Genomic DNA, 144,179 nt, shown 5'->3' on the forward strand with positions numbered 1-144,179 from the left:
GGTTTTAAAAGATATTAATATCACCATGACAAAATTAAATAGATTAAGATCATGCAATTCAATTCATAAAAAATTCAATCAACCCTTTGGAAATCAAATGTCCTAAACATTTATAGTATATTGCCCAGTAATTGTACTCCCAAGAAGTTAGATGTATGGAATAATGCAGAAGGCAAAAACAGCTTTATGCACAAAAATGTTCATTGTTATTGTTATTTATTAAAGAAAAATGGAGATAAGCTAAGAGTCATACAAAATGAGATTCATTTAAAAAATAACATGGTATGGGCTTCCCTGGTGGCTCAGTGGTTGAGAGTCCGCCTGCCGATGCAGGGGACACGGGTTCGTGTCCCGGTCCGGGAAGATCCCACATGCCGCGGAGCGGCTGGGCCCGTGAGCCATGGCCGCTGAGTCTACGCGTCTGGAGCCTGTGCTCCGCAACGGGAGAGGCCACAACAGTGAGAGGCCCACATACCGCAAAAAAAATAAAGAAATAAAAAATAACATGGTAGATCAACTTGATGTAATATTTTACAGCCAAAAGATGATTATCAAAATAATATAATATTTCTTAAAATGGCAGACTAGGGTTTTTTTTTTAAATTAATCTTCCTGCTATAACTAAATAACAAAGCTCAGTTAATAGTTTTTCACCTTCTTTTAAATCACGGAAGAAACGTGACAAGCCAACAAGAAATTACTAGGCCAAAAGTGAAGGGAAAAGGTCATCCCAGAGAGGTAACTGGAAATGTGGTTTTTTCCCTGAAAGCATTTGTCAATTCTTAAAATTTCGTACTTTAAATTAAAAACTCTTTCGGGCAAGAAAGGCAGAAAGTATAGCCCAGGGTCTGCAAAAGATTGAGAGTCTCATAGAAGAAACTTCTCACAATATGTTGGAACTTTACACCCAGAGTGAGGATAAACTAGGAGAGAAATATCTTATACAGAATTACACTTTATGTAGGGTCATAAGAGCGCCAGAGAATTATAAGCCTTAAAGTAGCTGAACTCCAAGGAACTTAGCAGAAGCAAGTGCAAATCCTTTCTAGATAAAAGTACTTTCCTTGCAAGTCTAAATTTATTCTCACAAATAATTGATCAAATATAATGTCCAACACAAACACAAGGCTCACAAAGAAACTAGAGTCTATGAGCAAGAATTAGCAAAAACAATAGACAAGAGAAACAGATCCACAAAGATTTCAGATATTGAAAAACTATGCTGATTATAGATAAGGAAAAAACAAGTTTGAAGATCTCTATAGAGAATAGAAACCATAAAAAGTGCTATAATAAAGTTGCAAAAGAATCTAAAAGAATTCTAGAAATAAAAAATACAGTAACTGAAATTAAAACCCCGAAGGTGTTGGTGAACACATCCAGGTACTAGGATGGTGATGGTGGCACACCCTGGGAGGGAATGGAAGCTCCACACCACCCCCTCTCCCCATACTTTGGCCTATGTATCTCTTCCATTTGGCTGTTCTTGAGCTGGAGGAGGAGAAGGCCATGTGAAGACAGGTGCAGAGGTTGGAGTAATGCAGCCATAAGCTAAGGAACACTTAGCGCCACCAGAAGCTGAAAGTGGCAAGGAAGCATTCTCCCCTAGAGCCTTCAGAGACAGCATCGCCTTACTGACACTTCAGTTTGGACTTCTGGCTTTCAAACTCTAATAAATTTCTGTTGTTTCAAGTCACACACACACACACACACACACACACACACACACACACACACACACACACACACACACACACACACACACACACACACACACACACACACACACACACACACACACACACACACACACACCACCCCCCCCCCACCCCCCCCCCCCCCCCCCCCCCGCCAAAAAGGTCAAATCCCTGCTCTGAAAAGATCGCTCTTGGCCTTGGCTACACATTTGAAACACCTGGGAGAGCTTAAAACAAAAAACAAGCAAGCAAAAAACCACTAATTGGGCTTCCCTGCTGGCGCAGTGGTTGAGGGTCCGCCTGCCGATGCGGGGGGACGCGGGTTCGTGCCCCGGTCCGGGAGGATCCCGCATGCCGCGGAGCGGCTGGGCCTGTGAGCCGTGGCCGCTGGGCCTGCACGTCTGGAGCCTGTGCTCCGCAATGGGAGGGGCCGCAGTAGTGAGAGGCCCGCGTACCGAAAAAAAAAACAAAAACAAAACAAAACAAAAAACCCCCACTAATTACCATGCTCCAACCCAGATCAGTTGAATTAGAATCTTAGGGAGTAACACACAGGAGTCGGTTCCTTAAAATGCTATACATCCAGGGTTTGGATCCATTACTCTGGATCAGGAATGGACAAACGGTGGCTCAGAGGCCAAATCTGGTCTGCCACATGTTTTTGTAAATAAAGTTTTATTGGAATACATGCATATACACAAAACCCAAGGCCCATCCAGTTTAGAAGATTGCATTCTGATGAAAAGAAAATTAGGAAATTAGAAAAAGAAAAATAATAAAGATTAGAGTGGAAATTAATGAAATAATGAATAGAAGAGCAATAGAGAAAATCAACGAAACTAGAAGTTAGTTCTTTGAAAACAGCAACAAAATTGACAAACCTTTAGTTAGACGGACCGGGGCGGCGGAGGGGTGGGGGGGTTGTGGGGGGGTGGCGGGGAAACAGACTTTAAGTAGTAGAATCAGAAATAAAAGAAGGGACATTAGCACTGACTTTACAGAAAATAAATAAACAGGATTATAAAGGAGTACTATAAACAATTTTATGCCTACAAATTAGATAACCTTGGTAAAATGGACAAATTCCTACAATGACACAAACTACTGAAATAGACTCAAGAAGAAATAGATAAATGAATAGACCTATAACAAGTGGAGAGATTGAGTCAATAATTTAAGTACCCACAAACTCCAGACCCAGATGGCTTCACCACTGAATTCTACTAAAAGTTTAAAGAATTAATGCCAATTCTTCACAAACTCTTCCAAAAATTAGAAGAGGACAGAACACTTCTCATTTCATTTTACTACGCCAGTATTACTCTGATACCAAAACCAGAAAAACACATCACGAGAAAACTATAGACCAATATCTATTATGAATATGGTCAAATTAATCCTCAACAAATACTAGCAAACCAAATGCAGCAACATATAAAAACAATGATATACCGTGACTAAGCAAGATGCAAGTTTGGTCCAACTTCCCAAAATCAATTAATGTAATACTTCACATCAATATAATAAAAAACCAAAACTTACATGAACATCTCAATAGATACAGAAGAGTGACAAAATCCAACGCTCTTTCATGATAAAAACACTCAACAAACTAGAAACAGAAGGGAACTTCGCCAATATAATAAAGAATATCCACACAATAAAACTCCAGAGTTAACATTATACTTACTGATGAGAGGCTGAATGTTTTCCCCCTAAGGTCAGGAATGAGACAAGGATGTCTGCTCTTGCCACTTCTATTCAGCCTTGTACTGGAGGTTCTAGGCAGGGCAAATAGGCAAGAAAAAGAAATAAAAGTCATTCAGATTGGAAAGGAAGAAGTAAAATTATCTATTCACAGATGACATGCTAGTGTATATGGAAAATCCTAGGAAATTCACTAAAAAATGATTAGAACTAAAAAAAGTTCAGCAAGTTTTCAAGATACAATAAGTATACAAAAACCAATTGTATTTCTATACATTTGCATGAACTACTGAAAAATGAAATTAAGAAAACAATTCCATTTACAATTGCATCCAAAAGAATAAAGTATTTAGGAATAAATTTAATGAAAAAAGTGCAAAAATTATACTCTGAAAGCCACAAAACACTGTTGAAAGATATTAGAGAAGATCTATAATTGGAAAAATACCACATGTTCATGGATCAGAAGACTTAACCTTGTTAAGACAAGGATACTCCCCAGTCTGATCTACAGATTCAACGCAATCCCAATCCCAATTCCAGCTGGCTTCTTTGTAGAAATTGACAAAATTCTTGTAAAATTTATATAGAATTGTAAGGGACCTAGAATAGCCAAAATAGTCTTGAGAAAGAAGAACAAAGTGGGAGTCATACTTCCTGATTTCAAATCTTTTTTCTTTTTTAATATTGGAGCATAGTTGATTTACAATGTTGTGTTAGTTTCAATTGTACAGCAAATTGATTCAGCTATACATATACATGTATCTATTCTTTTTCAGATTCTTTTCCCATGTAAGTTATTACAGAATATTGACCAGAGTTCCCTGTGCTATACAGTAGGTCCTTGTTGATTATCTATTTTATATATAGTAGTGTCTATGTGTTAATCCCAACCTCCTGATTTATCCCTCCTGATTTCAAATCTTGATACAAAGTAACAGTAATCTAGGGACTTCCCTGGTGGTCCAGTGATTAAGACTCCGAGCTTCCAATGCAGGGGGTGCGGGTTCAATCCCTGGTCGGGGAACTAAGATCCCAGATGCCACATTGTGTGGCCAAAAAAAAAAAGTAATAGTAATCTAGACAATGTGGTACTAGCACAAGGATAGACATATAGATCAATGGACTAGAATTGAGAGTCCAGAAATAAACCCATATGTCTATAGCCAACTAATTTTCAACAAGAATGCCAAAACCATCCAATAAGGAAAGAATAGAACAAATGGTCCTGGGACAATTGAATAGCCATATGCAGAAGAATGAGGTTAGATCCCTTCCTAACACCATATATGAAAATTAACTCAAAAGGTATCAAGGACCTAAATGTAAGAGCTAGAACTATAAAAACTCTTAGAAGAAAATAAAGGGAAAATCTCTACAACCTAAGATTTGGCAGAGGATTCTTAGATATGACACCAAAATTATCAGCAACAACAACAAAAATAAACCAGACTTCCTCAAAACAAAAAACGTTTGTTCTTCAAAGGACACTGAAAAGAATATGGGGAATTCCCTGGCAGTTCAGTGGTTAGGACTCAGCACTCTCACTGCCGAAGGCCCAGGCTCAATCCCTGTCAGGGAACTAAGATCCCACAACCCACATGGCCAAAAAAAACCCCCAGAGAAATAGAGATACTTAAAAAAAAAGAATATGAAAAGACAACGCACAGAATGAAGGGGTATATTTGTAAATCATATATCTGAATTGTTTCAGGGCTTATGTCCAGGAATATAAAGAAATCTTACAACTCAATAACTTAAAAACATTTTTTTAAATGGGCAAAGGATCTGAATAGACATTTCTCCCAAGAAGATATACAAATGACCAATAAGTACATGAAAAGATTCTCAACATTATTAGTCTTTAGGGAAATGCAAATCAAAACCACAATGAGATACCACTTCACACTCACTAAAATGGCTAGAATCAAACAGTGAGATAATAACAAGTGTTGGAAAATCTGTGGAGAAATTGGAACCTGGATACACTGCTGGTGTGAATGTAAATGGTGCAGCTGCTGTGGAAAATAGTCTGGCTGTTTCTCAAATGATTAAACATAGAAGTTACCACATGATCCAGGAAATCCACTCTTAGGTATATATGTAAGGGAAACGAAAACATATTCTACACAAAACTGTACGTGAATGTTTATAGCAGCATTATTCATAATAGCCAAAGGCAGAAACAACCCAAATGTCCACCAATGGACAAACAGATCAACAAAATGTTGTAAACCTACATATTGGAATATTATTCAACTATAGAAAGGAATGAAAGACTGATACATCTACAACATGAATGAACTTTGAAAACACTATGATAAGTGAAAGAAGTTAGTCACAAAAGACCCCATATTATTTGATTCTATTTATATGAAATGTTCAGAACAGGGAAATCTATAGAGATAGAAGGTAGATTAGTGATTGCTTAGGCCTGGGAGTGGGAGATAGGGCGACAGGGGTCTGATAGCTAAAGGGCGTAAGATTTCTTTTTGAGGTGATGAAAATGTTCTAAAATTGACTGTGGTGATGTTTGTACATATCTGTGAACATAACAAAAAAACAATAAATTGTATACATTAAACGGATAAATTGTTTGGTATGTGAATTATATCTCAATAAAGCTGTTTTTACCTTGCTTCACCCTAATCCCAGGTGTGCTCTGCATCTTTTCCCTCTTACACAAAGAAAACCACTTTTTATTTGTTGCTGTTGTATCCCCTGTCTCAGCAGAGGGTTTTTGTTGTTGTTTTTTTCAAATTCATTAATTTACTTATTTGGCCATACCAGGTCTTAGTTGCTGCACACGGGATCTTTGTTGCCACGTGCAGGATCTTTAGTTGTGGCATGCAGGCTGTAGTTCCCTGACCAGGGAACGAACCCAGGCCCCCTGCACTGGGAACGTGGAGTCTCAACCACGGGACCACCAGGGAAGTCCCTCAGTGGATATTTTAAGTAAGGGAGCTAAAAGTAGAAAGTTGCTTGCAAGATACTCATTTCCTTTCCTGACCTTTTTTTTTTTTTAATACAGCATTCATTAGAGTTTATGACAAGCATCTTTGGGAACAACAAGAAGAGAAAATACGTCTCTTTTCAGAGTGATCATAAGCAAAATGATAGAATGACAGATTTCCTCAAATTTTAAAGTTTTAAAATAGGAAGGTGACGAGACCTGAGCTCTGCTTGGTGCAGCATTTCAAGGAACTGGCAGGATTTTAGAGGAGATGGCCATGTGCCTAGACAGAGGCTTTGGAGTTCATAGCCTCAGCCAACTTTCCTGGCCATACCTGAATGGTATGCAAGGAGAAAGCTGTCAGAGTTCCAGAGACCACTGTGACCCTGGACAATACAGATGTTAGCAGAAACCTTGATGAACTAGAGCTATCTGCTCTCTTTCCCCAGTATCGTTTAAAGCCTGGGCTGGAGATGAGAATCCCCGATATTGATGAAAATTTAATTTCTTGCTACCTTAACAGAATGAGAAGTTTGAGTATCTTAATTCAATTTTTTTTTTTTTTTTTTTGCGGTATGCGGGCCTCTCACTGTTGGCCTTTCCTGTTGCGGAGCACAGGCTCCGGATGTGCAGGCTCAGCGGCCACGGCTCACGGGCCCAGCCGCTCTGCGGCATGTGGGATCCTCCCGGACCAGGGCACAAACCCACGTCCCCTGCATCGGCAGGTGGACTCTCAACCACTGCACCACCAGGGAAGCCCCTTAATTCAATTTTTAAAGACAATAAATAAAAGGTATATATTAGGATCAAGAGAGCTATTCTCTATCATAACCGCAGTTAGGGTTGCCAGATTTAGCAAATAAAAATGCAGGACACCCTGGGCAAATTCCAACAGAAATGAAAGCTTCTGAGCTTCCCTGACTAGGAAAACTATTATACTCCCTCTTCTGGACATACTTAGATACCATTCTTGTATTTGATGAGTTCTGGGTCCTCTTGGTTACCCTTCAATTCCTAAGCAACAAGCTGGAGATGCTGGGCAGTTTCTGGTAACCAGTTTATGTCTGTCATGATCTTGCTGATAAAATTGAAGGCTGGTTGACTCTGGTATTGAATTAGAACTTGTATTTCTCCCATCTTTTATACTTGCCCTATATAGTTATATCTCTTGAAAGTTCTGTTGACTTAGTAGTGTTTCTCAGAATAGAAATAGAATTGTCTTATAAAAACCACTGCTTAATCAAATTTAATATGTATATAAATCATCACTGGATCTTGTTAAAATTCAGATTCTGATTCAGTAGATTGGGATGGGGCCTGAAATTTTATATTTCTAAATAAGCTCCCAGAGGATTAAAAGACTGGTCCTCCTATCACACTTCAAGTAGCCACCTATGTCACAATCAATAGATATCTGTTAAATATGTACGTACCTAGGCCCTATCCCCATCCCAATGCACTGATTCAGAATTTCTGGGGCAGTGTCCAGGAATATATATATATATATATATATATATATATATATATATATATTTTTTTTTTTTTTGGCGGTATGTGGGCCTCTCACTGTTGTGGCCTCTCCCGTTGCGGAGCACAGGCTCCGGACGCACAGGCTCAGCAGCCATGTCTCACGGGCCTAGCCACTCCGCGGCATGTGGGATCTTCCCAGACTGGGGCACGAACCCGTGTCCCCTGCATCGGCAGGCGGACTCTCAACCACTGCGCCACCAGGGAAGCCCCCAGGGATATATATTTTAAACATACTCCTAGGGAGACCAATGGTCTATGGGTTTAAAATGCCCTCTACCTTTTTCTCTAGTTATTAATTTTTTATCCTTCAAAGCTCATTGCTGGTCCCTTCTGTCACTTGTTGCTCTTATCGACTATCTCACACTCTAAATCCTTAACAGTTGTCTGCAACAAGCACTTACTGCTTATCATGGGCTATCTTTTCTTGCATACATCCTGTCTGCCCAGACAGATTTTATTTCTTGAAATGAACAATTGCATACTTTCTTGTAGCCTCAGCCCCTGGCATAACACTTAGCATAGAGTACATGTTTAATTAACGTTCATCGCAGACAATAATGCTGATGATAGTGAATGATGAATTTCTCTCCAGGACTCATGGCTATTTCCCAGGACTTGTGTGATTAAAACAACCCGCTGACTCCATAAAGGAAACACCCAACTGATTAGCAAAAACTGTAATTCCCAACCACAGCACGTTATTTTTCAGGGATTGGTGCTACAATCCCTTTGTACCCTGGTAACTGGGATTTTATTATGGTAAGTGGCATTTTTAAAGGAAAGAAAGTAATACTTTGAATTTATTATGTCTTTTATCTGTGAACCTCAAAGCATTTTAAAGCCATTCATTAAGTTACTGTAGCCAAGGTATAAATATTATTACACTCTCCTTGCAAAAATGCTGACCAGAGAAAGAGTTACAAGATACTCGATCAAAATCATGGAGCCATTGTAAGGCTACACCAAGAAACTCAGGAGCAGCTGTGTCTGACAGGTAAGCACTTCTCAGCATCTCCCACACCTAAAGTCGTGTGACTTGAAAGGTGAGCATTCTTGTCGAAGAGAGGAGGCCAAAATAAGGAGAAATTTAAGACTATTTCAATGATCTTTCTTCTTCCTCTGTATTCCTACTGCCATTGATTTTTGCACTCTTATTCATTCTTACTTATGTTATGGTTAAATGCTGACACATCTTCTCTCTTTCACAACTTGATTTTTGTTTTTCCCCACTCAGCTTGTTCTTCCTGCCTCCCAGTCCACTGTAGCAGCAGAGCAAAAAGAACTGCCATCTGAGATCTGAAATGAGGTTGGAACCCTTGTTCCATCACGAATTCCGCCTCTTTGAAAAAGTCGGTTCACTCAGAGGCAGTTTCCTCTTTGTGTGTAAAATGGGGATGGATCACGTCCATTTACTCTGTCACACGACGGTTGAAACGACAAAACGCGATTCGTAAACTGTAAAGCACTTAATGGGTATCAGCTGTCCCCTTACTGTACCAGTCCTTGTTTAATTTAATTGAAGCCCAGAGCCACAAACCACAGCGAACCTAACACGGACAGGGCGTGTCTGTAGGGAACAGCCTAGAGGTAGATCTTTTTTCCTTTGAGAAAACGCAGGGCGCGGAGCTGCCGGGAGTTGTAGTCTTTGCGGCGGCCTCCACATACCTCGAGGAAAGAAAAGAACTACAACTCCCGTGACGCCGTGCGGGGACAGCCCCGCGCACCCTCCCGCCGGCGGGCGCCCCAAGACCAAACGGGAGGGGGCCTACGCGCGCGACGGAGATTCACAAAGCGAGCCCTGAGGCGGAGCGCGTTGTGGTGGCCGTAGCGGCTAATCCAGAAAATGAGACGCGTGGGAGTGTGTGGGGGTTGTAACAAGGATAAAACACGTGGAAAAAGGCAAATTAAAAAATAAAAAGGGCTGTGCCCCGATTCCTCACCACCCCGCGGGTCCTAACTTGCGCATTCCCGGCTCGCGCCTCGGGTCTCGGAAGCTTAAGTCAGCGGGGTTGGGAAGGGGCGGGGCCAGCGGCGCGGGGGGCGGGGCCTAGAGTGGCGAGTGCGGCGGCCGCGGCGGGGCCACGACCCAGACATCTAGGACTGTTGTTGTTCTCTCGCGGTGGGACCGCCTCAGTCTGGTCGCCCAGAGAGACCAGGAGCTGGTCTAGTTGGGAGCGGGGCGGCCGCGTCCCCCCTCTCTCCTGCGTCCCCAAAGCTGCGGCAGGAGCTGGCACAAACATCCTGCGGTTGGTCTCCGATGCCCTTCAGTGAGGAGGGGGCGTCGGGATCCTGGTGAGCGCACGTCAAGCCCCTCCAGCTACGTGTCTTTGCCGGCACCCCAGGCCCGCACACCCAAGTCTGGCTGCCATGGCTGAAAACGCAGAGGGGGACCTGAACTCCAACCTACTCCACGCCCCCTATCACACCGGGGACCCTCAGCTAGACACGGCCATCGGGCAGTGGCTCCGTTGGGATAAGGTGGGTATCTGGTCAGCCCGGCATCCGCCCCCTATCACTCCGGGGACCCTCAGCTACACACGGCCATTGGGAGTGGCTCCCTTGGGATAAGGTTGGTACCTGGTCAGCCCGGCATCCGCCCCCTACCCAGTGTACGCCCTTTCCCGTCCCCACCCGGTGCTCGGCAGACTGTGGGGGAGATGGCTCAGGCCATGCGGCAGCGGCTAGCGGAGCCGGGCGTTGCCACCCACCTATGCCTGGGCTGCCTCCCTGGGACCGTCTGAGCTGGGAAAGAATGCCTGTAGTCCCTTCCTTTTGCAGTGCGCGAAAGTGCAACCTCCCTTCCTCCCATCTCCCCCCCTTCAAGTGTATGTCATCCCTCTTAATCCAAAAAATAATAATAAATAATAATTATCATCGTAAGCTATACCCTTAATACAAATGTTTCCTTTCCTCTTTCTTCTCTCTTGACTTCCTTCTCTGCAAATCTGAAAGTGGTTTTTTGCTCTGTTCTTCGACGCTATCTAACCGCTATCCTCTTTAGTTCTGGTCTGGTGTGTTTCCACCTTGCGTCGCTAGGTAGTCGCTGGTCTTTAATCGCTCCCTTGTATTCTCTAATATCACCTTTTGCTCTTGAGAAAGAGAAGCGTTCTCTTTCTTTTTCTGGCCTGGAGTTATTTTATGGAAGTATCCTATTCCAAAAATCATGTTTTCCAGATTTCATGTGATGCTCCTGATACAGAATTGTTTTTGCTTTACCCATTCCTCCTCTATTCCGCCCCCACCCCCTCCAAATTGTTGCGATGATTTCATCTTGTGCAGGCATATAGGATGGATATGTGAGAGCTAAAATTAAAATGCAGTTATTTCACTTGTAAGAGGCCCTTGGCTCCAACAGAGGAAGATAATCCAGGCTTTTTGCTTTGTCGAATGCATTAAATGAATTTGTTGAAATAGAGAAGTCAACATATTTTAAATGGAATTAATAATACTGAATTAAAGTATTAGTGTGGTAATATGTGAAATCATGTTATTCAATTTCCTAAAGGATTATTAGCTTTCTTAAAAAGTTTTATTTTCACTTTGTTCAGTCATTCATGCATTGAGCAAAAAATATCCATTGAGCACTGGGTAGTGCTTCAGGGCCTTTTAGGTCCAGCGTATACTGGTGGTGAGGAAGCTAGAAAGGGTTCCTGCCCTCGAAAAGCCTTCAGTCAGCAGATGAGGAAGACCAACAAATAAGCAATTATGAGTTATTTAGTATTACTTGATCATATGTATCTTGGACATTCTAATTCCTCCTCTGGAGTCTAGACAAGTGCGGCTCAAACTTTGCAGTGCTTACAGATCACCTGGAGATCTTAAAATGCAGGTTGTGATTTAGGACACCTGGGGTGGGGCCTGAGCTTCTGCCTCATAATGAGCTCCCAAGTGATACCAATGCTGCTGGGCTGTGGACCACACTTTGAGTAGCAAGGCTCTAGAGTGTTCTGACTGAGATACTAGAGAGCTAACACCCTTTTTGTAGGATTTGACCATATATATAAAAAATATGTATGTATATACATATATATTTTTTTCAATCAAGTGTGAAAAATCTGTGGTATCCCATTAATTATCATAAGGATGTGCAAAATGCAAATAACTTTAAATCCATTAGGTTACCTGGTGAGCTTATGCCACCCAACCCAAAAGCTATGTGACAGCAGGAGCTGAATAGCAAATTATTAGGTAGTGGAAAAACAATGATTAAAACCTAAAGCTGGCCTCCTTACATCCATAATTATTTTTATTCACATTTGGAAGTGAAACCACATTTTTCCCCTGCCTTTTTCATGCTCTCTCTCTTTTTCCTTTTGAGCTATTGATGTATTTTTGTATTTCATCTACTTATTAACAGTGTGGAAACTCAGTAAGAAAAGCTGAACTTTTTATTAATTGCCTGCTGTGAATATAGTTCCTTGTTGTGAAAGGATACAAAAGAAGTGAAGATTCAGAGATTGCTCTTCTACTTTTGGTTCATTAGGGAGGAGGAAGCCTAATAGAAATAAAAGAGCTAAGGCTTAGCATACTGTGAAATGATATATACTACAAACTGCCTGTATAAATATCTTCAGCAGGGATATCTAACTAAATTACAAGTGAAAGTTATCCTTATATGTTTAATATAGTTAATTGCTGTTGTTTAAAGCCATCTGCTGTCAGTAAATGGATGTGGTTGCACTTGTGTCTCCCTAAAGTGATTTATGAACTTCAAAGACACTTGTAGAATTCCAACAGAATTTAATTTACTAGTAACTATTATGTATGTCATAGCCTTTGGCCCTTCAACAATAGGAGTTTGTTTTTCATTGCCATGGGTGAAATCTTTTGTTCTCTTTAGGTGCCAGTTTTTTTGTTTTTTTGTTTTTTTTGCGGTACGTGGGCCTCTCACTGTTGTGGCCTCTCCCGTTACGGAGCACAGGCTGCGGACGCGCAGGCTCAGTGGCCATGGCTCACGGGCCCAGCCACTCCGTGGCATGTGGGATCTTCCCGGACCGGGGCACGAACCCGTGTCCCCTGCATCGGCAGGCAGACTCTCAACCACTGCGCCACCAGGGAAGCCCTAGGTGCTAGTTTTGACTACACTTTTCCTAATGGGTCTGTTGATTTGATTTTTTAAAAAATATTACCTGAATGAATTAATATTTGTTAATTGTCCATGCTATACCTAGATATTGTTGGGGTATACTAACATGTAAAAAGACTATGAAATACATATACATGTAAAAAGATAACGCAAGGGTGGTATTGGTGGCAATTAAATGGTGTATAGGCAGTCAGTTTTTATAGTAGTTTAAAAGTAAGTGACCTGTGGACTGGGTAGTCAAGGAAGACAATAAGAAGATGGGATGCATCTAAAAAGAATGAGCAGAGCCTTCACTGTAAGTGGAAGAGAAATTAATTTATATTTAAAGTGCCCTCTACATACAAGGCACTGGCTGAAAATCTGTGGGAGACACAAAGATGAACTAGATATGGATTGTATCTTCAAAGAAAATAGAAGGGAAAATAAAACAAAAGCTCACATATATAATACAGGGAGCAAGTAACAAGTGCCTTTAACAGATAAATAGATTTAAATAAGTTTAATAATTATTTAATAAAAATAATATTTACTTAATTGATCCCTCCCTTAATGAGAAAAATACTTTTAATTAGTAAGCAAAGGTGTGTCTACTGTAGATAGATAGTGTAGGTAAGTTAGGCTATGATGTCCCAGGGCACTGAAATGTTGAGTGCAGAAATGTAAAATAATAGATCAGACCAACAGCATTTATTGCATTACACGTGGATAGCATATGTGGTCTTCCAGCACAGAGAAACTGAGTTTAATACCTATTTTTTTTATAGTGAAAAAAAGAACCTACCAAATGCCCTGATTCTTGATGACTCTGGTGAGGCACATAGTACTAAGACATAAGTTGATCTAAAGGCAATTTGCTACTTGCCTAGGTCACCAGTATTGCTCGTTTTAGCCTTGGTGTGTGGTGTTCTTTGAAATCTCTTCATGAAAAAGGTGTTATCTGTGCTGAACCTTCAGGATTAATTAAAATTTAGACTTGTCAACATTGAGAGGAGGAATATTCCAAGTAGAGATGAAAACATTAATGTGTATACTTAGAATATTTGTTTCTGCTGTAGCTTAGGGTACATAGAGAGAAATTGTTGGAAAGGCATGTAGACCAGGTCATAGAAACGCATTAGTATGTCGTTAGTGGCCTTGAATAAATAAAGGTGTATGTAAGTGTTAAAAAGAAATTAGTGCAACAAGACAGGGTGTTTATTGGGGAGGTCCCATGTACCCCTTCCTGTTTCTATGGAGTGGCATTCTGTTGTGCCGTTTAGTATAGTCCAGGATCTGACCCTTTGTTCCTATACCTTCAGACTAATTTGTTAGTCTGTCTTGTCTCAGGATGGACTCACCCGGCTCAAGGTTACAGAAGCTGATGTCTGAATTCAGAATGCTGTTTTATTAATTTATGGTACAGTTGTAATATAAATAGATTTGTCTCAGTCAAGCCATTTTCTAGATGCACCATAAGGGAAGTCAAAGAATCAGAATATTTTTAGTGATTGTGAAATCAAATCACAGGGAGTCAGATATATGGCATAAATGTTTAACAGCATTAGCCTGTAATAAGTAAATGCATCAATCTCTGTGATGGGACTGTCCTACCACTGGAATCCAACAAGTCTGTGGATCAAGGTGTTCCTCCTCCAGGCAATGCGCAGATGACTCTTCTACAGTGCTCTCCCCTTCTATCTTTCAGAGCTGACTAAGGCCCCCAGTTCCTTCCTACTTCTTTCTTTCACAGCTTTCATGCATTCTATCAAATTACAGACAAGTCTTGCTGGCCTAGACGCCAGGTTCTCTTTAACATGACAACTCTCTCCTGTTTTTGATATGCTGTAAATTTTAACTTTTCGAAAACAGTCGTATCAAAGATATTAAGCACTGGCCAAATTTGGGTGTGTGAATGTATGGGTGGGGAGTGGGACGGGACCCAGGGCAGAGCTGCTCAGCCAGATGTAGCAGCAACAGCTACATACATATTGAAAACAATATGGAGGCAGGAATTGGCTTGGCGTTTTGAGAAATAATGAGTAGAGTACTATGGTCTCAGAATGTAGGTCTATGTTGAGAAAGAGTAGAAGGTAAAGGTAAAGATAAGTTAGTTAGGTTAGGGTTATGAAATGCCTGAAAATAGAAATAAAAGACTTCATTCTAAAGTCAGTGATTTTCAAACATCTAGCAGTGAAAGTTTTTCAAGCAAAATATAGCCCAAATTGTTTTAAAAGTGGTGAATGAATTTCCTTTTAAATCATCATCATGTGATGGAAAACACACCCATGAAGCACCTCTACAAAGGTTGTCTAGTCCAGTTTCATTGTGCAGAGACCCAAAGAAGTTGTGGAAATTATCAGTTGTGGTGGGTAGAGCCTGGACCAGAACTTGGATCTGCCACCTAGTTCAATCCAATTTTTACAATACTGGTCTATATTATATTTTTTGTTCACATTTTTCTAATACTTTACATAATTTGGCATTTAATCAATGAAGAACACTTATCACCTTATTAATTTTGGAAAATATTAGTGCTTATTACTGAATTTATTTGTGTAGTGTTTCAAACTTTGATGATCTGAATCATTTGATATTCACAGCAACCGTGTATGGTAGGCAGGCTAGGTAGTAGTTATCCCTATTTTTATAAGTAAAGAAATTTAGTTTCAGACAAGGAAAACGACTTGTTCAAGGACACATGGCTTTTAAGTGGTACACTTGGTACTAAACCTAGGATATCTGACCTTTACTCTAGTTTTCTTATCACTGTACTAGACTCTAACCTGAATATTTAGTAAATGTTAGTGACATAATAAACCAAGTTTCAAGGACCTCATTAAAACCATTTTACTGACTTTTGCAAAAGCTGTGGTAGGCTGTAATATTCTGCAGAATAAATTGCCATGAAATAGTTTTTAAAAGCTGAATTTGCTGCTCAACAGTTGCTTAGGTTTCCTTAGCAACAACATTCTCCCTCTGTCCAAGAGATTTAGTACATATAAATAAGGGTTTGGAGACATACACACACACACACACACACACATTTTTTTCTTTCCAAATTTCTTACATTTGCTCTTCAGTTTCTACCATTTTATTTTTTAATTTATTTTTATTTCAAAGAAATGCGTGTTTATGATTTTTAAAAATTAGTACAAAGGTATTATAATAGAAAGTGGCGTTCCTAATTGCCTCTTCTCATCCTCAGTTTCCTCCTTAAAAACCATTTTTAACTGTTTGTCTTTAGTTATTCTCATGACTACCATCAAAAGACTAAATTAATATGCTAGTACCACTATTCCTTGATTTGTTTTGGATATTATCTGTCAAATACATACTATGAAAAATGAGAGCTCACTCACACTGTTCTCCACCCTACCTAAACTTTTTTTTTTAAGATTTTTTTCTTTGATGTGGACCATTTTTAAAGTCTGTATTGAATTTGTTACAATATTGCTTCTGTTTTATGTTTTGGTTTTTTGGTCACAAGGCATGTGGGATCTTAGCTACCTGACCAGGGATCAAACCCGCACCCCCTGCACTAGAAGGCGAAGTCTTAACCACTGGACTGCCAGGGAAGTCCCCACCCTGCCTAAATTTCATTATGCCATTAGTTTTAGTTATTCTTTTGAAAGCTTAAATAATGTAATCAGTGCTAACAAAGTCTCCAGAACAGTAAGCTTAGCTCACAAATACAGAGCTCCCAATTGGCCATTTTATTTGAGAAGAGATTGGTAGAAAACATACCTATGTATACAAAACCAGAGAAAACCCATACCAGCTTCCCAGAAAAATCTGTGGATATCAATGACTAACCAAGGATCAAGTTATGTAAAGAAAACAAGCAGCATGAAAAATAAAAACAAAGCAATGGGACCCAGAAAGGAACTGAGGTAAATAAGGGAACATAAGAACTTAAAATCTTAAAATTAAGTTTAAAAGGATAATAATTCCATCAAACAAGGAAAAATGCTATGAAAAAGGAAGAGGAAAGAAGAATGAGCTCTTGGGAGTTAAGGAAAAAAAAAACTGTATCCCTCCACCCCCTGCCAAATGCAATAGAAAATATAAAAGCATAAGTTGAAGAAACCTATAGCAAAAGGAAATAGGAAATATGAGGGAAGCTGACATGAAGGAACTACCCCAGGAGTCCAGTGTAAAGAAATCCCAGGTGACAACTGTGTACTAGTTTGACATTGGGCTTCAAAGAAATGTGTCGTGAAAAAGAATGCAATGTCTATGCCATAAGCAATAAAAAGCTGGAAGATGTTAATGATAATGTTGAAGATGGCATGTTATTTCTGGCAACAGCAACATCAAAAAAAGAAAAGCAGTTATCCACGGATGGAAGAAAGGGAGGAAGGGGAGGAGGGAGGGAGGGGAGGAAGGAAGGAAAACAGACCTGGATAAGCAAGTTATGGTTCAAAACTGAAGAAAACTAAAACAGGGCATGATTTTGAACAATTAGTTGATGGAGCTTAAGGAAAAAAAAATCCATTTGATCTCAGTACCTTCAGAAGACACAAGGTGGGCCTGGTGAGAAGGAAATTGTATCCAAGCCCACTACTAGGGTCTGTAGTGAACAATATTTAGACAATCTTAACCTGGTACTTATTATTTTCAATGTTGAGGATCAATCTGAGACAAAACAGAAAATTTTAATTTTTTATTGAGGTAAAAAACATAAAATTTACCATCTTAACCCTTTTTTTTTTTTTTTTGCGGTATGTGGGCCTCTCACTGTTGTGGCCTCTCCTGTTGAGGAGCACAGGCTTCCGGACGCGCCGGCTCAGTGGCCATGGCTCACGGGCCCAGCTGCTCCACGGCATGTGGGATCTTCCCGGACTGGGGCACAAACCTGTGTCCCCTGCATTGGCAGGCGGACTCTCAACCACTGCGCCACCAGGGAAGCCCTCATATTCACATTTTTATGAAACAGATCTCCAGAACTTTTTTATCTTGCAAATCTGAAACTCTATACCCATTAAAGAAGTCCCCTTACCTCCCTTCTTTCCAGCCCCAGTACGAGATGTTAACAACAGGGGAAACAGGTTGGGTGGGAGGATTTATGGGAACTACCTGTATTATCTGTTCAATTTTCTGTAAACCTAAAACTGTTCTAAAAATTAAAGTCTGTGAATTTAAAAAGTACTTATACTTGAAAGGGAAAGGATTCTTATTTGAAAGCACTTTGTTTTTTCCCACCTGAAAATTTCAAAATAGGTAGACTGGCTACTTCTGCTTTTTATTTGGGGGTCTTCTTTGCCCTGTTTTTTCTTTCATAAAGGTTTTTTGTTTAGTTCCTTTAAGTTTTCTACAAGGCCATTAGAAGTCTATTTGGATATATCTTTAATCTGGAATTATTTTTTCCCCATCTCTTCCTTTCCTCCTCTTTGAAAAAGCTAATGAAAAGGAATTTATCTTTATTTGGTTCTTACGAATTGTACTTATAAGATACATTAAGTTAACCATAGAATGTAAATGTTATATTCCACTAGCTTGGATTTTCATGGTCCCTCCCCGGATAATCTAAATTTGATTTCTTTTATCTATCTTTGTGGAAAGACAGTATGTTTTGCTTATTTGGTTGTTTTTACCTATTTCATATGTTTAGAAACACTTTTCCCCCAAATAAAAGGTTGGTTAGTAATTTAGTGTAGATTTTACTAAAGGAGTATTTTTTTCATAAGTCACTTACTCTCTACATTATTGCTAATTAGTACTGAGGCTGCTGCCCTCTGGTGTTGGGAGTTAATGGAGAAAATGATTAATGCTGGTGGAAAGAATAAACAGACAGGTAGTGTATGCAATCCTGCATGGGATCTTTTACACCAAATAATTTAATGAGCGCTATACCTTACCAACAAAACTATGAAAATGGTCTTACTGAATGCCCAAAAGAATATGAAAATTATAATGTAAATGAAAAATACTATGCTTCTCAGATACAAAGTCATCTTAGCTTTCGGTTCACCAGACTTAACCTCGTTAGAAAATCTCTTCAGTGTAAGTGGTAGTTTTGTTTTGTGGTTTCTGCTTCAGAATTTTCTCATGTCATTTTCCCTCTGAAATATTTCATTATTCATGTAGGTAAAAACTATAAAAAAACCTAAATGCCCACCAATAGGGGAAAGGATAAATAAATAAACTAGAACACTGCGACATTTGAAAAGAATACACATATCTACATGTATTGAGAGGACCTCCAAGATTTATTGAATGAAATGAGCAAGTTCTAGAGCATCGTGTACAATTTGATACCATATATGTAAAATAAAAAGATAAAGCAAAACTACATTTCTGTAAGTATGTAGATGTAGGTAAAGGTCTGCAAAGATACATCACATACAGTATTGGCTCCCCTAAAAGAGGGGTCTGGGAATGATAATAGTCAAAGATCTCTGTAGCTTTATTTGTGTTATTAGTATTTTTTAAAACAGGAAAGTGTATTGATGTACTTATAATTAATAATTAAAAGTAAAAATTCAAACATGAACAAAGAACAATTAAGTGGTCAACTGTCTGGTACTGGTTTCTAAGAGCAATAGGAGTTCAAAGTCAGGAAGACTTTATGTAAGAAGTAGAATTTGAGCTGGGCCTTGAAGGTTAAGTAGGATAGGAATAGATGGTGGATACGGGGGCAGAAAATTTAGAGTGGGAGAAATAGAGTAATAAAATAGAATGAAACTGATCACGGAAATGAAACTGAACAGGGGACATGCAAGAACGATGAAGAGATTTTTTTTTAATTGAGGTATAGTTGATTTATAGTATTATATTAGTTTCAGGTGTGAAACAGTGATTCAAAATTTTTATAGATTATACTCCATTTAAAGTTATTATAAAACAGGGCTTCCCTGGTGGCGCAGTGGTTGAGAGTCCGCCTGCCAATGCAGGGGACACGGGTTTGTGCCCCGGTCCGGGAAGATCCCACATGCTGCGGAGTGGCTAGGCCCATGAGCCATGGCCGCTGAGCCTGTGCGTCCAGAGCCTGTGCTCCGCAACGGGAGAGGCCACAACAGTGAGAGGCCCGTGTACCGCAAAAAAAAAAAAAAAGTTATTATAAAACATTGGCTATATTCCATGTGCTGTACAATATATCCTTGAAGCTTATTTATTTTACACATAGTAGTTTGTACCTCTTAATCCCCTGCTTCTATTTTGTCTCTCCTCCCTTTCCTCTCCCCATAGTTTTTTCTCTATATCTGTGAGTCTGTTTCTGTTTTGTTATATTCATTAGTTTGTTTTATTTTTTTGTATTCCACATATAAGTGATTACATACAGTATTTGTCTTTCTCTGTCTGACTTACTTCACTAAGCACAATACCCTCCAGGTCCATCCATGTTGTTGCAAATGGCAAAATTTCATTATTTTGGGGACTTTCCTGGTGCAGGAAAGTTAAGAATCTGCCTGCCAATGCAGGGAACATGAGTTCGAGCCCTGGTCTGGGACGATCCCACATGCTGCGGAGCAGCTAAGCCCATGTACCACAACTACTGAGCCTGTACTCTAGAGCCCACGAGCCACAACTACTGAGCCCACCTGCCACAACTACTGAAGCCTGCGCACCTAGAGCCCGTGCTCTGCAACTAGAGAAAGCCTGCGCTCAGCAACAAAGACCTAACACAGCCATAAATAAATAAATAAATAAATTTATTTTAAAAATTTCATCATTGTGTGTGTGTATTGCATCTTCTTTATCCATCCGTTGATGGACACTTGGGTTGCTTCCATAGCTTGGCTATTGTAAATAATTCTGCTATGAACATTGGGATGCATGTATCTTTTCAAATTAGTGTTTTTGTTTTTTTCAGACATGTACCCAGGAGTGGAATTGCGGGATCATATAGTAGCTCTTTTTTTTTTTTTTTTTTTTTTTTTTTTTGAGTAACCTCCTTAATGTTTTCCCTAAGTGGCTGTACCAATTTACATTCCCACTAGCAGTGTAGGAAGGTTCCCTTTTCTCCATACCCTATCCAGCTTTTATTGTTTGTGGACTTTTAAATGATGGCCATTCTGACTGATGTGAGATGATACCTGATTGTAGTTTGGGTTTGCATTTCTCTAATAATTAGCAATGTTGAGTATCTCTTCATGTGCCTGTTGGTCATCTGTATGTTTTCTTTTTTTTTTTTAATTCATAATTTTTGTCTGCATTGGGTCTTCATTGCTGTGCGTGGGCTTTCTCTAGTTGGGGTGAGCAAGGGCTACTCTTCGTTGTGGTGCACGGGCTTCTCATTGCGGTGGCTTCTCTCATTGTGGAGCACGGGCTCTAGGTGTGCCGCCTTCAGTAGTTGTGGCACGCAGGCTCAGTAGTTGTGGCACGCAGGCTCAGTAGTTGTGGCTTGCGGCTGTAGAGCGCAGGTTCAGTAGTTGCGGCGCCCAGGCTTAGTGGCTCCACGGCATGTGGATCTTCCCTGAATAGGACTCGAACCCATGTTCCCTGCATTGGCAGGCAGATTCTTAACCACTGCACCACCAGGGAAGTCCCTCTATGTTTTCTTTGGAAAAATAACTATTCAGGTTTTCTGCCTATTTTTTTAATGGGTTTTGTTTTTTTTCTATTGAGTTGTATGAGCTGATTATATATTTGGGATATTAACCCCTTAATGGTCATATCATTTGCAAATATTTTCTCTCATTCAGTAGGTTGTTTTTTCATTTTGTTGATGGCTTCCTTTGCTGTGCAAAAGCTTTTAAGTTTAATTAGGTCCCATTTGTTTATTTTTGCTTTTGTTTCCTTTGCCATAAGAGACAGATCCAAAAAAATATTGCTACGATTATGTCAAAGAGTGTTTTGTGTTTTCTTCTAGGAGTTTTATGGTTTCCAGTCTTACATTTAGGTCTGTAGTCCATTTTAGCTTATTTTTGTATATGGTGTAAGAAAATGTTCTAATTTCATTCTTTTACATGTAGCTTTCCAGTTTTCTCAGCACACTGATTGAATAGACTGTCCTTTCCCCATTGTATATTCTTGCCTTCTTTTTCATAGATTAACTGACCATATATGAAGAGATTTTTTAAAAACTCAGGTAGAGCACATGTGTTAGACTCTTGTGGCGATTAAGAATAGGTGAAGGAAAACTAGTATTTATTGAATGCCAATATGCCAAACATGGTACTAGATGCTTTCATATAAAAAGTCTTTTTAAATCTTTCCAAAGATTGTATGAGGTAGTAATTACCTTTTTTTTTAACCTACACACAAACTCAGAGAAATGGAGAGAGTATTTGAATCTAAAAAGGTTTTAAACTCCTCTGCCCTTTGAGATCTGATCCCACCCTTCTTAACCTTTACATTTGATATAATCAGAATTGGACTTTATTGTTGGTTCTTGGTTGATTAATCTGGCTGCAGTATGTAATCAGGATGAGATAGTTTAGAGTAACAGAGGGTAGCTTGGAGACTCTTCTAGAAATATAGATATAAAGTTTTATATTAGGATGCTCATAGAATCTTATAAGAAACTTAAGGAAGAAATAATGAGACTTATTAATAAATTGATTTCTGTCTTTTTTAAAAACACAGAAATGGTAAACAGTTCCCATTTTGTTAAATCACAGCATTTTGCTAACTTTGAATCAGCTCTCCTTTTTAAAGAAATAAATTATAAAATCAGTTAAAATTTCTGTGTCTACTTCCCTGATCCCATTCTCCTCTCTTCCTCCTTTCCCCAAAGTAACTAAGGCATATTTAGGACTACTAGGGTTTTGTCTAAATTTCCTGTTTCTTTAAAAAATAGTTTTGTTTTTCTTTTCTCTTTTTAAAAATTATTTATTTGCTTACTTATTTATTTATTTTGGCTGTGCAGGGTCTTAGTTGCAGCATGCAGGCTCTTAGTTTGCAGCATGCAGACTTCTTAGTTGCAGCATGTGGACTCTTAATTGAGGCATGCAGACTCTTAGTTGCGGCATGCAGACTCTTATTTGCAGCATGCATGCGGGATCTAGTTCCCCAACAAGGGATCAAACCCGGGCCCCCTGCACTGGGAGCTCGAAGTCTTACCCACTGGACCACCAGGGAAGTCCCTGTTTTTCAATTAAATAAAGATAACCCTGGAGGTTAAACAGCTTTAAAAAAAAAAAAATCCTTAGTCAAAACTATTTCAATGCCTGAAAACACTCAAATCAAAATTGAAGTATTACATTTCTTATAATATATGCTTAGTATATAACTTTTGAAAATATGGATACTATTAACTTATCCCTAAATAGTACACTGTAAGATTTTGAGAAGCTATAGTTCTTTAAAAAGAAAAGTCAGCAATAACATATGTCAAGTACAGCCTAAGATGGTCTCTAAATAGAAATGTCACATTTTACAAAGATAGTAATCAATTGTATTTGTGGTTTCTGTAAAATTAGATTCATACTTACATAAAATAAATGACTTAAACGTCCTCTCCTCCAAATATCAAGGAACTTGTACATAATTATGAAGGAAAACTTAACAGTAAAAGAGTTGACATTATATCACAACTCACACTGACATGAATTTATTTTTTGTAATTTGCATATCCTTTTTTAAAACTCTGTTTTATAAAGCCACTGAGAATTCAAGCATTTTTCAAGTATTGTATTCTTTTTCTTTTTTGGGGGGGGTGGGGGGGCATGCTGCGTGGCATGTGGGATCCTAGTTCCACCACCAGGGATCAAACCTGTGCCCCCTGCAGTGGAAGCGCAGAGTCCTAACCACTGGACCACCAGGGAAGTCCCCCAAGTATTGTATTTTTAACATTAAATTACATTTTCCATATGTTTCATAAAGGGAAAGGAAAAAACCATCCAATATTGTTTGTCATTAATTCATGCTTTATAAGGTAAAACACTATGCATCTGTACTTATCCATTTTCCTCTGCTCCAACATCAGTTTTAGAGCTTTTCTATATACTTTTTAAAAAATCAGGCTTATTGAAGTATAATTTACATTTACGTAATTGACAGTAAATTTCATCCATTTAAGTGTTCAATTTAAAGAGTTTTGACAAGTGTAAATAGTTGCATAACCAACACCACAATCAAGATATAGAGCATTTCTATCCTGCAGAAAGTTGCCTCATGTCCTTTTATAGTGAATCCCATCACTCCAGCCCCTGGCAACCACTGATCTAATTTAAGTCCAGTAGTTGTTTTTAATTGGAATGTAATTCACATAACATAAAATTATAAAATTCACCACTTTAAAAGTATCTAATTCAAGGGGTTCTAGTATATTCAAAAAGTTATGCAATCATGGGCTTCCCTGGTGGCGCAGTGGTTGAGAGTCCGCCTGCCGATGCAGGGGACACGGGTTCATGCCCCGGGCCAGGAGGATCCCACATGCCGCGGAGCGGCTGGGCCCGTGAGCCATGGCTGCTGAGCCTGCGTGTCCGGAGCCTGTGCTCCGCAACAGGAGAGGCCACAACAGTGAGAGGCCCACATACCGCAAAAAAAAAAAAAAAAAAAAAAAAAAAATAGTTATGCAATCACCACTAATTTCAGAACATTTTAATCACCTTAAAAAGAAACTCTATACCCATAATTAATAGTCACTCCTTTCTCCTCCTAACTCCTGACAACCACTAATCTGCTTTCTGTCTCCATGGATTTGCCTGTTCTGCACCTATTATATAAATGGAACCACACAATATATGGCCTTTTATGTCCCTGTTCTTTCAACTTGGCATGTTTTCAGTTTTCATCTGTGTTGTAGCATAAATCAGTAATTATAGCTCATTAGCCATTTGTGCATCTTCTTTAGCAAAATGTCTGCTTAAATCCTTTGTCCAATTTTTTTGGGGGTGGTCTTTTTATCGTTGAGTCATCATATTTCTCCACTGTTCCAATAGTTTGCCTTACAGAAATCATACAGTATATAGACTTTTTGGGTTTAGCTTCCTTCACTTAACAATGCTTGTGAGATTTATTTATTTTGTTGTCCATATTGGTAGTTTATTCTTTTTATTGCTGAGTAGGATTCCATTGTATGGATGTACAACAATTTGTTTATTCATTCACCAATTGAGAAACATCAGGTTTCAACTATTCTGAATAAATCTGCCATTAAAATTCATGTACAGGTCATAGTGTGAACATGTTTCATTTCTCTTGGGTAGATACCTAGGAATGGAATTACTCTTCAGAATTTACTGAGAAATTTTAAAATAATTATTGGGTATTGAATTTGCATCAAATGCTTTTTCTGCATCTACTGAGAAGATCATGTTTTGTTTTTTTTTAATTAAAACTTTATTTTTTAAGCAGTTTTAGGTTCACAGCACAATTGAAGTGAAAGTACAGAGGTTTCTCATACTCCCCCTGCCCTTACTCATGCACAGCCTCCCTCATTATCAGCATCCACCACCAGTGTGGTACACTTGTTAGAACTGATAAATCTACATTGACACATATTAATCACCCAAAGTCCATCATTTATATTATGTTGTTGGGCTGCACCCCGCAGACCTGCAAGCCTTATACTTGCCCAGCCTCAAGACCGAAGAAAGAGCCCAGAGTCAGCAACAGAGACATCAGTGATTTAATGGACATGGGGATCTTACATGGCTGAAGCAAGGTCCTGGAGCAACACCTCGCCATGTGTGGGAGATGGCAGGCAGGATATGGCAGTCTTTGCTATTGTGGAAGGGAGGGGGCAATTTACCAGTTATAGAGGGAATTGATGTCAGGTTGGCTCATCAGTTACCAGGGAAACCAGCAGAGTAGCATGCCCCTCACTGCCCCTTTGTTAAGCTATCATAGCCGAGATGTTCTAATCTGAAGATTAGAACAATCACTAGCTGGGGCTGGGGGCAAGTATGTCTCTATGATTAGGAGGGAAGGTTAGTCATGTGAGTACGGTGTAGGTGAAGCAGGCACTGGTCGAATAGGGGATGTTCAGAGAGCAAGAGAACAGCCATCTTGGGTGGCCCAGTCATACATATGTTTTAATCTTGGTGGGGTACATTCTGTGGGTTTGGACAAATGTGTAATGACATGTATCTACCATTATATTGTCATACAGAATAATTTCACTGCCTTAAAATTCCTCTATGTTCCACCTATTCATCCCTTCCCCAACCCTCAACCCCTGGAAACCACTGATCTTTTTACTATCTCTGTACTTTTGCCTTTTACAGAATGTCATATAGCTGGGCTCATACAGTACGTAGCCTTTTCATTTTGGCTTCTTTCACTTAGTAATATGCATTTAAGTTTCCTCCATGTCTTTTCATGGCTTGAGATCTCATTTCTTTTTATCACTAAATAATAGTCCATTGTCTGGGTGTACCATAGCATTAAACAATTTTTTTACTTTGAGGTATAATGAATTACATTGATTTTTAGATGTTGATTCAACTGACATTCCTCAGAAAAATACCACTTGTTATTCTTTTTATATATTTTGGTAAGAATCGTTTTATATATCTGTTAGATTTTTATATTAGGATTATGCTGGCCTTGTAAAATTAGTTGAAGTGTTCCCTGCTCTATTTTCTGAAAGTGTTTTTGTATGATGGTATTTATTTCTTTAAATGTTTGATAGAATTTGCCACCCAAACCATCTGGGCCTGAAGTTTTCTTCATGGAAAGCTTTTTGAGAACAAGTACAATCTCTGTAACAGATAAAGAGTTTTGGGGATTTTGTTTCATTAGTTTCAATTTTGGAAAATTAACTTTTCTTAGTGTATTGAGAGTTAATATTATACCACTCCTTGTAAATTCTTGCGACAATGTTGGCCCATGTTTTATCATCAATACCACCTCCATCCTTTATCATTTGTATCACTTTTTATAAAAGTGTTTTAATTTTTGCTTTAATCAGTCCTATGCATTTTAAACATAAAGAAGGAAAAATAGTCTTTTTATATTTATCCAGCTGTCTACCATATCCAGTGCTCTTCTTTCTTTCCTAAAAATTCAAGTTTCCAAGTGGTATCACTTCCCTTCAACTTGAAGAATTTCCTTTAGCATTTACTGTAATACAGATTCACTGGCAATGAATTCTCTTAGTTTTCTTTATACATATGTTAGATTTCTTGGTATTGTCTTTTAGATCTCAGAGGCTCTGTTAAATTTATTTTTAACCTTTTTCTCTCTGTATTTCAGAATAGATCATGTCTATTGATCTGTCTTCTAGTTCATGGACCCTTTTCTCTTTCATCTCCATTCTGCTATTAAGACCATTTAGTGAATTTCTAATCTCAGATATTGTATTTTTCAGTTCAAAAATTTCCATCTGGTTCTTTTGTATAGTTTCTGTTTCTTTTCTGAGATGTCTCATCTTTTCCTCCATTGCAAGAACACTTTTCTTTAAGTCACTGATAATAGCTGTGTTAAAATCCTTGTCTGCTAATTCTAACCTCTGGGTATCTTAGAGTTGATCACCACTAATTATCTTTGCTCTTGAGAATGGGTCACATTTCTCTAGTTCTTCATTTGTCTAGTAATTATGGATTGCATCATGGACATTATGAGTGTTATATTATGGAGAGCCTGGAATCCATTATTCCTCAAGAGAGTGTTTATTTTGTTTATTTTAGCATGTAATTAACTTGGTTCAACTCAAACTGCAAACTGTTTCCTGGAAGGCTGCTCAAATCTCAGTTTCTTCTTTTATCCTTAGCTGATGTCTGTCCCACACATGTAGTACAGGAGTCAGCCAGAGTTTTGGACAGAGTTTATGCACAGAATGTGGGGTTCTTCCTCTCTAACTGTCTCCTTTCTGGACATATACTCCAGTGGCTGTGGTTACCCTGAATTTTGTGCTCTGGTTCTTCAGGCCACAAGGACCGTGGGATTTCCGTTGGTGTTTCAGCCACTGTTCAGGGCTCTGACTACTGTCTGCTCTCAAAAGCCATAAAAACAGGAAACATCCCATGCTGGTTCCTTCTCCCAAGTGTTAACTCCCTTTTAGAATCAAATCTGCATTTGTTCACTCTCCAGGACCTTAAGGTCTTTGTGGATTTTGGTTTTCTTTCTTTTTTTTTCAAATTTGGTCTACAAGTTATAGTTATTACCTGTGGGAAGGTCAGATATGGTTGGAGTTTACTTGGCTATAAAGGGAACAGGTGGTACATGATATTTTTTGCACCATTTAAAATTATTTCTTTTTCTGTTTGCTGGTACAGAGAAATGCAATTGACTTTTGTATATTGACCTCGTATCCAAAACCTCTACTATATTCTAACATTAATTCTAAAAATTATTTACTCTTTTAGATTTTTTTAATGTGTTCAGTCATTTCATCTGCAAATTATGTGAGTTTTGTTTCTGTTTTTTCAATTCTTGTACTTTTTGTCTCTTTTTCTTTTGGCTAGGACTGTAGGATTTTCTCCCACCCCCCACCCCCCCGCCTTCCTCCTCCTCATAGCTAGCCATTATCAGATTCAGGAAGTTCCTTTCTATTCCTCATGTGCTAAAAGTTGAAAGTTTAAACACTTTTACTTATATGTATTTTAGGTTGAGTTCCCTAGAAGCAAAGATAGGAATTTCTGTGCAAATGATTTATAAAAGGAATGCTCTCAGGAGAAACCTGTAAAGGAGTGAGGGAATCAAGTTAGGGAAAGGAAAGAACTAAGCAATGATATAGTTTCAGGTGAAGTTTAATCTCAGCTCGATTCTATGCTCTCTGGAGTATTAATTGCATAACAGAGTTATACTCCTGCAGCAGACCGTCATTGGCTATTGGCTGTAGGGGAAAGGTGTGTATAACCCTCAGGTCCTCTGCATAAGATACCTTTGATCATCCCAAGGCAGTTCTCCAGAGAAGGTTGCATGTGTGAACTCATAGCAATAGTACCTATAACAGCTAGAGAGGGACACAACCATCCAGTTAAAACGATCTCTGGAGGATCTTAACAGGATCATAGCACATGCATCCTGAGTTTGTATATATTCCTTGTTTGCTGAGGTTTTATCATATGTAATAAATGTTTAACTTTATCAGTTACTTTATCTGTTCAGATTGTCATTTGATTTTTTTTTTAAACCTGTCAATGTTGTGGATAACCTTGACTGATTTTCAAATATTACACCAACGTTATATTCTGGTGTAAATTCACCTTTGTCATGATTTATTATCCTTTTTATATATTGCTGGATTTGATTTGATAAATTTTATTTAGGATTTTTGCACCTGTGTTCATTAGTGAGGTCGGACTATGATTTTTCTTTCTTATGATATCTTTGGTTGTTATATCAAGGTTAAGCTAAACAGAGGAAAAGAGTTGATGGGTGTCCCCTCTTTTTATCTTCCCTGGAAGAGTTCTTTTAAGATTTGAATGATTTATTTCTTAAATATACTTTTCAACTTGCCATTAAAGTCAGCTGGGGCTGGAACTGTCTTTGCAGGAACATTTTATTATTTAATCTCTTTCACGTTTATAATTCTAATCAGGTTTTTTTTTCCTTTAGTAAAATTGTCCATTTTGTCTAAATTTTCAAATTTATTGGTACAAAATTGTTCTTAATATCCTTTTATCATTTTAATATCTGTGGTATCTCTAGCACTGACCTGTTTTTCTTTCATGATGTTATTTATTTGTGCCTTCTCTTTTTTCTTTCAGAACAAATTTTTTGCTTTGTATATACTCTTTTCTTTATTTATTTAAAATTATTTTTTTAATTTTTAAATATTTTCTTGGCTGCGCTGCACGGCATGTGGGATCTTAGTTCCCTGACCAGTGATCAAACCCGCACCCCTTGCATTGGAAGTGCAGAGTCTTAACCACTGGACTGCCAGGGAAGTCCCTGTATATACTCTCTTTCGATGCTTATTTTCCTTTTTTTTTTTTTTTTTTTTTTTTTTTTTGCGGTACGCGGGCCTCTCACTGTTGTGGCCTCTCCCATTGCGGAGCACAGGCTCTGGACCCACAGGCTCAGTGGCCATGGCTCACGGGCCCAGCCGCTCCGCGGCATGTGGGATCCTCCCGGACTGGGGCACGAACCCGTGTCCCCTGCATCGGCAGGCGGACTTTCTACCACTGCGCCACCAGGGAAGCCCCTGATGTTTATTTTCTAGTTCATTAATTTATGCTCTTCTAGTTTAGGGGGTTTTGTTCATTGTCAATTTTATTATTCATTTCATTCTTTTTTCTTTTATTAGTGGTAAGAACAGTTAATATGAGATCTACCCTCTTTACATATTTTTAAGTACACAATACAGTATTGTTAACTATAGACACAGTGTTGTACAGCGGATCTCTAGAATTTATTCATTTTGCATAACTGAAACTTTATACCCTTCGAACGGCAACAACCTATGTTCTCCTCCCCCCAGCCCCTGGCAACCATCATTCTACTCTGTTTCTATGAGTTTAACTAATTTAGATACCTCATATAAGTGGAACTATGCAGTATTTGTCCTTCTGTGACTGGCTTGTTTCACTTAGCATAATGTCCTCTTGGTCCTTCCATTGTTCATATCATTCTTTTTTTTTTTCTTTTTTAATTAATTTATTTTTTTGACTGCGTTGGGTCTTCATTACTGTGCGCAGGCTTTCTCTAGTTGTGGCCAGTGGGGGCTACTCTTCATTGCGGTGTATAAGCTTCTCATTGCGGTGGCTTCTGCGGAGCATGGGCTCTAGGTACATGGGCTTCAGTATTTGCAGCACATGGGCTCAGTAGTTGTGGCTCACGGGCTCTAGAGCGCAGGCTTAATAGTTGTGGTGCATGGGCTTAGTTGCTCCGTGGCATGTGGAATCTTCCTGGACCAGGGCTCGAACCACCCATGTCCCCTGCATTGGCAGGTGGATTCTTAACCACTGTGCCACCAGGGAAGTCCTCATTTCATTCTTAAAATGCATGTTTATATCATTAATGTTAAGCCTTTTCTGTTATGTACACTTTTCTCCCTCAAACTACTACTTAGTTGTACCCATACATTTTTCATATGTAGTATTTTCATTACCATTTGATTCAAAATATTCCTAATTGCTGTTTTCTTTTTTGACCATTGTGTTATTTAGATGTTAATCAATACCTTTATCTAACTCTCAGATAACACAAGGATTTTAGAACACTAGCTATATTTATTTTTATTAGTCTATATTTTAAAAGCCCTACCATATGTTCTTTTTATAGTCAATATTTATGTAAAGTAATCTATATATCCTTTTTTCTTCATTTCTCAACTCAAACCTTCCATTTGGGATCATTTTACGTCTGACATTGAGCTCTTAGTTTTTATCTGAAAATGTCTTTATTTTACAATGTTTCTTCCAAGATATTTTTGCTGGGTGAAATTAACATTGGCAGTTTTTTCTTTCAGTGCATTAAAGATATAATCCCATTGCCTACCAGTTTACATTGCTACTGTTGAAAAGTCAACCTAGAATGACTATCATTTCTTTGAAGGTAATTTTTTTCTACCTACTTTTATAATTTTCTTTTTGTCTTGATTTCAAAAGATTAGCTATGATGTTTCTAGGTGTTAATCTCTAGAAAACATAGACAAAGAGAAAATTGTGAAAGTAGGTAGAAGAGGAGAACGATTTTGCTGTGTTCTCTATCTTTCTCCTCCTTCAGGGAATCTTCTTAAATGTGTTAAACCTTCACCCTGTATCTTCTTTGTCTCTCAGACTCATCTTTCCATGCTTTACTCTTGGGTAAATACCTTGGGTTTTGGGTATGTATCTTGCCCTGTTCATTTCTTCCCTTTGGCTCTTCCTGAGTTGTGTCCTTTATAATGAACTGGGAAGTAAAGTGTTTTCCCGAGTTCTGCGAGCTATTGTAGCAAATTATTGAACCTGAGGAGGGGATCATGGGAACCCCTGATTTATAGCCAATCTGTAAGAAGTAAGGGTGGCCTGGGACTTGGGACTAATGTCTGAAGTGGGGGCAGTCTTGTGGAAAATCATATATCTAGGTCTTTTTCCTTCATCAGTATTTTATATATAAATAATTTTAATATATTAATATAAATTAAGCTATAATATGGCATCTTTTTTTTTACATTTTTCTCTTTCCCACTTAGTCTTTTTTTTTTAAATTAATTTATTTATTTTTGGCTGTGTTGGGTCTTCATTGCTGTACGCAGGCTTTCTCTAGTTGCGGAGAGCGGGGGCTACTCTTCGTTGCGGTGCACGGGCTTCTCATTGCAGTGGCTTCTCACTGTGGAGCACAGGCTCTAGGCCCACAGGCTTCAGTAGTTGTGGCATGCAGGCTCAGTAGTTGTGGCTCGCGGGCTCTAGAGTGCAGGCTCAGTAATTGTGGTGCGTGGGCTTAGTTGCTCCATGGCGTGTAGGATCTTCCTGGGCTCAAACCCGTGTCCCCTGCATTGGCAGGTGGGTTCTTAACCACTGAGCCACCAGGAATGTCCCTCCCACTTAGTCTTTGTCTGTAAGTGTATCTAGTTTTTCTTTGCCTGTTAGCACAGTGTGCTTAAATTTTTGTTTCTTTTTCTATTTACCACAACATTTCCATGCTCATAGCATGCAATTCTATCCTATGTAATTTTATATAGTTAAACAAATAGGCCATACATACACAAATTCAAAAGGTACTTGACTAAATACCCTCTCAATTGTTTTCCCATATCCATCTAAGTGTTCCTACCCAGAGACACTACTATTAGCTTTTTGTACATATTTTCACAGATATTTAACCTGTCCCTTAATATAAATACTAGTATAATATCCTCCCAGTGTCCTGCCCTTTGCTTTTTTCCCCCACTTTAAATATTTTTGTCTGTGTATATATAGAACTGCTCCATTCTTTATAAGAGCTAGATAGTATTTCATTAAATTGATATCCAAACTAATTAACCAGTGTCTTACTAATGGGCATTTATGGTTTGGTTTTGTTATTTGCTATTGCAGTCAGGGTAATGCTTGTAGCACACACATATTTAGACGTGTGTTTCTCAGTATCTCTGTGACATCAATTCCTAGAAACAGAATATTGAGTCAGGTTATGTGCCTTTAAATTTTGATAGATATTACCAAATTGCCCTCCAGAGAGGGTGTACCAATTTATTCTTCTACCAGAAATATATAAAAGTGCCTGCTTTCCCAAATTCTTGCACCACAGTGTAGTATCAGATATTTTTCTTTGCCAATGTAAAAAATGAAAGCTATATTTTTATTTTAATTTTTCTTAAAGATGAGGCTGAGTATATTTTCATATATTTAAAAGACATCTCTCTGTGTTTCCTTTTTTATGAACTGTCTTCATATCTTTTGTCTATTTTTCTATTGAGTCATTGATCTTTTCTCTTTTTTATTTATTTTAAAGAAATAAACCTTTGGTTAACTTACATATTACAGATGGTTTTGTCTTATTTTATTTTTTATTCTTATTGAAGTAGTGTTGATTTACAGTGTTGTGTTAACTTTCTGGTGTACAGCATGGTGATTCAGTTATACACATATATGTATTATTTCTTAGATTCTTTTCTATTATAGGTTATTATAAGATATTGAATATAGTTCCCTATGCTATACAGTTAGGACCTTGTTGTTTATCTATTTTATATATAATAGTGTGTATCTGTTAATCCCAAACCCCTAATTTATCCCTCCCCCCCTTCCCCTTTAGCAACCATAAGTTTGTTCTCTATGCCTGTGCATCAATTTCTGTCTTGTAAATAAGTTCATTCGTATCATTTGTTTTAGATTCCATATAAAAGTGACATCTATGACATTTGTCTTTGTCTGACTTCACTTAGTATGATAATCTCTAGGTCCATCCATGTTGCTGTAAATGGCATTATTTCATTCTATTTATGGTTCAGTAATATTCCATTGTGTGTATATATGTATACACCACATCTTTATCCATTCATCTGTTGATGGACATTGGTGGCTTCCATGTCTTGGCTACTGTAAATAGTGCTTCTGTGAACGTTGGAGTGTGTGTATATTTTCAACTTAGAGTTTTCGTCTTTTCCAGAAAAGTGGGATTTTATATGCCTGAGAGTGGGATTGCTGGATTGTATGGTAACTATTTCTAGTGTTTTAAGGAACCTCCATACTGTTCTCCATAGTGGCTGCACCAATTTACATTCCCACCAACAGTGTAGGAGGGTTCCTCTTTCTCCACACCCTCTCCAGCGTTTATTATTTGGGGGCTTTTGGATGATGGCCATTCTGACCAGTGTGAAGTGATACTTCATCGTGTCAGTAGTTTTGATTTGCATTTCTCTAATATTAGCGATGTTGAGCATCTTTTCATATGCCTGTTGGCCACCTGTAGGTCTTCTTTGGAGAAATGTCTGTTTAGGTTCTCTGTCCATTTTTTTAATTGCGTTGTTAGTTGTTTTGATTACAAATGTTTTTTTTTTTTCAGTTTGTCTTTTGGATTTATTTATGTAATTTTTATCATGCAGAACATAATTATAATTTTATTGACAGATAATACTTGGTAGATATGTCATACTTAACATTTTCTGTTTGCTGAACATCTTAAAGTGTTTCTGATTTTTTTCCAGTTTTATTGAGAAATAATTGACATACATCACTGTATAAGTTTAAGGTATACGGGACTTCCCTGGGGTCCAGTGGTTAAGACTCCATGCTTCCACTGCAGGGGGCACAGGTTTGATCCTTGGTTGGGGAACTAAGACCCCGTATGCTGCATGTTGCAGCCAGAAAAAAAAAAGTTTAAGGTATATGGCATGATGGTTTGATTTACATATATTGTGAAATGATTACCACAGTAGGTTTAGTAAACATCCATCATCTCATATAGATACAATAAGGTGTTTCTGATTTTTTAATAGCTATTTTCAAGAATGCTGAGAGCATTATTTTGCATACAGCTTTTTTTTTCTTTTGGATTATTTCTGTAGCATATGTAAAGATGACATATATATGAGATAGAGATATTTAATTTCTGAGAAATGCAGTCAGACCATAATTGTAGCATGAGTTTGGAAGCATATGAAAATTGGGCCTTATTAAAAAATAAATAAAACCCGTCTTATTGTTTCCTTCATTGATAGTTTTCATGCTGATGGGAAAGTTTCTCCTGATTGTTAGTATTTTCACCACTCCAAAATACGTATTAAACATCAGGCCATGAATCTTTTTCTGGTACAAATTAAATTAAGTATAGAATTACAGAATCTCAGTTGACAGGGACCTAGATGTCATCTTGTTTAAGCTCCTACTCAGAATTAAAATGTCTAAAGTATCCCTAATAGATAACTTCAGTGTCAGAATATCCCTGATATAGTAGACTCTTGTCTTGCTTGGGAGTTAGATTTTAAGGTCAATAAATAACAAAAATTTCATAAAGTAAAAAATTACACTTGGGAAGTCTTAAATTGCCTATGAACTACAGAATATGTGACTTCAAGTATCTATCTTGGTACAGTTACGTTACTGTATAATAATGTATATAGTAATTCACCATATATAATGGAGCACATGCACAAAATGTAATCTTTAGCAGTGCTTTGGGAGGTAGGGCTAAGTACATATAGTTGAATATGTGTAAGTTAAATGTATATAAAACTATACTATGTAAAACAGTATTGTATAGTAGAAGGACTTCTGGTTCTAGTAATGACAGATGAGGTAGTTTGGACAACTTTCTTCTAACAGCTAGAAAAGATAGACAAAGTATAAATTTATAGGTGTTAATGACTCAGCAGGTTAGTCAGGAATTTCCTGTTCAAGATCTGGAAGAAGACAGAAATTCGGAGAGGTTGAGTTTAGCATTTAGGGCCACCTTTGACCTGTACTCATTTTTTGATCCAGGATGGGCAGCCAAGAGGTTTAGCAGTCTTTTTGTTAGCCTTGCTAGGATAGAGGGACAAATATTGGAATTGAGGGCCTACCATAGGTGGGAACCCTGAAAATACTTCCACTTGAATACTGGTGAATACTGTAAATACTTCCCTGTGAATACTGGTGAACTTGAACTAAACATCCTGCACACAGACTGCATCCGGCCCTGAGTCATTTGGAGCCTGAAAAGTGAATTAAGGGAAACCCAGATTACTAGTGTCTTCAGGTGCTTGGAAGAAGCAAAAAAAAAAATCTTCCCTAGAGGAAAGTACCTTCATCCCAGGTTTCAAATTATTCCTACTAATAATGTTTCAAATATAATATTCAATACAGAGTTAAAGATAACCAGACATGCAAGGAAACAAGTCAACATGAACAAGAACCTGAAGAACCAACAGATAATAGAAACTCCTGAAGGGGCTCTTTATACTGCAGTTATCAAATGCAGGCTTTAGTATTATTTTTTTAAATATTTATTTATTTATTTGGCTGCGCCAGGTCTTAGTTGCAGCACACGGGATCTTCGTTGCCACATGTGAGACCTTTGTTGCAGCATGCAGGATCTTAAGTTGCAGCATGCAGGCTCTTAGTTGTGGCATGCAGGATCTAGTTCCCTGACCAGGACTCGAACCCGGGTTCCCTGCACTGGGAGAATGGAGTTTTAACCACTGGACCACCAGGGAAGTCCCAAATGCAGACTTTAAAATAACTATGCTTGTCAACTTCCCAATTAAAAATTGGGCAGAGAAATGAAAATGATACAAAAAAGACATAGTAGATTTTAATAGAAATTATGGATCTGAAAAAGTGCAATAACTAAAATCAAGAATTCAGTGAATGAATTTATAACATTTCAAACAGAGCTGAAGAGAGAATTAGTAAACTAGAAGATAGGTCATGGAAAATTGAAGGATGGAATGACAAAAGGATGAAGAGGAAAATAAAGAAGACGGCATAAGACATAAGATGATACAGTGAAAAAGTTCCAACATACATTTAATTGAAATCTCTTAAGGAGAGGAAAGAAAATGAACTAGAAACAACATTTGAAGAGACAACAGCTGTGAAATTTCCTAAACTGGTGAATGACATCAATCCACAGGTAAAAGAGTTTGGGGTTAATTTGTACTTTCTAAACTTTTCTCCCTGATTATATCATCCTTCCATATAAGGAAATAAAGGAATAAAAAGTTTAATGACCACTAATAAAGAACAGTGTGTTTCCTTTTAGTTTTATTTTTCTGTGCATTTGTATGTATCCATTTTATAAATTTGAAATCATATTGCACATATGGTGTATATACTTTCCCCCTTAATATATCAAGAATTTTTTCCCATATCATAGAATTCTAAAGTTATTTTTAATATACTATTCTAATGCACTATTACATCATACTTTTTATTTAACTGGTTTTCTATTGGATATGTAGTTTGCTTATATATATTTTTTACTATTACAGACATAATACAATAACAAATTTTATATACTTATGACTAAATTTTAACATGCATCTATGATTATTTCCTTGGGATAAGTTTCTAAAAATAGAATTGCTGGATCAAAGGCTATTAATATTTAAGTTATTTATAACATTGGCAAATTGTCATCTGAGATATTGTATCAGTTTATACTCCCTCTATGATAGATTGTATTTTTCAAAGATGGCTGCACCCATATATATTATATATATGCATATATATTATATCGTTATATATCATTTTTTGGTATCATATGCATTTATCTTTTTTGTATCATATATACATATCCCATCTCACATGCTATAACTTTGGCACACCTCAGCTGAAAGGTAGGATCTATATCTCCTCCCCTGACACCTGGGTAGATCTTTGTAACTGTCTCCAGAAATGCAGTATAGTGGAAGTGAAGCTTCCTGACTTCCAAGGCTAGGTCATAAAAGGTAATGTGGCTTCCACCTGGCTTGCTTGCTCTTGAGATACTTGCCCTTGGAACCATGTCACAGGTAGTGTCCACTGTAAGTATTCCTGTTGAAAGCCCCAGCTAGCCCCATCCTGGCTGTGCCCTTTCTGAATTCATGACCCACAGAAACTGTGAGAGATAAATGATTATTGATTTAAGCCACTAAGTTTGGAGTGGTTTGTTGCCCCTGCCATGGTAATTTATATACCCTCCATTTCCAGCATTGGGCTTATAATTTTGAAAACTCTTAATAAAGTTTCTAAGTGAAAATGGTAATTTTTATTTCCTTGGTTACAAGGAAGAGGCTATTGGGTAGGGAAGTTAATAGTTGGCATGCTGACTGTAGATATCATTTCAAATTTAATAAATAAGTCTAATGCTGAACTCACTATCACTCTACCCTCAACTTGTTCCTCACCCTCTACCCTCCAATTTCTACTCATTTTTCACTTCAGATATTACTTCCTCCAGTTAGGTTTCCCTGACTGTGCTCTCTATCTTTCAATCCATCATGGGTTAGAGACTTATCTTGTGTGCTCCTATAGAACCCTATTACTTACTCCTCTTTTAATATTTTTTATATTCAAAGTGGTAATTACCCTTTTACTTATCTTTATGCCTCAGTAGATCTTGAGCTTTGTGAGAGCAAAGACAGTGTCTTCTTCTTCCCTATAGTGTTTCCTGTACCTAGCACATAGTGTGTGCTTAATAAGTAGGTATTTTTGATTAATTCAACAAATATTTGTTGAGTGCCTACTGGGTACCAGGTTCTGTTCTCGGTACTGAAAATATGGTAATAATTAAAACAAAGTAATATTTTTGAGTGATCACGTGAAGTATATATTTGTGATTTAATTTAGCCTCAAAGAAAAACATGAAATTATTTTTCCAAAGGCCTTTATCTTAAAAAATATATCCACTTAATTAGAAAATTCATTTCAATTGGGGGTTCTTATGTTTGATTGCATGATAACTTAAACCTGTTCTGATATTTTCTTTCCCTAATATTTATGTTTCCTGAAAGAACATGGCTATTTTGTCACCATTAATGACTCATAGTCAACACATCTTCTGTGTACAAAGTACAGGTTATGTACTGTGGGGAATACAAAGTTGTTTAAAGTATGGTCACTACTATCAACTGAAGGTACCCCCACCCCCATTATGTAATTGATTACTCTTTTTAAGGAAATGCCCACTATCATCTGTTAACTTTTTTCCTAATACTTATTTTTGAGTGACATTTCACTTAGAGTTATAGGAAAAATACAGAATAGCAAAAATGTATAGTTATTTCCCTCAAAATATTTGCCAACTAAGGACTTTGATGAATGCTGCTCTAATGTATGAATGGCAAGAAGAATGCTTGGATAGGTAGGAGAAGGAGGAATGATAGGGGATGGAATTCAGTGTTTTGAAGAAGTATTATATTGGGCATCAAGAAGGCTCAACCTTATTTCCCATTGGGACACAAACATCACTTACTGTATTAGGGTACAGTCTAAGCTGTTATACCAAGGGCTATAAAATGTAATGGCTTAAAGCAGAGAGAAGATAATTTCTCTTATAACACTCAGAGGTCAGTGGCAGTCCAGGGTTGGTATGGGGTACCTGTGCCATCCTCAAAATGTGACTTCCACTATTGATCCAAGATGTCTTCAGCCCATGGGAAGAGGAATAAGACTCAGGAGAGTGTACACTTAATCCTTTTCAGGGAAAGACCTGAAAGTGGAACATGTCATTCCCATTTTCATTCCATTGGCCAGAACTTAGTCACATGGTCACATCTAACTATAAGGTAGACTGAAGTATAGCCCTTAGCTGGGCTGCCAAGTATGTACCCAACTGTATGATTAAAGGAGAGAGAAATATTGGGAGACATCTAGCAATTGGGTGCTATTACCAATCTGGGGTCCTCAGATTCCTGACTTACTGTCAAACTTTTAAAACACCTTAGGAAACTTATATATGTGTCTGTTTATAATCCAATTAAAATTCTAAGTTTTTTGCTTTTGATTGGAATTAGGAGTGTGTATGGTAGTACTCAAGATGTACTCAGTTCTTAGCAATTGGCATTTGTCCTTGATTGAAAAAAATTTAATCAATTGATGTATTTTATTGGACAAAAAAAGTTCCAAGTATGAACTTTATTGGAGAAAAAGTTAAATAGAGAGAGACAAGGAGTTTGAACTGTTGACTAGATTGCAAAGTGAGTCTAACAATCAAAATGTTAGGGTTTGAAGAGATCTTTTCTTTCTTCTTCTTTTTTAAAAAAAATGCACAGAGAAAAGCTATATACTAGAATGAGATCTTTTCAGATTAAATTCCAACCCCTAAATTGTACTGATGAGCCTCAGAGAGAAGTGACCTGTCCAAGGGCTCATAGTTTACTTGATAGAATAGACTGGGTAAAGAACTCAAGTCTTCTACGTCTTAGTCTATTAAAGAAACTAACAACATTATGGAAAGAGTAAGCCCAACCAGGATACTGCATAAGCCCTGAAGATACAAACATAGAAAGTGAAGTGATTTCTTTCAATCTACCATTAAAAAAAAAAGTTTTGAGGAGTCTGCGAGTATTCCTCTCTGAATACTAATTTTATTAAACAGGTCAGGTTAACTGTGGTAACAAATCCTCCAAAATTTGTTGGAGTATTTGTGAGGTAGGAAGTAGAGGGGAATTTTGCTCTGTGAATCATTTGTTCCATCTTGATGCTACATACTCCTGGAAGTCCTTGGAGCCCTCTCTCTTTCATGGGTAGATGGGGAAAGAGAGGATTGCGGGGGTAAGGGAGTGTTTAATGGGCTAGGCCTGGAATGCCACACATCTCTTCTACTCAGATCCATTGACCAGAACTCTGGCGCATGATCTCATCTAGCTCTAAGGGAGGCTGGAAAAAATATTCTAGCTGTGTGCCCAAGAAGAAGAGTTGAACATAGTAGACTCAGTAGACTGTGCTTTGTTAGAAAAAAATCTGTAAGTTAAAAAAAAGGCTTTATGTAATCTTAAGTTTTAAAATAAAATGATTAATCTTTTTATGTTTCACACTAATATTGGCATAATCAATATTATACTTAAATGATAACAGTGTATTTTATTTTTTTCAATTTTTGAATTTTATTTTATTTATTTTTTATACAGCAGGTTCTTATTAGTTATCCATTTTATACACATCAGTGTATACATGTCAATCCAAATCTCCCAATTCACCACCCCACCCCACCCCCTACCCCACCGCTTTCCCCCTTTGGTGTCCATATGTTTGTTCTCTACATCTGTGTCTCAATTTCTGCCCTACAAATTGGTTCATCTGTACCATTTTTCTAGGTTCCACATATATGTGTTAATATACGATATTTGTTTTTCTCTTTCTGACTTACTTCACTCTGTATGACAGTCTCTAGATTCATCGACGTCTCTACAAATGACCCGACTTCGTTGCTTTTTATGGCTGAGTAATATTCCATTGTATATATGTACCACATCTTCTTTATCCATTCGTCTGTCGATGGGCATTTAGGTTGATTCCATGACCTGGCTATTGTAAATAGTGCTGCAATGAACACTGGGGTGCATGTGTATTTTTGAATTATGGTTTTCTCTGGGTATATGCCGAGCAGTGGGATTGCTGGGTCATATGGTAATTCTGTTTTTAGTTTTCTAAGGAACCGCCATACTGTTCTCCATAGTGGCTGTATCAATTTACATTCCTACCAACAGTGCAAGAGGGTTCCCTTTTCTCCACACCCTCTCCAGCATTTGTTGTTTGTAGATTTTCTGATGATGCCCATTCTAACTGGTGTGAGATGATACCTCATTGTAGTTTTGATTTGCATTTCTCTAATAATTAGTGATGTTGAGCAGCTTTTCATATGCTTCCTGGCCACCTGTATGTCTTCTTTGGAGAAATGTCTATTTGGGTCTTCTTCCCATTTTTGGATTGGGTTGTTTGTTTTTTTAATATTGAGCTGCATGAGCTGTTAATATATTTTGGACATTAATTCTTTGTCCGCTGATTCATTTGCAAATATTTTCTCCCACTCTGAGGGTTGTCTTTTCATCTTGTTTGTAGTTTGCTTTGCAAAAGCTTTGAAGTTTCATTAGGTCCCATTTGTTTATTTTTGTTTTTATTTCCATTACTCTAGGCGGTGGATCAAAAAAGATCTTGCTGTGATTTATGTCAAAGAGTGTTCTTCCTATGTTTTCCTATAACAGTTTTATAGTGTCCGGTGTTACATTAATCCTTTTTTTTTTTTTTTTTTTTTTTGCGGTATGCGGGCCTCTCACTGTTGTGGCCTCTCCCGCTGCGGAGCACAGGCCTCCGGACTTGCAGGCTCAGCGGCCATGGCTCATGGGCCCAGCCGCTCTGCGGCATGTGGGATCTTCCCGGACCGGGGCACGAACCTGCGTCCTCTGCATCGGCAGGCAGACTCTCAACCACTGTGCCACCAGGGAAGGCCTCTAATCCATTTTGAGTTTATTTTTGTTTATGGTGTTAGGGAGTGTTGTAATTTCATTCTTTTACATGTAGCTGTCCAGTTTTCCCAGCACCACTTATTGAAGAGACTGTCTTTTCTCCATTGTATATCCTTGCCTCCTTTGTCATAGATTAATTGACTATAGCTGTGTGGGTTTATCTCTGGGCTTTCTATCTTGTTCCATTGATCTGTATTTCTGTTTTTGTTCCAGTACCATACTGTCTTGATGACTGTAGCTTTGTAGTATAGGTTAAAGTAAGGGAGTCTGATTCCTCCAGCTCTGCTTTTTTCCCTCAAGACTGCTTTGGCTATTTGGGGTCTTTTTTGTCGCCATACAAATTTTAAGATTTTTTGTTCTAGTTCTGTAAAAAATGCTTTTGGTAATTTGATAGGGATTGCACTGAATCTGTAGATTACTTTGGGTAGTATAGTTATTTTCACAGTATTGATTCTTCCAATCCAAGAACATGGTATATCTCTCCATCTGTTTGTATCATCTTTAATTTCTTTCATCAGTGTCTTAGAGTTTTCTGCATACAGGTCTTATACAGGTCTTTTTCTCCCTAGGTAGGTTTATTCCTAAGTATTTTATTCTTTTTTTTTTTTTTTTTTTTTTTGTGGTATGTGGGCCTCTCACTGCTGTGGCCTCTCCTGTTGTGGAGCACAGGCTCCGGACGCACAGGCTCAGTGGCCGTGGCTCACGGGCCCAGCTGCTCCGCAGCATGTGGGATCTTCCCGGACCGGGGCACGAACCCGCGTCCCCTGCATCGGCAGGCGGACTCTCAACCACTGCGCCACCAGGGAAGCCCAGTATTTTATTCTTTTTGTTGCAATGGTAAATGGGATTGTTTCCTTAATTTCTCTTTCGATTTTTCATCACTAGTGTATAGGAATGCAAGAGATTTCTGTGCATTCATTTTGTATCCTGCAACTGTACCAAATTCATTGATTAGCTCTAGTAGTTTTCTGCTGGCATCTTTAGGGTTCTCTGTGTATAGTATCATGTCATCTGCAAACAGTGACAGTTTTACTTCTTCTTTTCCAATTTGTATTCCTTTTATTTCTTTTTCTTCTCTGATTGCCATGGCTAGGACTTCCAAAACTATGTTGAATAATAGTGGTGAGAGTGGACATCCTTGTCTTGTTCCTGATCTTAGAGGAAATGCTTTCAGTTTTTGACCATTGAGAATGATGTTTGCTGTGGGTTTGTCGTATATGGCCTTTATTATGTTGAGGTAGGTTCCCTCTATGCCCACTTTCTGGAGAGTTTTTATCCTAAATGGGTGTTGAATTTTGTCAAAAGCTTTTTCTGCATCTATTGAGATGATCATATGGTTTTTATTCTTCAACTTGGTAATATGGTGTATCACATTGATTGATTTGCTTATATTGAAGAATCCTTGCATCCCTGGGATAAATCCCACTTGATCATGGTGTATGATCCTTTTAATGTGTTGCTGGATTCTGTTTGCTAGTATTTTGTTGAGGATTTTTGTATCTCTATTCATCACAGATATTGGTCTGTAATTTTCTATTTTTGTAGTCTTTTTGTCTGGTTTTGGTATCAGGGTGATCGTGGCCTCATAGAATGAGTTTGGGAGTGTTCCTTCCTCTGCAATTTTTTGGAAGAGTTTGAGAAGGATGGGTGTTAGCTCTTCTCTAAATGTTTGATAGAATTCACCTGTGAAACCATCTTGTCCTGGACTTTTGCTTGTTGGAATATTTTAAATCACAGTTTCAATTTCATTATTTGTGAATGGCCTGTTCATATTTTCTATTTCTTCCTGGTTCAGTCTTGGAAGATTATACCTTTCTAAGAATTTGCCATTTCTTCCAGGTTGTCCATTTTGTTGGCATAGGGTTGCTTGTAGTAGTCTCTTAGGATGCTTTGTATTTCTGCGGTGTCTGTGGTAACTTCTCCTTTTTCATTTCTAATTTTATTGATTTGAGTCTTCTCCCTCTTTTTCTTGATGAGTCTGGCTAATGGTTTATCAATTTTGTTTATCTTCCCAAAGAACCAGCTTTTAGTTTTATTGATCTTTGCTATTGTTTTCTTTGTTTCTATTTCATTAATTCTGCTCTGCTCTTTACGATTTCTTTCCTTCTGCTAACTTTGGGTTTTGTTTGTTCTTCTTTCTCTAGTTCGTTTAGGTGTAAGCTTAGATTGTTTAGTTGAGATTTTTCTTGTTTCTTGAGGTAGGCTTGTATTGCTGTAAACTTCCCTCTTAGAACTGCTTTTGCTGCATCCCATAGGTTTTGGATCGTCGTGTTTTCATTGTCATTTGTCTCTAGGTATTTTTTGATTTCCTCTTTGACTTCTTCAGTGATCTCTTGGTTATTTAGTAACATATTGTTTGGCCTCCATGTGTTTGTGTTTTTTACGTTTTGTTCCCTGTAATTGATTTCTAATCTCATAGCGTTGTGGTCAGAAAAGATACTTGATATGATTTCAGTTTTCTTAAGTTTACTGAGGCTTGATTTGGGACCCAAGATGTGATCTATCCTGGAGAATGTTCCGTGCGCCCTTGAGAAGAAAGTGTAATCTGCTGTTGTTGGATGGAATGTCCTATAAATATCAATTAAATCTATCTGGCCTATTGTGTCATTTAAAGTTTGTGTTTCCTTATTAATTTTCTGTTTGGATGATCTGTAAGTGAGGTGTAAGTGTAAGTGGTGTAAGTGAGGTGTTAAAGTCCCCCACTATTATTGTATTACTGTCGATTTCCTCTTTTATAGCTGTTAGCAGTTGCCTTATGTATTGAGGTGCTCCTATGTTGGGTGCATATGTAATTATAATTGTTATATCTTCTTGGATTGATCCCTTGATCATTATGTAGTGTCCTCCCGTGTCTCTTGTAACATTCTTTATTTTAAAGTCTATTTTATCTGATATGAGTATTGCTACTCCAACTTTCCTTTGATTTCCATTTGCATGGAATATCTTTTTCCATCCCCTCACTTTCAGTCTGTATGTGTCCCTAGGTCTGAAGTGGGTCTCTTGTAGACAGCATATAGATGGGTCTTGTTTTTGTACCCATTCAGTGAGCCTGTGTCTTTTGGTTGGAGCATTTAATCCATTCACATTTAAGGTAATTATCAATACGTATGTTCCTATGACCATTTTCTTAGTTGTTTTGGGTTTGTTTTTGTAGGTCCTTTTCTTCTCTTGTGTTTCCCACTTAGAGAAGTTCCTTTAGCATTTGTTGTAAAGCTCGTTTGGTGGTGCTGAATTCTCTTAGCTTTTGCTTGTCTGTAAAGCTTTTGATTTCTCCATCGAATCTGAATGAGATCCTTGCCCAGTAGAGTAATCTTGGTTGTAGGTTCTTCCCTTTCATCACTTTATGTCATGCCAGTCCCTTCTGGCTTGTAGAGTTTCTGCTGAGAAATCAGCTGTTAACCTTATGGGAGTTCCCTTGTATGTTATTTGTCGTTTTTCCCTTGCTGCTTTCAATAATTTTTCTTTGTCTTTAATTTTTTCCAATTTGATTACTTTGTGTCTCAGCGTGTTTCTCCTTGGGTTTATCCTGTATGGGACTCTCTGTGCTTCCTGGACTTGGGTGGCTATTTCCTTTCCCATGTTAGGGAAGTTTTCGACTATAATCTCTTCAAATATTTTCTCGGGTCCTTTCTCTCTCTCTTCTCTTTCTGGGACCCCTATAATGCGAATGTTGTTGTGTTTAATGTTGTCCCAGAGGTCTCTTAGGCTGTCTTCATTTCTTTTCATTCTTTTTCTTTATTCTGTTCCGCAGCAGTGAATTCCACCATTCTGTCTTCCAGATCACTTATCCATTCTTCTGCCTCAGTTATTCTGCTATTGATTCCTTCTAGTATAGTTTTCATTTCAGTTATTGTATTGTTCATCTCTGTTTGTTTGTTCTTTAATTCTTCTAGGTCTTTGTTAAACATTTCTTTCATCTTCTTGATCTTTGCCTCCCTTGTTTTTCCGAGGTCCTGGATTATCTTCACTATCATTATTCTGAATTCTTCTTCTGGAAGGTTGCCTATCTCCACTTCATTTAGTTGTTTTTCTGGGGTTTTATCTTGTTCCTTCATCTGGTACATAGCCCTCTGCCTTTTTATCTTGTCTGTCTTTCTGTGAATGTGGTTTTTGTTCCACAGGCTGCAGGATTGTAGTTCTTCTTGCTTCTGCTCTCTGCCCTCAATGTATTTTATTTTAAAGCTTATTTTCTACTTTTGGAGTAGTTAGCATCTTTATTTCCTGGATATGATTTTTATATTCACTCAGTGATTATTATTCAACTTTTATTAAACCAATTATTATTAAGTAAATCTCACTTTATATGACAAGTATAGTCATTCAAGTGTTTTATCTAAGCCAATTTAGCTTATGCTAATTTCTACAATTTTTTTAAAGATGGAAAAGTTAAATTTAGAATTACACCAAAATCCTTTTAAAGGGAAAAAAATTATTGGTTTTAAGAGAGTGTATTTTGGACTCAGGAAGCATCTGGTTTGGAAAACATGTTCTGCTTCAGGACTCTAGACTTGGATCTCCAAGCTGGCTGACCCTCAGAAGTAAATGTCAGTTGCATTCACCCTTCAGATTTTCAGATTGCAGTTTCCTATTTTAACTTCTGTCTAGAAATAAACTTAAATTTTTTTCTCTGTAGTTAATATAAAACTGATATTTATTGTTTAGATACCCATCTCTGTCAGAAGCATTTAAAAGTGTTACAGATTTATAATTTTAGATATATTTGAGTTACTAAAAAATCAATTTTATATGTTGTCTCCTCTTTAGATGTTTAACAATATTAAGATTTGGAATTGTTAATATATGTTATGTTCTTTTAGATCTCTTCTAAACTTCTAAACAATGAGATTCATATTTTAGATTGCTTTTAAGCTGTTAGGTTTAGTAGTAGAATATTAATAGAGATTCAACTGTATAAGAATTATAAAAATACTAGGTTTATAAAAGTAGTAGGAAAGAAGATTTACAGGTGAATTCCTCATTGGCAAACTTGATTTGTTTTACTTAATGACGATTACGTACTTTTTTATATACTTTTATACACATTTATATTTGTTATGCATAAATAATACAGAAGCCCCCTAATTATTAACAGAATAGGTTCAGAGAAGCTTGGGTGTGTCCAAAATGAGCCTTCATAAGTAAACGCTAATAGTTTCATTTCATGGCAGGCAGAGTTGGCATGATTTGAGGCTGATGTGAGCTTTCTTCACAGTTATGAAAGTCTTTAAGAAGTTAAGTTTGTTAGAAGAGGCACTTCTATATATTTAAAGTGTTGCCTTTTTTGTAAATCAGTTCTTTCATGTTTTCTTTGAATTTGGGCCTTATGGACCTACAATATGGAAAAAAAAAAAAAAAACCTCCACACAGTATTATGTAAGAAGACACTTTCTTGTCTTCAGTTCAGCCGTATAAAGTTGCAGCAATCCATATGATTAGAACCAAAGGAAAATTTTTGGTATACAGGTAAAATTTGAAAATAATGCATGGCTTTAATTCTGTATTCTTTAGCTTACTGATTCATACTAAACAACCAGCTTCATTTCCAATGAAGTATAGAACATGCTAGTAGTCACTAAAATCTCTTTGGATTTTCTTCAGGGTTACTTTTTTAGGGTACTAAAATTATTAGGATTCTAAAATATGCTAGTTAAGAGCAAATTTAGTTCAGATTGGATACATTTACTTTCTAAATAATTAATTTTCATTTTATATAGTAGGTCAATAAGTACATTTCTAAGAAGTATGTAAATCACCTTTCCTACTGACTTACATTTTAATTTTAGAGGTGCTTTTTTTTTTTTAACAGTTGAACAATTTTCTTTTTTTGCTGATAGGGCTTCTCCTATTCTCAAGTAATGAGTGAATTGTAAATAAGAGCGCACACTTAGAAAGAAAACAATAATTTGTATTTGAGAAAGCGCCAATATATGTTTTATAGATTCAGATCTTCTTAATAGCTTTCTGTGCGTAGGAAAAAGAGAGTAGTTTGTGAGGTAAAAAGTATTCATGTAGATACACAAGTAGTAGTTTTTCTCAGTCCCCACGGATATCTATATAATTTTTACCATAAAATAAGTAATACGTACATAAAATAGCCCATCAGAACCAAGACTGTACAATAAAAATACTCCTTTCTACCTCAGCATTTTCCCCTGATTTTCCCATCATAGATAATCACTATTTGTAGTGTCTTATATTTGCATGGAGTATTTCTAGAATTATACATAAGTATACATATACATCTTTTTATACAAATTTAAACACCTTATATACTCTTCTGCTTTTCCTTCCTTTTCATTTAATATATCTTAGTTCCTTGTGGAAATAGTATTTTTTTAAATAAATTTATTTAGTTAGTTAGTTTTGGCTGTGTTGGGTCTTTGTTGCTGCGTGCAGGCTTTTTCTAGTTGCGGCGAGCAAGGGCTGCTCTTCATTGCAGTGCACGGGCTTCTCATTGTGGTAGCTTCTCTTATTGCAGAGCACGGGCTCTAGGTGCACATACTTCAGTAGTTGTGGCACGTGGGCTCCGTAGTTATGGCTTGTGGGCTCTAGAGCTCAGGCTCAGTAGCTGTGGCGCATGGGTTTAGTTGCTCTGCGGCATGTGGGATCTTCCCAGACCAGGGCTTGAACCTGTGTCCCCTGCATTGGCAGGCAGATTCTTAACCACTGCACCACCGGGGAAGCCCGGAAATAGTATTTTTAAAATAATTTTGTAATTCTTGAGAATCTTCATATATTATAGTTTATAAAAATCATGGTTATTTGAAGATTTTAACAGCAAAATACAAATGTAATTTCATCATTCAAATGGAAAATATATGATAATCATGGCTACATAGATAGACTTTTAATTACATTTTTAAATGTTTGGAACATCAACATCTAATTTAATGTCTAGCTATGAAATAGTAGAGAAATCTGACTTTAAAGTAGATTTCAAATGACTGTCACCTAGTCACTTAGCTCTTTTTACCATAAAGATTTGCTTATTTCTAACGCATCATGATTCTTTACCCATTTTTATTTTTCTCCAATTTACAGGCTTTTTCAGAACCAGGAATTAGGTTAGAACTGGTTGTGATGTATAACAGAAAATAGAATTTTTAGGCCCTACTCTAATAGCTGTGTAATAAATATTAGGACGTATACTCAGTAACCTAATAGCGTTTATGTCTGGTGGATCATTTTTATATTTATATAGCTGTAATAAAAAGGAATCTTTTTTACTTTGTAGCTGGAGTTAAATTATTATTAGAAGCATTATTAACCTGCCCTACATAATTATTTTGTTTATAGTGAGATGGTATAGGCTTTAGAGCCAGACCAACCTGGATTCAAATCCTGTCTAGACCTCCAATATTAGCTCAGTGTTATAAGACTCCTTCTCTAAATCTTAATCTCTTATCTCTTAATCTCAATATGATGGTAATAATACTACTACCAGTAAGATACTGCAGTGAATATTCTTGTATGAATGAATCTTGTTCATGTGAAGGTATTACTGTGGACAGAGAAATCTATGGGCCAAAAGGCATATGCAGTTTAAATATTCATAATTGCTGAAAAATCACTCTGAAAAGACTCCCAATTTCATTGTAACTAACTGTATGACACTGCCTTGTACCCTCTATAGTACTGAAGTTTTTCAGTCTTTTCAATTTTTGTCTTTCTTATAACCTATTTTTAAATGTTAACTCTCTTCAAGTCTTTGACCTCTGTATCAAATCTGGCGATATCTTAGACATTGGAATAATATATAGTAGCCCAGATAATCTTATTGTTTAGATTTTTCTCTTAATAGCTATTCATATTTTAATGTAGGCTCTATATTTGTTAGTTTGTGCCATTTATGAAATAGACTCCTTGAGTCAAGGTGCTTGCTCTCTCTCTCTCTCTCTCTCTCTCTCTCTATGTGTGTGTGTGTGTGTGTGTGTGTGTGTGTGTGTGTATACACATTTCTTTTAACATCCATCTAGTTTAAGCAGATTACAATTTCAGTTGATCAAAATTTCCATGGCTTCTCATTAGTTTGTGGCATGTCCTCTGGTTACTTTAGTTTCCACTATCCCCAGAATACCTTTTTGTTTAAATTATATATTAATATGATTTTATTTCTTTACAAGTACAAATATACTCTAATATTTAGCATCTTTCAAGTGCCTTGGTTTATCATTCTGAATATTCATTGTCATTATATGGACTGTAGATGTAGACAATCTATGCAGTTAGTATGGACTAAATCCATATTACATATGGTATGGAAGAGAGAAGTTATGCTTTACCTTATTTTCTTATTATTTGACTCTCCTAAAAAAGAAAATACTGGAAAATTCCATTTAAGTTTTATTCTCATTGTAATTGCATTTCTATTCAAAACTTGTTACTCATTTGTGAAGCACTGTTTTCAGTTATAGGCACCCTGAGCTTTATGAAAATAAGTTGAAGTATGTGCTAATGAAATACGAACCCTAAAATAAAGATGTTGGCATGTCTTGCTTCACAAGCCAAATTTGGACTGAATTTTCATTCTCACTCTTAACAAAGTCCACATTTAACACTTAAGACCTTTTCATGGTCAACTATTGCTGTAGATAAATTGAATGGTTTTCTGTGACTTTAAAGAGCAGTAAGGCTTATCTGGCCATTTTGAATTACAGATGTTTAGGAAGTATTTAGTAGGCATGTTTTGATGACATTTATCTAATAGCTTCCATATTTCTTTTAAAACTTAACATAGACTTTAATTGATATCATTTTTGACTAAGAGGTTTATTTTGGATCCATAGCTCTTGTCAATTTGTTAAAAAAATTCTTGAATATATTATTTTAAAAATATGACAATTAGAGATATGTAAATCACACTCAATAGGGTCTGGCCTCTTTGGGGACTCAATAAATGGCAGGTGTTTTTTAATTATACATACTAATATTAATAAGTAGCACTGTGGAATTTGTAGTCATCAACGTAGAACGTTGTTATGTGTGAATAATACTTATTGCTTCCTCAGAAGGGCTTCATATTAGGACTCCACTTGTGATCCTGATTAAGTTTTAATACATCTTTTTTATAGAATCCCAAGACAAAAGAGCAAATTGAAAATCTGTTAAGGAATGGGATGAACAAGGAGCTGCGAGATAGACTTTGTTGCCGAATGACTTTCGGGACTGCAGGACTTCGTTCTGCTATGGGGGCAGGATTTTGCTATATTAATGATCTTACAGTAATACAATCAACACAGGTAAGTATTATAAATTATAATATGTGTACTTTTATCACTCTTTTTTGCTTTATAAATTAGTTTCTTTTCTTAAAAAAAAAAAGAACAAAACCAAAAAAGCTTTATATCCAGCAAGATACTCTCTTGTAAATAAAAAATGTAGAATAAATTCTGACCTTTGGTCTTGCACAAGACTGATCTTAGAGGTCATTTATGTATCTTTAGAGTCACAGACTGACTTTCTTATTGAGTTATTTTGGTTGCCATTGTCAACTTCTTGACAATGTTACTTTGCATTTGAAACCAGGAAATGGATATTGACATTTCCATTTAATACAAAGAAACAAATTTAGATAGAAAGAAGGTGATTGCTCATTTTGGCATATGGCCATTGGTAAAGATTAACCAGAGTATTTGGAAAATTTAGTTGAAAATATTTCCTTTTAACATGGTTTTCCATATATTTTGAGAGTTAAGACAGTGTTGATATGATACAATTTGTTTTATTTCTCCCCATTTTTATGCAACTTATTCTAGAAACATTACTTTTCTTTCCAGTGAATCATCCTTAGTGTTTCAAGGAGCTCCACTTTTGAGGCCAAAATGCATTTAGCATATACTAAAAATAGTTCTGAACTAGAGAATTGCTCAGTAGATATAATTCTAATTGATACTGCCAAACAGTAAATCACCTTTACCCTTATTCTGAGGGAATTCTCTAAATCCAGGGGCTAATGCAGGGGATCAGGAACAAAGGATGACAAGATGACTGAATAGGGAGGATGCTTGCCTCCTCCTGCCCCCATCCCCTTATCTTTGTCCAGAAACGCTTCAGTTCGATCTTTTTTGTATGTTGGGTTTCCTTATAAGCTTTCATTTTAACTGAAGATTCCTTGACTTCAGAAAAACGAGTGGAGGAGGTGTTTGAAAATCAATTTCTACAGAAGTGCAAATTTTTACAAGAGTTGAGATTCCATTATTTGAAGTGGAAAAGCCAGATGGAATCTAATTCTTAAACCCTAGTTTTTTTCAGAACCTATGTATGGATACGAGAAGATGGATTTTTACACCAGAGAATGAGATTCTGTGAGGTTTTAGGATAGTATCATCATTAGAAATAAATAAGTTGGTGAAACTAGTCAATTTGGGCTATATTGCATTCATGCTTGGGCGCACACACACGCGTAGGGAGTAGGTTAGGAAGAATAATTATACTTGAAAGAACCATGAAAGAAGCGTCCGGAAGTCACTGGGGTCTCCTCTGGTGCTGCCACATAGTTACTTAGCAGTCCCTGCCACATAGTAGGTCTTCAATAAATCAGTATAACATAGTTTTGGTTGAATGAATGGCTTTGGGTAAGTCATTAAATGGAGCTTCAATCTTATTTTGTTTCCTCTTTTTTGGAAGAAATGTTGAAAGACAGAGACAAAAATAGAACTGGTATCTTCATTTCTTTCTTCTGGGGGTTGTTGTGAGGATTAAATGTGGCAACATCCGAGAAAGTAGTTTTAAAAGGACTGTAGCAATATGAAGTGTTATTTTTAAGGACGGAAGTGTTTATTAGAGTTAGCAAATCATTCATAAAATAGTTAAATGATGTTTTGGCTTATTATTGTGATATTTTCAATATTAAGTACTTCATTTCATTTTTTTTGTCACCCTTGACTGCAAATTTTCCTCGTTTATGAGATTTTCTTTCTGTGAGATTTTAAAACTAAAGAATGGGATCAGCCACCTTAAGAAATGTTCTAATGAAGGTTTATGTTGCTGCTTTTAAATATTTGTGTCATAAATTAGATCAAATCTTCTGGTTAGCTTCAATCTTATGATTTAGCAAGGCCTAACATGGTCAAAATTTTGTTCTCTAGAGCCTTAAGGCAAGAAACAATTTCTTTTGGCTCTTCTAACAAGTTTTTTTTTTTTCTTTTTTAGCATTCTGACTCTCATGTCCCATCTTTTTTTCCCCTAATGTTTTATGTATCGTATTGGATTTAAGTTACTTAATTGATATTTCTGTGGTATTAAACATGTCTGAAACTCCAGGAAGCAGGTGTTTATCATCTCACATTCGAGGACTGAACATTGTTCTTCTCACATTGGTAACCATGGGCAAAAGGAGGAAGCCAGTTCCCTGAGAGCCAATAAGCTGCACACCACATATAAAAAGAATAGCCCTTAAGTCGTAGAAAATGCAGGCATTAGTCAGGAACTAATTTTCTGTGTTTATCTGCTTCAGGGGATGTACAAATACCTTGAGAGATGTTTCTCAAACTTCAAGCAAAGAGGTTTTGTCGTGGGGTACGACACCCGGGGTCAAGTAACCAGCAGCTGCAGCAGCCAGAGGTACAGTGTTAATTGTTTCAGAGATTAAGCTGGATTGGAATAAAACCTTGAAAAAAATGTTATGCCCAGTTGTAGGATTTCTGAAACAGGAAGCTGTCCAAAAAAAATGTGATCACATGCTAATGTTTATTTTAGAGGTGAAATAGAAGCATTTCAAAGATAACCTTTGGTTTTTACAGAAAGGAGTAAATTTCTAAATGTTTAGAGTTAGTGTTTAGAATGACATAGACTATGTGATGATTTTAATATTTTGGCAGAGGCACTGGGTAGGAGGATTATGTAACTTGCATTCTCTCATTATAGTCCTATTTGATTAGTTTTAGGGTATTTTCACACATAGATAATCATGATATAGTGATACTTTTTCTTCACGGGGTAAATAGGCATATTGTGTTTATATAAACCAAAGTCTCTGGTTTCACTTTCTTCCATGTTTTTTGCCTTTTGCGTGTTTTATTTCTTATTAAAAGAGCCATCAGAAGATGAATGAGAAAAAAGGAAGAAATTTAAATGTCAATTCTGTTCCTTGTTACCCCTTTTCAAAAAAATCTCATTTAACATTTTAAAGTTGGAGCATGAATCTTAAATAACTAGTGATTATAAGAATCGGTTGTATTATGCTACTGTATATTCAGAATAATTATAATGCATTTATTTTATAGGAGGTTGGTTTTCAAAAAGTATGTAAAGCTAAGGACCAAGTGAAATCTCTTTTTTTTAGGCTTGCTAAACTCACTGCTGCAGTCTTGCTGGCCAAAGATGTTCCTGTGTACCTTTTTTCAAGATATGTTCCTACGCCTTTTGTAGTAAGTGTGTTGTATCACTGATTGTACAGAAAAGATTGCTCTTGAAAAGATTTCTTAAATCAAGCAGGATTTAAATCTTTGTCATGCATATAGCTCTGTATTAAGTGATACGAAGGACCTAAAGAAAACCAATTTTGTGCTGAATTTATTTTCATTCAACAAGCATGTGTCGAACCACCTAAGAATTTGATCTATAACAAGATGACAAATCCACAGTCATGGCGGGATATTTTAATACTCTTCTTTCAGAAACTGATTTATCAGGCCTGCAAAAATTATTACAGATAGATTTAAACACACAATTAGCGTGCTTAATCGTGTGTGTGTGTGTGTCTGTGTGTAAACCCTGTATTCAGTGATGGTAGGATACTCATTCTTACCAAATAGGGTCACAAAGGAAATCTCACAAATACAAGATAATTGCTTATTAAGCCATAGCCCTGGACCCCAATGCAATAAGATTTAAAATAAAGAAACCCACAAATCCCCATATGTTTGGAATTTTAAAAACACATTCGTAAGTAATTTATGGATTAAGGAAGATATAATGAAGATTAGAAACTATAGCCATCCTTGCTTTGCATGGTAGTGCAGGACTGTAAAGATAACTGTGTAAGCTAAAACCATGCAAAGCAATGTTAGTTATCAATGGGGGAAATTACGATTGTTCTGTGACCTTTAAAATTTTTTTGTCAAAACCTTAAATATACCTTTTGTCTTGATTAAAAATGTACAGAGAAAAGAAAAAAGTAATAAACTAATATTTATTTGCTACTCTGTAATTTAAAACATTAGAAGTGGTAAAACACTTTAGTGTTTTATTTCTTTGTAATACAATGTATCAGGACTGTGACCAGTGCTTGCTTCTTGTCATATGACTCAACAATATGAGTAAGCATCTTCTCTATGCCTTGCTGAATTATCACACTTCTTTCTAAGTCTGGATCAGCTTCCCACGTTTCTTTTGTACTTACTTTCTTTCTTTCTTTTTTTGGCTGTGCTGTGCGGCTTGTGGTATCTTAGCTCCCCAACCAGGGATTGAACCCAGGTCCTCGGTAGTGAAAGCGTGGAGTCCTAACCACTGGACCGTCAGGGAATTCCCTATCATTTGTACTTTCAGTATCATAAAATGTCTCTGAGAATTCCTTTTTTGACCAGTATCACTCCCTCTGGGACAGCTTCATCCCTTTCATCACAACCACATCCTTCATTTATATCCATACATTCACCTTCACTAAGCTCACCTGGTTGCACATCTAGAGTCTCTTGAATGACAGCAGTGTCAACGTTCCCGGTTATTTCTTCTATAACTCCATTTATGGTCGATTTAAATGTCACTTCCACTGTTATCACTTTTGTTTCTTTGCTGCACTTTCATCTTTGTTGGCCAGTTCCTTCTTTCAGTTGTCCATTTTTGCAAAATTGTCACATGGGTATATCACTGGGAGATGAGGCAACACAGCTACATGCTTTGCTGTCTGTGAGAGAGCTGACAGATGCACAGTGACCAATCACTGACAGACTTGATGACATGATTGGTTATTAATCATGATGGATCTCTTATATACATAGTTATTTCAGACTGAAGAGCTAGCAGCCAGGTTTGTACTTGATGCAGTTACTCACAGTATAGCATGGTAACTAAAATTTGAGCATGTTGTTGGGAGACTGGTATCATTTAACTAAAATATGGTATCAGAAATTCATGTATACTGGAACTTTGCAAAGCAAGGACTGTCTGTATTTAAAACTGAGCAACAATGAAAACAATAAATAGCAAAAACTATGGGATATAGCTAAAGCCCTACTTAAGGGGAAATTTATAGTCTTAATGAATATATTAGGAAAAAAATTTTTAGAATAACGAGCTAAGACTTTAACTTACTATGTTAGAACCAAAACAGAATAAATCCAAATAAAATAAAACTAATAAAGATATGAGGAAAAATCAATTAAATAGAAAATAAAGAAAAGATTGTATCAACAAAAGCAAGAGTTGGCTCTCTGAAGAGACAATTAATAAAATAGACAAAGCCTTTTGGCAAGGGTGCTGAAGAAAAAAAAGACAAAGAAAGTAAAAGAGTGAATAATAAATACATAGCTATTAAGAAAATCACAATATTCTGAATAACAGTGCAAATAAATGTGAAACTTAGGAGAATTGGCCAATTTTCTAGAATAACTAATACATCAAAACTGATAAGAAATAGAAAACCTGAATAGACCTATAACCACTAAAGAAATTGAACTGGTTTTTATTTATCTTCTCAAAATAAAAATGCCAGGTTCACATGATTTTGTGGACAAGTTTTACCAAATGTTTGACCATTAGATAATGTCTCTATAAACTGTTACTAGTGATTTATTGGAAATATACGGAGTGGCTCAAAGAATAGAAGGAATTTCTAAACAATTAGCTCTAACGAATGACAGAAACCAGGGAGGGCCCAGAAATGTAGAACATTTATGTAGGAGTCTGCCACTGGGTTACCATTTCCAGCTGTAACTATGTGTTGGCCTTCCTGTCTTATTGCAGGTAGATTTGCTCTAGCTGCTAGGGAAGTTATTTTATCACCATGTCTTTGAGTCAAAAGGCAATCTTCCTTGACTACCTATAGCAGAGACATCTTAGAGAAAGACTCTGACCAGGCTTGGGTTGTGAGCCAGTCTCTGAGTTAAATCATCAAGGGAATAGGTTACTCTAGTCAGATCAGGGTCACGTGTCCACCCGCCCATGGCCAGGAGGAGAGAAGTTAGATGTGATGGTAGAAGGAATATGGGGAACATCTTAGGCAAATAAATGATAACTGCAAAGAAAAAGGGAAATTCAACCTGGGAATTAACTTTGGGAGAGATGGTAAATTGACCTTTATATGCTATAGAGGCCACAGAGTATATGTAAAGATCTTCAAATTGGAAGGCAAGAGACCTAAGTTCTTCTCTTATATATTCTCCCTTATGATTATATAATGTTGGATAAACAGTATACAGTGTGTAAAATATGATACATTAGATGATTTCTTAAATTTACTTCCAGGTCTAATATTTTATGATTATATTCCCCTCTCATATCTCCAGAGTCTTGTGGAGTATCTGGCATATAATAGGTGTTTGTTAAATATTTGTTAAATGAACAAAATAATTATAGGACTAAGTTAAATGAGACTAGAGGGGGAACAAAACCATTCAGTCTAACAGTTAGGTGGTTATTGATGACCTAATATTTAGGTGGCTTTAGTTATATCCCACCCAAGGAACCTGGAGTTGATTATTGAGGTTTTAGGCTATTTATATCTTAATGTCTTTTCCAGTTATTTAATCAAAGTTATTCTTATGTCAGATGTATGAGTAGCTAAGAAACAAATATTTATTGCTATTGTTTTTTTAGCCATATGCAGTCCAGGAGCTCAAAGCAGTTGCAGGTGTGATGATTACTGCATCTCACAACCGCAAAGAAGACAATGGATACAAGGTAAACCTTGGACTCCTTATCTTTGGTCATTTCATAGTTCTTATTTTATTTAAATAATATGTGCTGAGTATATTTTCTACAGTGAGGAGCAGGGTTAGACATTGGGAACAGAAAGATAAAAACATTGAGGCTACCCCTCAGAGAAAGTGTATCCCTAATGGCCCTTATTACGTTTCAATATGTACTATTACAAAAGTCTCTTCAATGGTCTTTTTACTTCTGATATCTTACTGCCTTTGATTTCCCCAACCCATCCCAAATCCACCCTCTCTACCATTTCAGAAATAAAGGCATTTTGTACCAAGAACTTAAAGAATAAATGGGAGTTTGATGGAAGAGAGCCGGAGGAATAGTATCTTGACCTCATTCTCCTCTCCCTCCAACCTTCTGCTGGGACTCCCTATTGGCCACAGGATCTATTTGATGTGTCAGGCTTCATGGCAGAAAGCAGGGTGGGGAAGGGTGAAGAGTGGCTCTGGAGGGGCAAACAGAAGATATGGCACAGTATTGAACCAGTGTTTGGGGCTCCTAGCTGACGAGTCCATGATCTTATATTCTTTTTTCATCTTGTGTAGGGATACTCCAGGCACACTAAGCTCTGTTTTACTGGGGAAAAGAATATTTAATCCTAATCTAAGATTTTGGCCCTGGCCAGCTAAATGGGTAGTGTTACCATTTATAGAGGCAGGGAAGAATCATAATTAATTAGTTTTGGACATAATTAAGTCTGAGGGATTTGTGGGTCAAACAGGCAGCAATGACCTGTAGGCAGTTGAATAAGTAGATCTGTTGCTCAGGGGAGAAATCTGCGCTGAAGTTACAGATTTGGGGATCACCGTACATATTGTATTAGAGCATATAAGAATATTTGGAAATTCTTTATTTGGATGAGCAGCCCAGAGACAGTGTAGGTTAGAAAAAGAGGTCAAGAATGGAACCCTAGGGAATATCAACTTCAAGTGAAGGGAGAAAGAAGAGGAGCTGGAGATAGGACAAAGACCGGAAGAGGCTGGTATGATAAAAGCGAAAGAGGTAAGGGAGTTGCAAGGAGGGAGAGGTCAACTGTCAAAGAGAGCTAAGAACCCAGATCTCTCCTCTGAGCATAAGACTCCTGAATCCAGCTGCCAACTTAATATCTGTTGGGATGCCTAATGGACATCTCAAAATTAGTGTCTCTGAAACAGTGGTCTTGATTCCCCCCAGATCTGCCACATATACACCCAAATGTGTTCCTCCCCCAGTCTTACCCATCTCTATAAATTCACACTACCACCCACCTAAACAAAAACCAAAATTCATTCTTGATTACTCCTGACATTAATTTACTAACAGGTTCTACAAATTGTACATATACATCCAAATGTATATGTATGTATAATTTGAGATACATATGCATCCACATATATGTAGAATATGTTTACTTCTGCCAGTACCTTCTACCTTCACTGTTCTAAACCACTGTTGTCTTTGCCTGAACTACAGCATCTTAGCTGGTCTCTTCCCTGCTTCCATTTTTCTCCCCTGCAGTCCATTCTTCACCAAGCAGCCAGATGATCTTTTAAAATATAAACAGGCCATGTTAACTTTCCTGCTAAACCCAAACTGCTTACCCTGGGGCTTACAGGACTGTCTCCTGCCTGCCTCTTCCACCTTGTTTCATTCATTCTTCTCCTGTGCTCAGTACATCCCAGTCACACTGCAGCTCCTTTCCATTCCTCCAGCTCCTTCAGTATACCAAGCCCTTTTCCCACTATGAGCCTTTTGTTTGTTCCTCTGCTTGGATTTCTCTTCCCCAAATCTTGCAGATTTGCTTATTTTCATCCTTCAAGGCTCCTGCCCAGATGTTGTTTCCGTGAAAAGACCTTCCCTGGCCACCTTATCTGAAATGGCTTCCCTCAGTGACCTTCTCTTCATCTTATTTCCTTCACAAAACTTATCACTATCTGTAATTACCTGCTTTCTTTATGATGAATTATCTTGTTTGTTTATTGACTTGTTTGTTTGACTGTCCCCACCCCATTCCCCAATATAAGCTCATGGGTGGAGGGACTTTGTTTTGATATTTACTGCTATTGAACATACTTGTCACATAGTAGACCCTCAAAGATTTGTTTTCTTAAAGTATTCAATATAAGCACAAGGTAAAAAGTATGAAAGTTAAACCAGTGTAAAAAGTTAAACAATAAGGAGTATTTCTCCCACCCTCTTCCCCTAGTATCACTTTTCAGAAGCAAATACTGTTTCTGGTTTTGGTTTCCTTCCAGAGAGTCTATGCACGTGTAATCATGACCAATCACGTATTGGTCACTCCTCTTTTTTTTTTCCCCATAAATGGCAGGGCACTATATATAGTGTTCTGCACCTTGGTTTTTTCACACAACAGTGTGAAACAGCCTTAGAGATCATTTTCTACATCAGTCCATCTATAGATAGATAGGTTTGCCACATTCATCTTTAAAAACCTATATAGATGAGTCGTAATTTATTTAACCAGTCCTCTGTTGATGAATATTTCATTTGTTTCTGATCTGCTGCCTACAAGCAGTGCTACAGTGAATGTTATTCTACATACATCTTTGTTCATAGGTACAAGTAGACTTACAGAGTCAATATGGAATAGCAGTTAAGAGAATTATGGGGTGGGGCTTCCCTGGTGGCGCAGTGGTTGAGAGTCCGCCTGCCGATGCAGGGGACATGGGTTCATGCCCCGGTCTGGGAAGATCCCACATGCCGCCGAGCGGCTAGGCCCGTGAGCCATGGCCGCTGAGCCTGTGCGTCCGGAGCTCCACAACGGGAGAGGCCACAACAGTGAGAGGCCCGCGTAACAGCAAAAAAAAAAAAAAAAAAAAAAAGAATTATGGGGGTGGGTTTGAAACCTATCTCTGTCCTCTGCCACTCAGAAGCTTTGTAACCTAAGGCAAGTTACTTAATTTCTCTGTGCTTTAGTTTCTCCATCTACAAACTGAGAATAATAATAGAACCAGCATCATAGGGTGAGAGTAAGGATTAAGGGAGATAGTGCATGAAAAATGCTTAGTATTGTGTCTGGCTCCAGTAAATAATAAATGTTACCTATTGTTTTTATTCTTATCTATAGCTGCACTGTCCAAGCTGATAGCCACCAGCTACCTATGGCTATCGAACACTTAAAATATGACTAGTCTGAATTGAGATGTGCTGTAAGTGTAAAATACACACCAGATTTTGGACAGTTAATACAATAAAAGAATGTAATGTAAATATGACATGCGTTGTGGCTCACATTATATTTCTGTGGCCCTGCTGAGCTATAAAATAAATTTCTAGATGTGAAACTTCTGAGTCAAAGGGACTATGAAATAAAATTTGTCATTCTCTATTCAAGGTAGTGGTTCTAGTTGATACTCTCACCACCAATATGAAGGTCTTTATCCCCCACGGTACATTATTGTATTATCAAACTTTTTCATCTTTGCCAATCAGATATGTGGAAATGTTATGTTTAATCTGTACCTGTCTTATGAGTAAGGTTGAGCTTCTTTTCATGCATTTATATGATATTTGTGTTCCCTTTCCTGAAAAGCCTGTTTAAGGTTTTGCCCATTTTTTTCTTGGGTAGTTGCTCTTTTCCTTGTTGATTTGTAGGAACTCCAAAGTAGCTCTTGGTCATCTGTTTTTCAGATATTTTTCCCCCATATTATCATTTGCCTTTTGACTTTATTTATGATATTTTTCCATGCATGGTATTATGGTATTTTTTTTCCATCTGGAAAAATTATTTTGACATTTTTATTGGTATCATATTTCACTTGTACATTAATTTAGGGAGATTCAATATTTTTGTCATATTATTGAGTCTCTTTATTCAAGAACAGAATGTATCTTTCTATTCTTCCAAGACTTCTTTTAGACCCTTCAGTAACATTTTATTTATTTATTTATTTATTTATTTATTTATTTATTTATTTATTTATTTTTGGCTGTGTTGGGTCTTCGTTTCTGTGCGAGGGCTTCCTCTAGTTGTGGCAAGCGGGGGCCACTCTTCATCGCAGTGCGCTGGCCTCTCACTATCGCGGCCTCTCTTGTTGCGGAGCACAGGCTCCAGATGCGCAGGCTCAGTAGTTGTGGCTCATGGGCCTAGTCGCTCCGCGGCATGTGGGATCGTCCCAGACCAGGGCTCAAACCTGTGTCCCCTGCATTAGTAGGCAGATTCTCAACCACTGCGCCACCAGGGAAGCCCCTTCAGTAACATTTTAAAGATTTTTTTATCTTTTACATTTCTTTTTAAGTTTATTCCTGGGTATATTTTGTGGCATGGATTTTTCTGTTACTAAATCAGGTAGGGATACTTTCTGCTGCAGGTTCAGAAAACCCACAAAAGTGGGTTAAGCTGATAGGAATTTATTTTTCTCACATAACAAAAAATCTAGAAGTATGTGGCTGCTGGCATGGTTCTGTAGCTCAGCGTTGTCGGGTCTGGCACCTCTGCAGTTTTTTTGGCCTTTTCTTCAAGCATGGCCATTATATGTGTTGCTGTTCCTCTAGGCATCACATTCACATACAAGGCAGGGAGAAAGGCCAAGATGTTTTTTTCTCATGTTATATAAATTTTCATAAAGAGCTTTCAGGGCCTATGGACAGAATCTTGTTGGTTGTTTGGAATGTGGGAGCATCACTTAAGAGCAATTTTTGGTTTTGTTTTTTAAATTTCTGCAGGAAACACAGGAGTTTCACTGACTGGGAGCAATTTCTGTGTCAATTTAGATCTCAGATTTGAAATTTTTTCATCACCCAGAACTTAGGAAGAAACAGACATGCTTCCTCATCATCTTTCAATAATAGTGGGCAGAACTTTCTCTGTTCTACATTTCCACTAAGAGGGGCATCTCAGTTCCAATTCTCTACCTTCCACATGGGTATTAAAACTCAGGAGCCGATATAAAAAAAAAAAACAAAAAACTCAGGAGCCAGATAAACGAACAGTTCCCAAACCCCAGGTGGCCACAGCGTCAGCCCGCAACTTTATCACTCTGGTTTTCCATTCTTTCCTTTTTTCCCCACTGCCTGGAGTTTTCCCTTTCCTTCTTATGAACCAAGCTGTATATTTTAGATAATACTTTTTCTACTTTATCTAGCATTTTGAGGTGTTTACAGAGTGAGAATTTTTAGGTCATGCCGTCTACCATATTGCTTGGTACAGAGTTTTGTACATAGCCTATATTCAAAAGTATTCTTCTCTCCTTCATTCAGGATGCAGTAGAAGGGATTCATGTCAAATACATGGGAGAAGTTGGTATAGATATTCTCTAAGCAGAGTCCCTTCTAACCTTGAGAGCCTGTGAATTATAGAAATACATTTTCTTGCTTTTTTATTAACTGTTCCTACTGTCTTGTTGATCAGGCTACTTGACAAACTGACAATTTAATGAAATGTATTTTCATTAAATACTGAAAATACATATACTGAAATGTGTATGGAATAATTAGCATGTTAAGTGTCTTTCCTGGAATAGACTTTATTTAGTGTGACATAAATTCTACTTTAATTTATAGCTGAAAAATAATTTCTTCTTTATCATATAACAGGACCATTTTATAATGCTAAAATTTCATAGCATCAAGTTTCATGGATACTCCATGGTTTCTTAGATCTTCTTTAGTATATATTTAGCTATAGATCTAAGATTATGATTGTACATTATGGTATGTGCATATTTTAGCATTGTCATAATGATGCCGCGATTATATTTTACTTGTATTGTTATTATTAGTATACTTATAAATGAGAAAATAATACCGGATCATTTTATTGAAAAGTCCCTGTGGAATCATTACTATCAATATCCTTAGGTATTTATTAAGTTAATCCAGTGTTGACATTTTCTACTTGATTAATTTGGTATGCTTCTTTTTTTTTTTAATAAATTTATTTATTTTTGGCTGCATTGGGTCTTTGTTGCCGCGCGCGGGCTTCTCACTGCGGTGGCCTCACTTGTTGCGGAACATGGGCTCTAGGTGTGCAGGCTTCAGTGGTTGTGGCACGCGGGCTCAGTAGTTGTGGCTCGCGGGCTCTAGAGCACAGGCTCAGTAGTTGTTGTGCATGGGCTTAGTTGCTCCGCGGCACGTGGGATCTTCCCGGACCAGGGCTTGAACCCGTGTCCCCTGCATTGGCAGGTGGATTCTTAACCACTGCACCACCAGGGAAGTCCAGGTATGCTTCTTTTTAAAGTCAAATATCTCTACTGTAGCTAAGAAAACATATGGCCAACATTTCAAGTAATTATAGCTGTGTTTACCTATCATCTAGGTTTATTGGGAAAACGGTGCTCAGATCACATCTCCTCATGATAAAGAAATTCTGAAATGTATAGAAGAATGTGTGGAACCCTGGAATGGTTCCTGGAATGATAATTTAGTGGATACCAGCCCACTGAAGAGAGATCCTCTACAGGACATTTGTAGGAGATACATGGAAGATCTGAAAAAGATCTGTTTTTACAGGTATCCAAGTGGGAATATAGGATAATATTACCTTAGCATAAGATTAACAAATAAGAGAAAGCAATGGGGATAAAAATGTGTTGACTATTCCTTATATTAAAATTATCGCTAAATACTACTATTCATAATAGTTAAAAAGTAGAAACAACACAAACATTCAAATACTCATTAACTGATGAATGGATAAATAAAATGTAGTGTATGCATACTATGAAATATTATTCAGCAGTGAAAAGAAATGAAGTACCGTTGCATACTACAACATGGATAAACTTTAAAAACAGGCTAAGTGAAGTAAGCCAGTCACAAAGGACCACATGTTGTATGGTTACATTGGTATGAAATGTCCAGTGTAGGCAAATCTATAGAGATAGAAAGAGAAAGTGTATTTAGCGCTACCTATGGCTGGGAAAAATGGGAGGATTAGGGTGTGGTGGCTATGGGGTATGGAGTTTTTTGGTGGGTAATGAGAATGTTCTAAAATTGATTACGGTAATGGTTGAACAACTCTGTGAATATAGTGAAAGCCATTCAATTGTATACTATAGATGGATGAATTTATAGTATATTAATTACCTCTCAATAAAGCTGTTAAAAATTATAGCTGAATAGATGTATTCATTCTATATAAGGTAAGGAAATTTCCTCTAAAATTTGATTTTTCCTTACCTATTTCTATATTTCTGTAACTATTCCATAAATAGCTAACACTATTTTTAGAAAATATCATGGCTTGTTGAGTATATTTTCCTTATTCTAGCAAAATAAATTTTAGCTTTTTCTCTAGATTATTTTAATTATACCACAAGTAGTGAGTTTTATGATACGGACTGAATGATATTTTCCTTTACAGGGAATTAAACTCAAAAACCACCTTGAAATTTGTACATACATCTTTTCATGGAGTTGGACATGACTATGTGCAGTTGGCTTTTCAAGTATTTGGTTTTAAGCCTCCAATTCCAGTACCAGAACAAAAAGATCCTGATCCAGACTTTTCTACTGTTAAATGCCCAAATCCTGAAGAAGGGGAATCTGTGCTGGTATATTTTTTCTATATTTAAATTATTATTAGTGTATTAAACTTTATCATATAGCCAGAACTCTTTGACAATTCAAAGATTACTTACAAAAGCAAAAACCACTTTAGTTTACATCTTTTAAATTATATTAGAGCCATATATTCTGTTTTGTTTGAAATCTCTATGGTGGATATCCCTACTTCTAGGCTTATTTTAAATTTAGCCAAACTAGATTAGCAGATGCAGACTATTATATATAGAATGGATAAACAACAAGGTCCTATTGTATAGCACAGGGGACTATATTCAATATCCTGTGATAAACCATAATGGAAAAGAATATGAAAACAAATGTATATATATGTATAACTGAATCACTTTGCTGTACAGCAGAAATCAATGCAGCATTGTAAATCAACTATACTTCAGTAAAATAAAGTAAAAAAAACAAGTTAGCCAAACTATGTTCCTTCTAGAATTCATATCACTAACATAGTGCCCACATTTAGGAATATTACATTGAATTTAACATCTTCAATGCAATCCAGCTTTTTGGGTCACCATTTCAGGAACTTTCTTTGAGACTGGCAGAGAAAGAAAATGCCCGGATAGTGCTAGCCACAGATCCTGATGCAGACCGACTGGCAGTGGCAGAACTTCAGGAGAAGTAAGTAGAACCTCTTATTTGATTAAAAGCTTAAACTTTGAAAAATAGTTTTTGATTTTAAGTCTTATAGGCTCATTGGAAATAATAAAAAAAAAAAAATAAGAAAACAAATCTCCCGTAAGCCTACTATCCAGAGATAACCACCTAGGTTGATATTTTGACATTTCCTCCCTATGTTTTCTCTATTCAAATATTTAAGATATATTTGTTTTTTATAAAATTGTAATCATACTATATATAGTTTTGTATCTTGATTATTTCCACTTAATATTGTACTGTGAGCATTTTTCTCTGTCCTTAAATATTGTTTAAAATATTCATTTTTAAACTGGCATAGTATCCCAACAGATTGCTTTATTAGTGTAATCATTTCCTAATCATGGTGCTTTTGGTTGCTGTGTATTTTTGCCATTATAATGTGGTGACAAATGTCTTTCCATAAAGAGGACATCATATTATAACATATTTCTCATTAAGTAAGAAAATAAACGTAACAGCATAATAATTTTTCAAAGTACTTTGCTGCCATTCCTACCCTAAGCTCTCCCTGGTCAGTTAGAGACGTAGTAGTAAATGTTTTCTCAAAAATCCCATACAGTAGTTTTTGGGTTTTCCTGTGTGAATGATGGTAATTTGTAGGTCCTGGGGTCAAGGAGTTTTAATGAGAAGTTATAAAGGTCTTGACTTGAATTTTCATTCTCTCTACAGTGGTGATTGGAAAGTTTTCACAGGGAATGAGTTGGCAGCTTTGTTTGGGTGGTGGATGTTTGATTGCTGGAAGAAAAATAAATCAAGAAATACTGATGTGAAGAACATTTATATGTTAGCCACCACAGTCTCTTCCAAAATTTTGAAGGCAATTGCACTAAAAGAAGGATTTCACTTTGAAGTAAGAATAGATAATATCTCTGTGCTCCTTTTCTAAACCTATCTCTATAAATTAAAGCCATCTTCCCACCAAAACTGACTTTTATTGATTTCATTTCTAATCCCCGCTTTTTTTCTAATTCTGTTAACACTTTCTTAATCTTTTTGATTGTTTAGTAACCTTGAGCCAAATTCATCCTGTATGTGAGTTTCTGAAACTAAGATAGGACGTTCTTTAAAAATTGCTTTAATGTTTACTATTCCATACAACAGTATCTGGCTTTCATACTGAGAAAATCTGGCTCCGAGTGACCTCATCAATCACATAAACTCCACTCCAAAAAATTGTAGGTGTCATTGACTGCATGTTTAGGCTTTTCAAATTCAGTCTTAAGAAACTTTAAATAGTCTCCTAGATTGCAAATTAAGACCCAGTGATTCTACATCCAAAAAACAAATAATGACTCTCTCTCAGCACAGATCATTAACCTTTGTGAGCCTCGGGCAGTTAAACTGACCACTTTTATAGCTACTGGGACTGATGCCAATTAAGTTACTTTTCCTCTGCCAACTTTGCCAAATATCAGTGAAAAAGTCACCTCTGGGCACTTTTCTTGAGCCACAATCAAGCTACTGGTCTTAACACTAATTGGCTAACTAAAAGAAAATTGAACCTTCCTTAATGAAATAGAACTTCCAGTCTCTGGCTTTCTAAAGTACAAATAGCAAAACAGAAGAAATTGAAAATTTATTCAAACCTAAAATTCTGAATTACTCTAATGTTAACCTTTTCCTTGTAGGAAGAAAAATATATAATGAACACAAAAGAGAAAAAAGAACATGATTCTAAAGACCTATTTATAAATGTGCCTCCTTGTTTTTGTTGGGGATGGGGTGCTGCAGAGATTTTTGGCTTTTTTTTTTTTCCCAGTGAGGAGGTAGAGAGGTGAATGAGAAATCTTAAATTAGTAATGGAGAGCTCCAGAGTCACTGTGTATTACATGCTCTTTCTATTGACTCTAAAAGAGTTCATGTCTTTAAAATGAACAGTAGCTCATCAGATGAAAAGTCCTCAAATCTAATTTCCAAAGAAGGACTTAGTCACTTTTTGATGGTTTTATTTGGGCCATGCTGTTATGGTAAAAGTACACTTGGTTCAAGTATATGTTGTGATAATGTTAAAAGTGTATCATTAAAAAGCTTTAATGCCTTTGATTACTCAGATGGACTAAATTACAACCTTCATAGGCACTTTTATATTAGTGATTATAATACAGCTTAAAGGACAATATCTAAGAAGCCGTGTAATTGAATCCTGGCTCGATCTCTTATATGCAGTGTAATCTTGGGCAAATTTAGTGAACCTCTGAGCCTCTGTTTCAGCAACAGAGTTTTTGTGAGCATTAAAAAAGATAATAATGTAAAGCACCTGTTACAGTGCTTGATAAATAGCAGATGATCATAATATATGTGTGTATTTATGTTACTTTGTGACTATATCATCACCACTTATTGGATTATATTTGGTGGATTACATCACTTATTTCTGTGCTTGATAAAATGGTAGGTCATCAGTCACAACAGTGTGTGTATCCATGCCCTTTATGACTATATGTTTACCACTATATAAATCTTTGTGGTGAAGACCATAACAGAAGATCACTATGGCAGTGTTATGTGCATTTAGTGACAGGCTTTTCTCTAATATGTATTTTTATGAGAGAGTCACTTAACTAGAATAGCCTCCTCTGCATTTCAGGAAACGTTACCAGGTTTTAAATGGATTGGAAGTAGGATAAAAGACCTCCTGGAAAATGGGAAAGAAGTCCTTTTTGCGTTTGAAGAGTCTATTGGTATGTAGTAAATATTAAAATATTTGAAATTTGAATGAGAGCATTTTTTAAAATATAGTTAATTCTGTACAGAGGAGTTTTTGTCATCTGGTTTTGCATTGAGTTAAAAAGAAACCACCGTGAACTCCGAAATGTGTAGATACAGTTCTCATCGGAAAAAAAAAAAAAAAGACCTTAAAGGTCCCCTAAATACCTTCAGTATAGGTGGGTTTCATTTATTACTAGGCTTTTAAATTCATTCGTCCTTCTGAAGAAATGTAAAACTATTGAAATTATATATAGGCTTATGTTTTCCTTCTTTTTAAAGATGTTTTTAATTCTTAGGTTTTCTGTGTGGAACTTCAGTTTTGGATAAGGATGGGGTGAGTGCAGCCGTTGTTGTTGCTGAGATGGCATCTTACCTGGAAACCATGAATATAACATTGAAACAACAACTGATTAAGGTTTATGAAAAGTAAGTTCTACTATTAGGAATTTGGCATTCTAATTTTTTTATTTTTTTGGTGCTACTTTTAACCTTCTAAATTTATTTTTGAGGAATAGTCATTCCTTTTTAAAAAGTACTAAAATTGTCTGCATTAAGGACTGCCACTTTCTACATAACACTGTAATAGGCTTATCTTTAATACATACTTTTCGAAAGAGTGAGTTGAAATCTGATTTTAACACTTTAAATCTCTGTGCAGATATGGTTATCATATTTCAAAAACTTCGTATTTCTTGTGTTATGATCCAACTACCATCAAAAGTATATTTGAAAGGCTTCGCAATTTTGATTCTCCAAAAGAATACCCAAAGTTTTGTGGGACATTTGCTATATTGCATATACGAGATGTTACCACTGGATATGATAGCAGCCAGCCTAATAAGAAATCAGTAAGTACCTATTTTTTTTAAATTTTCAACAATTTGTAATAATTCATACTACAGTAAAATAGTTGAAGGTCAAGCCTGTGAGTTTCTTGAAACTAGGGTCCATTGTTTTTCTCCAGAGCAGTTGTAAGTTCACCAACTGGCTCTGACTCCCATCCTGTCCTCATCACTCCCCCAAGTGTATGCTACCCTTGTGGGTGGGGAGTGGGAAGGAGAATGAGAGAGACAGAAAGAGAAAGGGAGGGAGCGGAAAGGTGTGATGATGCTAAATAATGTTGAAAATAAAGTCTAAAAGCCCATAATTTTATCATATGATATCACTTACATGTGGAATCTAAAAAAATTATGCAAATGAGCATATTACAAAACAGAAGCAGACTCACAGACATAGAAAACAAACTTTTGGTTATGAAAGGGGAAGTGGGGGAGGGATTAATTAGGAGTTTGGAATTAAAATATATACACTACTATATATAAAATAGATCACCAAAAAGGACCTACTGTATAGCACAGGGAACTATACTCAATATCTTGTAATAACGTATAATGGAAAAGAATCTAATAAAAAAATTTTTAATTAAAATTTTAAAAAATTTTAATGTTTTACCTTATCATCTTAGCACCTAAAAATAAATAAATAAATAAATGCTTATAATTTCAAAGCTATTCATCTTTCTAGTTTTAACTTCCTTTTTCAACTTTATTCCCTATACCTCCAGCCAGATGGAATAACTTATAGTTTCTTACATATATACATTAAAATTTTTTTTTCTATTTTTGCTCAGGCTTTTTCCTCAGTCTACCTTTTCTTCCTACTGCTGCATATCCACACTTTAGCCATTTTAAGACTTCATGCAGATGTCACCTCCTCCACATACCCTCCAGGTCCCATAATCCGATATCGTCCTCCTGAGGTTTCATTATATATTGTGCCTTCCTCTTGTCATTTATCACTTTCTATCTTATGTTATCATTGTCTTGTTCATGGCAGATCCATTTCTAACATAGCTTTATGCCTGTCAAAGCTCCTGCCTACATAGTGGGTGCTCAACTAATATTTAAAAGCCCTATAGATTGCTGATTATATTTATTTTGTTATTGTTATGATTACAATTATTAGCCTAAATTTCTGTTTATAATTTCTGATGTTGTCTCAAGCTTCTAGGCGCATAATATATTTTGGGAAATCTGCAAGCCTTTTATGTAGAATACTACCCATATTCCCTTTGTGTATTTTCATCCAGTCAACAAAAATTGGTTCTCAGTTGTCATTCTGTGTGCACATATGTGTGTATCTATTTTTCTGTCTTCGTAAACTAATTGAAAAGAACCAAATTTTTTTCTTCTTTTTATTTCTCTAATGTTGCTGTGGTTAGAATAGTTCTTGGTGTGTTGCTTTTTTCCTCTTGAATCCCTTTAAAGTTTATATTTGTTATTCAAAGTGCTTTCCTATCTGTTCTCCACTGATGCTTACAACAGTTTTGTAAGACTCATAGTGTAGATATTTGTTAATCCCCTAAGGTCACACACAGTGACTGTCAAAGACTTCCTGAGTTCTTTCTTCTCCAACTTCAGATTGGCATTAACTGTGTGTTCAACAGGCATTTATTAAAACCCTTCTTTGCTACAGGCACAGGCACACTGGCAATACAGTAATGACAAAGACACTGTTTCTACACTCAGGAGTCTAGTGGGGAAATGGTCAAGTAAACAGTGGTTACTTTACAAAATGATAAGGGCTACTGGGGGTACATAAGGGTGCCATGGAAGAGCATAGGAAAGACCCTTACTCAGATTTGAGGGGCTTACAGAAGGCTTTGCAGAGGACTTCTGTGAGCTGAGTCCTAGAGTCTGGGTAGGAGTTATCCAGATGTGGGAGGAACAGAGGATGTTTCAGGCAAAGGGAGCAGCAAGTGCTATGTCTGGAGGTGAGAAGGCATGTTTTCTTTCAAAGAACCACAAGGAATTCTCTACAGCTGTAGTGTGGAGTGCAAAGAAGAATGGCCTGTGCAGTAAGTGGGTTAGAGAGGGGCAGACTTCCAGGCAGGGAGATCAGTTAGTACGCTGTTTCAGTAATCCAGATGAGAGATGATGGGAGCCTGAATGGTAGTAGTAGTGATGGAGACAGCCAGACAAAATTGAGTTAAATAAAGGATAGAATCGACAGGACTTGCTAGTTGATGGCCTGTGAGTGGAAAAGAGGGAAGGAAGGTCTCTGTCTTAAGCAACTAGTAGTACCACTGACTGAGAGAGGGATCTCACGGAGAGGACCAGGCTCGCTAGAGGGAAGGCACCACTGTCAACCCTTCTGCCCTAGTACAACTGCCATGGGTCCCTTGAGATACCTTCACAGACTGATTTGTGATCCAGGAAGAGTACCAGTGTTAATCCATATATTTAATGTCAGTAAAGCTTCACTTATTTATTTTTTTTTTTTTGCGGTACACGGGCCTCTCACTGTTGTGGCCTCTCCCGTTATGGAGCACAGGCTCCGGACGCACAGGCTCAGCGGCCATGGCTCGCTGGCCCAGCCGCTCCGCGGCATGTGGGATCTTCCCTGACCGGGGCACGAACCCGTGTCCCCTGCATCGGCAGGTGGACTCGCAACCACTGCGCCACCAGGGAAACCCCAATAAAGCTTCATTTCATGTATTAACTTTTAGGTAAAAAAAAATAGATATATATTTTGCACCCCAGTGGGTTGTTTTGCCTGTCCTCTAGGATATGTGCACTCTGCTTTGGAGACTACTGATAAACTATCTGTGAAAGTGCTTTGAAATTCTAAAGCACTTTGCAAACGTAGAGGCAGTTTGGACTTTCATACAAATAGACCTGGCTTAAACTTCTTGCTCTGCCACTTAGGTGATTACCTTGAACAGGTCGTTTATTCTCTTTGAGCCTTGTCTGTAAATTGGCAGTAATATTTACTTTGCAGGATTATTGTTGAGGCCTGGAGATCATGTGTGTAAGGTATATAATCCAGTGCCTGTACAATTATAAATGTTTAGTAAATGGTACAGCTGTGAATTATTATGCATGTAATCTTTTGTATTTTACAGTTCTTTTAAAAATATTTTTAAATTTTTAATTGCAGCTAAAAAAACACATAAAATTTACCATCTTAACCTTTTTTTAAATTTTTTAATTTTTGGCTGTGTTGGGTCTTCGTTTCTGTGCGTGGGCTTTCTCTAGTTGCGGCGAGCGGGGGCCGCTCTTCATCGCGGTGCACGGGCCTCTCACTGTCGCGGCCTCTCTTGTTGCGGAGCACAAGCTCCAGACGTGCAGGCTCAGTAGTTGTGGCTCACGGGCCTAGTTGCCCCGCGGCATGTGGGATCTTCCCAGACCAGGGCTCAAACCCGTGTCCCCTGCATTGGCAGGCAGATTCTAAACCACTGCGCCACCAGGGAAGCCCCATCTTAACCATTTTTAAGAGTACAGTTCAGTAGTGTTAACCATATTCACATTGTTGTGCAACCGATCTCCAGAACTTTTTCATCTTGCTAAACTGAAACTCTATACCCATTAAACAAGTCTCCATTTCCCCCTCCTGCTAGCCCTTGGCTCCTACTTTCTCTTTCTATGAATTTTGCTACTTTACACACCTCATATAAGTGGAATGTACTTTACAACTCTTGAAAACAAGAAAGGTACCAAGTGTAATTGAGCTGTTGTTGCATTTGTGCATAGGTGCTGCCTGTGAGTAAAAACAGCCAAATGATTACGTTTTCTTTTCAAAATGGCTGTGTTGCTACTCTTCGGACAAGTGGGACAGAACCAAAGATAAAGTATTATGCAGAGATGTGTGCGTCACCTGACCAGAGGTGAGAATTGACTTTTTAAATATTATATATATATAAAAGCTTTATTGAGGTATAATTTACATTCAGCCATTTAAAGTATACAACAATGTTTCTTAATATATTCAGAGTTGTGGAAACATCACTATAATCAAGTTTAGAACATTTTCATCACCTCAGAAAGAAACCCCATACCCGTTCACAGTCACTCTCCACTCCCCTCCTTCCCAGCCCTAGGCAACCACCGATCTACTATTTGTCATTACAGGTTTGCTTCTTCTGGACATTTCATATAAATGGAATCATGAAGTATGTGGTCCTTAGTGACTGGCATCTTTACTTAGCATAATGTTTTCAAGGTTCATCCATGTTAGCATGAATCAGTACTTTATTCCTTTTTTAAAAAATTTGTTATCATGGCTTAATGATATTCCACTGTATGGATATACCATATTTTTTTATCCGTTTATCAGAGGATGGACATTTGGGTTATTTCCACATTTTGGCTATTATGAATAATGGTGCTCTAAATGTTTGTGTTCAAGTTTTTATGTGGACGTATATTTTCATTTCACTTAGGTATATATCATATATATATATATAAGGAGTAGAATTGCTGGGTCATATGGTAGTTCTATGTTTAGCTTTTTGAGGAACTGCCAGACTGTTTTCCAAAGAGGCTGCATTATCTGGGAACTGAATTTTAATTTTTTAGTGAATTTATATTCTTGGGAAGGCTCTCTGAGCTTTAACTCTTTTTTTTTTTTTTTTTTTCCGCGGTATGCGGCCCTTTCACTGTTGTGGCCTCTCCCGTTGCGGAGCGCAGGCTCCGGACGCGCAGGCTCAGCAGCCATGGCTCACAGGCCCAGCTGCTTTGCGGCATGTGGGATCTTCCCAGACCGGGGCACGAACCCGTGTCCCCTGAATCGGCAGGCGGACTCTCAACCGCTGCACCACCAGGGAAGCCCTGAGCTTTAACTCTTGATGAACATAAAGAATTGATTAACAAGTAGTTTGTTTATTGCCAAATTCTTATTTTCTACATGTAACATGATTTGACTTAACCTGGCCAATTAATATCCTTTTAGGAGTATAAATTGTGACTAAATTAACTTGACTTTAATAATATATTCAGAGGGTATTTAAACTTTTTAAACTTTCGTAAGTAGTATCTCCTATAAGGTTGTCATTGATCAATATGTATTTGGGAAGGAGATTTTTTTTGGAATTGCCTTCAGAGCCCAAGTTACATTATTTACTGTTTCCCTAATCTTTGTGTTTAGGAGCAGATTTTATTTCCTTTGGGGGAAAAAAATGACCTCCTGAAGTCATTCAGAGCAGAGTGTGAAGTAAAACATATTGAATAATGCTATCTTTGGTTAAGAATGAGGGTTGATTATTAAAGTAAAAAATAATTGATTTGTTGTGTAGCTTGTAAAATGACTGTGAAGGCAGTTTTAAAGAGGCATTCCTAGAAATGTTCTGGGCAGTGGCACCTCTTCAGGTGATAATTTTGAAGGGAATACTTGCTATTTTATAAACATCTCATTTTTTTAGTCACATCTCAGGAAGCCATTTTATCTTTTTTTTTTTAATTTTTTTAACATCTTTATTGGGGCACAATTGCTTTACAATGGTGTGTTAGTTTCTGCTCTATAACAAAGTGAATCAGTCACACATAAACATATGTTCCCATATGTCTTCCCTCTTGCGTCTCCCTCCCTCCCACCCTCCCCCATTTTATCTTAATACCTGATATTGGTGTTCTAAGCCATTAAGTTATCTGATTCAGGAGAAATCTTTAGATATACTATAACTCATCCATGTTTCATGTACCAAGGAACTCCTTTTAATGCAGTTCAATTTCAGTTTGTGATAATGGTGTTTTCTGTGTGTGTGATTCCCCTCTTCCCACCTTTGGTCTCGATTTGTTTTGTTTTGTTTTAACTGAGGGAATTTCTCTTTCGTTTACCAGTTGTTTTAAGGCTATGAAAATAAAGAACTTCAAAACTCTTAACCTTTTTCCTCAGTGACACTGCCTTACTAGAAGAGGAATTGAAGAAACTCATTGAAGCTTTGATTGAGAATTTTCTTGAGCCCAGGAAAAATGGACTGACCTGGCGTTCTGTGTAGTGTTCACCAGTACGTCATTGCTTTGCACTGGCCCATGGAACAGAACAACCAAGAACTTCATGCATTGAACTCGAGTTAGCATTCTCTCTCTGTCTCATCTGGCCGAGTTATCTTTTTCCTTTTACTTTCTTTCTTTTTGGTTGGCTGACTAAACAAACTGTATACATTTGAAATGAAATGGTCTGGAGAGAAATGATTCAAATTTTTTCATAATCTTGAACAAAAGTCATTACATTAAAAGTATTATGGTAACACGTCGTTCTTCCTTCAACAGAAACAAAACAATACAAATGAGTTTTCTTAGTAAAGTGTGATTAAGCTTAGTTCCATATTCTTGTAATTGTGTATAGCACGTTTTTTTTTTAAGGCAGATAAATGCTATATAATTGTAGAATTAGTTAAGGAAATTAATCCATAGAATTGGCAAGAAAATGGCACTGTTCCCAGTATACTGTGGAAAAGTGTCATTGTTACATCACAGGTATTAACTTACAAATTAGAGTATTTGAAATGAGGTATTTAGCATTTCTAGCTTAGAACAGATGTTACAATATGTGGTTTCAGCACCTTTGTTTCAGGTGCTCTTGGTGCAGTGTAAATTTATTGTATGTATTTAAAATTCTGACATTTACCGAACATAAAACAGTAGTGGCAACATTCCTAGTGGCTTGGTTCTTGTCAAATTTCTCAGTGCCTTCTCAGGGCATGGTTTGAATTGAAATAGTGTTCTTGCATTGAATATAATTTAATCAGTTAATTTGCAGACAGTTAAAGAAAATCTTCCAAACTATATAGGTGCTTCCCCTCTATATCAAATAGGTTTGTTGATTTAAAAGTGTTATGAATGTAGGTAAAAATCTCAATAAAAGCAGGCTCAGTGTAACTGTAGTTAAGGATCTTCATGTTAGAATTGTGTCAGTTATCACAACCTCTAAGTAAAGAAAAATATCCAAACTAAGAAAGGAGCTGTGAATTTATTTAAAAGCCTAACCTTTAAATTACATTTTTACAAGTATATTTATTTCTTTATCACATGAAGTGATGCTCATTTTACTAAGAAATAAAACATCCAGATTTTAGATCTTATGAAACACTAAAACTACATGTTTTAAAACTAAAGTCCAGGACTTCCCTGGTGGCGCAGTGGCTAAGAATCCGCCTGCCAATGCAGGGGACACGGGTTTGAGCCCTGGTCCGGGAAGATCCCACATGCCGCAGAGCAACTAAGCCCGTGTGCCACAACTACTGAGCCTGTGCTCTAGAGCACACGAGGCACAACTAATGAAGCCCGTGTGCCTGGAGCCCGTGCTCCACAACAAGAGAAGCCACCGCAATGGGAAGCCCACGCACCACAACGACGAGTAGCCCCCGCTCACCACAACTACAGAAAGCTTGTGCGCAGCAACAAAGACCCAACACGGCCATAAATAAATAAATAAATAAATAAATAAAACTAAAGTCCAATTTATCCTAACATCTTGCTGACTTCTGTAGAATTTCTGATCGCAAGAATACTATTTATCTTTTTTAGTGTGGAAAAAAAAATGTTTTGGAAGGTCATTTTTAGTTGATTCTGCATCTTCTAAAAGAGTTAATAGAGAAGTGTTGTTTAATCTTCTTAAAGTGTATCCTGTCCTATATAGCTCACAGAGTACTTAGTACATGTGGTATAGTTAAGAGGTAACAATAATGAGGACTTGGATGTACGTAATTATACTAAACAAATTGCCTATGGGCGATAACTAGTATGAGAGAATTTATTTCCTAAATAATAATAATAATATAAAATTTGAACTGACTAGAATATTTATTAAATCATGGTTTGGTTTATTGCAGCTAACATTTGGTTGAATCCAGATAATCCAGATGTGAGTTTCAAATTATTGTATTGGCACTATTGTTAATTTGTTCCTTCCTTACTTTCTTGTAGCTGAGTCTTGTGTGACTGTAGATAATAGAGCTAAATGTAGAGCACTATTTCTGAATGAGTTTGTTTTCAAAGGCTTTGCACTAAAGACGAAATGTGTAGAATTTTTTGCTTTATTTGCTTTTGGGAATGTAGACTGTAATTTAGGAAATGGCCTATAATCTACAAAGTTGTATGAACAATGCTACATATATATATATATATATATATATATATATATATATATATATATATATGAAAAATATGTATATTGGGTTTTAGTATCTGTGTTTCAGTGACTGAAGAACAAAGTTGAGCTAAAATGATACAATAGCTCATTCATAATCACTAAAGTCGTGTCATACTGTCATTCTATTATAAATAGAACAGTTTTGAGTGCTTTAATATAATGCAACACTTGAGTCATCTTAATCAAGGTGAAAAGTCATTAAGGCTTGAATTCTTATCTCAAAAATTTAAAAATCCAAAGTTAAAATTTTACAAATGTTCCTGAAGTGTATAGATTGAGGGAATTATTTGATTCTAGCCAAGCTCTCGAGTCTGTCTCAGCATGATATTTAACAAGAACTTGACATAATGGGTGTACACTTGCCTAACAGAATAAATTCAGTAGCCCCAGCCAACCAAGGGAAACAGAAGTACTGGCCGGTAGGTCTCAGCCTTAGGATCTACATTGTTTATCTTTTTGTTTATGAATAATATCATGGAAATGAATGCATTCTCATTGAGTGTGTAAATCAAAACTGGTATTTTCTAGAGCTTTGGGGAAAAGGAAAGAATTAATGGGGCAAGATCAAAGTACTGGAAATAAACAGTAGAAATAACAATAGAAAGGTCAGTAAGGTGGCACAGGAAATGCTTCGTGTGAAGGGCAAACTTATCACCCGAAAAGTGGGGAGTGAACTGGCTGTGGGCAAGTTGTTTACTTGTGTTTACTTGTTATTATGATGAGCAGATAGTGATGCTTTTGTTTTCCTTTATTAGTGACCACTAAAAAGAGACCAGGGAGGCCTTTGAGGAGGTGAGAAAAAGTACCTCTCTTACTGATTCAGTTCCTGCTAGGATGTTGTATTTTAGGATCATATGGGAACTGGGGAGGGGAGGATATAGCAGAAATAAAAAGGAATGAAATATAGACTGGGAAATAAGATCCATGAGAAAAAGTTCAAAGGATTAAGATCATTTAACTATGGAGGGGAGAGAGCTGTTGAGATAGTTTAATAACTCTTGAGTTATTAATTGAATCGTTTATTGAAGAACTCAAAGTAGGAAGTTTGATAATATGACAAACTGTTCTCCATCTCCATCAAGGACAGAATAATAGGAAATAAGGATTTTTTTTTTAATAAAATTAAACATTTTAAAATTAAAGGGGTATACTAAATGGCTTTTTAAGGTTCCTTCCAATACTTTTTTTTTTAAAATCTCAGGTTGGAACAAAGATGATGTCATAAAGAGCACTGAAAATAACATTTCAGTTTCACTGCATACCTAGAAGAATTTAGCTCACAAGATAGTTTTTGTGTATGTTGAATAGTAGATGCATGAGTGCAGTCTTTATTCATTGTATAAAGACCTGCTTAATTTAACCTGCAAATTAAGTGAGACGTGAACACAATTTTGTTCATCTTGAAGAATGTATAGCATTATAGGATAGTTGAGAGGTTTGTTTTAAATATAAATTATTGTTATTTGGATGTTGTAACTTCAGCAGACAGAAGGTTCTAAGAGGTTGGATGCTTTGGAATATCTTTATATAGGGAATAGACCTCCAATTTCTTAAGCAAGTTGCTTCTGGAATTGATGCAACAAAGATACTAGCTGGAGTTTAATGGAGAAATGTTCTACAAACTGCTGCTATTGGTATTTCTCTTAGATGTTTTCCACTGATGTTTGTGATGCTTGAAAAATCCAAATTCTGCTTGGATAAATTTGTTTTATGCTTTTTTCTCTCTACCTCCCTCTTTCCCTAGGTGCCCTCCCACATTTTGTTACTGTGAAAAGCTGTTGTCCTATTACCTCACTGATAAGTGATCTTAACTGTATTCATTCAGAATGCTTTAAACTTATTCCTAAGCTGTTTTTGTTTATGGACTTTGGGTTATTTTGTTATTATTGTGAAAATATTTAAGACATTGTAAGAAGTAATTTTAAATCTATTGCATAACCTTTTTTGGTTTTCTGGATACTACTATATATTAATTTATTATGGCCTTTTACAATTCACTTGTTTTCTGAAATTGCTCTAGAAACTGAGGAAGAAAGAGTCATACTAACCTAAATGAATGGTCAACTGATCTAGCATTCTATTTCAGGTTTCCTTGTACTTTGGGCATCCAAAGCACAAGATCCGAGATAATCTTTTTTCACATTTGTCCCTCAAAGCATCTTACCCTAAGCCATAAGAAGACTAAGTGGCAAGAAGAGAGTCTCTCATTGTCTGACTCTTTACACAGCCTGATTTTACTCCCAGTTTGAAACAAAGTTAGTGTTTACCATTGGTTACTTTAAATATTCACCATACTGTTATATTCATTAAGACATCTGTTCGTTAATTCACGATTGTGTACTTAAAAAAGAGAATATAGAAGAATGAGTAAAGTGACCAAGATAAGGGCAAAGTGACATATCTAAAGTTTGCTTCTCAAATTTTTCCACCAGCATAATCCTCAAGCAGAGGAGCATGAATGTGTAGGGGAAGGGGCCTGAGAGCAAAATCAGAAGCAGCCTGCCACTCAGGAAATTTCGTGTTCTCTCTTAAAAATGTAAGTGAATTTTGCATTCTCTGTAATAAAACTGTTTTAGTATAAAAATGATTCCTTCAGTCTTCATGGAAACTGGTGCTGCCAGAAAGAGGCACCGTGTTTATCACATGGGCTCTCAGTTTTCTCCCCCCACCCCGCCCTCAGTTGCTGCATATCCCTGGGGGTACCGCACTGACTCTAGTGTGAGAAATATAAACATAACACATACCAAGGATATTCCCTTTAGAAGCTGACTTTTGAAAGTATTCATGCCAAATTGAAGTGACCTGAAACAGTTATGTTACCACTGAACCTTGTAATATAGTCAGAGGTGTTGGCGAGTTTGTTCTGTTTAATTCTTTGGCATTCCTGGACTAAGAAGGGGCACCTGACTATCAGCTCCCTGAGAGCAAGCATCATGGTTTATTATTTTTTCTTCTCCACACCACCTAGTATAGTACCTGTTGTAGAGTACTTAATGGGTGACAATAGGAATTATGGGATTTTATTTTAAAGAAACAAATAGTTTAGAAAACAATCGAAAACGTTCATTTTCTGATTCAGCTTTTAAAACAATTCTCAGTACTGAAGTTTGTTAAGCACGCACACCTTTAAATACCGTTTCTTCGGAGAGAGAAGAGCATATTCCTATTTCGAAATTGTATGTAAGGCCTAGTGTTTTACAGTCAAAGCAAGATGTTGGCCAAGAAGGCTAAGAAAGTGTCTGTGTAGACTTAATATCATTAATATTAGTGCCATTATGAGCCTGCTAGGGCTGCTTTCCAAGTGAGTCACAACTAATTTGATACTGTTTGGTATATTTTTGTTCAGTGTTATGATTCATCATATATCTTACAAGAACCACTCAAACAAGAGTTGCATCTGGATATGATGAGGCCTTGTGTTATAGGCTAAAACAAACTCTTTGTATACATCATTGAATATGCCAGATAAAATATATGCAGTTAAGAATTATTTTTTTTGTGTGTGTAGCAGTAGTTCAAAATTGTGCCCTTGTTTTAATAGTTTCTGTCAACATCTTCTCGTTTTTCCTTGCAAAAACACCAGGGTGTATCATAAGTACTGCCTATGAGAATTTGCATTTAAGTATTTGTGTGTGTGGTTTTCGTGTGGTTTTAGCCAAATGAAGTGTTATCAGTAATAAACAGGTCTCTTCATAGGCATGAGTTTCTGTGTAATTTTTATTATCTTAGATACTGTGTAGTTTATAAAGTTGGCTATCCAAACTGAACACATTCTTGATATATATACATGGCATACCCTAGAAGCAACTTTGACCCTAAATGAATATTACAGCTCATTACTCAGTAAATATTTCTTGATTGGTTCATCAGCAGTCCCAGAAGAAAGGACTAACATTAAAGTTCTTTCCACCTTATTTTTCTCCATCTCTCCTTCAGTTGACCTAATTTTTCTGCCGATGTTAGCATCAGCTAACATAATAAAAAGTTAAAGGTTTGGAAATCTCTCAAAGAAGTAACTATATAGCTGTGATAAAGTGGTGGTCATGGGATTAGTTTCCAGGGTTGTTAGGACCCTGTAGTCCTGGTCTCCACTGCCTGCCTTCCTCTGATCAGGCTTAAAGGTAAGATGAGTGAGAGTAACATTCTACAAGGTCATTTTATCACCTTCTGCATGGAATGTTCTGGGAACCATGCTAATCCCATCCCTCCCACTTCTTCCATTTTATTGTTGTTCATAGCACATAAACAGTATAACAAATAAATTTAAGTAGTAGTATTACCTGACTCCATAGTCTCCATGAGTGTAGCTTTTTCACTACTTTACCACTGCCTAGAACAGTGCATGGCACCATAGTAGGTTCTCAGTAAATGTTTATTGAATGCATGAACCCGTCTCATGTTTCTGCCTGCAGCAGAAAAGCACTAAATTCTGCACTGATTCTGCATACGCACAGAGTTGCACATGATGAGAAATATGCAGCAGTGATACCACCAGCTTTAGAGATGTATAAACCCATTAATCAACATCTCATTCAGGCAACACCTACTTCTTGCTGCCTCTGGGTCATCTCTACCCTTGTCCTCCTGAGATCTCGAGCTCAGCATTTTCTTCCTGCTTTCCTGGCCCCGTATCTTCCTGGTTTGAAATCTCCAAGTTATCTTTGATTTCTCCTGCCACTGGATATGTGCTATTTGACAAGTTCTTTAAATTTAACAGTCTCTGAAGGTAAGGGCAAGGCCATTGATCTGAGACCCACCTAAAACAGGGACCAAGAAGCTAATCCCACCTAAAATAATAATAGAAATGTTATCCCCAAGGGAGAAGAGTTCATGTGTATATAAATGGAGATGTCTTGGAGGAGGGATTATAATAAAAATGTTTATTCCCCATTCTACCTCCCTGTCTTCCCCAAACTAGCACTTCCTCATTCCTATAGTGATGTGACCATTCTCCTGTTTATTTCCCTCTCTTTACCTCTGGTTCTAATCATTAAATGGTCCAGTATTGCATGTAATTTGCTTAAATTAATTCTTTGACCTTTACCCCTCTGCTTCATTCATTCATTTTATAAATATTTATTGACCTGGAAATATGTAGGAACCAAGAGCACTGCAGAAGGCTAAGAAATAGGAAAAAGGACACAGTAACCAGGTTACTGCTGGAACAGCCTGTTCGGGACACTGTTCCCACCGCCCTCACACCACCAGATCACCTTTATCTTTTCCTGATGTCTTTGGATTCAAAGTACCTGGAGAGAAGGCCCAGCGGGCTGGACTTTTGTCACATGCCTGCCTCCTAGCTGAAACTAGAGCCTGATAAGGGAAAGATTTGACCCCCTCACCTTCCTTCTGAATGGTAGCAGGAGACAGGGCACTGCAGTTACCCTTCCATCAAGACAGTGAGAGGAAGTTAATTGACCAATTGGAAATTGTGGTGCAGACAAAAGGTGACAAACATCCGCTACAGTGCCAGAGGGAGTGCTGGAGAAGAAGCAAAAGCTCGGCAAAGGAAGAGGGGGGACATCTTAAGCGCAGAAGACAGCACGAGTGTGCAGAGAACCATGAGTAGTTCGGTCTGGCGACACTGGGAGTAGGGATGAGAGTGGAGAGGTGGGAGAGGGCCCTGTGTGCTGCGCTGCTGCGGAGCTTGGACTTCAATCAGCAGGTAATGAGTCACAGGAAGGTTTAAGCAGAAAGTCTCCAAGAGAGGATGGTGGGGATGGGGGAGGTATGAGAGAATCCACCACTGGAAAGAATCTTAAAGGTCATCTTATCCAATCTCATCATTTTCTGCAATATGGCTACCAAATGAGGATATATATTTGAACCTCTCCAGTGACAACTTGGCAAGACAAGTTGTTCCCTTTGAAAGAAAGGCCAGTAGAGAGTTCTTTATTGTGTTCAGCTGAAATCTGCCTCCTGAAGCTTCTACTCTTTGGCTGCACTTGGAAACTCAATGTTATACAAAAATCCATTTCCTTGTCACTCAAAGACTTTTCCCCTCAGTCTAAATATGCATAATTCAGCAACCGTTCCTTGTGTTACCTGTTTTTTTTTTTAACATCTTTATTGGAGTATAATTGCTTTACACTGGTGTGTTAGTTTCTGCTTTATAACAAAGTGAATCATTTATACATATACATACATCCCCATATCTCTTCCCTCTTGCGTCTCCCTCCCTCCCACCCTCCCTATCCCACCCCTCTAGGTGGTCACAAACCACCAAGCTGATCTCCCTGTGCTATGCAGCTGATTCCCACTAGCTATCTATTTTACATTTGGTAGTGTATATATGTCCATGCCACTCTCTCACTTTGTGCCAGCTTACCCTCCCCCCTCCCCATATCCTCAAGTCCATTCTCTAGTAGGTCTGTGTCTTTATTCCTGTCTTACCCCTAGGTTCTTCATGACATTTTTTTTTCTTAAATTCCATATATATGTGTTAGCATACGGTGTTTGTCTTTCTCTTTCTGACTTATTTCACTCTGTATGACAGACTCTAGGTCCATCCACCTCACTACAAATAACTCAATTTCATTTCCTTTTATGGCTGAGTAATATTCCATTGTATATATGTGCCACATCTTCTTTATCCATTCATCTGTTGATGGACACTTAGGTTGCTTCCATGTCCTGGCTATTGTAAATAGAGCTGCAATGAACATTGTGGTACATGTCTCTTTTTGAATTATGGTTTTCTCAGGGTATATGCCCGGTAGTGGCATTGCTGGGTCATATGGTAGTTTTATTTTTAGTTTTTTAAGGAACCTCCATACTGTTCTCCATAGTGGCTGTATCAATTAACATTCCCACCAACAGTGCAAGAGGGTTCCCTTTTCTCTATACCCTCTCCAGCATTTATTGTTTGTAGATTTTTTGATGATGGCCATTCTGACCGGTGTGTGACCTATTTTTTAGATCCTACTCACCTTCCTGATCACCCCATGGACAATTTTCAAAGAGCTGGGTCCAAAATTAATATAATACCAGGAGAGGTGGGGTGGAAACCAACCTGAGGCTAAATCAGGAAAGCTGGATTGGGGCAGGGGTGGAAGAGATTTATTCTCAGGTGAGCAGGGAGCAAGGGCAGAAAAAAATAAAACAGTAACTGGATCAGAGTTTTTTCCAATTGTTTCCCATTCCCACATATGCATGCTTCCCCTGGTGGATAGGGATCCGTGTCCCGTGAAACAAACTCACAACCTCTGCCCTGGAAGGAACCCAAATTCAATGCAAGCATCTCTCTTTACAGTGAGGAAAGCCTGAGGGTCAGGTTGGAGATCCACTTTGAGTCCACAGAGTGGATTTCTGCAGAACCCAACTCATCTTCTTCCCAATCTGCTGCTTTCTCCCCCATGACCTGGTTAAAATTCATTCAGTGAAATTGAACTATTTGTAATGAGGTGGATAGACCTAGAGTCTGTCATACAGAGTGAAGTAAGTCAGAAAGAGAAAGACAAATACTGTATGCTAACACATATATATGGAATTTAAGGGGAAAAAATGTCATGGAGAACCTAGGGGTAAGACAGGAATAAAGACACAGACCTACTAGAGAATGGACTTGAGGATATGGGGAGGGGGAAAGGTAAGCTCTGACAAAGAGAGGCATGGACATATATACACTACCACACATAAGGTAGATAGCAGCCGCATAGCACAGGGAGATCAGCTCGGTGCTTTGTGACCACCTGGAGGGGTGGGATAGGGAGGGTGGGAGGGAGGGAGACGCAAGACGGAGGAGATACGGGAACATATGTATATGTATAACTGATTCACTTCGTTATAAAGCAGAAGCTAACACACCATTGTAAAGCAATTATACTCCAATAAAGATGTAAAAAAAAAAAAAATTCATTCAGTGAATCTTAGTCTTCAGCCATAAGGAGTCCTCCCTCCTTGTAATCAGGAGTAAACTAAGGTCCAGAGAAGAGAAGTGATCCCCTGAGTCACAAAGCAGTTCAGGGGCAAACCTGGGACTAATACTCAGGTCTCCTGACTGGTAGTCCCTTTCTCCTTCTGTACAAATATTTAGTAACCTACCAGGAGCAGGACAGTGAATAAAAAGTTGGTAAGGTGTAACCCACATCTTTAAGAAGAAAAAAACAATTAGGATGCAATAGAAGTGCAGTAGTAGAGGTAAACATAGAAGGGTGCAGGAATAGAGGGGCATCTGTGCTGGATCCAGGAAAGGCTGTAAAGAGTAGCTGGGACTAGAGTGGAGCCTTGAAGGAAGAGCAGGAGCTTGTCAGGTAGAGAAAAGAGAACAGACCTTGCAGACACAGGAGACAGCAAAAAGAACGCAGGAAGAAGCATCCTGCGGAGGCTAGATAATAGGTTTCTGATCTCAGCCAATGGCACTTCCGATTTTACGCACTTTTTTGGGGTGAAATGCCCGAAGTTCCAACTATCACTCTGAAGCTGACGACTACAGGTCTATGTTTTTAGGCCAGACCTTCCTTCCAAGCTTCAGAGCCACACAACAGTTTTCAAGTCATCTCTACCTGGATGTCCCACAGCACTTCCAACTTAAGTTGTCCAGGCCTAAGCTTTTTTTCTCACACCTGACTACCCACCCCCCAACCCACCCCCGGTGCCAGTAAGCTCGCTCCTTCTCCTCTATGGACTGTGTCAATGCGTCGTCGTTCATTATTTCTTCTCCCTCCCCACCCCTCCCCCACACTGAAATAAGCACCTGGAGCTGCCAATCTTACTTCCTAATGCATGAAAACCCCTTACTGTAACAGGATGGAGGTAAGGATTTTTTTTTCAATTGAAACTGAATAAAATATGGAGTCATATGATTACTAGGGTAATGGAGCCAGCCTGAAGTTCTGGAAGTTTGGTTGTACCATCCAGATCCATCTAGCCTTTCTAAGCCAGCCTAAGACATGGCTTAGAAACAATTCCTGGTTCTAAGGCTGTTTGGGACTTAGGAATGGCAGCAAGAATTCTGGAACTTGCCTGGTTAGTTGACATGCATTCAGTCAGCTTATGTGGGGAGATTGGCTCAGTAGGAAGCTGGGAACCCTGGGACCCCTTTCTCTACTTTCCAGTTTCCAGAGTTGGGGCTGTCTTGTCGTTTACCCACTGAGCCTCGCCTTCACTTCCAATAACTCTAGCCCAGCCAGGATTTGAGATCCAGCTGTAGTTGTCAACTGAATTCAGTTATTGTGGAGTCTTGTTGTACAGTATCTATAAGACTCCCCCTTTCTCTTCTTTACCTTGTAGTAGTTAAGAACACACGTTCTAATTTCAGAGCGCCCAGTTTCAAAAACCCCCTTTCTATCAGTTACTAGCTATGAGACCTTGAGCAATGTGAAAGCCAGCCTCCAAGAGGGCCCCCAATAATCCCTGCCTGGCAGAAGTCATGGCATCCTACTTCCAAGATTAGGTTATAAAAGCCTCTTTCTCTTACATCTCGGTACTCTTTCTTGGATCATTTGCTCTGGGTGAAGCCAGCTGCCATGTCATGAGCAGCCCTATGGAGAGGCACACGTGTGAGCTTGGAAGCCCTGACCATTCCTGTGGAATAGGAGTATGGGTGCTGCTTAACTGGTGGCTCTGGCTCCGTGTCTCAGTGAGATTGCAATCAAGATGTCAGCTGTGGTTGCAGTCATGCGAGGTTTAGGATCAGCTGGGGCTGGAGGATCCGCTTCCCAGATAGCTCACTCACATGGCAGGAAGCCTCAGTGCCTCACCACATGGGCCTCTCCATAGGGTTGCTTGAGGGTCCTCACCACAAAGCAGCTGGCTTCCTCCAGAGTGAGTGATCCAAAGAGAGAGCAAGGCACAAGCCACAGTGTCTTTTATGACTTAGCCTCGGAAGTGACACACTGTCATTTCTGCAAAATTCTGTGGTCATACAGATCAATCCTGATACAGTTTGTGAGGGACTACACAGGAGGTGGGGATCATGAGGGCCATCTTGGAGACTGGCTATCACAGACAGAAAGATGAAATGACCAATTTTGAACATGCTATGTTTGAGACACCTGAGAGACATCCAAGTGTAGATGACAAATAGGCAATTGGAAATATGAGTCTGGAGCTCAGAAGAGAGGTCTAAGCTAGAGATCTAAATTTAGAAATTTTCAACATATTTAAAGCCACGGACACGAATATGATCACCTAATGACAGTATGGAGAGGAGAGCCTTTGCCTTTTGGAACTTCCACATTTACTCTTTTTATATTAAATTTAAAGTTATAATTTAATCTAATTTTGCATGATAAAGTCTTTAAAATAAATAAAATTAGAAAGATAACAGCAAATACCCATTTACCCACCACCTAGAACAATAAATGTCAATACTCTTTCTCATTTGTCTCATATATTTTCCTTTCCTATAAAACCCCTACCCAATCCAATTCCCTGCCTTGACTCCTATATTGGTTAGATGTCTTTCAATTGGTTAGTTTTGCTGAATAATAAACTACACCCCCAAAGGACTTGGTAGTTTAAACCAGTATTTATATAGCTCACAATTCTGCAAATCAAGAATCTGTGCTGAGCTCAGCTGAGTTGTTCTTTTGGTCTAAGCTAGGTTCATTTCATGGGTTGAAGTCAGCTACCAAGTTGTCTGGGAGCTGGATGGCCTCTGCGGGGATGGCTCCTCTCTGCTCCATGTGGTCTCTTGTCTTCCAGCAGGCTAGGTCAGGTCTGTTCACGTGCGCGGCAGGACAGGATTTCAAGAAAAAGAACTGAAACATGCTTTTGAGGCATCTTGAGCCTTAAGCATGCCTCTGCTTCATTCCATTGGCCAAAAATGTCACAAGGCCACTTCAGATTTAAGGGATGGAGAAATAGTCTCCATCTTTCGATGAGAGGAACTGCAGTGTCACAACTCAAAGGGTATGGATTCAGGGAGGACTGAAGGATTGTGACTGTTTTTATAATCTACCACAGTATATATACTCTCTAATTATTCACATTCCTCCCACAGGCAAAATGTGCTCACCTCCATTCCAGAACCCCCAAAAGTCTCTTGCAATTATGTCATCAGGCTCAAAGTCTAGGATCTTATCATCTATATCAGGTTTGTAAATGACTTGATAAATGTTATTCTTTCTGACCTTGATATCTATGAATTTAAAAGATAAGTTATTTGCCTCCCATACACATAGTATGCAATGAGGCAGACAGGATAACATCAATAGACATGACATTTCCATTCAAGAAGGAGAAGCATGAAAGGTACATAGACATCCTTAAACAGAGCAATCTTGGACTCCACGTAGATGAAGGTTGTCAGGTCCCCTATCCTGGGAGAGGGAATATTCCTTGCTCAGGCCTAAATTCTACTCCCTGGGAGTAGTCCCCTAGTCTATTGATCTCTGCTTCTTTGCTCTGCTCTCTGAACTATCCTTTGTCTATCAGCTTCCTTGGCTACTTCTGACAAAGTGGCTCATATTGGCAGCTGAGTGGCAATTTGAATTATTTCAGTCCCTTTCAGTCCTGGCTGGTGGCACTTTCACATGTGTGACTCATTTAAAAATTTTGTGGGTTTTCTATGTATCTGATTATAGTCTACCCCATACTCCAAATGACACATACACAATCGTTTTGTTTGTTTGTTTTTTTCACAATCGTTTTTGAGACATCTCTCTCAATTTTATCAATGCTATTTTGGAATTAGATATCTGTGGATATTCCTCTTAAGATTCCAAGAAGTCTTTTTGTCTAGGAGTCTACTAGACATCACTTTAATTCTCTCAAAGTTCTTTATAAAGTGTGTTACAGCCACACCTTAGATGTGATTCACATCTCCAGGCTATAGTTCCTTGTAAAAATTCTTTGCTGGCTAGAGAGCCTCAAGATGAAGAAAGTTTTATTTTTTAACATAGTAAGTCCTGCCCCTCTCTATTCTCTCTAAATTCATGTTTCAAGCAGGCCAGTCTTTTCTTTAGCTCATACCTCTCTTCCTGTTATAAAGTTCTCATACCCAGCTGGAAGAACCCAACTGACACTTTCAACATTCTGCTTAGAAATCTCCTTAGTCAAACCAAAAATTTTTGAGTATTTTTCCTCCACATTCCAAGTTACCATAGGCAACAGTTTTGCCAATTGTTTTGCCACTGTAAGACACAGATTACCATTTTTCCAGCTTCTGGTCACAATTTCCTCACCATTTTCCGAGACTTCACTGTTTGCTTGCCATTTTTCCAGTCTCCACCCATCCCTGATCCCAAAGCCAATGCCATGAATTTGGGGGTTTTTGTTAAAGGTAGCATTTCAGACACCAATTTCTGTAACAACTTTTACTGCAAAACAAACTACACACAACTTAGTGGCTTAAAACAGCAAGTATTTATATATATCACAGTTCTGCAGTTTGGCAATTTGGACTGAGGTCAGTAGGCTGGTTCTTCTGGTCTTAGCTGGGTTCACGTATAGGTGGAGGCCAGCTGCCAAGTCGCCTGGGTGCTGGCTAGTTCAGGATGGCCTCGGCTGGGTCGGCCGAGCTCTGCCTCACGTAGCTCCCATGTTCCCGCAGGCGAGCCCAGGCTTGCTCACATGGGTGCCCGTGAAAGAGTGGGCCAAAGCATGCAAGTGTCCTTGTGCTCAAAACTGGCACACTGTCCCTTTTGTTGCATTTTATTGGCTAAAGAACGGAATAAAGCCTTCCCAGATTCAAGGGGAGGGGAAATTGACTCCACTTTTTTTTGTGTGTGTGTGGCTGTTTTGGGTCTTTGCTGCTGCGTGCGGGTTTTCTCTAGTTGCGGGGAGCAGGGCCTACTCTTCGTTGTGGTGCGGGGCTTCTCATTGTGGTTGCTTCTCTTGTTGCGGAGCACGGGCTCTGGCATGTGGGCTTCAGTAGTTGTGGCACGTGGGATCAGTAGTTGTGGCTCACAGGCTCTAGAGCACAAGCTCAATAGTTGTGGTGCACCGGCTTAGTTGCTCTGCGGCATATGGTATCGTCCCGGACCGGGCTATATACATTGTTGCTAAGTAAACAGCGTTTGACAAGAATTGTGGATTTGAGTTAGCTTCTAAGTTCCACCAGGGGGCGCGATAGGAATGCCTCAGGTTTCTAAAAAAAAGCAAGTAGTCTTTCCAAGGAAATATGATTTTCAAAGGTGGTGGTTGCTGTTTTATGTTTTAATAAACTACCTATTCTTTCCATTTGAAAGAGCTGTAACTGAGCCATCTGTGAGTTTGAGGACTGAAGTAACACGTGTTGGTGTCCATTTTATACCTGTAGTGGTTCCTCAACTTGGAATCACAAGAGCTTTCAAAAACATGATTTAATTTATCTCCCACACCAACTGTTGGAAGCCAGGATAGGGGTTGTTATTATTAATTCCATCTTAAAAGATGATAACTCTAACAGTCAAGAGGTGAAGTAATTTTCCCAAGGAATCACAACTGGTAAATACCTAAGAATCTGTCTTCCAAATTCAAATGTATTCATTCACTAGAAATAGTATATATTGAGTTCACAGCTCTGTAAAAGATGATAGAGATACAAAGGCATGCCCTCCAAATTTAATGTCTTAGAAGAAAAGACTGTCAAAGCTGGAGGGAACTTTGGAAATCACCAAATTAAATTAAATGTGCATAAGCATCTCCTCAAGAGCCTGTTAAAAATGCAGATTCCTGGACTTTGCCTCTTTGTCCCCTACATTTTGATTCAGTGAGTCTGGTAGGGCTATGGACACTGAATTTTTCATAAGCACATCCACTCTTCCCCCTATAATTCTGATGCAGGTGTACTGTGGACCACAGTTTTAGAAACATCAATCCATTTGTTTAATCCTTTCATAATACAGAGGAGAATAAAACTGAGAAGTGAGAAGTGAGTATCCCAGAAACTCTTCTTGGGTATTGGAAGGAGGCTGAGCCAGGAGCTGGTGATGAGCAACACCAAGTAATGATGCAGTGGAAAGAGTACTCAGCTGAGAGCTGGTTTCAATTTCAGGCTTTACCATCTTGCTGTTGAATCACTAACTTCAATGAGCTATAGTTTTCCCAACCATAAAATGCAAAACAATACATACCTTATAGGCTTATTGTGAGAATAAAGGAGATAAATATTAGAAAAGACTTGGCAGAGGACTGGCACATAGAGGACCCTCAATAAAGAGATTGATGAGTGGGATTATTTTGAACGTTCCTTTTGCTCTATTTATTCTCTTTAAATGAGTACCTACTATTGCCTGACACTCTGCTAAGCTCAGTCCAGCCTATATGAAACTTATGATCTGGTAGAGCAGATTGACATGAATTATAGAAATAAGGAATTATAATTGTAATAAATCCTACCAAGGGAAAATATAGGGAGTGTTTTGAATATTATGGGGATTTGAACCTAATCTGCAGACAAATAAAAGATCCTTAAGGAAATGACTCAAAGGGTGAGTAGGGCTGAGTCAGAAATTACTCATGAATCAGGAAAGAGCTTGGCAGGAGCAAGAAATGAAAAGGCCAAAGGCCAGTGTGGCTGGTGTGGAGTGAGCAGGGAAGAGGGGCATGACATGAAGCTGCTGCTGTTGATTATTTATGGAAAAGCCTTTCTCTCCTCTGCCTTGATATTTATTTGAAAATCGTGATCTTTTCCTTGACCCTTTTATTTCTACTTCAATTTTCTATTTTTGCACTAAAAAACCTAATAGTAACATTTCTTCAAAGCTAACATGCATTTTTTAGTTTTTAACATTCAGAAATAGAAATTGTCTAATAACACAGGTCAAAAAATAAACAAACAAGAAAACCTTGCTGAGTACCAAACAGGAACATAAGTTGAGCCTCACAAACTTAGCTTTCTTGGAAAATATCTATTCTATTGTCACACAATTATTTGTACTTGTAGCATAATTTAGTTAAAATTTAGTTTGGTTTTGGCTGAACTTGGAACTCTGTTGTTAGAGTGACTTCAAAAATTCCTCTCTGATGCAGAATTAAAACACAATATAAAAGTGTAGGAAATTCTGGTTGTGGGATGATGTCTTGCCCCCTGAATACATCTATAAAACCTAGACAGAATCCATGGAACAGGCAATTGAGGACTCTGCAAAGTAAATGATAGCAGTTAGATTGAGGGGAAAGGCCAGAATTTTAAGCACCACTGAACTGGCAGTGAGTTTCCTCTTTTTGATCCTCAGCAGCCTTAAACCTGAAAGTGGGCTCCGGTTGAGTACTGAGAAAACAGCAGGGGAAGCCCTCTAACTCTGGCTCAAGAAGAGGGAAAGAGGACTCTCACATTGAGGTTTGGGGGTGGGGGGTAACATCCAACCTTTTTTGTCTTTTGTTCTCTGTCCTCCTGCACCCCTCCCTCCAGGCAATCCCGCAGTGGTGGCCACAATGGCAGTGGTGGCAGTGAGTGCCTATGGCCACCTAAAACTTCAATTTATCTTACGTATTACATCTACGTACACTGAAACCGTATCAAATAATGCTGTAATTTTTGCTTTCAACAATCCCAGTAGTAGGGAACACCCCCATTGATTTTTTTTCTACCTCTATCCTCCTGCCACTTGGCCCAAGATACATGCAATCATGAAAAGGACACAGCAGAGAGGAGTAACTGAACCCCCAGGTTTTTGGCCAAAGGACTGAAAAGTGGGTTCAGAAGACTGGAAAGTATCAGAGAAATCACAGAGAGGGAGGAGTTCAGGAGAGCAACCCCATAATTTTTGACCTCACCCCTGAACTGTGCAGGCATGGATCTGATGCTAAATAGCATACCATACACCTGAGTACTGAGGTATACAATAGACCACTGTCCAGATCTAGGACTGGCCATTGGGTGGCATACAACTGGGACAGATCTGAATAGCATTGCAAAAGCTTTGAAAACTGAACTGACATTGGAACCACAACCACAGAGGCAGGTCAGTACTTCTGACTCAAACTGGCTGAGCTGTATGCTAAAACGAAAAATATTACTATTATCCATAAGATTTAAACAAGATCTAGACATTTAAAACATAACATTCAAAAAGTCCAGTATTTAATCCTACTCAGCATACAAAGAATCAGGAAAATCTCAATTAGTATGAGAAAAGGCAATCAACAAATGTCAAGGAAAAGATGATGCAAATGTTGAAATTGTTGAAGATTGTTATAAAATGCTCCAAGAAGTAAGGGTGAATACTCTTGAAGTGAATGGAAAGGTAGAAAGTATCAAGAAAGAAGAGATATAAAGAGAAATCTAATGAAAGTATAATAACCAAACTAAAAAACTCACTGATGAACTCAATAGCAGAATAGACATGACAGAGGAAAGAGTCAGTGAACTTGAAGATAAATTCATTAAAATTATCTAATCTGAACAACAGAGAGAAAAAAAGATTTAAAAAAAAATGCCCACAGCCAACATCATTCTCAGGTGAACAACTGAAACTATTTCCTCTAAGATCAGGAATGAGACAAGGTTGTCCACTCTCACCACTGTTTTTGAAGATCAGGTTGTCAGATCTCACCACTGTTTTTGAAGATCAGGTTGTCAGATCTCACCACTGTTTTTGAAGATCAAGGTTGTCCACTCTCACCACTGTTTTGAAGATCAGGAATGAGACAAGGTTGTCCACTCTCACCATAGTTTTTGAATTTTTAGCCACAGCAATCAGAGTAGAAAAAGAAATAAAAGGAATCCAGATCGGAAAAGAAGAAGTAAAGTTGTCACTGTTTGCAGATGACATGTTGCTATACATAGGGAATCCTAAAGATGCTACCAGAAAACTACTAGAGCTAATCAACAAATCTGATAAAGTAACAGGATACAAAACTAATGCACAGAAATCTCTTGCATTCCTATACACTAATGATGAAAAATCTGAAAGAGAAATTAAGGAAACACTCCCGTTTACCATTGCAACAAAAAGAATAAAATACCTAGGAATAAACCTACCTAAGGAGACAAAAGACCTCTATGCAGAAAACTCTAAGACACTGATGAAAGAAATTAAAGATGATACAAACCGATGGAGAGATATACCATGTTCTTGGATTGGAAGAATCAACATTGTGAAAATGACTATACTACCCAAAGAAATCTACAGATTCAGTGCAATCCCTATCAAACTACCAATGGCATTTTCCACAGAACTAGAACAAAAAATTTCACAATTTGTATGGAGACACAAAAGACAAATAAAGACACAAAAGACACAATAGACAAAGCAATCTTGAGAAAGAAAAACAGAGCTGGAGGAATCAGGCTCCCAGACTATACTACAAAGCTACAGTCATCAAGACAGTATGGTACTGGGACAAAAACAGAAATATAGATCAATGGAACAGGATAGAAAGCCCAGAGATAAACCCACGCACATATGGTCACCTCATCTTTGATAAAGGAGGCAAGAATATACAGTGGAGAAAAGACAGCCTCTTCAATAAGTGGTGCTGGGAAAACTGGACAACCACATGTAAAAGAATGAAATTAGAACACTCCCTAACACCATACACAAAAATAAACTCAAAATGGATTAAATGTAAGGCCAGACACTATAAAACTCTTAGAGGAAAACATAGGCAGAACTCTATGACATAAATCACAGCAAGATCCTTTTTGACCCACCTCCTAGAGAAATGGAAATAAACACAAAAATAAACACATGGGACCTAATGAAACTTAAAAGCTTTTGCACAGCAAAGGAAACCATAAACAAGACCAAAAGACAACCCTCAGAATGGGAGAAAATATTTGCAAATGAAGCAACTGACAAATTAATCTCCAAAATTTACATGCAGCTCAATATCAAAAAATCAAACAACCCAATCCAAAAATGGGCAGAAGACCTAAATAGACATTTCTCCAAAGAAGATATACAGATTGCCAACAAACACATGAAAGGATACCCAACATCACTAATCATTAGAGAAATGCAAATCAAAACTACAATGAGGTATCACCTCACACCAGTCAGAATGGCCATCATCAAAAAATCTACAAACAATAAATGCTGGATAGGGTGTGGAGAAAAGGGAACCCTCTTGCACTGTTGGTGGGAATGTAAATTGATACAGCCACTATGAAGAACAGTATGGAGGTTCCTTAAAAAACCAAAACTAGAACTACCATACGACCCAGCATTCCCAATGCTCGGCATATACCCTGAGAAAACCATAATTCAAAAAGAGTCATGTACCACAATGTTCATTGCAGCTCTATTTACAATAGCCAGGACATGGAAGCAACCTAAGTGTCCATCGACAGATGAGTGGTTAAAGAAGATGTGGCACATATATACAATGGAATATTACTCAGCCATAAAAAGAAATGAAATTGAACTATTTGTAATGAGGTGGATGGACCTAGAGTCTATCATATAGAGTGAAGTTAAGTCAGAAAGAGAAAAACAAATACTGTATGCTAACACATATATATGGGATCTCAAAAAAAAAAAATGGTTCTGAAGAACCTAGGGGCAGAACAGGAATAAAGACGTAGATGTAGAGAATGGACTTGAGGACACAGGGAAGGGGAAGGGGAAGCTGGGACAAAGTGAGAGAGTGGCATGGACATATATACACTACCAAATGTAAAATAGATAGCTAGTGGGAAGCAGCTGCATAGCACAGGGAGATCAGCTTGGTGCTTTGTGACCACCTAGAGGGGTGGGATAGGGAGGATGGGAGTGAGACACAAGAGAGAGGAGATATGGGGATATATATATGTATAGCTGATTCACTTTGTTTATAAAGCAGAAACTAACACACCATTGTAAAGCAATTATACTCCAATAAAGATGTTTAAAAAATTCAAAAATAAAATAAAAATAACAACAAAAAAAGTGAACAGAGCCTTAATGATCTGTGAGCCAGTACCTAATTTATCTCATCAGAATTCCAGAAGATTTTCAAAAAGAAATATTTGAAGAAATAATATATGAATATTTCCCAGATTTGAAAAGACATAAACCAAGAAGAAGTTCAGTGAAGCACAAATAGCAAGGTGAACCCAGCAACACATGAACAAGATTTAACCCAGAATCCAAGGTTGGTTTAACAAAGAAAAATCAATCATTATGGGACTTCCCTGGCAGTGCAGTGGCTAAGACTCCGCACTCCCAATGCAGGGGGCGTGGGTTCGATCCCTGATCCAGGAACTAGATCCCACATGCATGCCGCAACTAAGAGTTCACTTGCCACAACTAAGGAGCCTGCCTGCCACAACTAAGGAGCCCGCCTGACGCAACTAAGACCCAATGCAACCAAATAAATAAGTAAATAAATATTAAAAATCAATCATTATAACACATAATATTAAGACAAAAAAGGATAAAAACCACATGATCATCTCAATAGATGCAGGAAATGTACTTGACAGATGAAAACACTTAAAAAATTAGGAACAGAAGAGATCTTCCTCAACCTAGTTAAAGCATTGACAAACGCACAGCTAACATCATACTTAATGGTGAAAGACTGAAAGCTTTCCACCCAGGATCTGGAACAAGACAATGATATCCTCTCTTGTCACTTCAATATTACACTGGAAGTTCTAGCAAAGTAAATTAGGGGAAAAAAAAAAAGAAAGAAAAAACATCCAGATTCAAATGGAGGAAGTAAACTCTCTCCATTTTCCAATGTTTTAATCTTCTATATATAACATTATAAGGAATAAACAAAAAACACAATTAGACATAATAAGCAATTTCAGTAAGGTTACAGGACACAAGATCAATGTACAAAAATCAACTGAATTTCTATATACTAACAATGAACAATCTAAAAATGAAATTAAGAAAATTCCATTTATTATAGTATCAAAAGTGAAACCATTTATATGAATTGCCTATAATAGGTAAATCCTTATAGATGGAAAATAGATTGGTGGTTGTCACATGGGAGGGGGATGGAGAGTGGCAGCTAATGGGCATAGGGTTTTTTTTGGGGGGGGTGCAAGAAAATATTAGTGGTGATGGTTGCTCAACCTTGTGAACATAGTAAAAATGAATGAATCGTACACTTTAAAAATGTGGATTTTATAGTTTGTAAATTATATCTCATTTTTTAAAAGAAAAAATACTTAAGAAAAGTTTAACAGAGTTATATATAATTACGTAGTTCTGTCTGCTGAAAGGACCTGAGAGCAGAGACACTACAGTTGCAATGAGCATACTTAGCACCCAGATCTTAGTTTCTGAATACAAGGAACCAGGGCTCATGGGGGAAATGCTTGATTCCAGGACAGGAGCAGGGAAAGTCCATGGCGATTTGGAATACCTTGGAAGTAACAAATTATGGAAGTGCTCAAGGAATGAAGGGGACATATCAAAAGGACACAGGAGCCAGATTGAAGAGGCTACCATTGACCAACTCTAGGGCAATATGAGATTCAAAATAAGCAAAGTAATGAATTATAATTCATTCAGTAAAATTCATGAGCCCATACTGATGTAAAATAAATGAATAAGTAAATAAATGGGGCATCTCAGGATCCTTAATCACACCTGCAAAATTCCCTTTGCTATGTGAGGCAGCATAGTCACAGGCTGTGGGAATTAGGACATGGGCATCTTTGGGGGGCCATTATTCTTCATACTACAACCCTCAACCTTCTATGGGCAGAAAGCAGGCTAAGATGACTACTCAGTTGTAAATACAGACCCTTGGCCATTCCAACATGCCCACAATAAGGGGAAGTGTAATGGAGAGGAAGTCAGAGTGGAAAGAGAAAATTGTCATTAAAATAGCTTTATTTTGCAAATTTTACAAGTACATATAACCATGTGAACATATTGTTAGGTTCTGCCACCCCTCAATCCTGAGGGTGTTGGAAAGAGTTTGTGCAAGTTAGGGGCCTTGAGGCTTAAGCTTCAAAGGCTTCATGGTAAATCTGCCTCTGGTAGCAATTAAGAATATGGCCCCTGGATCCACACCACCTGGGTTCAGGTTCCTGCTCTACACTTACCAGCTGTGTATGTTGATTGCATTGGTGTTACAGATCGGGTTCTCCAGAAGCAGATGCTGAGATGAACTTTGAAGTGCAAGATGTTTGTTAGGGATCAACATCTGTGAAAGGGACAGGAAGCAGGAAAGGGCAGAGGAAGAGGTCAAAGAGGCTTGACAAAGCGTTGATTAATGTGGCAGGAGGGCTAGAGCTTGTGTTGCCTCTCAGAGCTGTCTCATGTTGGGCCTAAATGGCTGGGCCTTTATTCCCTCACCTTGCTCAGTCACTGGATGGCTATTAACACCACCTTAAGAACTTCCACTGGGGGATTTCCCTGGTGGTCCAGTGGTAAAGAATTTACCTTCCAATGCAGGGGACATGGGTTTGATCCCTGGCAACTCAGCCTGTGCGCCACACTACTGAGCTCGTGTGCCTCAACTAGAGAGCCTGCGTGCTGCAAACTACAGAGCCCATGTGCTCTTGACCCCAGGCACCACAACTACAGAGTCCACATGCCCTGGAGCCTGCGTGTGCCACAACTAGACAGAGAAAAACCCACACGCCACAACTAAAGAGAAGCCCGCGTGCTGCAACGAAAGATCTGCATGCCTCAACGAAGATCCCGTGTGCCGCAACTGAGACCCGATGCAGCCGTATAAATAATTTTTTTTCAATTAAAAAAAAAAACTTCCATTGGATTTTCATAACAGGCTAAATTTCTTCGTATGACATGCAAAGACGCTTCACAATCTGACAGGCCCAACCACAAGGAACTTGTCATCATTTCTGCAACTCAAACTATTTTCCATCTCCGAACCTTGGCATACATAGTACCTTCTCCAGGAAAGCCCATCCCTCCCTTGCCCGACATCTTCCAGACAATTCCTTTTCATCCTTTTGGACCTGCACACGTTGCCCCCTCTGTGAAGCCCTCTCCACGGTCTATGCATGGGGATGGGCTCCCTCCTCAGAGTTGCCCTTGCTCACTGCACAACCCTCGGTTACCCTGACAGCACTTTGTGGTTATTTGTTTACATCTCTGTCTCCCCTTGTGAGTCTAGGGTTGGAGCTGCTATTTCTCTTTGTCCTCAGCACAGTGGAACAGGTGCTAAATATTTGTTAAATGAATGAATGAGTGAATAACATTGCCTGGGAAAGAGGGGGAAAGAATAAGTAGTAGGATACAATAATAATATTTTTGTTTGCTTCAGTGATCATGGGCATGTCATGTAGAGCAGTGACCCAGGACCCCAGAGTTTTTGGTTGTATAGGTCCTAGATTTGTCATGCGCGGACCCTAATGGCCTTCACCCTCTACCTCCGGTCAAAATTCTACTCATCCTTCAAGATGGTTCAGACGTCAAGTCCTGGGTGAAGTGTTTTCTTCCCCTCTGGTCTGTCACAGCTCTTTACCCGCACCGCTGTTAGCATACCATGACATTTACTCTCCCGAATTCTCCATCAGAATCCGGTGATGTTTCTGCATTTCCACCCCTTGATCCAGAGGGGTGAATATTTTTGGATGGCGTTGTACAGCCATAGGCTGGTGAATTCATGCCTCACCACACCCGCTGCCTCAATTTCCCCAAGTGTGAAATAGACACAGTGGAAATGTTTCCCCAGGGCTGTGATTTAGTCCACATGCAGTCTAGGGAGCTAGGGGGCAAGAAGGTGGGAGGTGGAGAGCGAGGGGAGGGGTCAGAGCGAGGAGGAGCCGGGGGCGGGCCGGGGCGGAGCGTCGGGCGCAGGGCCGGGCTGAAAGGCCCGAGAGGACGCGCGCCAGCGCCGGCGATGGGCCCCGCTGCGCGGCTGGCAGCGCTGCTGGCGGTGCTGGCGCTCCAGGCAGGGGACCTGGTCGGGGTCGCGACGCGCGGGGACACGTTCTCGGCGCTGACCAGTGTGGCGCGCGCCCTGGCGCCCGAGCGCCGGCTGCTGGGACTGCTGCGGCGCTACCTGCGCGGGGAGGAGGCGCGGCTGCGGGATCTGACCAGGTGAGGGCACGAGGGTGGGGTCTGAGTAGGGGAGACCGAGTCAGAGGACGAGGCCAAGACACTGTGCCACGGCGGGGGGGGGGGGGGAGGGGTAACTCTTAGGTTCATCGTCACCCTGCCGGGACCTCACACGCGGTGTCTCACCGTGAGACTGCGATACCATGGTGGCCCAGTGTGACTCCCCAGATACACCGTCATCCTGTGTGGGACCTCAAGACACTGTGTCACACTGTGTAGGACCTTTGACTCTGTCCCTCACACACACACAGTGGCACCCCAATCCAACATCACACCGCCAAGTTGATACACTGTGGAGAAGTGTGGAGCAGCGACTCCGAGGAGGAGTAGGGCCGCCCAAGGTGCTGGGGTCAAGCTGTGTGGGCCCCCAGGCTGTGTGTCACAGAGACACAACGACATTGCAAGAGTGAAATGGAGAGAAGAGTGACACTGTAGCCACACGTGTGTTGACCGTGTGACCCAGGGAACAGATGTTTAGTATGGGGTGACATTCTGTGACCATGTATGAGATTTACGTGTCACTGAGACTGGGTAGGCATGACACTATGGATATCATAGTCTGCATGTGAAGGATGTCGAGTAATTGTCCAGGTCACTGTATGAATAATGCTTTGTGTTCATCAGTTTATTCAAGACGTATGTTTGAGTGCTTACCATGAGCCAAGCACTGTTCCAGGCACTAGGAAGAGAATGGTGAACAAGACCAAACCCTGCTCTCTAGGAGCTCGGAGTCTGTAACATCATGATTGTTAATCTGAGACGTCTGTCCTTCCCCTTGCTTTCTGCTCTCCCTTCTCTTTACACACGTAACGGCTCTAAATACTATAACTGAGATGTTATATGAATATGAAAGTATTTGACACCAAGAAAACACTGGGCAAAACCATAGTTGATGCTAGGGGATGCTGAGTGTAGCACACACCGGCAGATGCTCAGCCAATGTTGTTTTGCTATACAGTCAACAAACTACTGTAAGACTTGGAACACTGAGGCACTGTCATCATGTATTGACTCTGCAGTGTCAAACGATGAAAGATGAATGATTGGATATGATACCATGTCTATGAATATGTGCTGTGCACCTTCTCCTGGGACACTGAGAAGCTCACAATATGAGAAGCAGAGGTGTAACCACATAGTTATCTGAATATATTAATACTGTATTTATGTCTTGTGACCCTCAGCTGAGCTGAGACCACAGAGGACTATCTCACAATGTGCCGCTGATAAAACTGTGAGTGAGTGTATGCGGTAGTAACACTGTTTCCAGGCCATATGGGAAGAAGGTGTGAGGGCCACTATGGCTGTGTGGGAGAACCCATGTAGAAGAGAATCAGTTTGTGCGAGGAAGTGTATGTGAGAGATCTCGTTTGTTACTTAATGGTGACTGAATGATGATGTAATTTGGTACGTGGTCTTAAGTATGCAGTTTGCTTATAAGTGGTTGTATGCATGTTTAAATTTACTGTTAGTTTGAAATAGCATGATGATACACACACGTGGAGTATACGTAAATGTGTATTAATTATAACAGTAAACAATGATAATTTCAATAATTCTTGTCACTTTTTGGAGTAGCATAGTTGCCTAGTGTTCTGTGGGCCCATGCTTACAGAGCAAAATGATATAATTTTGTTCACTGGTGGAAGTAGAACAGACTCTTCTCTTTGATTCAAGATGCCATCCTGCTCCCTGCTACTCATGTGCTTGTTCTCATACCACTAATCTCTTTATTTGAGTGGCTTAGGTGGAGATGGGTGTCAGAATCCTGATGCCGGGCCTCTTGGGGAACAGGTTCAGAAGAGAGAGCTTGCAGTGTTGATCACTTCTTCTTTGAATTTCTAAATTTAGAAATTAAATATTTTTGGTGTTGAAACTACTACTCCCTACCCCAAGTTAATGAATAAAAATTATACTAGTTATATTGGGTTGGCCAAAACGTTCATTCGGGTTTTTCTGTAACATCTTCCAAAAACTTGAAGGAACTTTTTGGCCAGCCCAATAACATATACAGTTGTATACTAGTATAGTATTACGAATACTAGTTATATAATATTTAGCTAACCCGTACCTTTTTTTGTTGTTGCAGTTTAAAAAAACCACCAAGATTTAAAAAGTAGTATCAGCAGCAGTTATTTCTGTGCTAGGAATTAAGCGTTCAGAATATCTCAGAAGAACCGAGACAAAGCCATTTCTGAATTCCAAAGGAGAAACATATTGAATTAAAATAGCCCACGTATTGTGGTTGGGTAACCTGTCCAGGCTATGTTTAATGCAGGGATTGGGTTGCAAATTTTATGTGCAGATTCTTGAAGGAAAGGATCTGATTTTCCATTCTCAGCATTTGTTAAAGCAAAATTCCGTTTAGGAAACCCTGAGGTTTGAATTCAGCATCCAGTAACTCGGTCTCTGAAAACCAGCTATTGGCTCAGAGGCTGAGCATAAGGCCAACGTTTAGATTCCAAACCAGCCTCAGATAGCAGTTGATAGGTCTTTTTTTCTTTGTGTGACAGAAAGATGACATACCTGAACACTGAATTGAATTATGTGCTGCAGTAGAGATCAAACCCCTGCCCTAAATAAATTGACACCATAATACAAAGTGGGATGTGAAGAGAACAAGGAGATGTTGCTTTTGATCTGATGGGTGACTTGGAACAGATCTTCACCTCTCTGTCTTGCTTTCTCTTTGTGCCTCAGTTTCCTCTGATGCCTGTTATACATTAGTTCTCAAGCACCAGATGAGGAATCTTTATTCAGTTGTGGAAAAGGTGATGGAAAGAAATAATAGAATGGTTGTGCCGAAAGGATTCATAGAGTTATTCTAGACTAGACCAGTTCTGCCATTTTATAGAGGAGGAAACTGAGGGGTAGTTGGAGGCTGGGTCAGGATACCTCTCAGGTCTCCTTCCAGCTCCTCCGCATTCAACTGTCTTATAAAATCCCTGCCCACTCAGCCTCAGTTGTCCCTGGACACTTACCCTTCAGGCTGAACTCAAGCCCAAGTCTCTGCTTGTGAGTGTTTTTGTCTAGCAGTGGAATATCTTTCACTAAGTAGTTCCATATGGAGCTGAAGCAGGAAATAATGGGTAGTAAAAAAAAAAAAATCCCACACCCTGGAGGCTGGTTTAGTTTCAAAACCCTAGAGTAGCTGCTCTCAGATACCCCTGTCTTGGGGATCAGAGACGTCCTGGGACTAGACAGTCTTCCTATTTCCTCCCTGGGGCACCCAGGTGCAGATCCTTTTTCCTTAGTTTATGCTTGAATTGAACGTTTGGCTCGCTAGAAGCACCTCTACCCGAAGCAAGTATTCTGTTTCAGGCTCTGTTTATAGTTGAGGCCCCCTTGAGAAATCCTTAGTTCTGACTGTTTCACGGGATTGAAATCCACCACCACCCTGCCACTCCCTCCATTCGTCACTTCCATCCCTTTCCACTCACTGAAGTCCTCCACTCTGGCCAAAGGACTCTTCTGTTCTCACGTGCTCTTGCATACATTCATATAAATCCATATCCTTTTCACTTTGCTCACACTTCCTTTTCTTAAAAATATTTATTTATTTTTGGCTGCGTTGGGTCTTCATTGCTGCGCGCGGGCTTTCTCTAGTTGCAGCCAGCGGGGGCTACTCTTTGTTGCAGTGCGTGGGCTTCTCATTGTGGTGGCTTCTCTTGTTGCGGAGCACGGGTTTTAGGCATGCGGGCTTCAGTAGTTGCTGCATGTGGGCTCAGTAGTTGTGGCTCGCGGGCTCTCGAGCACAGGCTCAGTAGTTGTAGTGCATGGGCTTAGTTGCTCCGTGGCATGTGGGATCTTCCCAGACCAGGGCTTGAATCCGTGTCACCTGCATTGGCAGGCGGATTCTTTTCTTTTCTTTTCTTTTATTTATTTATTTTTGGCTGCATTGGGTCTTCGTTGCTGCACGCGGGCTTTCTCTAGTTGTGGCGAGCAGGGGCTACTCTTCGTTGAGGTGCGTGGGCTTCTCATTGCGGTGGCTTCTCTTGTTGCGGAGCACAGGCTCTAGGCACGTGGGCTTCAGTAGTTGTGGCGCACGGGCTTCGTTGCTCCACGGCATGTGGGAACTTCCTGACCAGGGCTCGACCCGTGTCCCCTGCATTGGCAGGTGGATTCTTAACCACTGCACCACCAGGGAAGTCCCCACACTTTTTTCTTTTACTTCCATTGTTGTTATTGTATTGTTTTCAAAATTAATAATTTTAAAACAAAGGGAAAAAAGTCTTAGAGGGCAGGACTAGAACTCTTAAGTCTGCCTTACTATAACTAATAACTTTCAACAATATAAATCCTGTTAGAGGGTTAGCAATGGAATAACCATAGTATGCCAGGAAAGGAAACAGCATCTTTTGCTTGTATGAACACTCTTGTAGGACATCGAGGAGGAGAGAAATTAATGAGAAAGATGATCACTTCTGGCCCCAACATTTCTGGCCATTTTCTGCAAATGTTGGCAAACCAGAAAGGTTGGAAGCATGCTGGATAACCCACCTGTTCATTCCCCATTACAACCATCACCAGTTTCTGTATGATCTGCTTCCTAAATATCTCTCCTGAAACCATCCCATTCTCTGCTCCCACTGTCACTGTTTTGGCCTTTCTGCCTCTGGTCACTTCCACTTCTAACCCCTCCTCCCCACCCTCTCACAGATTTATATATGTAACGTATCATAGTGCGTTCCACTCTCACTTAAAACCTTTTGCTGCTCCTAATTGCACACAGGGTAAAAATCAAATTTCTCAGCAAGGTCTATGAGGCGCTCCTCACTTCTCCAGCCTAGTTTCCCCATTCTCCCAATATACCCCGTGTTCCAGCAGTACTAAACGGCTTGTAATTTCCCTGTTTCTCTCTGTACCTTTGCATATGTTGAACTGTCTCTGCCTGCCTTGGAAGGAGGCCTCCTTCTCCCTTCCTCATTATTTGCATTTACCCATCAAGCCAGTTTATTATCTCCTCTGTGAAACCTTCTCTCACCTGCTCTGGCCAAGTTAATCACCCCCACTGTGTACTCTCCACTAAGCCTTGTTCTTAAATCTGGTGTTGCACCTGTAATGTAATTATTTGTGATCTCAAAGGCTGCAAGTCTTTAAGATCAAGGTTATTGTCTTATTCAAAATTTTGTTCCTAGCTCCTAGAAGAATGTATTTCATTTATTCTTTCATAGAAATATATATTGAACTTAGGAAAAGAATGATGAGAAATCAGCTATTTTCTTGTCCATGAAACCCTTGATCGGACTTCCCTGGTAGCACAGTGGTTAAGAATCCGCCTGCCAGTGCAGGGGATACGGGTTCAATCCCTGGTCCAGGAAGATCCCACATGCTGTGGAGCAACTAAGCCCGTGTACCACAGCTACTGAGCCTGCGCTCTAGAGCCCGTGCGCCACAACTACTGAGCCTGTGTGCCACAACTACTGAAGCCTGAGAGCCTAGAGCCGTGCTCTGCAACAAGAGAAGCCACTGCAATGAGAAGCCCGCGCACCACAATGAAGAGTAGCTCCCGATCGCCGCGACTAGAGAAAGCCTGCGCGCAGCAACGAAGACCAACACAGCCAAAAATAAATTAAAAAATAGTAATAATAGATAAATTCTCCTTCTCTTCTCCTTCTTCCTCTCCCTCACCCTTTCCCTCCTCTTCCCCTCCCCTTCCCTTTCACCATCCTTTCCCCCTCCTCCTTATTAAAAAAAAAAAAAAAATCCTTGATCATTGGACCCCGTCTTGCCTGTTTATCCTCAGCTTCCAGCATGGAGACTGACATCTAGCAAATGACTTACTGAATGATCAAATATATGTCAAGCCTCTGTGCCTTTGGACACATTGGTCCCTGTTGGCTCAAAAAAACTACTCTCCTCCCTTCTTTGCTCTAGCTCCATGGGAAACAGTGTGGCAAAATCAGCCAAGAACCCCAGCTTCAGAGTCAGGCAGGCTTGGGTTCATTCCTGGCTTTGCTGTTTACCAACAGCGTAGCCTTGTTGCAGTTTCCCCTCCTGTAAAAAGTGCATGATAAAATCTATTCTAAGCATCGCTGCGGGTATTAAAATAGTAGCTATTGATATTTTAACTAATCCTTCGGAACACAGATCAGGTGCCATATCCTCTGGAAAGTCTTCCCTTACACCTTCTAACTCCCACCTGGGTTAGGCGCCCTACCTACAAATCGCCAGAGCATTTTACAGCATTATATGCTCTCTTCTCTCATAGCACATAGCACGGTTTTCATAATTAATTCAACAATGTGTTTGAGCTTCTACCAGACTCTAAGTTTTGATTATAGAGTGATAAGAGAAAAAAGGATTTTCTTATTTGTGACCTCCTTGAGAGCTCCACTGTCTCTTGCCTTTGGGTCTCGAGCATCTAGCATGACAGCTGACGTACAAAACTTGACGAGTGGAGACTGACTCGCTGAATGAACAAATGAATGGACCTACTTTTGTTGTGTTGGTAGTTTTCATATTCTTTGTGCTTATTGCTTAGAATATTACATGAGTCTCAAGGGGTTCAGCATTTCATTTTTAACGACTCTAAATGTGCATACACCATGCCAGCCTTCACTCGGTAGAGTGGTTGTATCAGTAGGTGAGATCATTCTACTCCTCTCTTTCAGATTCTATGACAAGGTGCTATCTTTGCATGAAGATTCAGCAACCCCTGTGTCTAACCCTCTGCTTGCATTTACTCTCATCAAACGCCTACAGTCCGACTGGAAGAATGTGGTACATAGTCTGGAGGCCAGTGAGAACATCCGAGGTAATGAGGAGGAGGGCTGGAGGGTGAGAGAAGATTCTATCTCCTGACTTAGTGGAAAGGAGAGAGGTTCTGAAGGGATGTGATGAAGGATAATGAAGTGGGTAGGTATTACTTGATCTCCTTAGCTCTAACTATTACAAAGAACTAGGTCCCTTTGTTAATATGTTTATATAATTATAATTAGAAAGCACTTTTTTCTTTTTTTTTTTTCAGTAAGTTTTTAGTTTAGTTTTTTTTTTTTTTGGCTGCACCACGCAGCATGAGGAACTTCCCTGACCAGAGATTGAACCTGCGCCCCCTGCAGTGGAAGCATGGGGTCTTAACCACTGGACCACCAGGGAAGTCCTAGAAAGCACTTTCATATCCATTATCTCATTTGATCTTCACTCCAATCCTGTGAGGAACTATAGGTTATATCATCCCATTTACATACATGTAAAAGTGATGTCTTTTTTTTTAGATTTTTTTTCGATGTTGACCATTTTTAAAGTCTTTATTGAATTTGTTACAATATTGCTTCCATTTTATGTTTTGGTTTTTTGGCTGCGAGGCATGTGGGATCTTAGCTCCCCGACCAGGGATCGAACCCACACCCCCTGCTTTGGAAGGCAAAGTCTTAACCACTGGACCGCCAAGGAAGTCCCTAAAAGTGATGTCTTCTAATAATTTCTATTTTATTAAGTTGCCACTACAGTGTGATCTGTAGTAAGATCACTTTCCTAATTTACTGTACTTTGTACTTGAAGAAGTTTGTTGACTTTGGGGAAGTTAAGAGGAAGAAGAGTTTGTCCCCCAAAAGGCAAGACTCCTGGAGACAGGTAGAATGGAACGACATGATAAAGGTGCTTAGTTTTTACTCTAGAGTGTCTGTTCCTCATTCAGAAGATTTTGTTACCCTGGGAACAGAAGCAGATAAAACATTATCTTTGCTCATGTAATATTATGAGCCTGATGATTATGGTGATTAAGGTGATGATGCCTTGCTGTATTAAATGCTCACCGCCTGTTTTTTTAATGGTAGATTGATGCTTTCATGACCTTTACAGCTCTGAAGGATGGTTATGAGAAGGTGGAACAGGACCTGCCAGCCTTTGAGGACCTTGAGGGAGCAGCAAGGGCCCTGATGCGGCTGCAGGACGTGTACATGCTCAGTGTGAAGGGACTTGCCCGAGGCGTCTTCCAGAGAGTCACCGGCTGTGCTGTCACTGACCTGTACAGTCCCAGACGGCTTTTTTCCCTCACGGGGGATGACTGCTTCCAAGTTGGCAAGGTAATGATATTCAGAGAGAGGGCAAATTGCTCAGCTCTCTTTCTGGGGGATGAAATCACTATATCCCGATTCCTTTTACATATTTCTAATCCTGACAGCAAACTTGGAAATTTGGTATTATTCCCCATTTTCAGATGAAGAAACTGAGGTTCAGAGAGGGTAAATAACTTGCCTAAGGTTACACAGTTTTAAGTAGCAGAACTAAAATTTGAACCTGCATCTTTTAACTCTGAATCCCATGCTCTTTCCATGATAAGGAAATCACATACTTAGGACACTCTTGAGAGTGAAGGAGGTGTTATTAGCCAGGATGACAGACATAAAATGGGACTGTCCTGGGAAAAATGGCCCTATGGTCACCCTAAGTAGAGCACCCCGCCAGTAGATGAACAGCCAGGTGGAAAGGAGAAGCAGGGTCAAAGGGTGGGGGAGAGGAAAGGAAATGGTGATGTGAAGGTTGATCACGGAAACTCAGCCTCCTGAGACTTTGTGAAATCCCTTGCAACATTTCCTAGGCATTTATAAATACTAAATTAAAGTAGTGCCAAAACACAGGCCATTTGGGAATTCCCTGGTGGTCCAGTGGTTAGGACTCTGCACTTCCACTGCAGGGGTCACAGTTTCGATCCCTGGTCGGGGAACTAAGACCCTGCAAGCCGCGTGCTGCGGCCAAAGGAAAAAAACATCATCGTTTTAACATTGCTTGAGAAAACAGACTTCAAGAACTTTCCTTATGAGATATTTAACTGATCTTTGATCACAAGTTTTAAACACTCTTGAGGTTATTTTACAATATATTCTTTGTTAGCCTTTGCCCAAGAAGTAATGGAGTAAATCCTTTTTAATTTTAAAGATGCATATTGCAGGAAAGTGAATTTTTCCCAGCCCCTGCAGTATTCATTAGCCGATATAAGAGGGGGCCTCATGTGTCCTGAATCCAAGTTTTGAGAATCAGTCTTCCAAATTAATGTGGAGAGGGTTGCCCTAAGCCTCTCTGTATGCCATTTTTCCTTTTCTGAAATCCTGAATAGAATCAGAGCTGAATCATCCTGTTCATGGCTAATTTAAATTGAAGCCAGTTAAAACAGCTCCATGTATGGTACCAATATATGCTTCCTTAGTAAGGTTTTTCTGAGACTAAAACCATATGTTGAAAATTCAGTAAGTCGCTTCCTAAAAGTCTCACTGGCAATCCTTATTTCTGTATTTATTTACTTATTTTGAAAGATAAAACATTTCAAATATAAGAAAAGTACACATAAAATAAGAAGCAATTATATCTATAATTGAGATGAAATATATGTTCAAATTTTGCTATATTTGTTTCAGATTTTTTTTCAGATTTTCTAAAAAGAATTTACAGATAGCTAAATACAGCCCTACTTCCTTTTCCTTCTCACCACTCCCACCACCCTTTCTACTCCAACCTTGCCCAGGTACCAGGTGACCACTGTCCTAAACCATACAGTAAGTGCTCTTGAGTCACTCAGCATGTTGTATCTGTGAAATTCATACATGTTGTGGCATTTATCAGTAGTTCATTCCTTTCTATTGCTGACTAGTATTCCATTGTTTGAATATACCACAAACTGTTTATCCAATCTCATGTTGATGGATACTTGATTTGTTTCCAGCATCAGCTAGAATAGAGCTGCTATTAACATTCTTATGTACGTGTTTCTGTGGACATTTGTTTTCATTTCTCTTGGTTAAATACTTGGGAGTGGTATTGCTGGGTCGAAGAATAAACTTTGATAATTACTAACATGTAGACAAATCTGTTTCATCTGTACCCTCCTCCATGGATTATTTTAAAGCAGATCAATCTTTCTATTTTCTGAAATTCTTAATTGTCTAGTTTTACTACCCTCCTGTTGTGTTGTTGACTCTTGTTCATTGTCAGTTGTTTCCTGATATAGTTTATCATTTTTGATTGTGAGCTTATTTTTAGCAGGACTTTTTCCCCCCTAAGAGCCTTTTTCTGCCCAGAGTTGTAGGAATATCCCTTCATAGTGTTTTGTGTTTTCTTCTTCCAGGTACTCTGGTGGTATCATTAGCTTTAGATACTTATTTTTTTTTCCCCTGTACATTACATCCCCATGACTTATTTATTTTATAACTGGAAGTTTATAACTTTTGACCCCTTTCACCCACTTCGCCTCCCCCCTACCCCTGGCCTCTGGCAACCAATCTGCTCCCTCTATTTATGGGATTGGGGTTTTTATTTTTTTTTGGTTTTGTTTCTGTTTTTGTTTCCACATGTAAGTGAGAGCATATGGTATTTGTCTTTCTCTGTCGGACTTATTTCACTTAGCATAATGCCCTCGAGGTCCATCCACGTTGTCACAAATGGCAAGATTTCATTCTTTTTAATGGCTGAATTATATAGATCACATTTTCTTTATTCATTCATCCATTGATGGACACTTAGGTTGTTTCCATATCTATTTCTCTGAATAGAGGCCAGACAGAAACAAACCTACTTTCTTGTCTCCTTATGACAGTGGGTAGATTTTTTTCTGGTCTACTCTTTCCCTTATAGTGTAGTTTTTCATGGGTTTCAGTTTTATGAGTGTGTCTTAATTCCAATTCCTAGGTTTGGGAGGTCTACAGAAGGCTCACATACTGTCCTCATGCGGGTATTATAACCTAAGGTTACTAAGTACCAAGGTTACTAGAACCAACCCCCACCCCATCCTAGGCAGCTTCAGCATCTGCTCATAAGCTTATTACTTGGATTTTCAACTCCTTTTTTACTTCTGGTACTTGGGTATTTTCCAGTCTTTCTTGAAAATATATAATTAAATGCTTTTTATATTTTATTCAAAATTTCTAAGTCTTTGTGGTTGGAAGGATTCCAGTTATCTCAATCTGCTGTATTGCTGAGACTTAAAGTTCCTCATGGAAATCTTAATTAAATAAATTGTTAACTTAACAGGAAAAGTTCAGTCATTTTTTATTGTTATTCTTCAACTCAACGTTTTTACAAATAGAAAACTTAAGGACCAGACAGATAACACAGCAGGCTAATGGCAGATGGGGGATAGGAATGGACTTAACTGTTTAGGCGGCAGAGTTGCAGTATCTCTAGGTTCTGCCCTATTTTTCTGCCTGCTGGAAATTATACCTGAATTAGAAAGAGGCCTTCCAAATCTGTGACTTTATAATTCCCTGCTGTCTCCAGCATCAACTTGCAGGAAATTCCGCCTGCAGTTCTGGTATTCTAGTTAACTGTAAGCTATTAGGAGACGGGAGCTATGTCTAGTGCGTGTTGCCATATTCCCCACATTCAGACATTTAATATAGGACAGATCCACTGAGCTCTCATAACGTCCCAATGTCTACCTTCATTAAGATGTCTAATGCATTATGTCACAATTATTGGTTTACTTATGTGCCCCTTGATTGATTGTAAGCTCTTTAAAGGCAGGGACCACCAGGTACATTGTAAATACTCAGTAAATATTGAATAAATAAATGAATGCTTTTAATCCATTCCTCACATTGCTACCAACAGCATCTTCCTGAAAACATGACAGTCACACTCTAATTAGCTTAGCCCCTATTGCCTTTTTTTTTTTTTGCGGTACGCGGGCCTCTCACTGTTGTGGCCTCTCCCATTGCGGAGCACAGGCTCCGGACGCGCAGGCTCAGCGGCCATGGCTCACGGGCCCAGCCGCTCCGCGGCATGTGGGATCTTCCCAGACCGGGGCACGAACCCGTGTCCCCTGCATCGGCAGGCGGACTCTCAACCACTGCGCCACCAGGGAAGCCCCCCTATTGCCTTTTTATGTTTATTTCCTGCTTCTCTTCGCCTTAGACTATAGCCACAATATACTGCTTGAACACATTCTTGCTTTTGGTTTCTGTTTCTACCATTCCCTCACCATAAAATGACCTTCATTCCAATCTCTGCTCATGGAAATTCTTTTCCTTCTTCAACGAAGGCTCATCTCAGATGGCACTTCTTCCGTGAAGCTTTCTGAGATTCTCAAGCATTCATGCCATTCTGCCCAGTGTTATAATTACTTGAGTTCATATCTCACATCTCCCCAGATTATAAATTCTTTAAATGCAAGAATGCTTTATATTCTCCATGCCTAGTACATTGTCTTGTATATAATAGATGCTTAGTCTATTTAATTTAAATGAATTAAAGAGAAAACTTGCCTTCTTGGGTTCCAAAGGCCCTCCACTCTTTGCAGTATCATTTCCTTTCTCTACCCATGGACTAAGGCTTTAGTGACGGTACTTATGCTCCCTGCAGGTGGCCTATGACATGGGAGATTACTACCATGCCATTCCATGGCTGGAGGAGGCTGTCAGTCTCTTCCGAGGCTCTTATGGAGAATGGAAGACAGAGGATGAGGCAAGTCTAGAGGATGCCTTGGATCACTTGGCCTTCGCCTATTTCCAGGTAGGGGAGTTAGCAGGGGGCTCACTGCTTTCATCACAGTAAGCGTAATGCTTTACATCTGCTTTACAATTTTCTAAGCACTTTCATGTCTCTTAATTTATTTCGTCTTCCCAACAGGACCAAATGTGAGTCAAGCAGGGCAGTTGTTTTGTTATTTCCCTATTTCTCATGTGAGTAAACTGAATCTCCAAAGAATTCCTAGCTTGTCACAGAGTTCACAGAGCTGGGATTAGAGCCCGAGTCTGTCTGATTCTTCGTTAGTATTCTTTCCAATGTACTGACTACTTTAAAGTCATCGTCTCCCATGTAGGAGGCGGTCTCTTACCTGTAGCAGCAGCAGCTGCATCCACAAATGTTTAATAGCTTCATAGTCAATGCAGATCGCTCTTTTGCCCTCTCAACATTTCATAACTCATCCCAGATATTATGCCATGATACTGCCAATGTCAAGGAAGAAGTTTGATTGTTAGCCTCCCCGGCTGCAGTCAAGTCCAGCTGTGACATGAATAGTGTCTGGATACACGGCTGGTGCCATTGGTCCAGAGCATCAGCTCAGTACCTCCTCCAGCTGTTGTTTTTCTTTGGCACTGTTGATCTATAACCTGTTGTGCCCCTCGTGAAAGCTCGTTTCCCTACATGTGGGAGCTGCCATCCTTTGTGTAGCTAATCCCGTTTCCCACCAGAGTTGTACAGTCTTCACGAATAGGCTGGAAAAATCACTACAGAGCCAATTCCCTAGAGTTTCCAAAACTAATAAACCATTTCTGCTCCATACATTCCTTTTCCTTTATCCCTTTTCCTGAGAAAAGGGAGGAGGATGTGCGTGGTCCAAACCCATGTGTTGCTGCCAAAACAGCAGTGCAGCAAATAGACCTGTTCCTCTCATGCAAATTCCTGGTAAGTGGCTCTTTGTTGTAAAACTTTCCAAGGTGCTCTTCCTAACTCTGCTGCTTAATTGCTACATACTAAAGCTGAAACAGAATCCCTGCGATGCAACAAATGGTGAGAAGTTATTGAATTTTAATAGAAGAAGAAAATGGAGAATTGATGTGGAGACTCAGAGAAGATAAACTAAAGCAGCTCACCCTGAAAGACAGAGTTTTAAATACAGTGTCTGACTAATTGTTTTGGTTTTTTTCCCCCGATGACGACTTAGATTTCTCCTCTTCTCACTTGTAGACTCTCCCTTTCCACAATCGTGCTTTGGTACATGTTATTCATCTTACTAGGCGTAGCTCAAATGTCATCTATTTTGTGAAGTCTTCCTTAATTCTCCTCAGACTCTCCTTCTTTGTGCTCTCATGGTACATTTTTTTTTTTAATCCCACAGTAATAGAACACATTGGCATCGTCTTATGGACAATTTCTGGTCCCCTTTTTACCCTTAGTAAATTAGGGGTAAATGTCCCTCCATAGACCTTACATTATCATATAAAATTATATATCTATATATACAATGAAAAGTATAATATATATAATATTATATATAGTACTATTATTATTTCTTTTTCATGATAAATTTTAGTGAAAAATCATTTCAGTAACTACTAATAATGAGAGACAGTAGAGTATAGTAATTAAACCATAGGCTCTGAAGTCAGGCAGACCTATGTTCAAATTCTGTGAAAACTTGGGCAATGCACTTAACCTCCCTGGACCTTAATTTTCTTATCTTTAAAGGGAGATAATGATGATGCTGTAAGAGTGTGGAAATAATTTTCCGAATAACCTTCTGAGTTTTTGTCTGAGACCTCCCTGTAATGTAAGACAGATTAACAAAAGGAACAATAAACATAAGTTAACTAACATGTATACCTCCTGTAGACATGGGAGCTATTGGGGCTGGGAGGGAGGTTGAGTAACTCTCTGAGGGGATCTACACCTCCATCTTAAATACTGTATCCAGCTAAAGACAAAAGAAAGAAGGTGTGGGGAGAGCCAGTTCTGGGAGGTGACCAGGCATAGCAAGTAAGGGTAAGATTGTTATGTAGATTTAAGTGGGTGCCTTCTCCATTGATAAGATTCTCCTCTGATGTAGAGTCATCCTTTTCTTCCAGGTACACAGGGGGAGACACCCTCACAAATGGAGATTTCCTTTATAAATGTAAATATGCCTTACAAAAGGGCAACTTCTACTCTGGTTTGAAAAACTTCTCCTGTATCTGTTGTTTCTCAAAATAATTAGCTCAAAATAATCTTTATGCCAAAGAGGTATATTTTAGGGTGGCATATTCTGCTACCCTTCAATGCTTACCTCAAAGGGTTGTCATGAGGATTAAATGAGCTAATACATGTAAAGCCCTTAACACAATTTATGACACATATGCACTCAATAAACGTAATCTATTTTTATATTATACACAGTATATATTCTTTTTTCATTTAACATTATTTAGTGTACACATTTCCAAAGGAATTTAACTGGGACATCAAAAGTAACTCTAACTTTGTTCTTGATAAAATATTTTACCTTGTGATAAAGCCCTTGAGTTTCAAAACTATGTAAAATTGTGTTTTAGTTCTCTTCATCTCAAAAGGGTTTGAAAATCTATAACCCTGAGTTAATATCTGACATTATAAGATATTAGTAGATTACTTAACTATCCCTGTGTTAAGTACAGAACAGAATAATTCATGATATTAAATAATTAGAAACAATCTATATGCCCAAACAATAGCAGAATGGTTAGATTGTCTGTGATGGAGCTTCTAAATGGAATAAAATGCAGCCATTAAAAATGCTGTCTTGGGGCTTCCCTGGTGGCGCAGTGGTTGGGACTTGAGCTCCCAATGCGGGGGGCCTGGGCTCGATCCCTGGTCAGGGAACTGGATCCCACATGCATGCTGCAACTGAGAGATCGCATACCGCAACTAAGGAGCCTGCATGCTGCAACTAAGGAGCCCACCTGCCGAGGCTAAGACCCGGTGCAACCAAATAAAAAAATGGGGCTTCCCTGGTGGCGCACTGGTTGAGAGTCTGCCTGCCGATGCAGGGGACACGGGTTCGTGCCCCGGTCCGGGAAGATCCCACATGCCGCGAAGCGGCTGGGCCTGTGAGCCATGGCCGGCCGCTGAGCCTGCGCGTCCGGAGCCTGTGCTCCGCGCGACGGGAGAGGCCACAACAGTGAGAGGCCCGCGTACCGCAAAAAAAAAAAAAAAAAAAAAAAAAAAATGGTTAGGATGGTAAATTAAAAAAAAAAAAATGTCTTTCTTGTACACCCATGTTCATAGCAGCACTGTTCACAACAGCCAATAGGTGGGAAGCTATCCAAGTATCCATCAACGGATGAACGGATAAGCAAAATGTAGTGTATACATACAATGGAATAATACTGAGTCTTTAAAAAGAAGGAAATTCTAACACATGCTACAACATAGATGAACCTTGAGGACATTATGCTAAGTGAAATAAGCCAGTCACAAAAAGACAAATACTGTTTGATTCCATTTACATGAGGTATCTAGAATAGTCAAATTTACAGAGACAGAAAGTAGAATGATGGTTACCAGGGGCTGAGGGGAGGGGAGAATTGGCAGTTGTTTTTTAATGATTAGAGTTTCAATTTTGCAAGATGAAAAAACTCTGGAGATTGGTTGCACAACAATGTGAATTTATTTATTTATTTATTTACTTAATATTTATTTATTTATGGCTGCATTGAGTCCTTGTGCTGTGCAGGCTTTATTTAGTTGTGGCGAGTGGGGGCCACTCATTGCGGTGCTCGGGCTTCTCACTGCGATGGCCTCTCCCGCTGCGGAACACGGGCCCTACAGTGCGCAGGCTTCAGTAGTTGCGGCACGCGGACTCAGCAGTTGTGGCTCGCAGGGTCCAGAGCACAGGCTCAGTAGTTGTGGCTCACGGGCTTAGCTGCTCCGTGGCACGCGGGATCCTCCCGGACCGGGGCTCGAACCCATGTCCCCTGCATTGGCAGGTGGACTCCCAACCACTGCACCACCAGGGAAGTCCCATGAATATATTTAATATTGATACTACTGAAACTATACACTTAGAAATGGTTAAGATGGTAAATTTATGTTTGTGTTTTTTACCACAATGAAAAATAATAATTAAAAAATGCTGTCTGTGAAGACTATGTAAAGATATAAAAAGTACTCCTGATTACACTGTAGAGGGAAACAATCAGGATATGAAAATGTATAAGAAATATGATTGTATGTAAACACTATATATTATCCAAAGTGCTTGAAATGCCTGGGTTTCAGTGTAACATTTTCCCCCTATTTCTCATGTTTTATAATGTTCTTATTGTTAGTTTTATCATTAAAAATGAATTTTTTCACATGCAAAAATAAAATGATCAGAGGGAAATACAGTTCTAGCAGCTCATCATCATTCCATGGCACTCAGAGCAGGATCACAGCCCACCCTGCCTGGGTTCTGTTCCCCAGGTTTGTCTGGAAATCCCCTGTTTACTTTTGACCACATGCAGCCCAAGGTTGAATGGCTGCAGGGAGAGTCATTACTATGCAGTGGGAACGGTTCAGGTTTAGGTCTTCCTTTGCCTTCCTCTAACTTTGTGGACTCTCAGAAGTACTGAGCCTGGAGAGCAAATTACATTTTTAGTAGGGTTTTTATAGTTCCATATTAATTTTAATAATAAAATATACCAAAATAACAACACCCTACAATTACATGGTTTTGCATGCTTTGAAAGACTTGAGGGCATTTTAAGACAGTTTATTTTCATTTATTTTTCTCCATTCCCTGGTAAGGGTGTTAATAAGTCATTTGTAAATGAGGAAACTGAGGAGACCTGATTTGGATCAGGGCTCAAATCCTGAATTAGAACAGAGAACCTCTACGTTTTAGTGGGCAGCTCATTTCAATGAGTCTTACTAGCTACTCTTGGTAAGAATATTTTATAGTTTTTTTAAAAATCCATGTAATGGTTCATCAGAGGAGATATCCTTAGTGCAGTTAACTCTTCCTTTTCCTTTTCTTTCTTTTTTATAGGTGGGAAATATTTCCTGTGCCCTCAGCCTCTCCCGAGAGTTTCTTCTGTACAGTACGTAACGATAAAAGATAACTACAGGTCTGACTTACTGGGAACTCCCTCCTGCTCTTGGCCTTTAGTCCTTGCAAATGAGACACAGCTGTCTATTTTTATTTTTCTAATTTCATAATCCAAGGCACATTTCTAATTTTTGATTAAATCTTACATATTGATCAAGAGTTTTTAAGTTAGTTAGAAAGCTAAGAAAAAGATATCAACCTGTCCCCTTCCTCCTCCACCCCCATCCAGTCATATATATATTAGTGTTGCTTCAGTGGAGAACAAGTCCGAGATTGGGAGCCAGTTTCTTTAGGGACATTTGAAGATCCAGGTGTCGGGAGCAGACCTGGGAACGAGTGCAATCAATGAGAGCTGTGTGTGCAAGAAGGAGAGTGACTCAGCAGGGATGTTCACTTTGGCTGCTCATAGAAAGATAGCAATTCTTCTCTTTAAACCAGAGCTCACTTTGCTATGCAAGCATCCTGCCCAGTTGGCCACAGAGTTCAGCTTCAACCCTCTTCAGGCAGCGCCTCACCAGAGTAAAACTGGGAGGGAGATATACTAGTTTAGCTCTACTTGAATATTTTTGCTTAAAATGTTGGTGGTAGATGGCTTCCCAGGTTTTCTTTTAATAAGATAGTTAGATACTAAAGTAAGATACATAATCACTATTATGTTTTAATATTTATGAAGTATTTCATGTAGGATTTCACTGTCACTTTCTAATGAATCCATTTAGTAATGTTATTCCTTTCTGATAATTTGGCAAACAGTAGGATAAGGAAGTAGCTGTATGGTCTGGAAACACGCAGACAGTTAGTGGTACAAATTGATGACCCAACCCCTCTTTATTTCTTTGTGCTTTATCTATTAAAATCTCTGCCTCTCCCAGAGAACCCAAATTGTGCACTATTATAGGTGGATAAGTAGGACACAGCAAATTGAGATTCCTGGTTCCATAAATGGTTTTGCAATATTTTTGTTGGTATTTTGGGCTCATCATTTCCATTCCCCCAAACTTCATTTATTCTCTGGTTAAAAAAGGATGGTAATTTCTGTCCCCTCCTTTGCCAGAATAATGGTGGTGGTGGCAGTGGTGGTTAGAAGGACACTGAGCTCCTCAGAGAAAGCTGCTTTGTGAGCCTTACAACAAGTCAGCACCTCCTTCTAAGATGCACTGAGAATCACACACAGAGGCTAGCAGGCCGTGGGTAGCTCCAATCCATGGGGGATCTGCAGCCAAAGCGGGCACAAACAAGACACAAGACCCCTGTAGGAACCTAGGCTAGAACCAACGTCTAGAACCCCTTTGTCCCATACTGCTCTGCTATGTCTAGGCCAGTTAGGGATTTTTTGAAGGATCTGGTAGAGCTGGGAATAAATTAGCTGCCAGTTCTCTAGGGAAGAATAGATCGGGTCTCTCTGCTATAGGCTTTGGCTCTTTGAACTTCTGTTTCATAGCACTTCCTTGTTGTGTTGTGTTGTAAGTAGTTAATGTGTCTTTTCTCCATTAGACTCTCAACTCTGGGAGGTTAGCCTCTAGCACAGTGTCTGGTACATAGTAGATGTTCACTGGAGAGTTGGTGAATGAATGAATAAAATATTGAAGCTTCTTCCCTCTACATAAAACTGACCACACCATCCTACAGCCACATCCTCATGATTCCTTGGTCTAAGAGTGTTCCTTCAGATCTACCAGGCCCTACTCAGTCTTTTTTTTACTGCCACGTACTCTCCTGGGAGTGAGGGCCTTACATCCTCCTGTGCATGGACACAGAGAGTTATTTAGGTGGCCAGTTGCTGGTCACGTGTGACAGTGAAGCTATAGGAAACCTTGGCGGCACTCTCTGGGACCACCGTTTGTTAACCTGTGTTATACCCTGATCCGATTTCTTCCAGGCCCCGATAATAAGAGGATGGCCAGGAATGTCTTGAAATACGAAAAGCTCTTGGCAGAAAGCCCTAACCAGGCCGTAGCTGAGGCTGTCATCCAGAGGCCCAACGTACCCCACCTGCAGACCAGGGACACCTATGAGGAGTTATGTCAGACCCTGGGTTCCCAGGTAGGATTTCTCAGGGAATGAAAAACGGAACAGGCTCGGATAGAGGGAGAAAAGGTAGAATTGGGACGATGTGAGGGGAAAGGCTGATGCACTAAAAAATAAATAAATAAAGCTCACTTGGACAGCATCAGTGACCGAATTCTGAATCTCCTGCATTCCAGGTTTTTCATGCTGTAGTTCCCCTAAATCGGTTTCTGCTCCTAGACCCTTCTTCTCTTAAGCTGATTCTAGTCTTTCCTTTCAGCCTACTCACTACCAGATCCCCAGTCTCTACTGCTCCTATGAGACCAGTTCCAGTCCCTACCTGCTGCTCCAGCCTGTCCGGAAAGAGGTCATCCACCTGGAACCCTATGTTGTTCTCTACCATGACTTTGTCAGTGACACTGAGGCTCAGAAAATTAGAGGCCTTGCAGAACCGTGGGTGAGTGTCCCCAAGGCCTGCCAAGAACTTCCCTTTGTTTCTTTATATGACTGGTGTTCAGAAGTGTGAGAATAGGCAGCCTGAACAACTAGATACTTCATCTGTTCAGGAGTTCAAAATACCAGCCATTCCATAAAACTAATCAATGGTGAAAAAAATCACAGTAGTGGTTGCCTCTGGAGGGAGAGGACTGGCTGAGAAAGGATACAAGGGGATTTTCTGGGGTATTGGAAATGTGCTGTCAATGTCTCGTTAGGGATGTGGAGTGCATGGCTGGATGCCTTTGTCAAAACTCAGCAAATGGTACTCCTGAGATCTGTGCACATCATCGTATATAAATTTAACCTAAAAAAATTAAAGGAACCCTCCTCCCCCAGTATCAGTCATTCCATATACATGGAAGAGGTCTACAACAGCAGTAGAGATCGGCTTCATCCTCCCATTGCCTGTCTGTCTTGGGCTGGCTGCAGCTCCACCCCGTGCTGTCTTCCTCCGGGACCCAGCCCAACAGAGCAGCCTCTTTTTGGAACACTGCCATCTCACGCAAGAGGAAAAAGGCAGAGATGGCAAACTACTAGCTGGTTCTTAAAGCTTCTGCTTGGAAGCACCAGGCATTTCTTCCATCCACGTTTCCTTGGCTAAGGCACAGCGTACAGCTAACACTGCAGTCAGCAGGGAGAGTATATCTTAGTCTCCCATGGAGAAGGCTCTGCACCAAGCTTGATGTTGATGCGGAGGGGAGTTTAGTCCGTCAGGAAGTGTGGCAAATATTTAGAAAAATCATGCAGTCGACCTCACCACTGTAAGCATGTTGCCTCTTTACAAACGGTACATTAAGATGGTCTCAGAACTACTGTGTCAAAGCAGACATTGTGGCCTTCACGGTGTGCTATTCACCCCGGCAGCCAGGCCGTCACTTACCTGCTGTGTGCCAGACGCTGTACCGGGTGCTTGGGCTGTTACGAGGAGGTTAAGTATTGCTCGCTCCCATTTAGGAGCTTCCTGCAGAACGGGGAAAACATATTTACAATGCACTGTGATACGTGCTGTAATAGAGGTGTGTGAGGGAGTTGTGCTACGGCAGCCTAAAAAGGCGAACCTTCCTCCGAGGGAAAGGCAGGGAAAGGCAGTCAGGTGAAGAGCAAATGGGGGAAGGGGGAGAGTTAGAAACAGAGAAGGCTTCTCTGTGGACCTGAGATTCATCAGAGTGAAAGGTGGCAAAGGGTATTCCAAGGAGACAGACAATCTGTGCACGGGCCTGCTGTGTGGTGTGTCCAGAGAGTGGGGGGAAGCTCGGGGGCTGAAGTGTGCAAGGGAGGGGGTGCGAGGTGATGGGAGATAAGGCTGCAACGTGAGACACAATTAGAAGCGCTGGAAGTACCAAGCTGGGGAGTTTGGATTTTATCTCGAAGGCAGGCGGGGAGCTGTGGGACAGTTTGAAACAGGAGAGTGCCCTGATCAGGTCTGCAGATTTTGAGGAAGTCTCTGACAGCAGACGTGGATTGGAGGGAGAAAAACAGCAATAATAATTTCATCTAAAAGCCCTTCAGAGAAATCTGGAATCTTTGTACAGAAGGTTTTTGAAGCGATTAAGCTCCCCTCCCTGGTGAATTGGAACGACGTATTTTCAATAGCTTTGGCTTCTCAGTGAGCCAGCGGGAGCGTTTGGCCGCAGCTCCTTTTTCCTCAGGACAACTCTGTTGCTGTGGTAACAGGACAGGCGGCCTACTCGGAGATGTTCATTTAATCCCTTGTAGCCAGGTCATCTGTTTGGCACGCACAGATCTTGCCACTCTCCCTTCCTCCAGAAGCGTCTCGCTGGGGTTGCTGATCCCTGTCTGGTCTTTGGCTCACCCAGGAATAAGCCCGGGGTGTGTGTGGTAGCGGCTGCCCCATGGGATGGCAGCCACCTCAGTGGCTTGTGTTGAATTTCTCTGCTCCTCTTCACTGTGTGTTTCTCAAAGAAGCATTTCTCTGCTCTCTCATCACTCCTCCCCCATCTGCATCCTACACATCCTTGAAGACTCAGCTGAAACCCTATGCCTCTCTTGGCCCCTATCCCTGACCACTTTGGCCCCCTTTCATAGATTCTTTCAGGAGGAACATTTTTTCAGAGCACTTTTTGGGGCAACATACAGTAACCTCCCTCCTCTGAACTCAGTTTTTGTCTCCACCTGTTTGGTACTTTCATTTATTCTGCCATTTACGTGTTGTCTGGAATCACGATCAGTTTCATGGGTTAGCATCCTGTCCCCCCAGCTAGACTGTAAACTAGCAGAGATCATATGTTGTCCTTGAAATGCCTGGCTCCATATTAGGCCCGTTGTAGCCAGAGCAATTTGCAAAGGGTCACATCTGACTGAGTCAAGCCCTCACTTAAACTCTTTAATGGGTCCCTTTTTTTTCTTTTTGCGGTATGCGGGCGTCTCACTGCTGTGGCCTCTCCCGTTGCAGAGCACAGGCTCCAGACGTGCAGGCTCAGCGGCCATGGCTCACAGGCCCAGCCTCTCCGCGGCATGTGGGATCTTCCCGGACCGGGGCACGAACCCACGTCCCCTGCATCGGCAGGCGGACTCTCAACCACTGCGCCACCAGGGAAGCCCTAATGGGTCACTTTTGCTTTCAAATGATTACAGAGCTCCTTGGCCTGGCTGCTGCCACTCCCTCTGCAGCATGTTCCCATTATACTGACACCCTAGCCACCCTAAACAACTTGCATCTCCATGAACAGGCAGTGCTCTCACTGGCTCCCCACACACTCTTCTCTCTGCTTGAACCACTCTTCCCTTGGTCTCTTTCCACCTGTGTGATTCCAGTTGTCTTTTGGGCATCCTGGGAAGCCTTCCTGTCCTTCATAAGAATGGGCTAGATGCTCCTTCTCTGTATTTCCATAGCACCCTGTACTTGTCCATTAGGGCCCCATTGGATGCCTTATGTCTGGTTTCCTATGTTGTATTTACAATGCATAGCACAGTGCTTAGCACAGAGAACGACCAATAAGTATCTTCCCCCCAAATGAGTGACTTGTAGGTGCACAGTAAATAATTCTTAAAGGAATTAAATGCAGTGTGGCTCTTTAACGGAGGGGGCGGGCAGGGTGGAGTGGAGATTCCCTAGGATTTGTTTTTAAACCACTGATGTTGTCCGAAAAGAACAGAAGGGACTATCTCTCTATGAATCTCTCCTCACTCCTCTATGAATGGCTCAGGAGAGGATGCTGGCTAGAGGACTAGAAAGAGACATCAGTCACCTACCGATTCCCTGCATCCTAGTATTGTAGAGGGAGAGGCTGAGAAGGACTACAAGAATGTATTGTTCCCATGCTGCATTTTATAGCTGGGGAAATGGGTCGAAGCAAGGGAAGAGCCTTTTCCAAGGTTGTCTACCTGGTTTAGCAGCAGGAATAATAATATTGTAGAAGCCTCTGAGAAGGGAAAGGGTTTCTGTCACATGCCCTTTGTTGCTCCGTGCTCTGCTGTGACCGCATGTGAAGCGCCGGGGCTGTGTCTTTAGCCACAGGACTCTGGTTCATTCACTCCTGGGTACATTTCACCAATATTGAGCACCTACTCCCTGCCAGGCCTTCTCTGCATCCTGGGGATACAGCACTGAAAAAAGACCAAGTCCTTGCCCTCACGGAGCTGACATTCTGATGACAAATGCAGAAGTAGACATCCTTATGTAAATAATATTTCTCTTTCTGTCCCTGGTACAGTACTTTTGCAATTAGAGGCCACTTTATTTAAAAATAATTTAAAATCTATACCTAGACATTCAGAACAAAATAGAGACATTCAGTTAAATTAGTGACTTCCAACCTGTTTCATTGTTTTTTCCCCATAACCAAGGCAGCTGCAAACAAAACAGACTTTGATTCTCTGTAAGGAAGGGGCTTTTATCAGAATTGTTCAGAAGTAGCAGGCTGCCTCTGAGGGTAGAAAGTGTCCTGTCATTGGAGGTGTTCATTTAATTTAACTTACCATCAGTCAGGCCCTGCCCCAAACACTGGGATATAAAGATGAATAAGAAACAGTCCTTGTTCTTACAGAACTCACAGTCTTGCAGATGCAAACGGGATTCAAAATCACTTGTATTTCAGTTCTACAGACCTTTTTCAGTTTTTACTATTTACCAGATATGAAGCTAAAGGTTATTTTCAACTCTGAGCTTTTATGTCACTTAAGATTGATAGCTATCACTAAATTAGTAGCATGTACAAAATACCCTTTAATTAAAGAGAAACGGGTGATTGTTAGGCTTATGCTAAGAGAGGAGCGTGTCTATGGAAGTGAGAGCCCTTCCTTCTGCATCATAACCACTTGGACTTTCTCTTACATCCTTCACACCAGCTACAGAGATCTGTGGTGGCATCAGGCGAAAAGCAGTTACCAGTGGAGTACCGCATCAGCAAAAGGTAAGAGGGGTCCTTTCTTGGCAGGGACTCTGGTCATGCCTGCTGGCCACCCTTGGGCCTGTGGCACAGGTGACTGAAAGTCAGCAACACCCATTCAGGTGCCATTAGAGACGCCACAGTAGTTCACGTTTACATCTGTACATTCTTGTGGAGAGGGAGCAATTTCCACTCCCCTTACCCAAGGGCCTTTCTCAGGTGGTTACATGGTCTGAGGACTTAACTAGGAGGCCATTAGGGAGAGACTTGAAAAAGCTCCTATGCCCTAGACCAAAAATTAAGTGTGTAGTTGTTCTCCTAACCAGGATTGCTTTTCCAGGGAACAAGTCCTGTCTCTATTTGGAATTTGACTTTACCTCCTGACTCATATTCAAAGCATGACTTGCGACCACTCAGGCAAGAGGGATGGCCAGAATCTCTGGATCTGATCCCTTCTGTGGTTGAGAGCCCAGCCGTATTCCCTCCCCTCCATCCCTGCTCCCCCTCCACTGTAGCCCTTGGTCTGTGCTGTAAGGACAGGATACCGTAAGAGGAGGGTCCCCACCGGAGCCATGGGAGATGGTGATGACATCCTTGGGGAGAGGCCAGACCTCAAGCTGGGTGGATGGTTTTGTTGTCTGGGAAGCGAGGTGAGTGATGAAAGCTTGGATTCAGAATCATCTGGCTTAACTTATTTGGTCTGGTACGTTTTGGGGACCTTTTACATTAGAAGTTATGTTCTAAGTTTTGAAAGGCCCGTCTAACCTCAGCTTCGTTGCTTTGCTAACCTTTCTGATACTGTAGTGTCAAGGAGAAAATTCCACCTTCTGTTTAGAGTCATTGCTTTTAGGGGAGTGGGTGATATTCTCTTTACTTTTCAGGTAAAGAAACTGAGACCCTCATTGCCTCCTCTCACTACCCACCCTCCACCACAGTGCACCCATTTGAATTTTGGTTCTGTCCTCACAACTTCACTGGAACTGGTCCCTCAGAGGTCACCTATGCACTCCAAATCACTATCCACAAAGACCAGGTTCCCGACCACAGTGTCCTCAGCTTTCTGCAACATGCCCGGAGCCTACTTTGCTAGCATTATTTCCCATTACTTCTCTAATAGACTAAATGCTTTCGTGCTGACACACACTGTAGTATATCACCCCACCATGTCTGTGCTTATGCTATTTCTTCAGCCTGGAATATCCCTACGTCTTTTCCATCTATTGAAATTTTATGCACCCTTCAAAATTTGGCCTACATGTCCATCTCACCTCAGTGCCCCAGTCAGAAGTAACATCTCCTTCCTCTGTGCTCCCCAGAACTTTACTTTAAGGGCTGGTTCTTATTTTTAACTCTACCTTGATTTGTGCTCAGTTGTATTTGTGTATATTTGTGTGTCTCCTCTCATGAGCTCTTTGAACACAACAGCTTTGTCTTGGGTATCTTTGTAAACCTTAGAGCCCACAGCATAGCACTATGCGTGCACTCCATACAAAAGAATGAACAAATTAATCCATCATTTATAGACCAAGGACGTGGTCTTCCAGACATGCCAAGGTGCTTCCCTTAAGAGCCTTCATCATCTCTCCAGGAGGCTCACTGGCTTTGCTTGGGGAGCACTTCCTCACTTCCCAGGGACCACATTCTGATGCCAAATCCTCCACTTTATCAGAACCTCAACAAGACATTCAGGAAAAGAGACTGAACTTTGCTCTTTGGCCTTTGCCCTATCCTGGTTTGTCCTGAAGTAGAGCAAAAGAGCAGAGATTTTTCTGTGTTTTACAGCAAATCAATAACATACAGCTTACAAAGCATCTTCATAAGCATTGTCTGTCACAATCTTCCTAAGTCTGTGTAGTAGATATTATTACCATCCCCATATTATAGATGAATACACTGAACCTTAAGAGAGGTGAAAGGTTAAGGGCCTGACCAAGGGTCAAGCTGAGGATCCAGGACTGGTCTTACTCCTCTGAATCCAAAGCTTTTTCCATTGCACCCAGCTTCCTCCATTGAGATGTCTCTAAACACAGCATTCTTAAAGACAGGGTTTTGTCTTCTTTCTCTTTGTATCCCAGTGCCTGGTGATGGGAACCTTCACTCTTCACACACCTAGCACAGGGTCTGGCATACAGTAGGCCTCAGAGAATGTTTGTTGAATGAATGTGTGAATGTTAAGATAGAGCACAAAATGGACTGGGCCGACTTAACAGGAGGAGTGAGTAGGTAATTAGGTATTCGTGTCTGTCTTCCTGTCCTCCTTGCCTTCCTTCCTTCCTTCTGGCAGTTAACATCATTCATTCACAGATATTTAGTTATTTCTGGCAGTAGATCACTGATGCTGCAACCTGTGGTGTGTTTTAGTGCCTGGCTAAAGGACACCGTTGACCCAGTGCTGGTGACCCTCGACCATCGCATTGCCTCCCTTACAGGCCTTGATGTCCAGCCTCCATACGCAGAGTATCTCCAGGTGGTAAACTACGGAATCGGAGGGCACTATGAGCCTCACTTTGACCATGCTACGGTAACCATGGGGTCGGTGACCAATCTCGTGGGGTAGGCAACGAGGGTGTTATTTATTTCTCTGAGACAGAGCTCTTATAGGGCCCCCAGAGAATACCGCGTGACATTTTAGAACAAAGGTTCTTGTTCTAGGTAGATTGAAAGCCTTGATTTCAAGCTGATTGCTGCTGACTCATCTTCTTTTTACTAAAACTCACTGAAAAACAGTCTTACAATGATTGAATTTTATGACATGTAAATTATATCAATTAAACTCTTCTATGACAAAAAAGTGTGCCTCTTTGGCAAATCATTGGGAACTCCAGTCTTATGACTTGGTATTTTTACAGAATAATTATCTGTAATATTTTATATGTTAATTTATTTCACCAAGAACCTGAAGGTGCAATCAGCCCCTCACATAGTGCTTTCACTACTAACAAGCAATTTTGTTTGATTAGTAGTATACAGTTCACTTATATGAGTATCTAATAAAGTGGTAAGAGGAAAAAAAGTATATTGAGTACCTGCCAGCAAAGATAGGCACATACTTGACTAGGTATAGCTCAAGGCTGTATCCCATCTGTGACTCCTCCATTCTTCTCCTCCCTGTATTATGGTGGCATCCTGGCTGTTACTCTGGTGCCATCTGCATAAAATAATATGTTCTATTTTTGTCTCAGTCACCAACCAGCCCACTGTACAGAATGAACTCTGGGAACCGAGTCGCAACATTTATGATCTACGTGAGTCTTGCTCTGGAGGGACCAGGGCTGCTTACTTAATGACTATTTATATCTCTTTTATTTTATGGTTTTCAAAGCGATATCAGATACTGATTTCATCTGAATTTCACAGCAGAAAAATCTCCAGGATGTTTGTGAATTTCATACAGCACTCTTGTTAGGCACTATAGGAGAGAGAAAGAAATATCAATACAAGTCAGTTCCTTCCCTCAAAGAGCTTACATTGTGTAGACCTCAATGTGACCTTGTCATTGTCAGTGATTAGGATGGGAAGTGGGGTTACACCGAAGGCCAAGAGATCCTGGGACCCGAACAACACAGGAAGGGGATGTGAGAGTCTCTGTCTTTGAGGTCCCATAGACTAGTTGGTGTTGAAAAGCATGGACCTATAGGTGAGGTTGTGGAGCTATGAGGGGAGAGAGGAGAGAAATGAAGCAGCTGAGATTACAAGAGGGAAGAACGGAGATGCCTACAGAGAAATTCAGTAAGTGTGGCTCTCTCATATGCGGTGAAAATTTTCTTCCTTATCTCCTCATAAATTCTTCACTAAAATCTACATTATACCCCCTTAAAACAAACTGCCCTCCTCTCCTAGTTTCTGACCTGATCCTATAGAATTCGGACCCAGTCTTTATTATCTCACCTATCCTCTTCCCTTCAGATCATGTGGGTTTACCTCCTTCTCTATGGGCAAGTCATAATTTCAGGCATCTGTCACTTAAATTATAAGAGGTGCATTACTGTTAAATGAAGGAATAAACATGCCAAATGTAAGTGCTCTACATAACACCCTAAGATGAAGGCCTGGTTTCAGGCTCATTAGAATAGCAGACACCTACACCCTAGCATTCCCTCTTTCCTTAGTCCTGTTAACTGGTCTCCACAGTGTAGCCAAGAAAGGACCATCAGAGGCCAGCACTCTGTAGTTTTAATGCTGGCAATCCCAACATGCTTCTTCATGTGGCTTGGTTTTAATTTTATGCAGAACTGGAAGGCTGCCGTTGCCAATGGTGTCTGGCCTCTCCTGGTCATTCTGAGCATTCTGATCAGGCAGAGGGATGGCTGACGTCAGCTCTCTGGGCAGGAGACACAGCTTGGATCAGCTGCTGGTACATCTCTGGTTGATGACTAAAGCTGGCATGGGAGGTCACAGGCAGTGAAGTGCACTGATATCAAAGAATAGGACATCTAGGGGCCAATATCTCTCTGTTCTTTATCCCCCTAGTATCTTCTGTAGCTGATTCCCTGATTACAGAGGTCCAGTTACTATGGTAAGGGTACTATGGTAAGGGTAGACCAGCAATTTTAAATGACAAATGCAAGAGTATGTATATGTTTGGATTTTAAGCCTTTGATACACAGTGGAATGGAAAGCGTTTTGGGTTTGGAGTCAGTTGGTCTAATTCTGGTTCTGCCACTTAACATGTGGCCTCAGCACAAATCACATCAATTCTTCGAGCTTATCTTCTTGCTCTGTGCCTCCTCACAGGGCTGTCATGAGGATCTGATGAAATAATGTAAGGGGATATCTCTCTGTGCAGTTTCATACAATATGTTTCTATCATGTATCCCAGAAAGCAAGCATAGGACCCCATAAGTGGGATCGTGGGACCTAGGAAGTGCTAGGTTATGCCCAATCCTTTCATCTTCAGGTTGGTGTTAAGACCATCATAAACATTTCTGAACATAAGACATAAGATTTATGGAGAACATAAGAGTAATATTATATAGGGAGAAAATAATCTTTAAGGAGTATTGGGAGGATTGAGTTGAAATCAGGTTAGTGATTTTCTACTCAGACTGGACATAAGATCAGTCCCAGTACAAAACAGTGGAAGGTTTACAGAGGGAAGATTTCCCTCCCCTCCACCAATCTTACAATCCATGCCCTGCTCATGAGCTTCACAGCACACAGATCCGATTCTCTTTTCAATTTGTTGGATAAGTCCTTCCTTCCCACTATACTGTGAAACCACAGGTAGAGGAAGGCAGGAAAGTCCAGGTTTCCTCTGTTGCATCTTGCTTACACCCACAGTGGCTGACAACAGGGGTCTGAACAGAATCATCCAGTTTGTTATTTGAACACAAGGAGCAAATTGTTGCTCTCATCGCCCTTCCCAAAGGACTACAGGGGGAGCCAAGATGTGCTAAAAATCACCACTGCCTTTTCCAGGTTCTGAATCGCCGCGTCAGTTCAGTTTCCTCTAACAAGTGCTAACATCCCAACTCCCATAACTCTTGCTCTGTAACACAGGCGAATATGGTGGGATCTGTGAATGTGCTGGTAGACAGTTAGCCAGGGCGAGGTAAGACTGGCACTCTGTGTCATGCTGCTGGTGAGAAAATAATTTAGCAGTTGTATCTAAAGTATTGAATATTTGCATATACTTTTGACCCAATAATACTAATGCTCAGACTCTTTCCTAAGAGAACAATCTAAAACGCAAAAATGATTTTACTCATTAAGATGTTCACAGTGTTGTTTATAATAGTAAACAGTGGGAAATAAGCTAATGTTCAAGAGTGTATGTAGCATAATGGTTATGAGCAGGGACTTTGTAGTCAGACAGCATTGGCTCAGCTCCAGTCCTGGCTCAGTCACCAAGGAGTTATATGACCTTTTGTAAACCACTCAATCTCTGAGACTTGGTTTCCTCATCTGTAGAATGTAAATAATAACAATCCTAACTCACAGGAATAGTGAGGATGATATATTTGTTGTGAGGAATAAGTGAGATAATATATTTGTAAGGACTTAGTGTGATGCCTAACATACGGCCAGTGCTCAATAAATGTTAACTATTACAGTTAAACCATAACAGTGCTTTTTTCTTTTTCCAGATGGTAAGATGATGAATAATATTAAGTATTTTAAAGTATTTTTCAAAATGTTTAGGTTATTACATATTTCTTTGACAATCAGAAAAAACTCTTCAAGTTAAGTAAACACATCCATAATTCTAGAATATACCAGTGGTGAAACCCTTTAGCTGAGATTACCTAGAGAGGGTCTGAGTGATCTGGGAAACACACCAAAGGTGCAATCAGTATTTCCTATGATGCCCAGCTTTCAAATATAATCATTGTATTCTAAACAGTGTTTTGTAAGCCACTGGTCATGATCCATTAGTGGGCTGTGAAATCAAGTTAGTGGATCTGGTCAGTATTTAAGAAATCTGAACTAGAATAGAATAAAATAAAATGGAAAATAACAGAGGGCATCTGATGTAGTTAAGAATATTTTATGAAACTTACTTCAGGGACGTGTCTGTGTCTTGGGTTGTGACATAAACTGTATTTCTTCCTGAGGGCCTCGAAGTTTGAATCTACTTATGGTAACCCTCAATAAGGATGTTAGCTCAAAGGGTAAAGAAAGGGGGCATTTCTAAACGTTGTCCTCTTGTGGCCCTGCAGGCAAATACTGATGCCACTGAGTAGGCTCTCTCAATTCCTAAATTGGGTGATTGTATTTCCATAAGTATTTCTCCCAGAGTTGAAAGAGGGGCACACAAGAGGGAATTTATGCAGAAATGACATCAGACGTCATGTGAGGCAGAGTAGGGCAGTCGGGATATTTCAACCCTGGCTCTTCCTCTGGCCTTGCAGCTGAGCTCGGTGGAAGCTGGAGGAGCCACAGCCTTCATCTACGGCAACTTTAGCGTGCCTGTGGTCAAGGTGAGTGGGGGTCTGACCCCAACAGGTGGTTTTAGCAGTGCAGAACTAACACCCTAGCGTTCATGCTGCCTGTGCTTGCAAGCTTATTCCTGGGAGAGGGAATGAAAAGAGGTCTCCCCTGATTCCCAGAATCAAAGATAATCCCTCAATTTTCTTGACTCCTGCATTTACTTGTGCCTCTATTTTTTATTTTATTTACACTTATATTACAAGAGGATGATTACATGTGTGTCTTCCCATTACAATAGAGCTCCTCAAAGGTGAGAGTGCCCTTCAGATCCTTGACAACAACTGGTCCCTTCAGTCATTCGTTTAGTAAACACTGGCGGCTGGAGGCACTGAGAGTACCGAGGAAAACTCGTAGTCCTTGCCTCCAGAAGTCAACATAATGTATTGCAGTAGGAGTTATAATGTCAAGCAAGGCACAGAGGGCGGCCAGTGTGGTAAGAGGTTTGTTTAATTAATTAATATCTCCCCCAAATGTCAGATCAATCAATCAGGGATGACAGCCCTTACTTCAGGAATGAAATGAAGACAAATAATTGAGATCACGCCTCATAGCACTTAGCACAGTACCCAGCACATCCTAAGCATTCAGTGAGTAAATGCTGGGTATCTATCAAAACTCAGGGGGTTGGCCAAGGTTAAAGTAAGCGTATAGGAAAAAAAGCTGGGGACGGGGTGGGGGGGGGAAAGAACATATACGATTTGGAATCAAAATGCCTGGGTTTGAGTCCTGACCTTGCTTCTTCTTCGTTGCATTATTTAAAGCCCCTAAGTCTCAACTTCCTTGCTGGTGAGGTGGGGATGATGATCCCTGCTTCCTGCGGGTGTTATTAGGAAGTGCCTAAGGAAGAGTCAGTGGCTCACTTAAGTTCTTAGTTGTGTGAGGAATATTTTGTTCCACCTTGTGCTTTTTGTCGAGTTTCTCTCCTCAGTGATCGTATGACACCCAGTGCTCACCTTTCCCCCAGCACTTGTCACACTGTCTCATCCTCGTTTGTTTTTATGTCTGTCTCTCCCACAAGACTGAACTCCCTGAGACAACTGGACATGATCTGTCTCTGCATCCTCAGGGCCTAGAGCAGAGCAGGCCCTCAATAAGGGATGCATGAGTGAATAAGTAAATGGCAGCTTATACCATCTTGTGGCATTTTATGCATGCCTTGCCCCCAGTCTGCATGGACAGTTTTCTTGTTTAATGACATGCATGCCTTTGTCCTCAGTCAAGTGCTTCCTAAGGACTGAGATTCTGGGCTGACCTCCCCTGGGGCGGGGTCTGCTTGTTTTCAGAATGCAGCACTATTTTGGTGGAACCTGCATAGGAGTGGTGAAGGGGATGGTGACACACTTCATGCTGGCTGTCCTGTCCTGGTAGGAGATAAGTGGGGTAAGGCCTGCCTTTCTGGGCATGGGAATTGGGTGAGGGGTTCAGGGTAAAGTGAAGTAGGGGATGGATGGAAAATAACATAGCCTTTTCATTCCAAAAGCTTAACAGTGCCACATTATATTGAGGTGATCAGAGTCTGGATTAGTTGCCACCAGTACATTGGGAGCCCATAAGGCCGGGCTTTTGTCATAGAGCAGGTGTCGGTAAAAGTTTATTGGCCTTACCAGATGGGCCTTGACTCCTGAGCACAGCTAAGGAATAATATGTTGCCAAGTCCCAGTCCTCTATCCCAAGGAGAGAACCATCAGGTGCTTCCCCATGAGGAGATGGTCAAACAAGCAAGAGAGAAATAAGTAGGGGATGTGTTTATGTCATATGTGTCTAAGAGCACTTAGCTCTGAAGACAGAAAAAGAAGTAGAAGAGGGACTCTTGTGCTGAGGTGGACTTTGCCAGGAGAATCCATCCCTTTTCTCTCATTACCCTGGAATGGTTCCCTGGGGGAGGTGGGCTTTTAGGAGCTACATATGAAGGGTAAGTGACCACAGTACCCACGGGTTTGAAAATTAGTCTGTAGTAGCAGGACCTGTCAGGGACTTTTTCCAGGTGCCACTGTCCTTTTTGCTCTTTACTGCTGCTGAAGCAACGTCTTGTAGTCCACAGTAGGGCTGGGACCAGGGTGAGGCAAGTGAGTTGCCAAGGGTGTGGAATTTAACGGCCTTGTGAGCGAGCATCGCTACTGTCTGCTCCGCTGAGCCTCCTCTTCTTCCTCCCCATTTCCCCCAGTGGCCAACAAGTGGATACACGAGTATGGACAGGAATTCCGCAGACCTTGCAGCTCAAGCCCTGAAGACTAAAATGTTGGCAGAGAGAAGCTGGAAGAGTCCTTTGGCTTTCCAGAGAAGCCAGAAGCCAAAAGCTATGGTAAGAGAGGAGAAAGGAGAGCAAAGCTTCTGGAGGAGGGTCTTTGTCAGCATTGCCTATTCCTTGCAAATGGAAGACAAGGAAGTGGTCTCTAGCAGAGGACATTTGAGAACTTACAGTTGCTTCTCAAGCCATGAGTCACAGTAGAATGAACAATAGAAAGGAGGGGGCAAGGAGGCTGGAGCGAGAAGTTTCTAGAGCTCAGACACTTTCTCTTGGGAACAGGACATATCAACAGTCTCCAGGGTTTGGTCATTGGGGCTTTTGCTACTTGAGCCTTGACCACAGGGGCCCAGAAGTGGCAGTGAGGACACCTGCAGGTGTTGCCTGACCCCCCATATGCCCTTCTGCCTACTGACTTCTGCTGAAGGCTGAGCAGGGGGTGTCTCTGTATCAGGAGTGTACCTCATGTGATGATTTTTTTAAAGCAGAAAATAACTTTTTTAAAATATGATTTTTTAATATAGCCATTAAAAATGTTTTAATACAGTCATTAAAGATGTTTACAAATCATTTTTCACAACCAAGAACATTCTTACTTTGTAATATTGAGTGAAAAAGGCAGAGTATAATATTTTATTTATGTGTAATCTCATCTTGGCTCCCCTCTCACTGCATTCCAGACACAAGACATTCTTTCTGTTCACTGCTGCTGGTCTCACCATTCCACTCTTGGCTCAGTACTGCTTCAGAGGCCTTCTCTGACACCCAAACTTCCAGCCACTTTTGTTCACATTAGCCAACTTTGTTTTCTTCCTAACACTTTTCTTGAAATTATTTTATTTATTTAATTGTGGCCAGTGGCCTTCCCTTCAGGCTGAATGCTTTAAGACCCCTCTATACTTTGTAAATGCCTCTATTGTAGCCCCCATCTCACTGAATTTCACTATTTGTTTATTTGCCTGGCTGCCTGCACTCCTTATACCTCTTGGTATCCCCAGAAAAAGGTCTGTTTCAAATAAGTAGGCATTCAGCAAATATTTCTGGATAAATGAATAAGAAGGCCTCCTTTGAGTTGTACTTTGGAGGACAGGTAGAATTTTTTTACAGGCAGAGTCTAGTGAGGAGAAGCATTTCCCAGCAGAAGGACTAGCATGAGCTAAGGCTGCACTGATGAGTGACTTGTGCAAAGAGAACATTCCGGGCGACTTGGCTCAGGTTCCTCAACAGGAGCGAGGGCGTGTGCCTTGCTCACAAAGAAGCCACACAAGTAAAGGACTAGGTGCTTAGACACTGCTGCCTCCGCCCCCTCCCTGCACCATACACGTCAGGGTTTCTGCCTCCCAGAGCTCTGTGGGCCCCAAGGAAAAGGTTCTGGTGTGCTGATATTCGGGTTCCTGAAGAGCCTCCACAAGCACCTGGTCACATCCCCAGTATTTCCACTGAATGCATCAGGACTCTGGAAACCCTCCTACTAAATTACTGTCATGTAGGGAAGAAAAAGTACTTTCCCCCTACCCTTCTGAGTTCTTAGCTGAAACCTGTGTAATAAAAGACATATTAACAAAAGGAAACCCACAAGCTTAGTGACATGTATATATCATGTATACATGGGACATACCCAGAGGAAAATGAATAACTCCCTGAGGTGGCTTAGAACTTGAGATGAAATATCATCGTAAGAGGGAACGGGGGGATGTAGCCCTCTTAGATTCCTAGGAATGATAAATGGGCCCTTAGAGTATAGCCCATAGGTGGGAGATGTGATGGTGACAGTTGATCTAGGTGTGGTGTCCACTTGTAGTCTCTTCTCCTGTGGTAAGGGTCAGTCTTCCTTGGTTGGTGAAACTCTTGAGGAGGGGATTTCTAACAATTGAGTTCCTTTTGGAGCATCTGTCTTCAGGCAGGTTAGAGCAGTTCAGGGAAAGTGGTGTGTCTGTGGGGCCCCAAAAGCGCTTAGTAGGTAGCTATTTCTAAATAGGACTGACTGTGGCTTGGTACATAGTTTATAATTTTGTTTCTTTCTTGCACGCTTCTTCAACTGTTTTTCTAACAGCTTTCTCCAACCTGGGTTCCTGGTGTTGCACTCAGTATCCCTCACAAGATTCACTACAGGGAAGATTCTTTATGTTAATGACTATTATCATTGTCATTAGTAACATACTGACCGTTTACCACTGGCCAGGCACTGTGATAAGAACTGAGGTGTACTTGTCTCCTTCAATCCTCACGATGAATAGGTACTATTATCTCCATTTTATAGATGAGGGAAAGTGAGGCAGAGAATGTGTAACTTGCCTGAGGTTACATAGCTATAGTGGCACAGGCAGGATTTGAATACAGGTCTGCCTCCAAAGATTTTTTTTTTTTAATTTTTTAAATTGAAGTATAGTTGATTTACAATGTTGTGTTAATTTCATGTATACAGTGAAGTGATTCACATACAGTATATATGATATATATACAGTATATATATATATATATATATATATATATATATATATATATATATATATTCTTTTCCCTTATAGATTATTACAAGATATTGAGTATAGTTCTCTGCGCTATACAGTAGGTTCTTGTTGGTTATCTATTTTATATATAGTAGTGTAGATGTGTTAATCCCAAATTCCTAATCTATCCCTCCTCCCCTTTCCCCTTTGGTAACCATAAGCTTGTTTTCTATGTCTGTGAGTCTGTTTCTATTTTGTAAATAAGTTCATCACTTATATCATTTTTTTAGATTCCACATATAAGCAATATCATGTGATATCTGTCTTTGTCTGGCTTACTTCACTTAGTATGATAATCTTTAGGTCCATCTATGGACCTAGAAAGAAACAGAAAGTATGAACAGACCAATTACCAGTACCAGTACTGAAACTGAATCAGTAATTTTAAAACTCCCAACAAACCAAAGTCCAGGACCAGATAGCTTCACAGGTGAATTCTACCAAACGTTTAGAGAAGAGTTAACACCTATCCTTCTGAAATTATTCCAAAACGTTGCAGAGGAAGAAACACTTCTGAACTCATTCTATGAGGCCACCATCACCCCAATATCAAAACCAGACAAAGAGTGGGAGGGAGACGCAAGAGGGAGGAGATATGGGAACATATGTATATGTATAGCTGATTCACTTTGTTATAAAGCAGAAACTAACACACCATTATAAAACAACTATACTCCAATAAAGATGTTAAAAAATAAATAAATAAAAAGATACTAAAAACAAACAAGCAACCAAAGATATCACAAAAAAGGAAAATTACAGGCCAGTATCACTGATGAACATCGATGCAAAAATCCTCAATGAAATGCTAGCAAACCCAACTCCAACAATACATTAAAAGGATCACACACCACGATCAAGTGGGCTTTATCACAGGATGCAAGGATTTTTCAATATCCGCAAATCAATCAGTGTGATACACCACATTAACAAATTGAAGAATAAAAACCATATGATCATCTCAATAGCTGCAGAAAGAGCTTTCGATAAAATTCAACATCCATTTATGGTAAAAACTCTCCAGAAAGTAGGCAAAGAAAGAACACACCTCAACATAATAAAGGCCATATAGGACAAACCCACAGCTAACATCATACTCAATGGTGAAAAGCTGAAAGCATTTCCTCTAAGATCAGGAACAAGACAATGCTGTCCATTCTCACCACTTTTATTTAACATAGCTTTGGAAGTCCTAGCCACAGCAATCAGAGAAGAAAAAGAAATAAAAGGAATCCAAATTGGAAAAGAAGAAGTAAAGAAGAAAAGAAGAAGTAAAACTGTCACTGTTTTACACAGAAAATCCTAAAGACACTAACAGAAAACTACTAGAGCTCATCAAAGAATTTAGTAAAGTTGCAGAAAATTAACACACAGAAATCTGTTGCATTTCCATACACTAACAACGAAATACCAGAAAGAGAAATTAAGGAAATAATCCCATTTACCATCACATCAGAAAGAATAAAATACCTAGGAATAAACCTACGTAAGGAGGCAAAAGACCTATAACTGTAAAATGCTTATTAAAGCAACTGAAGACAACACAATCAGATGGAAAGATATACCATGTTCTTGGATTGGAAGAATCAATATCGTTAAAATGACAATACTACCCAAGGCAATCTACAGATTCAATACAATCCCTATCAAATTACCAATGGCATTTTTCAGAGAATTAGAGCAAAAAATTTTTAATTTGTATGGAAACACAAAAGTCTCTGAATAACCAAAGCAATATTGAGAAAGAAAAATGGAGCTCGAGGAATCAGGCTCCCTGACTTCAGACTATACTACAAAACTACAGTAATCAAAACAATATGGTACTGGCACAAAAACAGATGTATAGATCAATGGAAAAGCATAGAAAGCCCAGAAATAAACCCACTCACTTATGGTCAATTAATCGACAACAAAGGAGGCAAGAATATACAATGGAGAAAAGACAGTCTCTTCAATAAGTGGTGCTGGGAAAATTGGATAGCTACATGTAAAAGAATGAAATTAGAACAGTCCCTAACACCATATACAAAAATAAACTCAAAATGGCTTAAAGACTTAAACATAAGATATGACACCATAAAACTCCTAGAAGAGATCATAGGCAAAAAATTCTCTGACATAAATCATACCCATGTTTTCTTAGATCAGTTTCCCAAGGCAATAGAAATAAAAACAAACAAATGGGACATAATCAAACTTACAAGCTTTTGCATAGCAAAGGAAACCGTACACAAAACAAAAAGACCATCTATGGAATGGGAGAAAATATTTGCAAATGGTGAGACTGACAAGGGATTAATTTCCAAAATATACAAATAGCTCATACAGCTCAGTATCAAAAAAACCCCAAACAACCCAATCAAAAAATGGGCAGAAGATCTAAATAGACGTTTCTCCAAAGAAGACATACAGATGGCCAACAGGCACATGAAAAGATGTTCAACATGGCTAACTATTAGAAAAATGCAAATCGAAAGTACAATGAGGTATCACCTCACACCAGTCAGAATGGCCATCATAAAAAAGTCTACAAATAATAAATGCTGGAAAAAGGAACCCTCTTACACTGCTGGTAGGAATGTAAATTGGTGCAGCCACTATGGAGGTTCCTTAAAAAACTAAAAATAGAGTTACCATATGATCCAGTGATCCTACTCCTGGGCATATATCCAGAGAAAACTCTAATTTGAAAAGATATATGCACCCCAACATTCACTGCAGCACTATTTACAATAGCCAAGACATGGAAGCAACCTAAATGTCCATCAGCAGATGAATGGATAAAGAAGATGTGGTATATATATACAATATAATATTACTCAGCCATCAAAAAGAATGTCTGTCTCCAAAGATCTTAACTAGCCCTCTGTTGTCTGAATTACATGTTATTTTGCTGTGGTTGCTTTGCTCCCATTAGCAATTATGTCTTTTGGAGCCAACAATTTTTTTTTTTTTTTTTTTTGTGGTACACGGGCCTCTCACTGTTGTGGCCTCTCCCGTTGTGGAGCACAGGCTCCGGATGCGCAGGCTCAGCGGCCATGGCTCATGGGCCCAGCTGCTCCGCGGCATGTGGGATCTTCCCAGACCGGGGCACGAACCCGTGTCCCCTGCATCGGCAGGCGGACTCTCAACCACTGTGCCACCAGGGAAGCCCTGGAGCCAACAATTTTTGAAAGGAGTCTTCAGCCTTTTCCCGGGCATTGAAAAGATCTATCCTTTGTGTCTCTAATGCCTAATGGCTAAGAGCCCCTGTCAGATGTAGGTACTGAATACACGAACAAATCACCTCAATTCCACAGATGTAAAGAGAACGCCTATTGTGTGACCAGCCCCATGCTTGGTGCCCCATGAGATTCCAATAAAATGAGGAGGTCTGCTCACTGCCCTTAAAGCAAAATTAGCACATGCCCAAATATAAGAATAGAGAATTATATATAATCAAATAGAAAGCTGTGGGCCGCTCACCCTAAGGATCACAGGAGTTGGGAGAAAGGGGAGAACCCTATGGCTGAAGTGGGATGAGAGGGCTTCCACATTGGGACCCCAGGAACACAGAAAGAGTGAGAATGTGCCTGAAGAGGGCAGGGAGCAGCTGCCACCTCACCTGTCCCCCATTCACGCACAAGGGGGCAGGGAGAGCTGTCTGGAAGGAGGAAGTGAGAGGGTGTTGATTCTGGGGGGCCCTTATCCAGCAATGCCAAGAGGAGCCAGCACAAACTGCTCTTTCATGGAACCACTCAAAGAGTCCCCTGTTCGGGGGCCTTGGTTGCTCAAGCTGGGAGAAGCCAAAGGAGAGGGGGTGAGGTGGGGACAGAGGGACATTTGCCTGCAGACTGCTGTATACTCAGAAAAACAAGGAAATCAGTTAAGGGCTGGGGGAGGAGACAAACATTTATGCCTGCTCTGTGCCAGCTATTTTATCTCACTTATCTTATTCACAACGATTATCATCCCTTTTGGCAAGAGAGGAAAGGAGGCTCAAAGAAAAGACCTCTGCTAGAAGCAGAGCCGGATTTGGAGCTAGGGAGGTCTCCCGCCATCAGCTGCTTCTAACCTCTCCTTCCTCACGTTGGGATCCCCACAACTTCCTCCCCCTGAGGAAGTAGAGCCTGCCTCTTTCTCTTCTTCCCCTCTGCCCCATCCTCTTTTATTCCCTTTCTTCATCACGTGACCCTTCCCATCAAATGCTTGATAGGCCTGCTCCCCCTAAGGTTTAAGTGACAGGGTCCTGCTGTCCCTGCCAGGGGCATATTTGCATTTTAAATGGATAGCCCATGGTGAAATCAAATATAATCTCAAAGGAATGAGGTGTCTTTTTGGTTAAGGATTTAAAGGCATGGATCAGATGGCTCCCCATAGATAACTACTGTCTCTCTCACCACATTTTGAGATGGGGCATAACTAAAATAATGACCATCATGCCTCCTGTCCAACTGCTTATCATCTTATGGGACCAGAGGGCGGCAGTTACTTTCCCTGGCCCAGAAAGGTGAAGTGACTTGTCCATAGTTAAACAGTGTGTCAGTGGCAGAGCCAAGACTAGAAGGCAGATTTCTGGGCTCAGAGACCCATGCCTGTCCGCTTCTTGGAACAGGAGCACAGTGGGCAGAAGATGGAATCAACCAACCCTTGATGGTGTTTTCATGGGCACAGATTTCATGTGTGGCTGTCACTCATTCATTCAATTAAGGTTTACTGATGTTGCCTCTGTGCCTGGCCCTTTGCTGGGGCTGGAGATGATGACTCTGTCTATCCTTGAAGAGCTCCCAGAGAAGAAAACCCACACAATGACAATACTAGTGGAAAGGGGACACGCAACACGTTACATGTCCGGAAGGGGTATCACTACATCTCTGGTGTGATGGGCTCATGTGACACTTGATTTAGGCCTTGAATGATAAGGAGGTTCGTGTGTGTGTGTGTGTGTGTGTGTGTGTGTGTGTGTGTGTGTGTGTGTTATGGAGATGTGGGAGCTTATCTCCCTAACTCACAAGTATATAAGAAAACTCAAAAAATCCAGACCCTTCTGATAAATCTAAAAATTTCTTTGGTCTTGAAAATTCAGACACATCATTCAGGAGAGATTTTCTCTAACTTTGTGTTCCTTAATCTGTTTCAGAAAACAGATTTTTTTCCCCCCTTACCATATCAAAAATTATATTAAATATTCTTTTAAAAATCACACATCGTCCCCTAGGGGATGCCATCAGCCTAGAAATTCCCACAATGCTCTCCAGGTTCTAGAGTTTTGGAATTTCTATTTTTAACCCTCTTGCAACAAAAAAGGAAATAGGAATTGTCAGTGGGCTCATCCTGGAGGAGCAAGGCAATCTATCCTGCTGCCTCTGCTCAATCAATTCTTTCTCTGGCTGCCACTGAGCCTGTTAGTCCTCTGGTGCTTGAGGCCAGAAAAAGCCATCCTCTCTATCAGCTCCCTGAGTCCCTCTGGCTCTTGGGGTTGTGGGCCTGGGGACAGGCAGGGCCAGCCTCCAGTGCCTGGGCCAGCCAGCATCAGTCCACTTTACTAATTCCAGAGCCCTCTATGGGGGCTCTGCCCTGGGTCACCTCACTCACTCTCTCCTACATCTAGCTGTCTTGGAATACAAAAACTACAGAAGCACAATGAAGTACCACTTCACACTTACTAGTATGGCTATAATTTTTTTTTTTTTAAAAAAAGGAAAAATACTAAGTGTTAGAGAGGATGTGGAGAAATTGGAACCCTCATGCATTGCTGATGTTGCAGCTGCTGTGGAAAACGGTTTGTCAGTTCCTCAAAAAGTTAAACATGGAACTACCATAGAACCCAGTAATACCTCTCTTAGGTATATATCCAAAAGAACTGAGAGCAGGGACTTCAAAATAAATATTTATACACCCATGCTCACAGCAGCATTATTCACAATAGCCAAACGGTGGAAACAACCCAAGTATGTATAACAACAGATGAATGGATAAACAAAATGTGGCATGCACATGCGATGGAATACTATTCAGCCACAAAGAGGAATGAAATTTTGATACATGATTTAACACAGATGGATCTTGAAAACATTATGCTAAGTGAAATAAACCAGACACAGAAGAACAATTATTGTATGATTCCACCTACATGAGGTACCTGGAATAGACAAACCCACAGAGACAGAAAGTAAAACAGAGTTTCCCAGGGGCTGGGGGCAGGGAGAAAGGGGGAGCTGTTGTGTGACCTTGGGCAAATCACTTTCCTTATCAGAGCTCTCATTTCCTCATCTGTAGGGTGGCACTGCTAATCTGTCTGCCTTACCCACTCCACAGAGTTGTGAGGTCTCAAAAGGCTGTAAATGTGCTCTGTAAATGGCACATACTGTATTGTGTCAATTAATATACGTTTACATTTGATTAGCCATTGATTTGTGGTATCATCATTGATCATCAGGAAAAAACTTTCTCCCCCCATTGCTCAGCTAACTACCCAGTTAACTGTTCCCTCCATCCACCTGTAAGAGGCCAGCCACTTGACTAGTCTCAGGTTCCCAGGTTTCACCTGGCTACAGGCTGGGGTTTCTAGCAAACTGCTGTGAGAGGAAGCCAGCTCTAGGAATATCGGAACCTCTTGAGTTTACATAACTTTCTGAGCCCAGGACCCAGACTGAGAATGTGTTGACTCTGGCTGCTGATGGGGCAGCCAGCTGGGGCAGGAGAAGAGTTGGCTCGAAGATTACAAACAAAACACTGTCCCTGCAGGAAAGAGTATGATTGCTGTTTGCTTTCTCTACTCCTGTTGTAGGTGCTCTTCTTGCTTTCCCCTTGTTAAAAGTTGTGACCTTTTAACTCCCCACCCCCAGTTCTGATGGCAGGCCCTTGAATCCAGCTTCAGGGTCCTTGGCACCTCACTGTCCAAATCAGTTTGTCTTTTTCATTCCATCTCTAAAATATGGAGCCTTTCTCCTTATCTCACCCTGCAGCCACTGTCTAGTTAAGTATACCTTTGCCTTTTACCTAGACTACCACTGCCTCTTTACTGCTCTCCCTGCCTCTAGTCTGGTGCCTGCCAGTCCACCTACATGGATACCAGAGTGACTTTCCTTAACTTCTGGCAACTCTCCATCTTGCCACTCAAGGCCTTTATGACCTGCCTCCTGCAGCCTCTCCTGTTACAGCTTTTACTCCAGCCATACTAATTGTACTAATCTACCAGCTGTATCAGACTGACTTTCAAGTCTCCTGGGCTTGTGTACGCTGCCCCCTCTTCCTGCAAAGTATTTCCCTTCTTTCTCCACCTCCATTTTGTGATGATGCTTCAAAGCTCAACTCAGATGCTACCTACTTTGTGAAACCATCCCTGACCTGTTTCCAAAGAGGTTTACCTGTCCCTTTCCCTTTATACAATGTGGGCAGTGTTTCTATAATGGTCTCTCTAGACTATGAGCTCATTTGAAGTGTCTCATTATTTATTTATCTCTGTCTCCAGAGTCCACTGGAGGCTTGGCACAGAATAACTGCTCAGGTTTGCTTAATCAGCAAATAAATGTTCATAACTGCAGGTTTAGAAGAGGATAACACC

General features: G+C 39.5%; 3 protein-coding genes across 4 annotated transcripts in view; 2 read left to right on the forward strand and 1 right to left on the reverse strand.

The window, feature by feature from the left end:
• The first annotated feature begins 9,998 nt into the window (after positions 1-9,998).
• On the forward strand, positions 9,999-77,868 carry PGM2L1 (phosphoglucomutase 2 like 1). Its single transcript, XM_060018282.1, has 14 exons — positions 9,999-10,365; positions 51,149-51,316; positions 53,533-53,639; positions 54,361-54,445; positions 57,834-57,917; positions 64,204-64,397; positions 65,251-65,440; positions 65,989-66,086; positions 66,795-66,975; positions 68,713-68,806; positions 69,131-69,260; positions 69,493-69,682; positions 73,367-73,500; positions 75,507-77,868. Exons 1-14 carry the CDS (start codon positions 10,255-10,257, stop codon positions 75,607-75,609), a joined length of 1,869 nt encoding a protein of 622 aa, XP_059874265.1. The 5' UTR covers positions 9,999-10,254; the 3' UTR covers positions 75,610-77,868.
• Positions 77,869-100,382: 22,514 nt separating this feature from the next.
• On the forward strand, positions 100,383-134,693 carry P4HA3 (prolyl 4-hydroxylase subunit alpha 3). 2 transcript variants are annotated; one of them, XM_060018284.1, is made up of 13 exons: positions 100,383-100,597; positions 107,230-107,372; positions 108,419-108,642; positions 112,910-113,059; positions 118,035-118,086; positions 119,974-120,137; positions 120,382-120,558; positions 124,908-124,972; positions 127,310-127,469; positions 128,131-128,193; positions 131,800-131,868; positions 133,162-133,242; positions 134,043-134,693. In XM_060018284.1, exons 1-13 carry the CDS (start codon positions 100,398-100,400, stop codon positions 134,325-134,327), a joined length of 1,833 nt encoding a protein of 610 aa, XP_059874267.1. In that variant the 5' UTR covers positions 100,383-100,397; the 3' UTR covers positions 134,328-134,693. The 2 variants fall into 2 exon arrangements, with proteins under 2 accessions (XP_059874267.1, XP_059874268.1); XM_060018285.1 differs by having other exon boundaries at positions 100,398-100,597; positions 133,162-133,258; positions 134,043-134,224.
• The window catches only part of PPME1 (protein phosphatase methylesterase 1), a 96,213-nt gene continuing 80,266 nt past the window's right edge, over positions 128,233-144,179 (reverse strand). Inside the window, exon 14 of the mRNA XM_060018287.1 lies at positions 128,233-128,357. Within this exon, the coding sequence (XP_059874270.1) occupies positions 128,351-128,357 (7 nt within the window). The 3' untranslated portion in view covers positions 128,233-128,350. The remainder of the gene's footprint in view (positions 128,358-144,179) is intronic.

The sequence above is a fragment of the Delphinus delphis genome, chromosome 8 (assembly GCF_949987515.2).
Source record: "Delphinus delphis chromosome 8, mDelDel1.2, whole genome shotgun sequence".
Taxonomy (NCBI): Eukaryota; Metazoa; Chordata; class Mammalia; order Artiodactyla; family Delphinidae; genus Delphinus; species Delphinus delphis.

Excerpts from the sequence above, each read along its gene's own strand:
- PGM2L1 (XM_060018282.1), top strand. The coding sequence starts at position 10,255 with ATGGCTGAAAACGCAGAGGGGGACCTGAACTCCAACCTACTCCACGCC. Across the intron at positions 10,366-51,148 it reads AGTGGCTCCGTTGGGATAAG|AATCCCAAGACAAAAGAGCA; the intron begins GTGGGTATCTGG and ends TCTTTTTTATAG. Across the intron at positions 65,441-65,988 it reads AAGAAGGGGAATCTGTGCTG|GAACTTTCTTTGAGACTGGC; the intron begins GTATATTTTTTC and ends TCACCATTTCAG.
- P4HA3 (XM_060018284.1), top strand. The coding sequence starts at position 100,398 with ATGGGCCCCGCTGCGCGGCTGGCAGCGCTGCTGGCGGTGCTGGCGCTC. Across the intron at positions 108,643-112,909 it reads ACTGCTTCCAAGTTGGCAAG|GTGGCCTATGACATGGGAGA; the intron begins GTAATGATATTC and ends TGCTCCCTGCAG. Across the intron at positions 133,243-134,042 it reads ATGCTGGCTGTCCTGTCCTG|TGGCCAACAAGTGGATACAC; the intron begins GTAGGAGATAAG and ends CATTTCCCCCAG.